The sequence below is a fragment of the Hippocampus zosterae genome, chromosome 6, assembly GCF_025434085.1.
Source record: "Hippocampus zosterae strain Florida chromosome 6, ASM2543408v3, whole genome shotgun sequence".
NCBI classification, from domain to species: Eukaryota; Metazoa; Chordata; class Actinopteri; order Syngnathiformes; family Syngnathidae; genus Hippocampus; species Hippocampus zosterae.
Window position 1 is genome coordinate 14,314,576 of NC_067456.1, and position 137,938 is coordinate 14,452,513.

General features: G+C 40.6%; 14 protein-coding genes across 22 annotated transcripts in view; 6 read left to right on the forward strand and 8 right to left on the reverse strand.

Moving 5' to 3' along the window:
• Positions 1-28,379: 28,379 nt before the first annotated feature.
• On the reverse strand, positions 28,380-30,708 carry crybb2 (crystallin, beta B2). The gene is made up of 6 exons (XM_052067593.1): positions 30,608-30,708; positions 29,754-29,841; positions 29,454-29,572; positions 29,205-29,337; positions 28,802-28,944; positions 28,380-28,719 (listed from the first exon to the last, which is right to left on the reverse strand). The coding sequence occupies exons 1-6, from the start codon at positions 30,691-30,693 to the stop codon at positions 28,551-28,553; spliced, it is 738 nt and encodes a 245-aa protein (XP_051923553.1). The 5' UTR covers positions 30,694-30,708; the 3' UTR covers positions 28,380-28,550.
• A 1,431-nt stretch (positions 30,709-32,139) lies between these two features.
• Positions 32,140-34,408, reverse strand: LOC127601906 (beta-crystallin B3-like). 2 transcript variants are annotated; one of them, XM_052067591.1, is made up of 7 exons: positions 34,050-34,408; positions 33,794-33,866; positions 33,594-33,682; positions 33,347-33,465; positions 33,132-33,264; positions 32,896-33,038; positions 32,140-32,815 (listed from the first exon to the last, which is right to left on the reverse strand). In XM_052067591.1, exons 3-7 carry the CDS (start codon positions 33,666-33,668, stop codon positions 32,530-32,532), a joined length of 756 nt encoding a protein of 251 aa, XP_051923551.1. In that variant the 5' UTR covers positions 33,669-33,682; positions 33,794-33,866; positions 34,050-34,408; the 3' UTR covers positions 32,140-32,529. The 2 variants fall into 2 exon arrangements, with proteins under 2 accessions (XP_051923551.1, XP_051923550.1); XM_052067590.1 differs by lacking the exon at positions 33,794-33,866 and having other exon boundaries at positions 34,050-34,407.
• Positions 34,409-34,532: 124 nt separating this feature from the next.
• si:ch73-138n13.1 (trichohyalin) lies at positions 34,533-62,215 on the reverse strand. Of its 3 annotated transcripts, XM_052067551.1 has the most exons (13): positions 62,003-62,215; positions 56,474-57,688; positions 56,302-56,392; positions 53,326-55,283; positions 51,414-53,205; positions 50,353-50,478; positions 41,551-41,666; positions 38,990-39,137; positions 38,733-38,895; positions 36,517-36,650; positions 36,277-36,413; positions 36,083-36,164; positions 34,533-35,996 (listed from the first exon to the last, which is right to left on the reverse strand). In XM_052067551.1, the coding sequence occupies exons 2-12, from the start codon at positions 57,673-57,675 to the stop codon at positions 36,089-36,091; spliced, it is 5,943 nt and encodes a 1,980-aa protein (XP_051923511.1). In that variant the 5' UTR covers positions 57,676-57,688; positions 62,003-62,215; the 3' UTR covers positions 34,533-35,996; positions 36,083-36,088. The 3 variants fall into 3 exon arrangements, with proteins under 3 accessions (XP_051923511.1, XP_051923510.1, XP_051923509.1); XM_052067550.1 differs by having other exon boundaries at positions 36,517-36,647; positions 51,414-55,283; XM_052067549.1 differs by having other exon boundaries at positions 51,414-55,283.
• A 750-nt stretch (positions 62,216-62,965) lies between these two features.
• On the reverse strand, positions 62,966-74,471 carry rnf10 (ring finger protein 10). 3 transcript variants are annotated; one of them, XM_052067558.1, is made up of 17 exons: positions 73,900-74,471; positions 73,212-73,396; positions 72,915-73,120; positions 72,753-72,843; positions 72,481-72,665; positions 72,223-72,359; positions 71,879-72,033; positions 68,768-68,893; positions 68,448-68,643; positions 68,128-68,261; positions 67,716-67,833; positions 66,400-66,501; positions 66,175-66,312; positions 65,253-65,341; positions 64,418-64,472; positions 63,855-64,016; positions 62,966-63,773 (listed from the first exon to the last, which is right to left on the reverse strand). In XM_052067558.1, exons 1-17 carry the CDS (start codon positions 73,991-73,993, stop codon positions 63,700-63,702), a joined length of 2,247 nt encoding a protein of 748 aa, XP_051923518.1. In that variant the 5' UTR covers positions 73,994-74,471; the 3' UTR covers positions 62,966-63,699. The 3 variants fall into 3 exon arrangements, with proteins under 3 accessions (XP_051923518.1, XP_051923517.1, XP_051923519.1); XM_052067557.1 differs by having other exon boundaries at positions 68,448-68,679; positions 73,900-74,470; XM_052067559.1 differs by lacking the exon at positions 62,966-63,773 and having other exon boundaries at positions 63,861-64,051; positions 68,448-68,679.
• Positions 74,472-77,712: 3,241 nt separating this feature from the next.
• On the reverse strand, positions 77,713-81,181 carry pop5 (POP5 homolog, ribonuclease P/MRP subunit). The gene is made up of 5 exons (XM_052067595.1): positions 81,014-81,181; positions 80,789-80,931; positions 79,954-80,103; positions 79,699-79,782; positions 77,713-78,254 (listed from the first exon to the last, which is right to left on the reverse strand). Exons 1-5 carry the CDS (start codon positions 81,031-81,033, stop codon positions 78,160-78,162), a joined length of 492 nt encoding a protein of 163 aa, XP_051923555.1. The 5' UTR covers positions 81,034-81,181; the 3' UTR covers positions 77,713-78,159.
• Positions 81,182-81,438: 257 nt separating this feature from the next.
• Positions 81,439-84,646, forward strand: unc119.1 (unc-119 homolog 1). Its single transcript, XM_052067592.1, has 5 exons — positions 81,439-81,673; positions 82,502-82,615; positions 82,955-83,063; positions 83,178-83,350; positions 83,450-84,646. Exons 1-5 carry the CDS (start codon positions 81,439-81,441, stop codon positions 83,560-83,562), a joined length of 744 nt encoding a protein of 247 aa, XP_051923552.1. The 3' UTR covers positions 83,563-84,646.
• A 478-nt stretch (positions 84,647-85,124) lies between these two features.
• c6h12orf43 (chromosome 6 C12orf43 homolog) lies at positions 85,125-90,079 on the forward strand. Of its 2 annotated transcripts, none has more exons than XM_052067586.1 (7): positions 85,125-85,376; positions 85,904-86,059; positions 86,315-86,342; positions 88,376-88,474; positions 88,556-88,623; positions 88,710-88,797; positions 89,479-90,079. In XM_052067586.1, exons 1-7 carry the CDS (start codon positions 85,319-85,321, stop codon positions 89,795-89,797), a joined length of 816 nt encoding a protein of 271 aa, XP_051923546.1. In that variant the 5' UTR covers positions 85,125-85,318; the 3' UTR covers positions 89,798-90,079. The 2 variants fall into 2 exon arrangements, with proteins under 2 accessions (XP_051923546.1, XP_051923547.1); XM_052067587.1 differs by having other exon boundaries at positions 85,126-85,376; positions 85,907-86,059.
• hnf1a (HNF1 homeobox a) lies at positions 89,912-96,218 on the reverse strand. The gene is made up of 10 exons (XM_052067569.1): positions 95,699-96,218; positions 93,803-94,002; positions 93,523-93,703; positions 91,826-92,028; positions 91,514-91,656; positions 91,292-91,430; positions 91,037-91,219; positions 90,848-90,963; positions 90,680-90,764; positions 89,912-90,375 (listed from the first exon to the last, which is right to left on the reverse strand). Exons 1-10 carry the CDS (start codon positions 95,992-95,994, stop codon positions 90,245-90,247), a joined length of 1,677 nt encoding a protein of 558 aa, XP_051923529.1. The 5' UTR covers positions 95,995-96,218; the 3' UTR covers positions 89,912-90,244.
• A 3,530-nt stretch (positions 96,219-99,748) lies between these two features.
• Positions 99,749-117,882, forward strand: msi1b (musashi RNA binding protein 1b). Its single transcript, XM_052067582.1, has 15 exons — positions 99,749-100,062; positions 100,318-100,358; positions 100,755-100,836; positions 100,972-101,056; positions 105,491-105,532; positions 106,720-106,812; positions 109,529-109,577; positions 110,068-110,150; positions 110,216-110,333; positions 112,255-112,335; positions 113,743-113,799; positions 113,959-114,015; positions 115,221-115,375; positions 116,143-116,188; positions 116,276-117,882. The coding sequence occupies exons 1-14, from the start codon at positions 100,004-100,006 to the stop codon at positions 116,182-116,184; spliced, it is 1,044 nt and encodes a 347-aa protein (XP_051923542.1). The 5' UTR covers positions 99,749-100,003; the 3' UTR covers positions 116,185-116,188; positions 116,276-117,882.
• A 3,090-nt stretch (positions 117,883-120,972) lies between these two features.
• On the forward strand, positions 120,973-127,658 carry prkab1b (protein kinase, AMP-activated, beta 1 non-catalytic subunit, b). Its single transcript, XM_052067589.1, has 9 exons — positions 120,973-121,441; positions 121,776-121,915; positions 123,512-123,681; positions 123,754-123,847; positions 125,528-125,642; positions 125,705-125,838; positions 125,923-125,991; positions 126,206-126,548; positions 126,953-127,658. The coding sequence occupies exons 2-8, from the start codon at positions 121,793-121,795 to the stop codon at positions 126,281-126,283; spliced, it is 783 nt and encodes a 260-aa protein (XP_051923549.1). The 5' UTR covers positions 120,973-121,441; positions 121,776-121,792; the 3' UTR covers positions 126,284-126,548; positions 126,953-127,658.
• Position 127,659: 1 nt separating this feature from the next.
• On the reverse strand, positions 127,660-128,535 carry pla2g1b (phospholipase A2, group IB (pancreas)). Its single transcript, XM_052067597.1, has 4 exons — positions 128,421-128,535; positions 128,185-128,341; positions 127,969-128,096; positions 127,660-127,820 (listed from the first exon to the last, which is right to left on the reverse strand). Exons 1-4 carry the CDS (start codon positions 128,482-128,484, stop codon positions 127,696-127,698), a joined length of 474 nt encoding a protein of 157 aa, XP_051923557.1. The 5' UTR covers positions 128,485-128,535; the 3' UTR covers positions 127,660-127,695.
• A 1,667-nt stretch (positions 128,536-130,202) lies between these two features.
• Positions 130,203-132,239, reverse strand: LOC127601909 (C-type lectin domain family 4 member E-like). Its single transcript, XM_052067594.1, has 8 exons — positions 131,884-132,239; positions 131,517-131,597; positions 131,355-131,438; positions 131,193-131,261; positions 131,048-131,101; positions 130,632-130,771; positions 130,432-130,547; positions 130,203-130,356 (listed from the first exon to the last, which is right to left on the reverse strand). The coding sequence occupies exons 2-8, from the start codon at positions 131,593-131,595 to the stop codon at positions 130,203-130,205; spliced, it is 696 nt and encodes a 231-aa protein (XP_051923554.1). The 5' UTR covers positions 131,596-131,597; positions 131,884-132,239.
• A 307-nt stretch (positions 132,240-132,546) lies between these two features.
• Positions 132,547-133,810, forward strand: LOC127601912 (cytochrome c oxidase subunit 6A, mitochondrial). Its single transcript, XM_052067598.1, has 3 exons — positions 132,547-132,712; positions 133,271-133,413; positions 133,498-133,810. The coding sequence occupies exons 1-3, from the start codon at positions 132,610-132,612 to the stop codon at positions 133,585-133,587; spliced, it is 336 nt and encodes a 111-aa protein (XP_051923558.1). The 5' UTR covers positions 132,547-132,609; the 3' UTR covers positions 133,588-133,810.
• A 960-nt stretch (positions 133,811-134,770) lies between these two features.
• hps4 (HPS4 biogenesis of lysosomal organelles complex 3 subunit 2) overlaps positions 134,771-137,938 on the forward strand; it is a 7,783-nt gene continuing 4,615 nt past the window's right edge. Inside the window, exons 1-6 of one of the 3 annotated variants that reach the window (XM_052067560.1) lie at positions 134,771-135,130; positions 135,854-135,944; positions 136,040-136,183; positions 136,292-136,399; positions 137,089-137,205; positions 137,690-137,784. In XM_052067560.1, the coding sequence (XP_051923520.1) occupies positions 135,099-135,130; positions 135,854-135,944; positions 136,040-136,183; positions 136,292-136,399; positions 137,089-137,205; positions 137,690-137,784 (587 nt within the window). In that variant the 5' untranslated portion in view covers positions 134,771-135,098. Of the gene's footprint in view, positions 135,131-135,219; positions 135,331-135,853; positions 135,945-136,039; positions 136,184-136,291; positions 136,400-137,088; positions 137,206-137,689; positions 137,785-137,938 lie in introns of those variants that run through there. The other 2 variants (XM_052067561.1, XM_052067563.1) reach the window with 2 other exon arrangements.

The following is a 137,938-nucleotide window of genomic DNA, read 5'->3' on the forward strand; positions in this document are numbered from 1 at the left end:
TCATTTAGGCTTCAGGGGGTCATCCTGAGCAAAATACATGTTGAAGTGTGTGCATAAGTCCTTTGGCTTAGGCGTAACACTCAATTTGAGTTTTTATTGCTTTAAATGCATTTTCAGGCCGAGTTGAGCACATTTTCTGAGTTTGAATGTATCTTCATAGGAATGAGTTGTGTGGTCAAATTAATGCTCATTTAGGCTTCAGGGGATCATCCTGAACAAAATACATGTTGAAATGTGTACATAAAACCTTTGGTTTGCGCGTGACACTCAATTTGAGTTTTATTTATTTTAAATGCATATTCAGGCCGAGCTGAGCACATTTTCTGACTTTGAATGTATATTCATAGGAATGAGTTGTGTGGTCAAATTAATGCTCATTTAGGCTTCAGGAGGTCAACCTGAACTAAATACATGTTGAAATGTTTACATAATGTTTTGGTTTAGGCGTGACACTCAATTTGAGTTTTATTGCTTTAAATGCATTTTCGGGCTGAGCTGAGCACGTTTTCTGACTTTGAACATATCTTCATAGAATGAGTCGTGTGATCAAATTAATAGTCATTTAGGCTTCAGGAGGTCAACCTGAACTTAATACATGTCGAAATGTGTGTATGAGTTGTGTGATCAAATTAATGGTCATTTAGGCTTCAGGTGGTCATCCTGAACAAAATACATGTTGAAGTGTGTGCATAAGTCCTTTGGTTTAGGCGTAACACTCAATTTGAATTTTTATTGCTTTAAATGCATTTTCAGGCCGAGCTGAGCACGTTTTCTGAGTTCGAATGTATCTTCATAGGAATGAGTTGTGTGGTCAAATTAATGCTCATTTAGGCGTCATGAGGTCAACCTGAACAAAATACATGTTGAAATGTGTGCATAAAACCTTTGGTTTAGGCGTGACACTCAATTTGAGTTTTTATTGCTTTAAATGCATTTTCAGGTCGAGCTGAGCACGTTTTCTGAGTTCGAATGCATCTTTATTGGACTGAGTTGTGTGATCAAATTAAAGGTGAGTTAGGCTTCAGGAGGTCATCCTGAACTAAATTCATGTTGAAATGTGTGCATAAGTCCTTTGGTTTAGGCGTGACACTCAATTTGAGTTTTTATTGCTTTAAATGCATTTTCAGGCCGAGCGGAGCACGTTTTCTGACTATGAATGTATCTTGATAGGAATGAGTTGTGTGATCAAATTAATGCTCATTTAGGCTTCAGGAGGTTATCCTGAACTAAATACATGTTGAAGTGTGTACATAAGTCCTTATGTTTAGGCGTGACACTCAATTTGAGTTTTTATTGCTTTGAATGCATTTTCAGGCCGAATTGAGCACATTTTCTGAGTTTGAATGTATCTTCATAGGAATGAGTTGTGTGGTCAAATTAATGGTCATTTAGGCTTCAGGAGGTCAACCTAAACTAAATACATGTTGAGTGTGTGCATAAGTCCTTTGGTTTAGGCGTGACACTCAATTTGAATTATATTGCTTAAAATGTATTTTCAGGCCGAGCTGAGCACAATTTCTGAGTTTGAATGTATCTTCATAGGAATGAGTTGTGTGGTTAAATTAATGCTCATTTCGGCTTCAGGGGATCATCCTGAACAAAATACATGTTGAATTGTGCACATAAGTCCTTTGCTTTAGGCGTGACACTCAATTTGAGTTTTTATTGCTTAAAATGCATTTTCAGACCGAGTTGAGCACATTTTCTGAGTTTGAATGGATCTTCATAGGAATGAGTTGTTTGGTCAAATTAATGCTCATTTAGGCTTCAGGAGGTTAACCTGAACTAAATATGTGTTGAAATGTGTACATAAAACCTTTGGTTTACGCGTGACACTCAATTAGAGTTTTATTTATTTTAAATGCATTTTCAGGCTGAGCTGAGCACGTTTTTTTTACTTTGAATGTATCTTCATAGGAATAAGTTGTGAGGTCAAATTAGTGATCATTTAGGCTTCAGAAGGTCAGCCTGAACTAAATACATGTTGAAATGTTGACATAATGTTTTGATTTAGGCGTGACAATCAATTTGAGTTTTTATTGCTTTAAATGCATTTTCAGGCTGAGCTGAGCACGTTTTCAGAGTTTGAATGTATCTTCATAGGAATGAGTTCTGTGGTCAAATTAATGCTCATTTAGGCTTCAGGGGGTCATCCTGAGCAAAATACATGTTGAAGTGTGTGCATAAGTCCTTTGGTTTAGGCGTGACACTCAATTTGAGTATTATTGCTTTAAATGCATTTTCAGGCCGAGCTGAGCACATTTTCTGACTTTAAATGTATGTTCATAGGAATGAGTTGTGTGGTCAAACTAATGCTCATTTAGGCTTCAGGAGGTCAACCTGAACTAAATACATGTTGAAGTGTGTGCATAAGTCATTTGGTTTGGGCGTTACACTCAATTAGAATTTTTATTCCTTTAAATGCATTTTCAGACCGAGTTGAGCACATTTTCTGAGTTTGAATGTATCTTCATAGGAATGAGTTGTGTGGTCAAATTAATGCTCATTTAGGCTTCAGGGGATCATCCTGAACAAAATACATGTTGAAGTGTGTGCTTAAGTCCTTTGGTTTAGGCGTGACACTCAATTAGAGTTTTTATTGCTTTAAATGCATTTTCATGCCGAGCTGAGCACGTTTTTTGACTTTGAATGTATCTTCATAGGAATGAGTTGTGTAGTCAAATTAATGCTCATTTAGGCTTCAGGAGGTCAACCTGAACTAAATACATGTTGAAATGTTTACATAATGTTTTGGTTTAGGCGTGACACTCAATTTGAGTTTTTATTGCTTTAAATGCATTTTCAGGCCGAGCTGAGCACGTTTTCTGAGTTTGAATGTATCTTCATAGGAATGAGTTCTGTGGTCAAATTAATGCTCATTTAGGCTTCAGGGGGTCATCCTGAGCAAAATACATGTTGAAGTGTGTGCATAAGTCCTTTGGTTTAGGCGTGACACTCAATTTGAGTTTTATTGCTTTAAATGCATTTTCAGGCCGAGCTGAGCACGTTTTCTGACTATGAATGTATCTTCATAGGAATGAGTTGTGTGATCAAATTAATGCTCATTTAGGCTTCAGGAGGTTATCCTGAACTAAATACATGTTGAAGTGTGTACATAAGTCCTTATGTTTAGGCGTGACACTCAATTTGAGTTTTTATTGCTTTGAATGCATTTTCAGGCCGAATTGAGCACATTTTCTGAGTTTGAATGTATCTTCATAGGAATGAGTTGTGTGGTCAAATTAATGCTCATTTAGGCTCCAGGAGGTCAACCTGAACTAAATACATGTTGAAATGTTTACATAATGTTTTGGTTTAGGCGTGACACTCAATTTGAGTTTTTATTGCTTTAAATGCATTTTCAGGCCGAGCTGAGCACGTTTTCTGAGTTTGAATGTATCTTCATAGGAATGAGTTCTGTGGTCAAATTAATGCTCATTTAGGCTTCAGGGGGTCATCCTGAGCAAAATACATGTTGAAGTGTGTGCATAAGTCCTTTGGCTTAGGCGTAACACTCAATTTGAGTTTTTATTGCTTTAAATGCATTTTCAGGCCGAGTTGAGCACATTTTCTGAGTTTGAATGTATCTTCATAGGAATGAGTTGTGTGGTCAAATTAATGCTCATTTAGGCTTCAGGGGATCATCCTGAACAAAATACATGTTGAAGTGTGTGCTTAAGTCCTTTGGTTTAGGCGTGACACTCAATTAGAGTTTTTATTGCTTTAAATGCATTTTCATGCCGAGCTGAGCACGTTTTTTGACTTTGAATGTATCTTCATAGGAATGAGTTGTGTAGTCAAATTAATGCTCATTTAGGCTTCAGGGGGTCAACCTGAACTAAATACATGTTGAAATGTTTACATAATGTTTTGGTTTAGGCGTGACACTCAATTTGAGTTTTTATTGCTTTAAATGCATTTTCAGGCCGAGCTGAGCACGTTTTCTGAGTTTGAATGTATCTTCATAGGAATGAGTTCTGTGGGCAAATTAATGCTCATTTAGGCTTCAGGGGGTCATCCTGAGCAAAATACATGTTGAAGTGTGTGCATAAGTCCTTTGGTTTAGGCGTAACACTCAATTTGAGTTTTTATTGCTTAAAATGCATTTTCAGACCGAGTTGAGCACATTTTCTGAGTTTGAATGGATCTTCATAGGAATGAGTTGTTTGGTCAAATTAATGCTCATTTAGGCTTCAGGAGGTTAACCTGAACTAAATATGTGTTGAAATGTGTACATAAAACCTTTGGTTTGCGCGTGACACTCAATTTGAGTTTTATTTATTTTAAATGCATATTCAGGCCGAGCTGAGCACATTTTCTGACTTTGAATGTATATTCATAGGAATGAGTTGTGTTGTCAAATTAATGCTCATTTAGGCTTCAGGAGGTCAACCTGAACTAAATACATGTTGAAATGTTTACATAATGTTTTGGTTTAGGCGTGACACTCAATTTGAGTTTTATTGCTTTAAATGCATTTTCGGGCTGAGCTGAGCACGTTTTCTGACTTTGAACATATCTTCATAGAATGAGTCGTGTGATCAAATTAATAGTCATTTAGGCTTCAGGAGGTCAACCTGAACTTAATACATGTCGAAATGTGTGTATGAGTTGTGTGATCAAATTAATGGTCATTTAGGCTTCAGGTGGTCATCCTGAACAAAATACATGTTGAAGTGTGTGCATAAGTCCTTTGGTTTAGGCGTAACACTCAATTTGAATTTTTATTGCTTTAAATGCATTTTCAGGCCGAGCTGAGCACGTTTTCTGAGTTCGAATGTATCTTCATAGGAATGAGTTGTGTGGTCAAATTAATGCTCATTTAGGCGTCATGAGGTCAACCTGAACAAAATACATGTTGAAATGTGTGCATAAAACCTTTGGTTTAGGCGTGACACTCAATTTGAGTTTTTATTGCTTTAAATGCATTTTCAGGTCGAGCTGAGCACGTTTTCTGAGTTCGAATGCATCTTTATTGGACTGAGTTGTGTGATCAAATTAAAGGTGAGTTAGGCTTCAGGAGGTCATCCTGAACTAAATTCATGTTGAAATGTGTGCATAAGTCCTTTGGTTTAGGCGTGACACTCAATTTGAGTTTTTATTGCTTTAAATGCATTTTCAGGCCGAGCTGAGCACGTTTTCTGACTATGAATGTATCTTGATAGGAATGAGTTGTGTGATCAAATTAATGCTCATTTAGGCTTCAGGAGGTTATCCTGAACTAAATACATGTTGAAGTGTGTACATAAGTCCTTATGTTTAGGCGTGACACTCAATTTGAGTTTTTATTGCTTTGAATGCATTTTCAGGCCGAATTGAGCACATTTTCTGAGTTTGAATGTATCTTCATAGGAATGAGTTGTGTGGTCAAATTAATGGTCATTTAGGCTTCAGGAGGTCAACCTAAACTAAATACATGTTGAGTGTGTGCATAAGTCCTTTGGTTTAGGCGTGACACTCAATTTGAATTATATTGCTTAAAATGTATTTTCAGGCCGAGCTGAGCACAATTTCTGAGTTTGAATGTATCTTCATAGGAATGAGTTGTGTGGTTAAATTAATGCTCATTGAGGCTTCAGGGGATCATCCTGAACAAAATACATGTTGAATTGTGCACATAAGTCCTTTGCTTTAGGCGTGACACTCAATTTGAGTTTTTATTGCTTAAAATGCATTTTCAGACCGAGTTGAGCACATTTTCTGAGTTTGAATGGATCTTCATAGGAATGAGTTGTTTGGTCAAATTAATGCTCATTTAGGCTTCAGGAGGTTAACCTGAACTAAATATGTGTTGAAATGTGTACATAAAACCTTTGGTTTACGCGTGACACTCAATTAGAGTTTTATTTATTTTAAATGCATTTTCAGGCCGAGCTGAGCACGTTTTTTTGACTTTGAATGTATCTTCATAGGAATAAGTTGTGAGGTCAAATTAGTGATCATTTAGGCTTCAGAAGGTCAGCCTGAACTAAATACATGTTGAAATGTTGACATAATGTTTTGATTTAGGCGTGACAATCAATTTGAGTTTTTATTGCTTTAAATGCATTTTCAGGCCGAGCTGAGCACGTTTTCAGAGTTTGAATGTATCTTCATAGGAATGAGTTCTGTGGTCAAATTAATGCTCATTTAGGCTTCAGGGGGTCATCCTGAGCAAAATACATGTTGAAGTGTGTGCATAAGTCCTTTGGTTTAGGCGTGACACTCAATTTGAGTTTTATTGCTTTAAATGCATTTTCAGGCCGAGCTGAGCACATTTTCTGACTTTAAATGTATGTTCATAGGAATGAGTTGTGTGGTCAAACTAATGCTCATTTAGGCTTCAGGAGGTCAACCTGAACTAAATACATGTTGAAGTGTGTGCATAAGTCATTTGGTTTGGGCGTTACACTCAATTAGAATTTTTATTCCTTTAAATGCATTTTCAGACCGAGTTGAGCACATTTTCTGAGTTTGAATGTATCTTCATAGGAATGAGTTGTGTGGTCAAATTAATGCTCATTTAGGCTTCAGGGGATCATCCTGAACAAAATACATGTTGAAGTGTGTGCTTAAGTCCTTTGGTTTAGGCGTGACACTCAATTAGAGTTTTTATTGCTTTAAATGCATTTTCATGCCGAGCTGAGCACGTTTTTTGACTTTGAATGTATCTTCATAGGAATGAGTTGTGTAGTCAAATTAATGCTCATTTAGGCTTCAGGAGGTCAACCTGAACTAAATACATGTTGAAATGTTTACATAATGTTTTGGTTTAGGCGTGACACTCAATTTGAGTTTTTATTGCTTTAAATGCATTTTCAGGCCGAGCTGAGCACGTTTTCTGAGTTTGAATGTATCTTCATAGGAATGAGTTCTGTGGTCAAATTAATGCTCATTTAGGCTTCAGGGGGTCATCCTGAGCAAAATACATGTTGATGTGTGTGCATAAGTCCTTTGGTTTAGGCGTGACACTCAATTTGAGTTTTTATTGCTTTAAATACATTTTCAGGCCGAGCGGAGCACGTTTTCTGACTATGAATGTATCTTCATAGGAATGAGTTGTGTGATCAAATTAATGCTCATTTAGGCTTCAGGAGGTTATCCTGAACTAAATACATGTTGAAGTGTGTACATAAGTCCTTATGTTTAGGCGTGACACTCAATTTGAGTTTTTATTGCTTTGAATGCATTTTCAGGCCGAATTGAGCACATTTTCTGAGTTTGAATGTATCTTCATAGGAATGAGTTGTGTGGTCAAATTAATGGTCATTTAGGCTTCAGGAGGTCAACCTAAACTAAATACATGTTGAGTGTGTGCATAAGTCCTTTGGTTTAGGCGTGACACTCAATTGGAATTTTATTGCTTAAAATGTATTTTCAGGCCGAGCTGAGCACAATTTCTGAGTTTGAATGTATCTTCATAGGAATGAGTTGTGTGGTTAAATTAATGCTCATTTAGGCTTCAGGGGATCATCCTGAACAAAATACATGTTGAATTGTGCACATAAGTCCTTTGCTTTAGGCGTGACACTCAATTTGAGTTTTTATTGCTTAAAATGCATTTTCAGACCGAGTTGAGCACATTTTCTGAGTTTGAATGGATCTTCATAGGAATGAGTTGTTTGGTCAAATTAATGCTCATTTAGGCTTTAGGAGGTTAACCTGAACTAAATATGTGTTGAAATGTGTAGATAAAACCTTTGGTTTACGCGTGACACTCAATTAGAGTTTTATTTATTTTAAATGCATTTTCAGGCCGAGCTGAGCACGTTTTTTTGACTTTGAATGTATCTTCATAGGAATAAGTTGTGAGGTCAAATTAGTGATCATTTAGGCTTCAGGAGGTCAGCCTGAACTAAATACATGTTGAAATGTTGACATAATGTTTTGATTTAGGCGTGACAATCAATTTGAGTTTTTATTGCTTTAAATGCATTTTCAGGTCGAGCTGAGCACGTTTTCTGAGTTCGAATGCATCTTTATTGGACTGAGTTGTGTGATCAAATTAAAGGTGAGTTAGGCTTCAGGAGGTCATCCTGAACTAAATTCATGTTGAAATGTGTGCATAAGTCCTTTGGTTTAGGCGTGACACTCAATTTGAGTTTTTATTGCTTTAAATGCATTTTCAGGCCGAGCTGAGCACGTTTTCTGACTATGAATGTATCTTGATAGGAATGAGTTGTGTGATCAAATTAATGCTCATTTAGGCTTCAGGAGGTTATCCTGAACTAAATACATGTTGAAGTGTGTACATAAGTCCTTATGTTTAGGCGTGACACTCAATTTGAGTTTTTATTGCTTTGAATGCATTTTCAGGCCGAATTGAGCACATTTTCTGAGTTTGAATGTATCTTCATAGGAATGAGTTGTGTGGTCAAATTAATGGTCATTTAGGCTTCAGGAGGTCAACCTGAACTAAATACATGTTGAAATGTGTGCTTAAGTCCTTTGGTTTAGGCGTGACACTCAATTTGAGTTTTTATTGCTTTGAATGCATTTTCAGGCCGAATTGAGCACATTTTCTGAGTTTGAATGTATCTTCATAGGAATGAGTTGTGTGGTCAAATTAATGGTCATTTAGGCTTCAGGAGGTCAACCTAAACTAAATACATGTTGAGTGTGTGCATAAGTCCTTTGGTTTAGGCGTGACACTCAATTTGAATTTTATTGCTTAAAATGTATTTTCAGGCCGAGCTGAGCACAATTTCTGAGTTTGAATGTATCTTCATAGGAATGAGTTGTGTGGTTAAATTAATGCTCATTTAGGCTTCAGGAGGTTAACCTGAACTAAATATATGTGCTGAAATGTGTACATAAAACCGTTGGTTTACGCGTGACACTCAATTAGAGTTTTATTTATTTTAAATGCATTTTCAGGCCGAGCTGAGCACGTTTTTTTGACTTTGAATGTATCTTCATAGGAATAAGTTGTGAGGTCAAATTAGTGATCATTTAGGCTTCAGGAGGTCAGCCTGAACTAAATACATGTTGAAATGTTGACATAATGTTTTGATTTTGGCGTGACAATCAATTTGAGTTTTTATTGCTTTAAATGCATTTTCAGGCCGAGCTGAGCACGTTTTCAGAGTTTGAATGTATCTTCATAGGAATGAGTTCTGTGGTCAAATTAATGCTCATTTAGGCTTCAGGGGGTCATCCTGAGCAAAATACATGTTGAAGTGTGTGCATAAGTCCTTTGGTTTAGGCGTGACACTCAATTTGAGTTTTATTGCTTTAAATGCATTTTCAGGCCGAGCTGAGCACATTTTCTGACTTTAAATGTATATTCATAGGAATGAGTTGTGTGGTCAAACTAATGCTCATTTAGGCTTCAGGAGGTCAACCTGAACTAAATACATGTTGAAGTGTGTGCATAAGTCATTTGGTTTGGGCGTTACACTCAATTAGAATTTTTATTCCTTTAAATGCATTTTCAGACCGAGTTGAGCACATTTTCTGAGTTTGAATGTATCTTCATAGGAATGAGTTGTGTGGTCAAATTAATGCTCATTTAGGCTTCAGGGGATCATCCTGAACAAAATACATGTTGAAGTGTGTGCTTAAGTCCTTTGGTTTAGGCGTGACACTCAATTAGAGTTTTTATTGCTTTAAATGCATTTTCATGCCGAGCTGAGCACGTTTTTTGACTTTGAACATATCTTGATAGAATGAGTCGTGTGATCAAATTAATGCTCATTTAGGCTTCAGGAGGTCAACCTGAACTAAATACATGTTGAAATGTTTACATAATGTTTTGGTTTAGGCGTGACACTCAATTTGAGTTTTTATTGCTTTAAATGCATTTTCAGACCGAGTTGAGCACATTTTCTGAGTTTGAATGTATCTTCATAGGAATGAGTTGTCTGGTCAAATTAATGCTCATTTAGGCTTCAGGGGATCATCCTGAACAAAATACATGTTGAAGTGTGTGCTTAAGTCCTTTGGTTTAGGCGTGACACTCAATTAGAGTTTTTATTGCTTTAAATGCATTTTCATGCCGAGCTGAGCACGTTTTTTGACTTTGAATGTATCTTCATAGGAATGAGTTGTGTAGTCAAATTAATGCTCATTTAGGCTTCAGGAGGTCAACCTGAACTAAATACATGTTGAAATGTTTACATAATGTTTTGGTTTAGGCGTGACACTCAATTTGAGTTTTTATTGCTTTAAATGCATTTTCAGGCCGAATTGAGCACATTTTCTGAGTTTGAATGTATCTTCATAGGAATGAGTTGTGTGGTCAAATTAATGGTCATTTAGGCTTCAGGAGGTCAACCTAAACTAAATACATGTTGAGTGTGTGCATAAGTCCTTTGGTTTAGGCGTGACACTCAATTTGAATTATATTGCTTAAAATGTATTTTCAGGCCGAGCTGAGCACAATTTCTGAGTTTGAATGTATCTTCATAGGAATGAGTTGTGTGGTTAAATTAATGCTCATTTAGGCTTCAGGGGATCATCCTGAACAAAATACATGTTGAATTGTGCACATAAGTCCTTTGCTTTAGGCGTGACACTCAATTTGAGTTTTTATTGCTTAAAATGCATTTTCAGACCGAGTTGAGCACATTTTCTGAGTTTGAATGGATCTTCATAGGAATGAGTTGTTTGGTCAAATTAATGCTCATTTAGGCTTCAGGAGGTTAACCTGAACTAAATATGTGTTGAAATGTGTACATAAAACCTTTGGTTTACGCGTGACACTCAATTAGAGTTTTATTTATTTTAAATGCATTTTCAGGCCGAGCTGAGCACGTTTTTTTGACTTTGAATGTATCTTCATAGGAATAAGTTGTGAGGTCAAATTAGTGATCATTTAGGCTTCAGAAGGTCAGCCTGAACTAAATACATGTTGAAATGTTGACATAATGTTTTGATTTAGGCGTGACAATCAATTTGAGTTTTTATTGCTTTAAATGCATTTTCAGGCCGAGCTGAGCACGTTTTCAGAGTTTGAATGTATCTTCATAGGAATGAGTTCTGTGGTCAAATTAATGCTCATTTAGGCTTCAGGGGGTCATCCTGAGCAAAATACATGTTGAAGTGTGTGCATAAGTCCTTTGGTTTAGGCGTGACACTCAATTTGAGTTTTATTGCTTTAAATGCATTTTCAGGCCGAGCTGAGCACATTTTCTGACTTTAAATGTATGTTCATAGGAATGAGTTGTGTGGTCAAACTAATGCTCATTTAGGCTTCAGGAGGTCAACCTGAACTAAATACATGTTGAAGTGTGTGCATAAGTCATTTGGTTTGGGCGTTACACTCAATTAGAATTTTTATTCCTTGAAATGCATTTTCAGACCGAGTTGAGCACATTTTCTGAGTTTGAATGTATCTTCATAGGAATGAGTTGTGTGGTCAAATTAATGCTCATTTAGGCTTCAGGGGATCATCCTGAACAAAATACATGTTGAAGTGTGTGCTTAAGTCCTTTGGTTTAGGCGTGACACTCAATTAGAGTTTTTATTGCTTTAAATGCATTTTCATGCCGAGCTGAGCACGTTTTTTGACTTTGAATGTATCTTCATAGGAATGAGTTGTGTAGTCAAATTAATGCTCATTTGGGCTTCAGGAGGTCAACCTGAACTAAATACATGTTGAAATGTTTACATAATGTTTTGGTTTAGGCGTGACACTCAATTTGAGTTTTTATTGCTTTAAATGCATTTTCAGGCCGAGCTGAGCACGTTTTCTGAGTTTGAATGTATCTTCATAGGAATGAGTTCTGTGGTCAAATTAATGCTCATTTAGGCTTCAGGGGGTCATCCTGAGCAAAATACATGTTGATGTGTGTGCATAAGTCCTTTGGTTTAGGCGTGACACTCAATTTGAGTTTTTATTGCTTTAAATGCATTTTCAGGCCGAGCGGAGCACGTTTTCTGACTATGAATGTATCTTCATAGGAATGAGTTGTGTGATCAAATTAATGCTCATTTAGGCTTCAGGAGGTTATCCTGAACTAAATACATGTTGAAGTGTGTACATAAGTCCTTATGTTTAGGGGTGACACTCAATTTGAGTTTTTATTGCTTTGAATGCATTTTCAGGCCGAATTGAGCACATTTTCTGAGTTTGAATGTATCTTCATAGGAATGAGTTGTGTGGTCAAATTAATGGTCATTTAGGCTTCAGGAGGTCAACCTAAACTAAATACATGTTGAGTGTGTGCATAAGTCCTTTGGTTTAGGCGTGACACTCAATTTGAATTTTATTGCTTAAAATGTATTTTCAGGCCGAGCTGAGCACAATTTCTGAGTTTGAATGTATCTTCATAGGAATGAGTTGTGTGGTTAAATTAATGCTCATTTAGGCTTCAGGGGATCATCCTGAACAAAATACATGTTGAATTGTGCACATAAGTCCTTTGCTTTAGGCGTGACACTCAATTTGAGTTTTTATTGCTTAAAATGCATTTTCAGACCGAGTTGAGCACATTTTCTGAGTTTGAATGGATCTTCATAGGAATGAGTTGTTTGGTCAAATTAATGCTCATTTAGGCTTCAGGAGGTTAACCTGAACTAAATATGTGTTGAAATGTGTAGATAAAACCTTTGGTTTACGCGTGACACTCAATTAGAGTTTTATTTATTTTAAATGCATTTTCAGGCCGAGCTGAGCACGTTTTTTTGACTTTGAATGTATCTTCATAGGAATAAGTTGTGAGGTCAAATTAGTGATCATTTAGGCTTCAGGAGGTCAGCCTGAACTAAATACATGTTGAAATGTTGACATAATGTTTTGATTTAGGCGTGACAATCAATTTGAGTTTTTATTGCTTTAAATGCATTTTCAGGTCGAGCTGAGCACGTTTTCTGAGTTCGAATGCATCTTTATTGGACTGAGTTGTGTGATCAAATTAAAGGTGAGTTAGGCTTCAGGAGGTCATCCTGAACTAAATTCATGTTGAAATGTGTGCATAAGTCCTTTGGTTTAGGCGTGACACTCAATTTGAGTTTTTATTGCTTTAAATGCATTTTCAGGCCGAGCTGAGCACGTTTTCTGACTATGAATGTATCTTGATAGGAATGAGTTGTGTGATCAAATTAATGCTCATTTAGGCTTCAGGAGGTTATCCTGAACTAAATACATGTTGAAGTGTGTACATAAGTCCTTATGTTTAGGCGTGACACTCAATTTGAGTTTTTATTGCTTTGAATGCATTTTCAGGCCGAATTGAGCACATTTTCTGAGTTTGAATGTATCTTCATAGGAATGAGTTGTGTGGTCAAATTAATGGTCATTTAGGCTTCAGGAGGTCAACCTGAACTAAATACATGTTGAAATGTGTGCTTAAGTCCTTTGGTTTAGGCGTGACACTCAATTTGAGTTTTTATTGCTTTGAATGCATTTTCAGGCCGAATTGAGCACATTTTCTGAGTTTGAATGTATCTTCATAGGAATGAGTTGTGTGGTCAAATTAATGGTCATTTAGGCTTCAGGAGGTCAACCTAAACTAAATACATGTTGAGTGTGTGCATAAGTCCTTTGGTTTAGGCGTGACACTCAATTTGAATTTTATTGCTTAAAATGTATTTTCAGGCCGAGCTGAGCACAATTTCTGAGTTTGAATGTATCTTCATAGGAATGAGTTGTGTGGTTAAATTAATGCTCATTTAGGCTTCAGGAGGTTAACCTGAACTAAATATATGTGCTGAAATGTGTACATAAAACCTTTGGTTTACGCGTGACACTCAATTAGAGTTTTATTTATTTTAAATGCATTTTCAGGCCGAGCTGAGCACGTTTTTTTGACTTTGAATGTATCTTCATAGGAATAAGTTGTGAGGTCAAATTAGTGATCATTTAGGCTTCAGGAGGTCAGCCTGAACTAAATACATGTTGAAATGTTGACATAATGTTTTGATTTTGGCGTGACAATCAATTTGAGTTTTTATTGCTTTAAATGCATTTTCAGGCCGAGCTGAGCACGTTTTCAGAGTTTGAATGTATCTTCATAGGAATGAGTTCTGTGGTCAAATTAATGCTCATTTAGGCTTCAGGGGGTCATCCTGAGCAAAATACATGTTGAAGTGTGTGCATAAGTCCTTTGGTTTAGGCGTGACACTCAATTTGAGTTTTATTGCTTTAAATGCATTTTCAGGCCGAGCTGAGCACATTTTCTGACTTTAAATGTATATTCATAGGAATGAGTTGTGTGGTCAAACTAATGCTCATTTAGGCTTCAGGAGGTCAACCTGAACTAAATACATGTTGAAGTGTGTGCATAAGTCATTTGGTTTGGGCGTTACACTCAATTAGAATTTTTATTCCTTTAAATGCATTTTCAGACCGAGTTGAGCACATTTTCTGAGTTTGAATGTATCTTCATAGGAATGAGTTGTGTGGTCAAATTAATGCTCATTTAGGCTTCAGGGGATCATCCTGAACAAAATACATGTTGAAGTGTGTGCTTAAGTCCTTTGGTTTAGGCGTGACACTCAATTAGAGTTTTTATTGCTTTAAATGCATTTTCATGCCGAGCTGAGCACGTTTTTTGACTTTGAACATATCTTGATAGAATGAGTCGTGTGATCAAATTAATGCTCATTTAGGCTTCAGGAGGTCAACCTGAACTAAATACATGTTGAAATGTTTACATAATGTTTTGGTTTAGGCGTGACACTCAATTTGAGTTTTTATTGCTTTAAATGCATTTTCAGACCGAGTTGAGCACATTTTCTGAGTTTGAATGTATCTTCATAGGAATGAGTTGTCTGGTCAAATTAATGCTCATTTAGGCTTCAGGGGATCATCCTGAACAAAATACATGTTGAAATGTTTACATAATGTTTTGGTTTAGGCGTGACACTCAATTTGAGTTTTTATTGCTTTAAATGCATTTTCAGGCCGAGCTGAGCACGTTTTCTGAGTTTGAATGTATCTTCATAGGAATGAGTTCTGTGGTCAAATTAATGCTCATTTCGGCTTCAGGGGGTCATCCTGAGCAAAATACATGTTGAAGTGTGTGCATAAGTCCTTTGGCTTAGGCGTAACACTCAATAAGTGTTTTTATTGCTTTAAATGCATTTTCAGGCCGAGCTGAGCACGTTTTCTGACTATGAATGTATCTTCATAGGAATGAGTTGTGTGATCAAATTAATGCTCATTTAGGCTTCAGGAGGTTATCCTGAACTAAATACATGTTGAAGTGTGTACATAAGTCCTTATGTTTAGGCGTGACACTCAATTTGAGTTTTTATTGCTTTAAATGCATTTTCAGGCCGAATTGAGCACGTTTTCTGAGTTTGAATGTATCTTCATAGGAATGAGTTGTGTGGTCAAATTAATGGTCATTTAGGCTTCAGGAGGTCAACTTAAACTAAATACATGTTGAGTGTGTGCATAAGTCCTTTGGTTTAGGCGTGACACTCAATTTGAATTTTATTGCTTAAAAAGTATTTTCAGGCCGAGCTGAGCACAATTTCTGAGTTTGAATGGATCTTCATAGGAATGAGTTGTTTGGTCAAATTAATGCTCATTTCGGCTTCAGGAGGTTAACCTGAACTAAATATGTGTTGAAATGTGTACATAAAACCTTTGGTTTGCGCGTGACACTCAATTTGAGTTTTATTTATTTTAAATGCATATTCAGGCCGAGCTGAGCACATTTTCTGACTTTGAATGGATCTTCATAGGAATGAGTTGTGTGGTTAAATTAATGCTCATTTAGGCTTCAGGAGGTTAACCTGAACTAAATATGTGCTGAAATGTGTACATAAAACCTTTGGTTTATGCGTGACACTCAATTAGAGTTTTATTTATTTTAAATGCATTTTCAGGCCGAGCTGAGCACGTTTTTTTGACTTTGAATGTATCTTCATAGGAATAAGTTGTGAGGTCAAATTAGTGATCATTTAGGCTTCAGGAGGTCAGCCTGAACTAAATACATGTTGAAATGTTGACATAATGTTTTGATTTAGGCGTGACAATCAATTTGAGTTTTTATTGCTTTAAATGCATTTTCAGGCCGAGCTGAGCACGTTTTCAGAGTTTGAATGTATCTTCATAGGAATGAGTTCTGTGGTCAAATTAATGCTCATTTAGGCTTCAGGGGGTCATCCTGAGCAAAATACATGTTGAAGTGTGTGCATAAGTCCTTTGGTTTAGGCGTGACACTCAATTTGAGTTTTTATTGCTTTAAATGCATTTTCAGGCCGAGCTGAGCACGTTTTCTGACTATGAATGTATCTTCATAGGAATGAGTTGTGTGATCAAATTAATGCTCATTTAGGCTTCAGGAGGTTATCCTGAACTAAATACATGTTGAAGTGTGTACATAAGTCCTTATGTTTAGGCGTGACACTCAATTTGAATTTTATTGCTTAAAAAGTATTTTCAGGCCGAGCTGAGCACAATTTCTGAGTTTGAATGTATCTTCATAGGAATGAGTTGTGTGGTTAAATTAATGCTCATTTAGGCTTCAGGGGATCATCCTGAACAAAATACATGTTGAATTGTGCGCATAAGTCCTTTGCTTTAGGCGTGACACTCAATTTGAGTTTTTATTGCTTAAAATGCATTTTCAGACCGAGTTGAGCACATTTTCTGAGTTTGAATGGATCTTCATAGGAATGAGTTGTTTGGTCAAATTAATGCTCATTTAGGCTTCAGGAGGTTAACCTGAACTAAATATGTGTTGAAATGTGTACATAAAACCTTTGGTTTGCGCGTGACACTCAATTTGAGTTTTATTTATTTAAATGCATATTCAGGCCGAGCTGAGCACATTTTCTGACTTTGAATGTATATTCATAGGAATGAGTTGTGTGGTCAAATTAATGCTCATTTAGGCTTCAGGAGGTCAACCTGAACTAAATACATGTTGAAATGTGTGCATAAGTCCTTTGGTTTAGGCGTGACACTCAATTTGAATTTTTATTGCTTTAAATGCATTTTCAGACCGAGTTGAGCACATTTTCTGAGTTTGAATGTATCTTCATAGGAATTAGTTGTGTGGTCAAATTAATGCTCATTTAGGCTTCAGGGGATCATCCTGAACAAAATACATGTTGAAGTATGTGCTTAAGTCCTTTGGTTTAGGCGTGACACTCAATTTGAGTTTTTATTGCTTTAAATGCAGTTTCATGCCGAGCTGAGCACGTTTTTTGACTTTGAATGTATCTTCATAGGAATGAGTTGTGTAGTCAAATTAATGCTCATTTAGGCTTCAGGAGGTCAACCTGAACTAAATACATGTTGAAATGTTTACATAATGTTTTGGTTTAGGCGTGACACTCATTTTGAGTTTTATTGCTTTGAATGCATTTTCGGGCTGAGCTGAGCACGTTTTCTGACTTTGAACATATCTTGATAGAATGAGTCGTGTGATCAAATTAATGGTCATTTAGGCTTCAGGTGGTCATCCTGAACGAAATACATGTTGAAGTGTGTGCATAAGTCCTTTGGTTTAGGCGTGACACTCAATTTGAATTTTTATTGCTTTAAATGCATTTTCAGGCCGAGCTGAGCACATTTTCTGAGTTTGAATGTATCTCCATAGGAATGAGTTGTGTGGTCAAATTAATGCTCATTTAGGCATCATGAGGTCAACCTGAACAAAACACATGTTGAAATGTGTGCATAAAACCTTTGGTTTAGGCGTGACACTCAATTTGAGTTTTTATTGCTTAAAATGCATTTTCAGACCGAGTTGAGCACATTTTCTGAGTTTGAATGGATCTTCATAGGAATGAGTTGTTTGGTCAAATTAATGCTCATTTAGGCTTCAGGAGGTTAACCTGAACTAAATATGTGTTGAAATGTGTACATAAAACCTTTGGTTTGCGCGTGACACTCAATTTGAGTTTTATTTATTTAAATGCATATTCAGGCCGAGCTGAGCACATTTTCTGACTTTGAATGTATATTCATAGGAATGAGTTGTGTGGTCAAATTAATGCTCATTTAGGCTTCAGGAGGTCAACCTGAACTAAATACATGTTGAAATGTGTGCATAAGTCCTTTGGTTTAGGCGTGACACTCAATTTGAATTTTTATTGCTTTAAATGCATTTTCAGACCGAGTTGAGCACATTTTCTGAGTTTGAATGTATCTTCATAGGAATTAGTTGTGTGGTCAAATTAATGCTCATTTAGGCTTCAGGGGATCATCCTGAACAAAATACATGTTGAAGTATGTGCTTAAGTCCTTTGGTTTAGGCGTGACACTCAATTTGAGTTTTTATTGCTTTAAATGCAGTTTCATGCCGAGCTGAGCACGTTTTTTGACTTTGAATGTATCTTCATAGGAATGAGTTGTGTAGTCAAATTAATGCTCATTTAGGCTTCAGGAGGTCAACCTGAACTAAATACATGTTGAAATGTTTACATAATGTTTTGGTTTAGGCGTGACACTCATTTAGAGTTTTATTGCTTTGAATGCATTTTCGGGCTGAGCTGAGCACGTTTTCTGACTTTGAACATATCTTGATAGAATGAGTCGTGTGATCAAATTAATGGTCATTTAGGCTTCAGGTGGTCATCCTGAACGAAATACATGTTGAAGTGTGTGCATAAGTCCTTTGGTTTAGGCGTGACACTCAATTTGAATTTTTATTGCTTTAAATGCATTTTCAGGCCGAGCTGAGCACATTTTCTGAGTTTGAATGTATCTCCATAGGAATGAGTTGTGTGGTCAAATTAATGCTCATTTAGGCATCATGAGGTCAACCTGAACAAAACACATGTTGAAATGTGTGCATAAAACCTTTGGTTTAGGCGTGACACTCAATTTGAGTTTTTATTGCTTTAAATGCATTTTCAGGTCGAGCTGAGCACGTTTTCTGAGTTCGAATGCATCTTCATTGGACTGAGTTGTGTGATCAAATTAAAGGTGAGTTAGGCTTCAGGAGGACATCCTGAACTAAATTCATGTTGAAATGTGTGCATAAAAACTTTGCTTCAGGCGTGACACTCAATTTGAGTTTTTATTGCTTTAAATGCATTTTCAGGCCGAGCTGAGCACGTTTTCTGACTATGAATGTATCTTCATAGGAATGAGTTGTGTGATCAAATTAATGCTCATTTCGGCTTCAGGGGATTGTCCTGAACAAAATACATCTTGAAGTGTGTGCTTAAGTCCTTTGGTTTAGGCGTGACACTCAATTTGAGTTTTATTGCTTTAAATGCATTTTTGGGCCGAGCTGAGCACGTTTTCTGACTTTGAATGTATCTTCATAGGAATGAGTTGTGAGGTCGAATTAATGATCATTTAGGCTTTAGGAGGTCAACCTGAACTAAATACATGTTGAAATGTGTGCATAAGTCCTTTGGTTCAGGCGTGACATGTATTTTGAATTTTTATTGCTTTAAATGCATTTTCAGGCCGAGCTGAGCACGTTTTTTGACTTGGAATGTATCTTCATAGGAATGAGTTGTGTGATCAAATTAATGGTGATTTAGGCTTCAGGGGGTCATCCTGAACAAAATACATGTTGAAGTGTGTGCATAAGTCCTTATGTTTAGGCGTGACACTCAATTTTGAGTTTGTATTGCTTTAAATGCATTTTCAGGCCGAATTGAGCACGTTTTCTGAGTTTGAATGTATCTTCATAGGAATGAGTTGTGTTGTCAAATTAATGCTCATTTAGGCTTCAGGAGGTCAACCTAAACTAAATACATGTTGAGTGTGTGCATAAGTCCTTTGGTTTAGGCGTGACACTCAATTTGAATTTTTATTGCTTTAAATGCATTTTCAGGCCGAGCTGAGCACGTTTTTTTGACTTTGAATGTATCTTCATAGGAATGAGCTGTGTGATCAAATGAATGGTGATTTAGGCTTCAGGGGGTCATCCTGAACAAAATACATGTTGAAGTGTGTGCATAAGTCCTTTGGTTTAGGCGTGACACTTAATTTGTATTTTTATTGCTTTAAATGCATTTTCAGGCCGAGCTGAGCATGTTTTTTGACTTTGAATGTATCTTCATAGGAATGAGTTTTGTGGTCAAATTAATGCTAATTTAGGCTTCAGAGGATCATCCTGAACAAAATACATCTTGAAGTGTGTGCTTAAGTCCTTTGGTTTAGGCGTGACACTCAATTTGAGTTTTATTGCTTTAAATGCATTTTTGGGCCGAGCTGAGCACGTTTTCTGACTTTGAATGTATCTTCATAGGAATGAGTTGTGAGGTCGAATGAATGATCATTTAGGCTTCAGGGGGTCATCCTGAACAAAATACATGTTGAAGTGTGTGCATAAGTCCTTTGGTTTAGGCGTGACACTCAATTTGTATTTTTATTGCTTTAAAAGCATTATCAGGCCGAGCTGAGCATGCTTTTTGACTTGGAATGTATCTTCATAGGAATGAGTTTTGTGATCAAATTAATGGTCATTTAGGCTTTAGGAGGTCAACCTGAACTAAATACATGTTGAAATGTGTGCATGAGTCGTTTGGTTTAGGCGTAACACTCAATTTGAGTTTTATTTATTTTGAATGCATTTTCAGGCCGAGCTGAGCACATTTTCTGAGTTCGAATGTATCTTCATAGGAATGAGTTGTGTGGTCAAATTAATGCTCATTTAGGCTACAGGAGGTCATTTGCAAACTAAATACATTTTGAAATGTCTGCATAAGTCCTTTGGGTTAGGCGTGACACTCAACTTGACTTTTATTGCTTTAAATGCATTTTCAGGCCGAGCTGAGCACGTTTTCTGACTTTGAATGTATCTTCATAGGAATGAGTTGTGTAGTCAAATTAATTGTCATTTAGGCTTCAGGAGGTCAACCTGAACTAAATACATGTTGAAGTGTGTGCATAAGTCCTTTGGTTTAGGCGTGACACTCAATTTGAATTTTATTGCTTAAAATGTATTTTCAGGCCGAGCTGAGCACATTTTCTGAGTTTGAATGTATCTTCATAGGAATGAGTTGTGTAGTCAAATTAATTGTCATTTAGGCTTCAGGAGGTCAACCTGAACTAAATACATGTTGAAATGTGTGCATAAGTCCTTTGGTTTAGGCGTGACACTCATTTTGAGTTTTTATTGCTTTAAATGCATTTTCAGGCCGAGCTGTGCACATTTTCTGAGTTTGAATGTATCTTCATAGGAATGAGTTGTGTTGTCAAATTAATACTCATTTAGGCTTCAGGAGGTCAACCTAAACTAAATACATGTTGAGTGTGTGCATAAGTCCTTTGGTTTAGGCGTGACACTCAATTTGTATTTTTATTGCTTTAAAAGCATTATCAGGCCGAGCTGAGCATGCTTTTTGACTTGGAATGTATCTTCATAGGAATGAGTTTTGTGATCAAATTAATGCTCATTTAGGCGTCAGGAGGTCAACCTGAACTAAATACATGTTGAAATGTGTGCATAAGTCCTTTGGTTTAGGCGTGACACTCAATTTGAGTTTTATTTATTTTAAATGCATTTTCCGGCCGAGCTGAGCACATTTTCTGACTTTGAATGTATATTCATAGGAATGAGTTGTGTGGTCAAATTAATGCTCATTTAGGCTTCAGGAGGTAAGCCTGAACTAAATACATGTTGAAGTGTGTGCATAAGTCCTTTGGTTTAGGCGTTACACTCAATTAGAATTTTTATTGCTTTAAATGCATTTTCAGGCCGAGCTGAGCACGTTTTTTGATGTTGAATGTATCTTCATAGGAATGAGTTGTGTAGTCAAATTAATTGTCATTTAGGCTTCAGGAGGTCAACTTGAACTAAATACGTGTTGAAATGTGTGAATAAAACCTTTGGTTTACGCGTGACAGTCAATTTGAGTTTTATTTATTTTAAATGCATTTTCAGGCCGAGCTGAGCACATTTTCTGACTTTGAATGTATATTCATAGGAATGAGTTGTGTGATCAAATTAATGCTCATTTAGGCTTCAGGAGGTTATCCTGAACTAAATACATGTTGAAGTGTGTACATAAGTCCTATGTTTAGGCGTGACACTCAATTTGAGTTTTTATTGCTTTAAATGCATTTTCAGGCCGAGCTGAGCACGTTTTCAGAGTTTGAATGTATATTCATGGGAATGAGTTGGGTGGTCAAATTAATGCTCATTTAGGTTTCAGGAGGTCAACCTGAACTAAATACATGTTGAAGTGTGTGCATAAGTCATTTGGTTTAGGTGTTACACTCAATTAGAATTTTTATTGCTTTAAATGCATTTTCAGGCCGAGCTGAGCACGTTTTTTGATTTTGAATGTATCTTCACAGGAATGAGTTGTGTAGTCAAATTAATTGTCATTTAGGCTTCAGGAGGTCAACCTGAAAAAAATACATGTTGAAGTGTGTGCATAAGTCCTTTGCTTTAGGCGTGACACTCAATTTGAGTTTTTATTGCTTTAAATTCATTATCAGACCGAGCTGAGCACATTTTTTGACTTTGAATGTATCTTCATAGGAATGAGTTGTGTGGTCAAATTAATGCTCATTTAGGCTTAAGGAGGTCAACCTGAACTAAATACATGTTGAAATGTTGACATAATGTTTTGGTTTAGGCGTGACACTCAATTTGAGTTTTTATTGCTTTAAATGCATATTCAGGCCGAGCTGAGCACATTTTCTGACTTTGAATGTATCTTCATAGGAATGAGTTCTGTGGTCAAATTAATGCTCATTTAGGCTTCAGGGGGTCATCCTGAACAAAATACATGTTGAAGTGTGTGCATAAGTCCTTTGGTTTAGGCGTGACACTCAATTTGAGTTTTATTGCTTTAAATGCATTTTCAGGCCGAGCTGAGCACGTTTTTTGATTTTGAATGTATCTTCATAGGAATGAGTTGTGTAGTCAAATTAATTGTCATTTAGGCTTCAGGAGGTCAACCTGAACTAAATACATGTTGAAATGTGTGCATAAGTCCTTTGGTTTAGGCGTGACACTCATTTTGAGTTTTTATTGCTTTAAATGCATTTTCAGGCCGAGCTGTGCACATTTTCTGAGTTTGAATGTATCTTCATAGGAATGAGTTGTGTTGTCAAATTAATACTCATTTAGGCTTCAGGAGGTCAACCTAAACTAAATACATGTTGAGTGTGTGCATAAGTCCTTTGGTTTAGGCGTGACACTCAATTTGAATTTTATTGCTTAAAATGTATTTTCAGGCCGAGCTGAGCACAATTTCTGAGTTTGAATGTATCTTCATAGGAATAAGTTGTGTGGTTAAATTAATGCTCATTTAGGCTTCAGGGGATCATCCTGAACAAAATACATGTTGAAGTGTGTGCATAAGTCCTTTGGTTTAGGCGTGACACTCAATTTGAATTTTATTGCTTATAATGTATTTTCAGGCCGAGCTGAGCACATTTTCTGAGTTTGAATGTATCTTCATAGGAATGAGTTGTGTGGTCAAATTAATGCTCATTTAGTCATCAGGAGGTCAACCTGAACAAAATGCATGTTCAAATGTGTGCATCAAACCTTTGGTTTATGCGTGACACTCAATTTGAGTTGTATTTGTTTTAAATGCATTTTCGGGCCGAGCTGAGCACGTTTTCTGACTGTGAATGTATCATCATGGGAATGAGTTGTGTGATCAAATTAATGGTCATTTAGGCTTCAGGAGGTCAACCTGAACTAAATACATGTTGAAATGTGTGCATAAGTCCTTTGGTTTAGGCGTGACACTCAATTTGAGTTTTTATTGCTTTAAATGCATTTTCAGGCCGAGCTGAGCACGTTTTTTTATTTTGAATGTATCTTCATAGGAATGAGTTGTGTGGTCAAATTAATGCTCATTTAGGCTTAAGGAGGTCAACCTGAACTAAATACATGTTGAAATGTGTGCATAAGTCCTTTGGTTTAGGCGTGACACTAAATTTGAGTTTTTATTGCTTTAAATGCATTTTCAGACCAAGCTGAGCACATTTTTTGACTTTGAATGTATCTTCATAGGAATAAGTTGTGAGGTCAAATTAGTGATCGTTTAGGCTTCAGGAGGTCAGCCTGAACTAAATACATGTTGAAATGTTGACATAATGTTTTGGTTTAGGCGTGACACTCAATTTGAGTTTTTATTGCTTTAAGTGCATTTTCAGGCCGAGCTGAGCACGTTTTCAGAGTTTGAATGTATCTTTATAGGAATGAGTTCTGTGGTCAAATTAATGCTCATTTAGGCTTCAGGGGGTCATCCTGAACAAAATACATGTTGAAGTGAGTGCATAAGTCCTTTGGTTTAGGCGTGACACTCAATTTGAGTTTTATTGCTTTAAATGCATTTTCAGGCCGAGCTGAGCACATTTTCTGACTTTGAATGTATATTCATAGGAATGAGTTGTGTAGTCAAATTAATTGTCATTTAGGCTTCAGGAGGTCAACCTGAACTAAATACATGTTGAAGTGTGTGCATAAGTCCTTTGGTTTAGGCGTGACACTCAATTTGAATTTTATTGCTTAAAATGTATTTTCAGGCCGAGCTGAGCACATTTTCTGAGTTTGAATGTATCTTCATAGGAATGAGTTGTGTGGTCAAATTAATGCTCATTTAGTCATCAGGAGGTCAACCTGAACAAAATGCATGTTCAAATGTGTGCATAAAACCTTTGGTTTATGCGTGACACTCAATTTGAGTTGTATTTGTTTTAAATGCATTTTCGGGCCGAGCTGAGCACGTTTTCTGACTGTGAATGTATCATCATGGGAATGAGTTGTGTGATCAAATTAATGGTCATTTAGGCTTCAGGAGGTCAACTTGAACTAAATACATGTTGAAATGTGTGCATAAGTCCTTTGGTTTAGGCGTGACACTCAATTTGAATTTTTATTGCTTTTAAATGCATTTTCAGGCCGAGCTGAGCATGTTTTTTGACTCTGAATGTATCTTCATGGGAATGAGTTGTGTGATCAAATTAATGGTCATTTAGGCTTCAGGTGGTCATCCTGAACAAAATACATGTTGAAGTGTGTGCATAAGTCCTTTGGCTTAGGCGTGACACTCAATTTGAGTTTTTATTGCTTTAAATGCATTTTCAGGCCGAGCTGAGCACGTTTTCAGAGTTTGAATGTATCTTCATAGGAATGAGTTCTGTGGTCAAATTAATGCTCATTTAGGCTTCAGTGGGTCATCCTGAACAAAATACATGTTTAAGTGTGTGCATAAGTCCTGACACTCAATTTGAGTTTTATTGCTTTAAATGCATTTTCAGGCCGAGCTGAGCACGTTTTTTTATTTTGAATGTATCTTCATAGAAATGAGTTTTGTGATCAAATTAATGGTCATTTAGGCTTCAGGAGGTCAACCTGAACTAAATACATGTTGAAGTGTGTGCATAAGTCCTTTGGTTTAGGCGTGACACTCAATTTGAATTTTATTGCTTAAAATGTATTTTCAGGCCGAGCTGAGCACATTTTCTGAGTTTGAATGTATCTTCATAGGAATGAGTTGTGTGGTCAAATTAATGATCATTTAGTCATCAGGAGGTCAACCTGAACAAAATGCATGTTCAAATGTGTGCATAAAACCTTTGGTTTATGCGTGACACTCAATTTGAGTTGTATTTGTTTTAAATGCATTTTCAGGCCGAGCTGAGCACGTTTTCTGACTGTGAATGTATCATCATGGGAATGAGTTGTGTGATCAAATTAATGGTCATTTAGGCTTCAGGAGGTCAACTTGAACTAAATACATGTTGAAATGTGTGCATAAGTCCTTTGGTTTAGGCGTGACACTCAATTTGAATTTTTATTGCTTTTAAATGCATTTTCAGGCCGAGCTGAGCATGTTTTTTGACTCTGAATGTATCTTCATGGGAATGAGTTGTGTGATCAAATTAATGGTCATTTAGGCTTCAGGTGGTCATCCTGAACAAAATACATGTTGAAGTGTGTGCATAAGTCCTTTGCGCTTAGGCGTGACACTCAATTTGAGTTTTTATTGCTTTAAATGCATTTTCAGGCCGAGCTGAGCACGTTTTTTTTATTTTGAATGTATCTTCATAGAAATGAGTTGTGTAGTCAAATTAATTGTCATTTAGGCTTCAGGAGGTCAACCTGAACTAAATACATGTTGAAATGTGTGCATAAGTCCTTTGGTTTAGGCGTGACACTCATTTTGAGTTTTTATTGCTTTAAATGCATTTTCAGGCCGAGCTGAGCACATTTTCTGAGTTTGAATGTATCTTCATAGGAATGAGTTGTGTTGTCGAATTAATGATCATTTAGGCTTCAGGAGGTCAACCTGAACTAAATATATGTTGAAATGTGTGCATAAGTCCTTTGGTTCAGGCGTGACATGTATTTTGAATTTTTATTGCTTTAAATGCATTTTCAGGCCGAGCTGAGCACAATTTCTGAGTTTGAATGTATCTTCATAGGAATGAGTTGTGTGGTTAAATTAATGCTCATTTAGGCTTCATGGGATCATCCTGAACAAAATACATGTTGAAGTGTGGGCATAAGTCCTTTGCTTTAGGCGTGACACTCAATTTGGGTTTTTATTGCTTAAAATGCATTTTCAGACCGAGTTGAGCACCTTTTCTGAGTTTGAATGCATCTTCATAGGAATAAGTTGTTCCCCATGATAACCAATATTAAAACATATGAGAGTAGTGGGCCCATTAAAAACGAGGCGGAGGTTTAATTCCGAACTAATTGCACTACAACATTATTTTGCATAATACATACATTTTATGCACAATTTGAACAATAACACTGCACTTTGACACATGAATATAAAATATTAAATAATCATTTTATTTAAATGTTTTGTGCATAAAATTTTAATGCATATTCTATTTAAATGAATAATTAAAAACAAACAGTTCTATGCAAATACACTGTATCCTACTTAAAAGTGAAGTACAATTGAACTATACTTGGAAATATCTACTGTTCCACGCTGTCACGATTCGGTTTAGGGACCAACAGGTGGCACTGTAGAGCTCCCCTGGCAGCTGCACACCTGTTGGTCATAGGTAATCAGGCCTATAAAAGGACTCCTGCCCGGCCCCTGTTTGAGTAATGTTTTAGTTGTTGTTTTATCTTCAGTCATGATTTTTGTTTGCTACTTTGGACTTTGTTTGCTTAGGATTTAGTTTTCTGTGTTTTATCAATACACATCTTCAAATACACCCTGCTCCTCTCTCCTGCCTGCTTTGTGGGGTCCACCACCACCATGCAACGTGACACACACTGCCCCTTGAACAAGACCAAGAACATCCTCATTGTAATTGTCGAAAACAGAAGTGTCCAAACTATATCTAGGGGGGCATCTGCAGATCGGCCCCCATTTTTCAGCGGCCTTCGACATGATAACATGAGCCACAAGGTTAAAAAAAGGTGAAAGTGGGCAGAGTGAGAAGGCAGGGTGTACTGTAGAACTTTTCACTATGTTCAAAGATGCAAAAAAAAAACATTAATGATTAGGCAAATAGTACAATGTATCTTTAAAACAGTGTAGTGAATAAAGATAATTTTATTTTAGAGTCAAAAATACTTTCTTCCACTTTGTGCTCTATGGCTGATTTATGAAGATATCATTTTAATGATCCTCAAGTAAGTGAAAAGGCATCATCTTACTCCATTTTTTTCCCCACGTTTAATAGAAGAATTATTAATCAAGGCGTGGGATTTAATTGAGGCATGTCGCTAAGGGTGGTCGGGAGTTTAATATGTATGTTCATTCTTATGCTGTTTTCCTCTTACAATGTTTCAAGATATCCCTCAAAGACCAGCAGAACAAACGCTGCTGATCTTTGTGATGGAACCTGTGCAAATGTGGTGATCTTTGGACTGTTTCAAGATCCCTCTCTGAACACTATTACGACAGTCCCGCAGAAAATACACACTGATATGGAATATACATTTTCGCTGTATCGAGTAAATAAAGTGGTAAGTGAAAATGCCTTTTTGTGCTCTTTGGCCACTGCACAAACCAGTTCATTGTGCAACATTTGTAACCTCAAAATGTCACATGTTGGTACTATTGTAAAACGATGACCCTCTGTACGCCTGAAGTGCTTGTCCGTGACCCTCCACGAGAGTGATCGTGACATCTTCTTGGGTCCCAAACCATCCATTGAGAATCACTGTGCTATCGCTTCAGTTTATGCTTATGACAAATAAGGTTATGAACACAAGACGGCACACTAAGTTACCACTGTACGTACTGTTTTACATGTAATAGTTTTGTTGGTTTTCATGGATTCATGGCCCAGAAGTATTCTATTTGCTTGTACAGTAATTAGGACTTTGGAAGTTACAATCTACAATTAAGTAAAGCAGAATTAATTTTGCGCAGTGGCTTAAGAATGTGTCATAAAGCAGCACAAAGCATATTGAGTGCCTACTTCCTGATTTTCATTTGATTATTTTATATTCATGGCAATAGATGTGTTATTCATGCAAAAAATGTGCTGTAATTATGACATTGCAATTGTTGTTGTGGAAATTTGAGCTACTGAGAACAGCTGAAATCATGCCGGTCATTTTCACAGAACAGACTCACTTGCCTTGGAGAAATGTAAGCAAGAAGCAATTTATTCAGTCGTTCCAAACGATTCACTTCTGCAACAGCTGCAATAGGTTGGCATATCGGTTGAGTTTGCAACTAATGAGGGTAAATGGTCATTGCTGGATGGGAGTAAGCTTGTCAAGGTTCATACTAAGGAAATACTCATGAGCTTAGTTGACAGGGTGAAAAGCACCCCTCTGATGCCACTGCATGTCTCTGATGCGCCGAACCGACTGGATCTGTGGGATCTGGGCACCGAACTCCATGTTGTCCTTATACTCGCCCTTCTCGAACAGGTACTGGTAGCCTCTGTAGCCCGGATACTGGTAGCCGACCCAACTGGTGTGTCAGGGGCACAAGAGGAATCGGATAAGGATTTGTTTGAAGCTGTAGGGGACGGTGACTGGCTCGATGGACTCACGTGCCGCTCTGAACCCGAACAGAGGAGACCTTTTCCTGGTAGCCATGTGCATGGAAGCTCGGGACATCATCATCGATGATTTCTATCTTCTTCCCCGCAAAGCTGGGGTTCTCGTAAAGGACAATCTTGTGCTCCTGGCTGTCCTGGGGTAGGAAACAAACGAGAGCAGCGATTGCAATTTCTCATCGGCTACTTTGATGATTAATCTGGTTTAAAGCTCGTGAGATGTATTTCATGTTCTCAGAGGGAAGGCCCTATTGTAACATTAGGAGCAGGTCCTTGTATATGAATGTGAAGAATACTTTATGTACAGCTGTAAAGCAGAGAGACGTAAAGGAAAGGAAATGTGTGTGATGTTACATAAAAAAAAAATCCTTTCTGAAAAGAAAGTCAGTTTTCTCACCACTTTAATTGGTCGGAATGCAACAATGGTGTCGCTGCGTCTACTGTTGGTCCAGGAATCCCAGCGAGGATACTCCCCCTTCTCAAACACATACTGCTCCCCCTTGCAGTCGGCCTGCTCATATCCCACCCATCTGAGAGGAGTTAAGAGAAAGAGATGCGGGGGTTGTGGTCTGTGTGGAGGTGAAACCGCAGAATACTCATCTCCTCAAATGAAGCTTTTAGAATCCGTCTCCAAAGCCACACTCACGGTCCACAAAGCACCAGAATGGAGCCCACTTTCTCCACGCCTGCTTCCTGGAGGTTGTTACAGACACCAGTCAGCTCATGGCACCGTCCCTGGAAGTTTTCCTGCTCATAGATAACCAGCTGTGGGGCAAAGATAGAAAGGGAGAAATTGCATTCAATAATTCATGTTGCTGACAGTCAAGGGAGGAGAGAAATCTTGAACGTTTCAATAACAAATAGAGCAAGGTGTTGACTCCAAAGGGGAAAGTCCACGATCAGTATTACCGCATCATGTTTTTTGAAATGCAAAAATTCATCTTACCTTGAGTGCACTGGAGCCTGGCTGCTGCTGCTTGGATGCAGGGTTCTGGTGGTCTGTGGCCATAATAAAATGATAGGCAAAGATCAAACTGAAACAGAAACAAACCAAAGCTACTTTTATTGTTGTTAGAAGATAGAAATGCACATACTGTATCAAGTTAAAAACATCATCTGATATATGAAGTATTTCCAACGTCATTTTAAGATCTCAAAAGGGGCATCTATTCATATTCTGGTCACATTTTCAGTGTAAGTGTTGCTTTCTTACTTTGGAACCACTAGCTAAAATACACTTTTTAATATCAAAGATTTTCTTATAACATATAACTGTCTCATACAAATGAGGACGAACACGTACAACAGCAAAATAAATGTCAAACTCTCGCAAGGGAATCAAGCCAGGCAAAATTATTTTTCCCCCCCAGATAAAAAAGGTTCAACATTGGACACACATTACATTTAAATATACTTTTTGATTAGCTTTCCTCGACCCACCAGTCAAGAATCATCAATCTAATCATTAGATCAATGATTCTTGGCTGGTGGAGTATTCGATTCTAATGCATCTGAATAAACTTACATGTTCAGAGCATCAGCATGCATGCATAATTTTGGACTTGCACATAGTTACTTCTTACACTCTTCTGGTTTCTTGTCTCAGGATCAAATAAAATGTACCATTCATTGAAATATAGCTCAATTAAACTCACATTTTCATGTATGAAAACCTTTGGCATGAACCTTTGTGAGGAATGCATGTATGCGTTCCAACAAAAGAAGAGCAATGCATCAGTCTAAGATTAAACCATCATGCAAATATCTAATGAAATACAAAATAATAGAAATGAATCTTACCAGTGCCAGTCTGTGCCAGTGTGGTTGTGATGGTGTGCCGCGTTCAATATATACAGGAAACGCAGGGGTGGACACTCTGCCAACATTACCCACCGTGACCATGCCAGCCCGCAGAGAGGCCTGCCATAGGCCAGGCAGACTGAGTTGAGGGGTCACTTCATAGACTCCCACCCCTCAATGCCAGGGTGTCACACCCCCCACAAAGTAATTTCATTAGTTGTCAGTTTTAGCCAGCCAGTCATTGTTCCATATCCCCTTGATTCAGCACAAACAGTGCCAAAAGGTACCCACCCACAAAGAGAAAGAGAGAGAGAGTAGAATGAGCATTCCCGTGATGGGGCTTGTGGAAGATATTTCAGGGAAAGTTATTTTCAGTCATAACTCAGTCATAAATTTTCAGTCATAAGTCATAACTATAAAGTCAAGTAAATCTTCATGCAAATTGGGTTTGCAGCTTAGCAGCAAAATGGCCAACTCAAGTTTTACAACTATGTCTAATTTGTGATTTTATAAAAAGTCAGGTAAAAAAAAAATCTCAAATAATATATTTTACAACTTAGAGATCTAGAAAATTGGATCGTTGACAATCATGTAGATCATGTATTGTGTAGCAAGTAAAAATCCGAGGTCCTTTGTGGTGCTCAAATGTCACATCGGGACTTCATGCCATTTTTTAAATTCTGTTCTATGGTATTGTAGCAATTGGCACAATGTGTCTCAGTCATCTATATATATATATATATATATATATATGTGTGTGTGTGTGTGTGTGTGTATATATATATATATATATATATATATATATATATATATATATATATATACACACTGTATTTGAGTATATTTATATATTTATGTATTTGTATATATATATATACACACTGCGCAGAACCCTCAAGCTTCCTGGCCTCTGGTAGAGGGCCCGAGCAGAATGAGGGACGGGCACCACCCGAGGGGTGAGATGAGGATTTTTATATATATATATGTGTATGAACATAAAGTTCCAGATAAATCCCATACCCAAATGTTGTACCAAGGCATTTAACTGCCAACTTCTGAGTGGAGCTACGGTATAGGTTGTGTGGTTTCATTGTATCAAGTAGTATGTACACGCATCGTGTAGTTTGTGTGGTGTTTTATTTACAGTACATACATACTGTACACGTGATTGTGTATGCATGCAAACTGGATTCTTCTTAATTTATGGTCTGACAATGGTTTGGTAGGAAATGACCTTATTTAAATGAAGTAAGAGGGTTGACTCATGTTTAACAAATATTTATTGGTAGCAAATGTTCATTATTATTCCAAAGTTGAAGTCATATTTTGTTTTGTGACTTTTGCCATAATTGATTTGTGTTAATAAAGGCTGACTTTGGTATACAGTGTGAACATTGCTCTGCATGTGTTCATTCATAAAGTTGGATGGTTGCATTCTGAAGATGTGGCATTCTGTCTTTTATTGAAAGGTTGTGGTTGTTACAGTGTTGATAAGTGAGTGATCAATCAGACAACGAGGACTTTAGAAGGGAATGTGGTGCACTACGTTTTAATAGAAAGCTTACAGTTTGATATCGTTTCCATGCTGTTGACGAGATGCTAATTACACATTAACAGAACACATTGTGACCTCTTCATGCTACGAAAAAGTGGAAGACTGGAATTATTTCACATACAGTAAGCTGTTTCCCTTCTAGTTACTTTCTACAATGTTTAACATGTCACCTACAGTACATTTATGCAAATTACAAGAGCATTATTGACAACAAGCAATTCCAAGTCAAACAACCTTTATTGGCCACAGAAACATTTATGGCACTCCTCTGTGGAGACAAGCAGCATTCGGCAAGGTTAGTGAAGGCAGGCTCGGTGTTGAGCTTGGGAGAGGCTTCGGGAGGTGGAAATGCAGGTTGGGATCCCGCTCAGCTGGCCCAACCTTTGGTAGAAGGGACAGGTGGTGCCGGAGCAGGATCTGGGTCCGTAGCGGGAGCTGGAGCAGGAGCAGGAGCAGGGGCAGGAGCAGGAGCAGGAGCTGGAGCCGGGTCCCGAGCAGAGAAGCAGCCCCTCTTGTGCCACTGCATGTCCCGCACCCGTCGGACAGACTGGATCTGGGGCAGAGGGGCCTCCCAGTCATTCCAGTGCTTGAAATCTCCCAGTTCAAAGATGAACTGGCGTCCCCTGTAGCCTGGGTACATGTAGCCGACCCATCTGGGGAATTGGAACATGCACACAATGTGAAGTGCAAAATTACCGTGAGAATCTGAAGTGACAGTCAGTCGAGATCTTACGTTCCGTTGAGAGCTTTGACACTTGCTACGCGATCCTGAAAACCGTGGCCCCACAAACTGGGGACGTCATCGTCAATAATCTCCATCTTTCTGCCGGTAAATCCAGGGTTCTCAAACAAGTGTAGCTTGTGGTCAGCACTATCCTGAAGTCGGGATGGCAGACACACAATGCTGACGTGGCAAATGCCGTTAACCGATCAAGCCTCGCTTAGCAATGTATTGCGATGTATACCCACCACTTTAAGTGGCCTTAGAGACAAGAGGGAGTAGCTGTTCTGACTGTTGGTCCACGTGTCCCAGCGAGGGTACTGGCCTTTCTCCAGAATAAACTGTTCCCCCGTGAAACCGTGCCGATCATAACCAACCCATCTATGGGAGGAAAAATGAGAAAAACAGTGCGATTAAATCGACACATTTCATCATGTGAATTGAAACACGGAAGGTTACTTACGGCCCGGATTCAACGATCACCGAGCCAACCTTCTGGAGGCCCTTCTCTAGTACATCTTTACACTCCGCTGAGAACTCAGCCTTGCTTCCCTGGAAGTTCTCAAATTCAAACAGCACCACCTGGAGCATGGAGAAAGGGGTGCTTTGAGGCCGAAGCATGCGTTCAAGCATGAGTGGATGTATGGAATCATGGGCATGTGCGTAAGGTCTAAGCCATCCTGCTGCTTATAGCCTTGCTATTCCAATACCTTGTAAGTGGCTCCAGCTCCACCCTGGCTCTTCCCTGCAGCCAGCTGCTCTGGGGCACTCTGCGGTTCTGACATTCTTCCAATCGCTCCTCCACATTGTAGTTAACACACAAGCACATACACCAAGAAGTACCATTGGCCACGATGTGCGCATCGGTTAAAAAGGAGCACACAGAATGACATTCGAATGATACGGGTACCTTTCAAAAATGACTGTCAAGCCTATATATGTTGAGCTGTGTTTTAAAACAGAAGTCATGGATCACGCCTAGCCTATAATGTAGTTGGGTGGAGGTTAATAGGTGAGCATTTAGTAAATCCATTTGATTTGATCAATTTAACAAAAAAGCATGACAAGAATTCTCCATTAATGTTCCCTGATGCTGTACCAAACTCCAAATTTTCAAAACGATTCCACAATTACTATAAACCACTGCATCCGGATGGAGACGTTACCTGCGTCTGCCTGCAAGAAGTGGCGCCGTCCCTCTTTTCAAAGCCACTTGGTGCTTGGTGCGGTTGAGCCATTGGAAGGCACGGGCAGGGGGGTATTTATGGTTTATTTCTGGCCACAACAGCAGAAAAGGGGGAGCTGTTGATGCAGCAAGTCTGCCGCTCACATTGTGTCCATAACGCTGCCTCTCAATAGGAAGCTGTGTTGGCATCGGCTGCGCTGCCTGCCCGCCCGCCCGCCTGCCAACCAACCAACACTGTGAATAGGCACGGGGAGAGAGAGCCAAGAGGATTGCACAAACAGCTGCACTCAGCAGTAACAGACAAGGTGACAACCAGCTTGGCTTGGCTGCGCCATTACTGTTATCAAGAGCTAATTACAGCGACAAAGACTTAGACAATAGTTGTACCAACCGACCCCCATTTTTAAAAAATAGTTATGTTAAAGACATGAGGATTGGGGATAAAGTTATAGATAGACAGTCGTGGAGGTCAAGTAGAATTTTTTTTAATTGATTCACTTGAGGACATTGGCCTGACAACACAGTGAATTATGCATCTGTATTTTCAAATAAAAAAAGATAAACAAATGACATATAAAACAAATCCCAAATTCATGTTAAACATCATGTACAAAAACAGACAATCACTCAAAAGACTTGATCCATACACATTGTCTTGCTTCGTAGGGACATTCTAATGTGTTCACCTGTACGCATGACACAAAACATGACCAATGAGGTCAAGTGCTGCCATGCATCAAGTGACAAAGTGCTTTTGAGAGGTGAATGGGTCAATGGCAACATGATGTGGAAGAGTACAGCTAACTTGTCGATGAGATGTGCACAGTCACATCCTGTACAGACGTATGTATGGATCTCTACATATGTTATGTCCAGTAACAAAGTAAAGACAAAGTATGCTTAAGTGGTATGATTTAACTTCCTGTGATACTCGGCCGGTCACTTTAAGCAAAGCCCGACAGCAAAAGATTGTGCACACACAGGATTGAAGGAACACACACTGTTCGACCATCATTGAGGAGTGTGTCACAACAGTTCGGCGCTCGATGGATTTATGATTTATGGATGATTGGAATCCATCAAGAGGGAGTGAACGGGATTAGTGTTTTGATATAAAACTGAAAAAGTGTTTGTGCTGTTACGGAGTGTGCGTGATGTAAAGTCACTTGCCCCCAGATTCCCTCTCCCGCAAAGAAAAAATATATAGATCCAAACAGAAATGTGACCCTAACGTTGAGGAGTGTATCAAAGCAAGGCAGTTGAGACTCTATTGTAACAAAACCGCATCTCTTCTCCCCACAACTAGCTCTCTTTCATAGTAAATCATACAAATATAACATCTCGTGATTACTTACATGATATACATTTCATCTAATAATGTGGTAAGCAGCTTTTTAAGTTCAACAAGGAACCATTAGTGTCTAAAATATTGTCCTCTGGCAATTCATGGATGATTTCCATCAATGATTAATGACAGACAAAGATGACATCCACAGAAGCACGGACTTGTACATATTAGGGGAAGCAAATATCACCATCTTCTATTGTACTGGCTGGTTCTCCACCATGCAGGGAATTGTGCAGTGGTGCCTCAAGTTAACCCTTTTCTAACATACAGCCTGACGGGAAATTATTCAACTCCCTCTCCCAAATGACTTCTGGTCCCTTATGAAGTGTTCACCAAGTGTCACTCTCGAAGTAGAGATCACACGTATATAGATATATAAGCAGAGCAGCTGGGTGCATTTTTTTTCCCATGTGCCCCCTCGTTGATATTGTCTATGAAAGGCACCTTGCAGGACAATCAAACCCAGGCAGAGAGAACCTAAAGAAGAAAGAATTCCTCGGCAGCAGATTTTCTCTTCCAACACTCAGTCGACAGTTAGTTAAGGCCTCAGTTTCTTTTAGATCTGTTTCAGAAGGCAAGCTAAGAGAGAAAGAGAGAGAGAGGCATGTGTTAATAGCGACAATTTTGTGGAATTTTTAAAAGAGAAAAAGAACACATTCTCTCACCTCTCCTTAGCACTCGTTCTCATATTGACTCAAGCGCTTCTTCGATTTGAGCTCTTTCAACCACTGGGGTGATTCCTCCTCACTGACAAAAAGATAAGCACAGTCTGAGATGGAAAACTAATGCATTGAATCCTACAAGTGAAAAAAAGACAGCATCCAATAGAAACATGTTTCTCAAAGCTGGCATCGCTTACCCATTTTCTTTCCCGCCAGCTGGCGGAAGGACACGAGCGGTCCGAGACAGGAAGGGCGATTTGGGGGAGCGTGAAACAAGGGAAGGAGAGGGTGCATCAGTTTGATTGTCAGAGTCGCTTCTCTTCTTCAATTGGACCTAGCAGCAGAAATTCAACATATTCAGGCGGAACAAACGTGGATCAGATAAGGCTGACAGTGAATCCTTTGAGTGGATTTCCCCCACTGAGTCAAATATTCACCTTTAAAGCTTGAGAGTCCACCCCAGGGAACAAGGCAATCCTTTGTGGCTGAGAATCAAAAGTAGCAGCGGCGTCTGCTCCTCTGGCCTGCTCCTCAGAATCGACTTCATCCATCTTACGCTCAACCTTCTCCTCTGTCGGGGGTAAAAAAAAAACAACACAAGCCGATTTGTGAGCCGTATGCCATTAAAGGCGCCCTTCCACCATAATCCAATTTACCGTATTTTCACGACTATTCGACGCACCGTACGGTTGGGCGCACTCTCATTAATGGGTGACATTTCTGTATTTTACACATATACAGACCGCACTGTACCAATGGGCGCAGTTTTACAGTGGTAAAACATACGCCAGCTTAAACATACGGCATGCATGCGCGCACGCTAACACGTTAGCTTGAAGCATACTGTAGCATGCCAAGACATACAGATACAAGCTAATAACACGTTTTTAAAAAGGCAACGAAAGCAGAACTGAGTTCGGGTGTATTTTATTTAGCCATCGTACAATGTTCTCACGTTTTTCGATCAATCATCACCCAGAAATCCATCAAAGTCCTCATCCTCTGTATCAGAAGCAGAGGACTGCACATCCCAGTTGTCATTGAACGCATCACATGCTAGTGTGAGTTGCTACGCATTGCCGAGCGGAAAGAAGGAGTAGCAACAGCAAAGTCAACATTTCTCTCGTGTGAAGCTTTCCCACATTTGAAAGTAAAGAACAGAGCGAAACATGGTGGCAGCGCGCATGTGTGTGTAGAAAGAATTGAACAATTGTGCAAGTACCGTAATCCATCAAAAACGCCGCGTTCCCTCTCGTTGTTGCGTATTGTGGCGTAACTCGCCAAGCACTGCCTCTCACTCTTTGTAAAGTTGTGTTTGCCACCGATCATCCATTGTTCCCATGCCGTTCGCAACTTTACTTTGAACGCCCGGTTGATGCCAATGTCCAGCGGTTGGAGTTTAGTCAAGCCTCCGAGAATAATGGCAAGCTCAGAGTTCTTTTGCTTGACTTGGTTTTTCACCGCTGCTGTGAGATGGGCAGGCATGCCAAAAGCATAACCGGTGGCTTTAAGTTTGAACTGAGCTTCGTAGGCGTGTCTCTTTGTCGAATTTATTTTCAGGGGTTCTTAGAAACCAAAACCGGAGTTGTTTTGCAACAATGCACATTGCCACACTCTATACAGGTGTTGGTGCCAGCTTGCGGCGTCCCTTTAGCGTGACGTCCACTTACACGCCCACCCTTGCCTGTCCTCTCTCTCTCTCTCTTCCTCTCCATATATGTATGTATACACGCCCACCCTTCCCTGATTGGCTGACTTCTTTCCCGCATGCCTGGCCAGTCACTTCCGCCTTTTCTCTATGTAAACAGCGTGTCGGCTGTCAGTCAGATTTTGGAACTCAGCGCATATATAGGACGCTCCGCACCATAAGGCGTCCTGTCCATTTTGGAGAAAATTTTAGACTTTTAATGGCGCCTTATAGTCGTGAAAATACGGTACTTGAAAAAAAAATATTCATGTTTTTCAATCAGAAATACTAAGTCAATTTCACTTTTTGAGTCAAATTTACTGGCAGAGTATTAGTTTATTTAATAAATTAAAAAATCACAGAAGGGTTGAGGAACGAACCCCCAACCTTCAGACTGGGAGACGGGCACTTTACATGTAACTCCTGTTGGTACCATATTCCATAAGACACACACCCATAAGCCTTAAATTTTCACCAAAATGGACCAGCCTAATAATGCGTGTCGCCTTGTGTGTGTGCGAGTTCCAAAACTGTTTTTACTGTTTCCCAAGCTATTGTTTCAAAGTTATGAAAGATGATCTTTGAGGGGCCTCTTACAATTTAATATAGCACCAAATTAACGTTGTAGTTCCAAACTTTGTAGCTACACACAATTACTTTAAGTCTGCGAACAACATAGTTCAACCAAATCCATCCAGTAGTTCCTAAGAAATAGCATTACAAGTGAAATCACCAAATTCTATTACAATTTTTATTTTTTTATTTTTGTTGCGACAAAAATAATAATAATAATAATACCATACCAAAGTCCATCCCTTTAAAAAAAACTAATGTTGAAGTGTCCTTTCCAAGCAGACTTTACTTTTTGACAGATTTTCATTTTTGGGAAATCCTGTCAGATTGCTAAATAGTTCAAATATTCAAGCTCAGAGGTCACAATGTACTCTGTTTTTGGCAAAGACAAACCTGTGGAGTCTCTGTAGAGCCAGTCCTCAGAGGTAGCCCCCCCACTCCCATCTTGAGGAGTGTTTTGACGGGCAGCTCTGGAGGGCCGTGTCCTGGGAGCACGCTTCTTTCCAAGTTGGACTCTGGACCGAAGGACACCAGTGTCTAAAAGAGTGCTTGGCACCTAGGACACACAGAACATATATTTGAGAAAGAGCACATGCATTAATGTAGCCCATTTTGGAGAGCTTGGTGCATCTACGTGTAATGACACTTACATCAGGGAACATGAGCGGCTCGTTCTCATATTTAGATAGTGGATCCAGGCCATCGCAGCTGCCGTGTTCGTCTTGTGGTTGTGAAGGAGTTGTGTTTCTTGACGTAGGGCTCAAATTGCTTTCTGAGCAGGGAGTGGCAGGAGTTAGACTAGAAAAGAAGCCAGAAAACAAACTTGAGCCAACGAACTCCCCGTTGAATAGATATGGATCATGAAAGAATGATTTCACCATGCTTATCAGAAGACGATCTGTTTTCGAGTAAACCAAACTGAAATCTATCCACGACGTAATATTATTTTATGACCACAGGAGGTCAGTAATGGTCATTATTTCAAAGGAAATTGGAAGCCAGCATTACTGTCTTAATTTTGGCTTCACCACAGCGATAAAAAGATGGGCATGGACAGAAATCCTTGTTTTTTTTCATGCTTTAATACCCTTTGAATGTCTTCAATATTTCTCTAAACCAACTTGACATCGAGTTGCAAATTTTGTTACACTGTTTTTGATGTTATGTACATGGCCAAGTCAATCAAATGTTCAGAGATGTCTTTGAATTTCAAATTAAAATAAGGACCTTTTATAAGGGAATGAAACAGGTGCCAGGGGTGCCACTCGTCTTCTGCATTCCCCTCTGACCTCCTCACTAAAATCCATTCTAAGTGGGGTCCCAGTGTTCTAATGTCCAATTATGTATATACCAATGTCAGAGAGTAAACCCCATTTTTTAAAGAACACATCTCACACAGGTGATCTTTTAATATCTTTCATTTGAGTGCTTCCCCTTGATCCAAGTAAAAACATGACTAGTCTGGTATAATGTGACAATGTGATGTCACTATTGTCCTGGATCGTCCGTTGATGAAAGCAACAGCAACAAAACCTTCTCCATTCAAACATTAGTTGCTTGTCTAAATAGTGGCAATTTGAAAGAGTCTGGTTTGACAACTCACCTCAAACTGCTGTTGTTTTGATTCTAGCACCGTCATGTCATTGTGATTTTCCAAGGGCATTTTAAAAGTATTTTAGAATGGTTCATTGCATAAAAAGTCCAAGTCGCATCTCCCTCATTATTGGGACGCTAAACGCTAAATTCATTTAATGATGAATTCTTATTTTGAATGAGTTATGAAACAGCCAAGAATGACTAAGAGCCGTATTCCCACATTTGCATCCAAGTACTTTTTTTACATGCCCTGGCTTGCAGACTTTTCATCTACGCATATACCAAGAATTCTGACACGCTCACCACGCCTAAACTGGGAATGAACGCGGAAACGCCAAAGAAGCACGATTCACTGAGAACTGAGCTTCCTTGGAAATCCCGGGATCTGTACTTTTCCTGAGACTTGTGAATGTCATTTAAATCTGCGATCAAAATAACTCGTGTCGTTAACTAGTCGGGATGTGCGGACCACTCTGGCTGGCACTTACACTTTAAGGGAGAGTATTTTTACTCTGTATGGAATCAAGCCAATAAAAGAGATCAGAATGCTTTGCTTATGACTCAATTCGTGGTTCAAGAGCCATCAATAAAAAAGGGTGTGTTTCGTACCATGCTGTAGCTTGATCACCAATAACCTTTTTTTCGGCCACATACTATTTTCACTTAAACATACTTTTGACAGTCAAATTATCTCCATTATATCATAATATACAAATCGCCATTATGTCATTACGATGAATGTACTGGTTTGTTAGTGATTAGTGGGTGCACAGCACTAATTCTCTTAAACAAACCAGTTCCGAAAAAAAATAAAGAAAATTTAAGACTTGGCATTAAATCCCGGACGAAAACATGTATGAAACAGAATAATTCCTCATAGTTGTGAGCATCTTAAACAAACTACGAGAGAAAAAAAAGGAGTTCGATGGAGCCGATATCCCCCACCACGCAGTGAATATAGCTAAAATGCTGTAACCGGTTGACTTACAGTGCCTCTTTGATACAATATTTTTTGTTCAGTTACTCTGTGCAGTCCTGCGTAAGTGTTGGAGACCTTGGTTTTACAGTAGATTATTTCAATAACAAGGACCCGTCAATCATGTCAGTTGTCTGGCTAGATCTTAACCTTGTTAGAGATACCGAACCCAACAGGTTCATATGCATATTCAACGAACCCTCTATTAGTGAAAAATAAGAATATGATTTTAAACAAATTCAAGACATTAAAAAACACATTTATTAAAAACTGAAAAATGTGAACACAATTAGTATAAGTATAAAGTATAAGTCTTTTAATTGTGCAGAAAATTAACCAGCCAGTGATGGCCAAGCGGGCATGTCATAACTAATTGACATGTTGAGTCGGGTATGTCTTAACCTGCATTGCAAAGGCTCTGTCGAACCCCTGAGATCCATTCACCGAACTCCTGGGGTTCGATCGAACCCAGGTTAAGAACCACTGGGCTCGAGAGCTGAAACATCATTTAAATAGAGGTCTTATTGTCAGTTACGACGGATCACAAGGTTTGTGTATTGCACCCATGTTGACAATAAACAGGTTGTGAATTAGTTCATAAATATTTGTTCCAAGTAAGATGCAATCATGTGTGTTTACCTATCATCAGTGCGTAGTCCTGTCTCCCAAGTCCCATACTGACTATCGTTCTCACCCACTGGAGTTTCATAGTCCTTTCTCTCATCCTCATCACTGACACCTTGCTTCTGTTGCTCCTAGGAGTGAGAGATCAAGAGAATATGAATAGAGAGAAAGAAAAAATCTACATAGTTAAAACAGGACGGTCTTCCTGTGTTCAAACAGAAAATTGCAGTTCAGCCCCAGTGACATGTCACAACATAGCCTTTATTAATGCTGGGCATACATTCTTACAACGTTTAGCTTTAATAATATTCAGTATACAGTAAACTACAGTGTGAGTTAAGTATGGCAAACTTACATCATAATTCCATAACTACTAAAGAGCTCACAATGTACTGGTAAATGGAAAAAAATCTGCATCACTAAGATAATGAAAGGCAAAGCGTGTAGTTTATGGAGGCAGAACCAGAGACGGGGACAAGGATAAAGATGGGTGGGTGACTGAGTGTGTGCTTGCCGTTTAGTGAACCATGGTTCTTTTAATGAGGCTGGTACAGAGGACATACTGTCTCAAAACCACACGGAGCCAACGGAGGCGTGTCTGCACATGAACTGATAAACCTGCCCTATATAGGAAAACACAATAAGAAGTGTTTCTGTCCTCATATGTTGCCCGGGGGCTGGATAGCGGAAACATGATACACCTGTCTCTGTAATTACGACCCTGAATTTCCAGTACTCGGAGAGCAGAGCATTATGACTGAGAAGGGACTGTAGAGAACTTTCAAATGGCCACAACAGAGACACGGCGAAAGACTTCTGGAAGAAAACTGTGAATTAAGTGGTTGACAGGGAAGGTATAAAAACGACCCAAAAAAGTTAGCATTCTCTTTCTTTATACAAAACGTCTTCTCTGACGAAAGTTTCATATAAACATGCTTGAGGTAAGACATGGTTGTACAACACCCTCTTCGTTTGAAGCATTGTAAGGCTTCACAAGTGAGTCAAGAGGCCCAGTATAGGGCATCATTGCGAGTGTACCATGTAATTGCTATCCTCAGTTCCAGATGGAGACTTTGGAATTATGTCATCACCCACTTGCCTTTCTACACTGCTATCACTGATGTCAAAATGCCAAAGAAAATCTCGATTCCAGGCCTTGTTGATTATAAAAAAATTCCTGTCCTACACACACAGTTTGTCTGAATCACGACATGAGAATCACAGAAAACAGTATGCAAGAGGCTCTTTGCTTTGACTGAAAATGTTTCTGCGCCCTTTTACAGTATCAGCCCACATCTGGAGGAAAAAAAGAGTGGAACCCCAAAACAAATTTAAAATACATTTGCAATACCTTACCATTTACCATATTGGCCCGAATATAAGACGGCCCTGATTATAAGACGACCCTTCTTTTTCAAGACTCAAGTTTGAAAAATGACTTTTTGAATACCAAATTAATTTTTATACAGAAAATAATTACAGTACATCTGAAACAAATGATTATAACAATATATTTGAGAGAAGAAGCATGTTATTTTGCCTCGTTCAAATCTAAAGTGCAATCACATTCGTAAACAAATGGCTTCTGGTTTTTGAAATGTAAATTACATCATAACTTCTCCTCAGCTGCCGGTTAACCTGGCCGATCTTCGACCCACTTTTCTCCAGATTGTCACTACGTTTCTCCATTTTCTGTTATCTCTTCTATTATTTTCTTCTCTTTTCCTTCTTACCGCTATTTTTTATTTTTCTTCTTCGTGCTACCGCTATTTTTATTTTTATTCTTCGTGGCAGGGGTTCACTTTGGCCTGGGAGTCAAGTTCAGCATTCGCTTCAATGATATCTGGCGCCATCTAACGTGAATGGGTATAATGTCTAGACCCCGAATATAAGACGACCCCAACTTTTTCAGTCTTATTTCAATGCAAAAAATACTGTCTTATATTCGGGCCAATACTGTAGTATCCCACCAAAAAGGGGGTAGCTTAAGACTGAAATTAAGCCTGGTTGGCATTTTTGTTTCATTGAGTGTATTTTAAAATGAGAATTGAATAGTTGCACAATATTTTGAACGGGCTTTCATTTCTCATTAAGGACTAATTGATTCTATTCTACATATTTAGGCCACATCATTTTATGATTTAGATTCACAGTTTACTACCACACTGAACACACATGATGAACATGCATGGAAATGTGCTTCCTACTTTGTAAACAATGCAGACTCCCAGGTCCGCTTCTAGTGATTCATAGCCTTCAGAAGGGCAGCCTATTTCTTAATAACATTAGCAATTGCCAGCTTGCCCTTCAGGACAAAAAGGGTGTGCCGGTGAAACAACACAAAGAGCGGATGAATGGAAGGATGAAGGAACGAGAGGCTGATTATTGAACAGCCTTATCTGACATGTTACAGGGGAAGTGGTTAAAATAAAACCTTGGAAATCTGAACTTCGTAATGCACTGATTAATGAGTGCTACTGTACACCGCGCAGGTCCCACGACACAAGACAATTGCTCCAGTATGAAGCATGAAATGTAGGCTCAATTTCTAACAAAAGCATGGAATATAATTCTGCCAATAGAAATATGTATAATGGGGAAAAAAACTCTTCCAAAGATAACAACTGCAATCATCATCCAGAGAAACAAACTGACACTTAGTGCATGTCAGACGCATTTCATATTAACACGCAAACACTCAAAGGTGAACAACACATCAAGCAAACACAGAGGAAAAGAATGCAACAATCTGACTTGGCTTTAGAATTTAGCAGAGAACGAGTCGGATTTGACCTAAGCTTAATTCTAATGTGGCCCGGGAAGAAAAGCGACTTAAAGGATTTGTTATGTTACTTGTCGTCTTGAGTTTAGTTCTCCATTTTCACACATTTAACTTGTTCTGTCTATTTTGGTGGTAAAGGTACACTGTAACCATCACACATCTTATGTGATTTTGCAATGCATGTTTGCAATCTGTCTTGATTGGACTTTGTGCTCAGCAAAGCAACCTACAAGTTGTAACAACTCAGGAAACATGCCCCTCCTCCCCCCACACACATCACTGAAAGTATAGCAGTGACACCATCATAGCAACAAAATAACAGACCAGAATAATAAGATCACTGACCCAACCCTAAACCTGATCAAAATGTCCAACTTCTGAACACAGAGTTTCAAAAGAAAATGAAATTAGAATGCACTCAATACGGTCGAGTGCAGACCTCTGCCTCTTTGTCTTCGTGGTTAAAGTTAAAATGCATGATGAGGCAAGCGATACTGCAGTTCCAGTCCTCAAGGTGGCAATAATACACATTTCAAAGTGTGCATCTTTAGTGCTGCTGGATGTGATGAGTCACTGGCTCATTTAGCGCCAATACAATGAGACAATAAGAGCAAAAAGTCAAACGAAACCTGCGATCTGGACCTATTGCTCGATGAGCAGCCAAACTAATCTGTTCTTCTACCAAGTATTTAGGAAATTGGTTTGGTATTTTTTTTGTGTTACCAACGAAATAAATAACCAACACACGAACCAATCAACAAAACACAATAAAAAAACCCAATTTGTCATTTTGCTTAACCTATGTTTGGTGCAATGTTATGCAATGCATGTTATTATTTGAATACAGAGGTCCTCATCAAGCCTAGTCCATACAAAGATGAGCTGGCCGAGTTTTGTCCCAACTTCTCCCACCAGGCACAATTCAAATAGGGGAAACACCCAATTATCAGGTGGTGGTGCCCATAAAGCGCTAATTCTTATTTGTGGAGAGGAATGGGGTGGAGGGTGTCAACATGCGGCCATTACGATTCGTCAAAGGGAGGAGGCATCCGGCGGACAGCATGTGCCGATTCCTACTCATCTACTTCTTCTTATATGACTGTTTCTTCTAGTTTATACTTTTGGGCAATATGGCGGCACTCCTGTGACACCATGTTTCTCATGCGTCAGTCTGAAGCAGGTACTAACTATGCTCATTAACTTGTGTTCATTACGTTTGTACCAATCGTCACAGTTCTGCGCAACACACCCACTTCCATCTCTTTATACGGTTAAATAATGATTAAAAACACAAGTGGCAAAGTCCATTGGCAAGCCCTTTGAAATAACAGCTACCTCTCAAAGACCAAACGATACATCTTGTGGAAAGGGCACAAATATGTATTGTAACCATTGCTTATCTTTAGCTGTTATGACTCATCAAGCATTGGATAGCAAACAGGTGTTCCCTAAAGATAGGAGTGACTCTCCTTACTGCAATGTATCCATCCATACAAGGCTCTCTAAATCGCTCCCTATTCATACAGCATATGGTAGATCTGGTCACTACGGTACAGACAATTGACAATGTTACAAAAAAAACGTGTAAGAAAAGTATACGGCCTAAAGGTCTTCCGTCATGACACCTACATGAATAGGCAGGTTGAGCCACTGTATAGCAGCCTGCAGTCTTCTGGCTGTTTTACAAGATACTGGACAAAGTCATGCTTGATACAGAAAAGTGTCTTCCCTCGACAATTTCCACAAAGAATTGTCTAAAGGTCTCAAACAACACACAAGATAAAGGTACAGAGGACACAAGGGAAACTAGGAGTCAACCACAGATAATGATTAAAGAGCAACAAAAATCGGAATACTTTTGCCGCTACATGAAGATTTCTGTCTCTATTTTGAACATTTTAATATTCAGAATCATTTTTTAAATCGCCATCATAATTAAACAGGGAAAAGTGTAAAGACAAGATGTATAAAGATGAAAAATGTAAACATGAGGGACTGAAAGACAACGCGAGCTGTGCAACGGGAAAACACACATGCACATTAATGCAAAATAATCAGATTTCAAGGTGCTATCTTACAGCAATGGGGGTGTTGGGTGCGGTGCGCCTGCGTAAGGACAGACGTTGCTGGCTGCGCAGTGAAAACCTGCGAATTGATTCCCTGCTGCGGGAAGCTAGCGAGCGCAAGGAGCTCGTTCTGTTGAAGTGTCCGGCCCTGACTTCTCCTCCTTCTCTTTCCGCTGAACTGGAAAAAAAGCTTAGTGCCCCATGAAAGGAGCGACGGACATTTCCTACCCATCCTGACACTTGAGAATGTGCCACTGACAGTTTGTCCGAGAAATAGTCCATCGCAGTTGAATCTGCACAAAACCAGCTTCGTCACGATCGTCTCTGAGCTGAGCTGTGACACTTGCAATCACAGCAGCAAGGAATCATTAAGAGTGTGCTATGCAGGAACTTTTTCCTAAACACTGGTGCTGGCTGCTGGGTCAATACTGCACTACAGCAGTGCGGAAGGTGAAGACACAAAACTGCCCATGTGATCTGATGTAGGAGTGATGCTTACAGTTTATAATAGTCTGTATGACTGTAACAGGAACAAGCCACGCTTTGGTTTCACTTGTTAATGTCTTCTCTGCAATGCAGTCTCAGAGGAGCCACAAGGGCTACGTTTCAGCTCATTACCGTCATGGCTTCAGGATCTCAGCCAGTCAATTGTGACATTTCTAATGTCTATATTGATGAACACAGGTTATGTTTGCAATGATATTCCTGAAAAGCCAATGCCTGGACCTGTAAATGCCAAGTGCAGAAGGTACCAACAACTCATGCACTTGCCATGACAAAAGTTTCCTAGACTCGTGATAAACTGACACAGCTAACAAAACTGAGTAATAATTTGATTTTCAAAAGCTCTCGCCGAATCAGCAGGTGTATGCCCATCTGTCGAGATTCCAGACTCAACTGTTTAAGGTTGAAAAATCCATCAACGATTAACCTCCCATGTCAACAAGGCGGTGCTATCCTGGCAAAGAGGAGAAACGGTAAATGAGAAATTTGTCGTTTAGTTGCAAAAAGAAAGCTGCGCCGCTAGTTTGTATTCCACCAAGAAACCCAAACCACTGGCAGGAGCGAGCGATGTAGTAAAGTAAAATCCGGAGTAGGGAGGGGGAAAAAAAAGAGAGACTGTTCTCTCTCTTTGCTGTAATCTGCAGGTACAGACAGGTAAGAGAAAATGCGTCAGTGGAGCTCCTTTCTGTATTCAGGACATTAGGACTCACTGTCAAGGAGAAACTGAGTGGAGAGGGAGAGTGGAATCAGAGAGTGCGACAGCAAGAATGGGAGGTCCCTGATTCCAAACAGGAGACAGAGGGGAGGGTAGAGGGAGGGCTCTGCGGTGCTGTTGCTCAGGCCTGTTTTGATTGCAGTGCAAGAACACTCAAGTGCTATAGCAACAAAAGAAGGGACATGGAAGCAAATATAGAGTGCTGGCAAAGACGGTGTAACAGCACAGCAGAGAATTTTAAAAAACTGACATGATGAACTGTGAATAATAACCAAGTAGTGATGACAGAAGTCTGTGATCACGCTTGGTGGGGGGAAAAAATAGCTTGTTGAGACATACAGAGAGAACATAAAACGGGCATCTAAGAGCTTTGTGGGATTAGTTATTTATATTATATATTTATATATATAGAATTTATATAGTTAATTAGTCAACAGTGTTGTCATAAAAAGTATCACAACACTTTTTAACTGTTAATTTAATCTGGTGCACAACAAACTACCGGTAATTAAAAACACAAAACAGCATTTGTACTTCACACAATTCATTTCAGAGTACAGTACACTGAGACAGAGGAGCGAAAATGCTGCCTCACTGTCAAAATATGCCCTCTGCAGGTAATCTGTGTAACATACTCGGGAGGCTACACTTAAAGGAAAACAGCCGAGTAATTTTTCTCTGATCTGACCAGAAGAAGAATGACGCTTATTTCCTCCACTCATGAAGATACAATACGTATGGTTGTTTTGTATGAATGGTAAAGGCATGCGAAATCCTTGTAATATATTTTGCTTTTAATATTTTTCAATGTGAAGAAAAGGTGCCAGCATCAGCAATAGCAATGCATTTCATTTCTGTAGCAAACAGGATAAATGGTTTATCACACATTATCTCTATCCCTGATTTATATTTGAAATACCCAATAGAAAAGGAAGTACCGTACGGGAAAAGCTCCTAAAACAAGCTGCTTTGCAATGTCTCTTTACAACCCATCTGAGCAGTTGTGACGCACGGCTGCTCATCACTTCCCCTCTTCTGATGATATCATTCAGTGCACAGCAGCATAGTCAAGTGGAAACCCAACCAGAGATTGCATACAAAGGAAATGATAAGTAACAAAGATGAACTGTACTTCAATGACATTTTTGAACATGTCGAGAACAGTCTCCTGGAAAAATGTAAAGGTGGCGCAGTATTACTTACCCAGAAGTAGTGCGGACTCAAGCAACATGACCATACGTACAAGTTGTACAACAAAGCAGTAAGCGCCATGCCAATCTCTGCTCTGCTCAGCCCCACGCACAAGCTTCCCTTTGACTAACACCATGATGTCAGCACACAACCATCGTCTCATCTGTGTGACTCGAAGGACCCTCCCCCAGCAAAGGTTTTTATGCCAACACCTATTTTGATTGGTTATGCATTGATCCAATATTCAGAAGTGATATTATCTGCCCCAAACAACTACACCAGATTGTGCTATCAATTAAAAAGGAACATTCTGAATAGCTTTTTAGGTATCTGGACTGGATGAAATCTGGAACCTGATGAAAAAGAAATGGCATCATTGTTCAATTTGCTCTTTTTTTTCAGTGTTTGTATTCATTTTTTAAATATGAACCACTCTATAGATCCAAACTAATTTCGAACTACCAAATAAACAACATGCTTTTGGAAATGGGGTATGGCAAGATAAATATTTTCCGTAGTCCCCACATTGACGAAGGGGCAATTTGTCAGTTTCAATTGCAAGAGGTGAACCCAAGTCAAAAGCCCTGGCTATGAAGCACAAATCTCTATCAACAAATAATGCACAACAAATCGTGAGCAAATAATCACATAATTCTAGGCAAACAGTGACACATAAGATTGGTATCATAATCACAAAACGGACTCTAAAATAAAGTGAAAAAAAACCCACACAACATAAGAAAAACAATTGTCAATCCAATACAAAATTGATTGACTTTATATGCTGTTGGCACCAGGGTGGCAATGGTTAAGAAGTTCGTATCATTGCTGCAACCCTAGAATTGAATATAGTGAATACCGCATTGCTTTCGGCACCAAAAATTTGACTGTAGCTGCATTTGAAATACAGTACTGTATTTATATTTCAAATTTCAGAAACCATGACCCCTCATAACCACTAGATGGTGGTAGTGACCTTAAACCGAGTTTAAAATTGTGTTAACAGATGCCAAGAGAAGATGCATATTCTGAATCTAAATACAGTAATGTCACTACAGTTGGATTTGTATACAGATGTAACCTTGGGGCACTGAAGAAAAACATGTCTGCAGGGCACAGTTGTACTGCAGTCCATCTCATGTCACAGCTTTCCCTGAGCCGTACAACAGGCTTCTGACGACATGCAAACAATTTGCGTTTCTTGAATTGCAGGCATGAGAAGGCATTTGGCACCGTTTGACAGACAACATGGGGTAACATGCTGAGAGGTGAGCCTTTGAAGCCATGGCTTAGACATCCATCCATCCAATAGTCATGACTCATCCCGGGCATTCAGCTGCCAATATGACAATGCAATCCCCCCCACACCCAAGTATCTGTTTTGATTGCGCAAGATCATAATATAAATCTAAAGATTTTCTTCATTTTCCTCAAGGTTATATATATATATATATATATATATATATATATATAAAATATAAAGAATGTTTGCATTATGCATTTCCTAAAAAAACGACAACACAATAACAATATTTTGCAGCTGCTGAATTCAAACTTACCCGGCTGTTGTGGTCCGGTTCTCTGTGGGCACTACGACTTCGTAGTCTAGAAACACTTTTCTCAAGAACAGTACCAGATGGAACTGATCGACGTGACATACTGCGAGAACGCATCCTGTTCGGCTCCTTGTAAGACAAAGAGACCAAAGTGACTTGAACTGGAGTAAATAAATAAATAAAAATCTTGTAATGTTGTTGTGTGTGCTGTCCGTTTAAGAACTCACTATGTATGACATAGCTCTGCGGGGGTTTTGTGTTTGTCAAGCGTTTTACCCACAAGTGAATGCGTAACATGTCTGTGAATATACAGTATATGTTCAATATATCCACTTTGCTCTTTATTTCTGCGGCGCACTGCAGAGTGTAAGTCAAGTAACATATAGGTTGATAGATGAACAAGGTATGGTGGTCTATAATAAAGACAAAAATTGGGATACGCTGAAAGACGGGACTCGTTCTGATTTAAAACTGAATGGACCTGCCGACGTGCACATCTGGCGGAGGTTTTTACCACAAGCTTCACTTCTATCATCCAGAGGCTACATATGAAATTGTAAATATGGTTGAGTATTGTTATAAAACTCTATGTACAGTATGTGTATTGTATATACTGTGTTTTTATGTCTTGGCGGTTGTGTTTCTCAAGCTTAGACTCGGAAATTGATTTTTCATCTATGTGAGAGCTTCTGTGCATTTGGATGGTCTTATAATTTACGAAGACGCCACGTCGTGCAACTGCGATTCATATTTTGAATCGCCACATCCCTGCACCCTGTGAGAGTACATTGGATGCTGTAACGGACAGAGACTAGAGCGGCCAAGTCTAGCCCCTGTTGCTTGTAGCTAGGCAGAGCGGGGCCAGGCTGTTATGGAAACTGGAATGGAGAAGCGCCCTACGTGTGTAGTAAAATGTGGTGGATGTAAAACATGGCCACGTCAAAAGTTTCATTCCCAGGATACAAATGTTTGAAAAGAATTAACAGGAACAATGCACAAAACATTTGACAAATGCCAACATTATCTCCATTAGAATAAATATTTGACAGATCCCTCCAATTTACCTGGGATCCTTGGGATCTCCTTCGGTGCCAGACCTCTTCCTTGTTGCCTCGGGATTTTAGTTGTCTCGGCAACCAGACCTGATCAACAGGAGCGCCCCTGGGAACGCCAGTTGTTGCCTCTCTTTGGAAAAAAGGGTCCCAATCACGCAGCTCACCTTGCCTGCGGCGCCAATGGTTCTGTGGGGCCAGGGAATGTTCGTCCTGCCTAACAAGCGGTCGTTCAGGGCTGACTTTGGTCGTGTGTTTTCTTGGCTCATGAAGAGGTTTACTGTGAGACGTGTCAGTTGGCTGTAGCTGACGTGGGTCATGGGGAGATCTTGTCCAAACTGGACTTGCTGAATCATGCGAATTCTGTGGCGGCATCTTCCATGTAATATCTCTTTCAGGTGTAGGCCGCAATATACTCCCAAAGTTGGAGTCCACTTCTTGAATACCGGAAACAGTCGGGATATCTTGATTTGATAATGACTGAGATTGAGACTTGAAAGAGTCCACATCAAGAATGGAAGGCTTGTAGGGCACTTCAGCTCTGGAAGAGGGCTCCTTCCATCTTCGTGCAGGATCGACGTGTTGAGAGGTGGCAGTTCTGAGCAAAGAATCTACATCCACCACTTTGGGCCTCAAAGGCGATTGATCGAGCCTTATTATCTCCTGTTCCTCTTTCTTTTGTTTGTCCTTTAGTCTTTGTCGCTCTGCTTCTTGAAGTCTGGCAATCTGTCGCATTTTCTCTGCCTCAGCCTTCTCCATTTTCTCTCTCTCTGCCTCCCATCCAAGCCTTTCATTCTGTGAGGCCTGTTGTATTAACCTTTGGTTCTGTTTCTCGGCGTGGAGTTGTTTTTCCCTTTGCAAGTCTCTCAGTCTGTCCAGCTCTTTCAAATGTTCTCTCTCAGTCTCTTCCTCGTGATCCCGCTCCAGTTGTCTTAGTTGTTCCCTTTCTCTATCAATCCCTTTCTTTCTTAGCATTTCTTGTTCTACTGACATTAATGTCGTTTTTTCAGCCTTGCCTCTGGACCACTGCTTTTCAAGCTCAAAAAGAGATATCTTATTTTCTTTCTCCTTCTGTTTTTGGTCAAAGAGCTTTCTCTCTTCTTTCTCTTTAACTCTCTCCAGTTCCTCTATTCTCTTATTCCTTTGCATTTCCAAAAGAAGTGTCTCCTTGTCCAGCTCTGTCTGTCTCTCTTCCTCTCTCTGTCTTTGTCTTTCCCATTCACGCTGCATCTCTTGATCCAGTTCTTGCTGCTTTTGAAATCCCCGCTGTCGCTCTTTTTCCTGTCTGACCTGTTCTTGCTGCGGCTCAAGTGCTTGCAGTCGCTCCCTTTCTAGTTCTCTATGCCTCACTTGTTCTTGACGCCGCTCAAACTCTCGCCGTCTCTCCATTTCCTCCTCCTTCAACCTCACTTTTTCCTGCTGTCGTGCAAGTTCTTGTCTCTCCGTTTCTTTCTCCCTCTGCCTCAATTGTTCTTGTTCCCTCTCAAGTTGTTGTTGTCTCTCCATCTCTTGCTGCCTCAGCCGCAATCGTTCTTGCTGCCTCTTAAGTTCTCGTCGTCTCTCCATTTCCTGCTCCCTCAGCCTCACCTTTTCTTGCTGATGTTCAAGTTCTTGCTGTCTTTCCATATCTTGCTCCCTAGGCTGCTTCTCAGGTTTATGCAGTCTCTCCATTTCCTCCTCCCTCAGTCTCACGTCTTCTTGCTGTTGTTTAAGTTCTTGTTTTTCTAATTCTTGCTCCCTTTGTCTCAGTCGTTCTTGCTGCCTCTTAAGTTCTCGCCGTCTCTCCAGTTCCTGCTCCCTCAGCCTCCCATGTTCTTGCTGTCGCTCAAGATCTTGCTGTCTTTCCATTTTTTGCTCGTTTTGCTTCAGTTGTTCTTTTTGTCTCCCAAGTTCTCGCAGTCTCGCCATTTCCTGCTCCCTCAGCCTCACCTGATCTTGCTGTTTCTCTTTTTCTTGCTCTCTCAGCTTCATCTGTGAGTGCTGGATTTCAACTTCTCGCCGTCTCTCAATTTCTTGCTCCCTATGCTGCTTCTCCTGTTCTCGCAGGCTCTCCATTTCCTGCTCTCTCAGTCTCATCTGTTCTTTCAACCTCTCCTCTTCCTGCTCCCTCAGCCTCGTCCGTTCCTGATCTCTTTTAACTTCTCGCCGTCGCTCCTCTTCCTGCTCTTTCAGCCTCATCAGCTCTTTCTGTCTCTCTAATTGTCGATGTCTCTCCCTTTCCTGCTCCCTCAATCTCATCAGTTCATGCTGTCTCTCCAACTCACGTTGCCTCTCTAGTTCTTTCTGCTGCTCCTTTTGTCTCCTCAATTCTTCCTGTCTTTCCTTTTCCTGTTCCTTCAGCCTCATCTGCTCTTGGTGGCTCTCAAATTCTCTGTGTTGCTCTTTTTCTTGCTCCCTCATCTTCATCAGTTCCAGCTCAATTTCCTGCGCCTTTTGCCTCATCAGTGCTTGGTGCTTCGCCAGTTCCTGCGCTCGCTGCCTTTGCAGTTTTTGTTGTCTTTCCTTTTCTTGTTCCTTTTGCCTATGCATTTCTTCCTGTCTCTGCTTTTCTAACTCTCTCTGTCTCTCTAGCCCTCTTTGCCTCTCCACTTCCTGCCTCCTCTGCATCTCCTGTTCTTGCTGATTTGCCCTTTCTTTTGTGAACGGCAACTGCCTTTGCTTTTCCATTTCTTTCATATTTTCATACTCTAGTTCTTGGGGATTCTGGTTTTGAAGCTCTGTCTGTTTTTGTTTCTCCCTTTCAAATGCCTTACGTCTTTCAAATTCTCTTTGCATCTCCCTTTCCTTCATCTGTGAAAACTGTAAAATGGCTTGTCTTTCCATTTCCATTTGTCTCCGTTTGTCAATATCAATAACTTTCATTTTGGCATTTTGCCTTACATCCTCCTTTGTTTGCTCCGTTTTCACTACATCTGTCATTTTATCTGCTGTTGGCGCATACGGTGCAGATACCACCTGTCTGGCTGAAATGTGGCTCGTCCTCATTACGTCCTCATATTTCTCTTGAGAATTTTTTCCCAAAGTTGCATCTAATGACAGATTCCTCTTAATAGCAGCTACTGTATCTGGAGAGATTTCCTGTCCAGAACCTATATCATCATAAGGCACTGCTGACTCTATAATGTATGATCCCGGATCCGACTCCTGTATTTGTCCGGTCAAAGCAAAATAGGTTGCCTTGGGGTTTGGCTTTTCAGCTGTCTGCAGTGTTTTCATGCGTTTAGGAGCTGCAGCTATTTCCTCATGATCTGCTTCTCTCTGTCTGTCCTTGTCCTTATTCAAATCCATGTCTATTCCCCTTTGTGATTGCTTTAGCGTAACATTCTCCAAATCGGGCTCTTGAGCTACATCCGTCGTTGGCCATTTCTGTAAGGATCCTATTCGCAAGTATCGAGACTGTTGCTCCATTGCCATTGTTGAAGCTGGTTCTCCTTGTATTAAACCCGTTGTCTCTATCGTCGCTCTGTTTCCTTCTGAACGTCTGGAGCGTAAGGTCAAAGCTTTATCTTCCCACTGAGCAGATGGAATGCTCTCACTCACAGCTCTGCTCTCTCCCACTGCTTGCACTGTGTCCCTGGTGTGGTTTACTCTCAGAGGACGTGGAGATACACAATCTTTATAAATGGCAGTCACAAGTGTTACTTCATCCTTATTGTTTCCTCCTGGCAAAGATGGATTCCTGAGTAAATCAGCGCCAATGGTCACGCTAGCAGTCTCCACTATATTATCAAATAAGGATGCTCGCACTGTCTGCATTTCAACACTTTCATTGTTGGTAGCACTTGATACGTGTTCTGTATCGGGAATTTCTGTCATTGAGCTAATTTTGAGGTCATCTTGGAACTCCACAGCCATCTTGCCACTGGAGTTGACCGCTTCCATCTAAATAAAAAGTATATTGTAATACAAACAATTAAGGAATATCCTGGAATTGATCCACCACCTAAAAGCCAATTCTTTTGGTTCTTAATCAACATGTCATCTGCAGCCTGGTGAAAATGTAATTTGTTCCCCACAACTGTCAACTGCCACACTAATTTCAAAAATGTGTTTTACAAAGCCAAATGAAACTAGATTTTGCAATTTAGAGCACCACTATGTTAGACAGTACACTGCTGCTTGAACACTGATTTGTCAAAATGGTGACACCACATTCTGCCTAAAAACAAGCATAGCGCTGATTACAATTTGAAATTGAACTGCAGTTTGAAGCACCTTGAGCAGATACAGTACACTGTGGCACAACGATATACTGACAAGCGGATAATAGCAGTCTTAAGCCAGTAGTCCAGTGGTTAGCACGTCGGCTTCACAGTGCAGAGGTACCGGGTTCAATTCCAGCTCCGGCCTCCCTGTGTAGAATTTGCATGTTCTCCCCGTGCCTGCGTGGGTTTTCTCCGGGTGCTCCGGTTTCCTCCCACATTCCAAAAATATGCATGGCAGGCTGATTGAAACACTCTAAATTGTCCCTAGGTGTGAGTGTGAGCATGGATGGTTGTTTGTCTATGTGTGCCCTGCGATTGGCTGGCAACCGATTCAGGGTGTCCCCCGCCTACTGCCCGGAGACGGCTGGGATGGGCTCCAGCACCCCCCGCGACCCTAGTGAGGATCAAGCGGTACGGAAGATGAATGAATTAATAATACATTAGGATTTCATGGCAATGTCATTTTTATTGTTACTTGGCATTTACTACATTTTGAAAAGAGCTCTTCAATTATTGAAATATGCAATGGTATTCTTGTCCATGTGTGAGGAAAAACGCAAATACTGATATCACATCTTTTATATGCCATCAAGGCCCAATTGCTCATTTTTACTGGGAATATTATTTTCTCCTTTAACAGCAAATCACTGACAAAGGCCAAGACAAACCTTTGCAAAAATGTGTGCATCTCTTACCCTTCTTTGCGGATCTTTGCTGATCTCATGACATTCTGCAGTCTCACCGGGTGAAACATGGCCAAAGTCAGAGAACCTCTCGGAAGAAAACCTGAAAAAGACATATCCGACCACAACAAATAAAATAAAACATTCATGTCAATGGAACTCATGAACAAATGGCAGATCTTACTTTTTAGTGAGATCAGTGGCCAGCTGGCGAGGCTTCAGCGCAGGTTTCATGATGGGATTTGAAGTTACATCCTCTGTTAGCTGCCTGATGAGCTGTTTAACCCCGACTTGCGGCTCACTTTCAGGGACTGTCAACTCCGGAGCGAGAATATCCGATTTTTGGCCAGAAGCCACCGTCTCAGACGCAGAGGCGGAATCAAGGAGGAGATTAATTCGTGACTTGATGCTAACCCCTCGCTGATCCTCAGTCTCCTGTACACGTATTTTTTCCGAATTGTCATTCCCCGGGTTGTCTGGGGTTGATTGTTTAACGTCTGTACTAGTCTTCTGTCCCAAGGCACTGAATTTCTCCTGTTGTGTCTTTTGTGGAAGTGCTGTTTCTTTTGGAGTGCTTTCCTTCTCATTGGCTTTGGTCGTTTTACGGTGCAATGACAGACCAATAGACTCAAACTTGGATGTAAGATCAGATGGAAGAGGTTTTCCACTAGCCGAGCGTGGAGCAGGAACTGGTGTCTCTGGATTGTTGAGAAAAACAGCTGATACGGGCCTGGGCCTGGAACTCCGGGGTTGAGGTTGGGGTGGGACAACGGTCACAGAATTATTTTGTTCTTCTTTTTCATCCAGATTAAGAAAGCCCAATGACTTGGCTCTAGCAATGGATGCTCTGCCCTGCATGGGTGTCATCTGGTTCTTAGGTGTCTGCCTTTCTGCTGGTAATGGAGGCATTTTTTTGTTGGTGTCCGCAGAGTCAAAAGGAGGGGCTGGTTTAAACAGATGGGCAGCAGGATTGGTTGTTTTCCCATTATTCACCTTAATGGATGTTCTAAATGAGGTTGAGGTAGGACGACTGGAATTAGTTGAAACAGGGCTTGGCTTAACAATGGCAACTGATTGCTCTGGTTCTGAACTGTTGGGAAACTCTTGTGTGTATCCAGTGTTGTTAGTAGATTCTGGTCTGGGTTTGGTTTGCGGCTTTGGTGCAAGTATAGGCTTGATAGTGTTTCTTTTCTCCACAGCAAATGGTTTTGGAGTCAGCCGTGGTTTGGGGGCTGGGACAGGTTTTTTGGGTTCAGGAGTGATGATATGCGACTGCGTGATTGACGGGCTTGTGTTGCTTGAGTCAGTCAGGGGACTCAAGTGAGGTCTTCCTCCTGTCATTGTCCTCCCAACCTCCCCACTTTGTACCTTCACCTGTGCAGCCATCCTCTAACAGCACCTATAAACACAAACATTGTTCTCAGTGGCCCAGGAAAATGGTTTTACAAAATAACAACAGGACAAGATTTCCCCAAATGACAATCTGTCAAGATGCTGACTCAGGTTGGAATGGCCACTACAAACTAAGTACAACACACTGAGAATTTTGAAAATGAGATGATGGGTTCGAGAGAAATTTGAGTACTTTGTGTGGAGAGAAAAAAGCCTTTTTGTGGAACGTTTGTGGGTGATATCGCTGACAAAAAATGTGGTCAAAAAAACGCTTTCAAGAGTAAAACTGTCCAATTTAATTATGTCACAACATATCTCCTCAACCATTTCCCTTCCTTTTCTTCCGAGGGAACGCCTTCTCCGACTGTGTGAAAAGTTTCAGTTAAAAACATTCACCAAAAAAGCTCATGGGGGCTAAAATTCCGTTCGGTCCACCAAGTGAACTCAGCAAAATTATTGTGATGTTTCACTTCAGTAATAAATTGTTTTTCGTCAATGTATTTGTCATTAAATATTTTAGGGGTGTTTGAAGTGCTCATTCCATGGTTTATTTATTTATTTATGGGGACATTCCTAAGATGATGGCCACTTGTCATGTTACAACATAAAAGTCTCACAATTTTTTTTATCTGGTCACTTCTGTGGACTTTGTGTCAGGAGTGCCTTAAGTGGCAGCAGAAAAATGCTCAATTTGCTCAAGGTAATAAATCACTCCAGAGCAATAAAGCGCAGCTGTACAGAAGTGAGTGCTGATAATCAAAAAATGATCAGAACTTTCTACATTTTGATATTTCTCACAGCAACAAAATATTTTTATGAAGAACTGTGTTTTTCAATGATGACTTTTTACTGACATTTCACAGTGCAGTGGAAAATATTATCAAACATTTATCAATAAATGTGTAAGTGTTTACAAAGCAGAGTAAAATAGGATGGGGCACATAAAAACTGATTAGTTTATAAGTTATTTATATGCACTAGAATTAATGCTTTAATCATTTCATTTATCAGTGACTCAAAAGTTAATTATATTTTACTGCCAACAAGCCACCAGTTTTTATTCTTTATTTCCCCGTCGGAGGCAAATACAAAGAGGGGAAACAGGTGAAAAGAAAGGGGAGATGGACGATAAAGCCTCACATATGTTTTTATGATAATAAAGGGGCGTCTTTCAATGTTGTGGTTTCAAGATGGTGATTGTGCACCCTTTGCTAACATCTCCAGAATGTGTGTGGAGACATTTTGAGGCTGCTGGGAATATAGCGCCATTTGTAGCCCACACAAACAAATTTTCATGCATCCACTTAGCCGTTCGAAAGGAGAACACTTTTCTTTGTAGCCACAGGTTATGTGAAAGAACCTGACATTTTGATTGGCTGCTTGACGTTTGACGCTATTCACTCATTCACTTGCAAGTCGACATTTGGAACTGCAGCCAAACTAGTTGCAGATGGTCGACAATTCATAGAAACCATAGCCCAGTTCAAATGCGTGATGTGAATGAAAAGTTCAGTTGCGTTTGGCCACCTTGCTCTGTGTGTGGCTTGTTCAGCACTCTTTTTTTAAATTTAAATAAATTATTCTTCTCGGTCTCAATGAGAATGTTGGTCTGTCATTGGGAAGTCAGACATTTCAGACCTCTGAAAAGCAAAAGCGTAACGGAACACCGCTGGAGGTCTGAGCAATCCTGACTTCATCAAGCTGCAGTCGTCTGTTCTCACACAACAATGCATTCCAACACCTAGCGGAAAGACATACTAAAAAGACAATAAAATTCGATTTTCACAAAATTTGACTAATTTTCCTGGCTTTCGCAAAATGATTCATTTACCATACTGCATATGAATCCAGTATAGATAAAGTCTACACATTAAGTTAATTGGAAAAATGTTTCAAAAATCAGTTAAGGTTGTCAATTTATTTCGTTTTATTTCCCGGTGTGACTTACCACAGACAAGTCAAGGAATCCTGAAATCAGCAGCACCTGAGTGGTTAGCAAATCAACACAATATTTTTCTAAACTGGCTAGCACATACAGCTCACAGTTCTGAGGCTTTGGGTTCAAATCCACATTAGGGTTTAGGTACGTCTTTCCTGTATGGTCTGCATGTTCTCCCAGCAATTGTGGGGGTGATTACCAAATACTAATGGAACACTCTAAATTGTCCCGAAGTGTGATTGTGATTGTGTGCTCGAATGGTACCGGTAGTTTGTCTATGTGTGCCCTGCAATTGGCTGGCATCCAGTTCAGGGTTTACATCACCCACTGCCCAAAGACAATTGTGACCCTCAGGAGGATAAGCGAATAAAAAAATGGATGGATGGATCTTGCAAATCTATTGTATGTTGATATAGATCCACCCAGGGATGACTTTCTGATGTACAGTGGTTGTAATGTGGAATATAAATCCAGAAAGTGATTAATCATTACAACTCAAGTTGATAACAGTCTTGATATTCAAGATGCAAATCATCCAATGCAAATGTGATTCGCATCTCATCAAGCCATTTTTACATAATTGTAGTTGCCACATTTCTTGTCTTAATTTAGCTATTCCTGACAAGAGTGGCCGATTTTTACTTTTTTGCCCATCCAAATTCTTGATGGAGATACAGACACAAATACAGTAATCCACTCCATTCATTACTTTGACTGGAGACAAGCCTATCCCTGGTTGATATTTAAAAGTACTCTATCCTCTTTGAATGGGATCATGTACGCCACATGGTTCTGTGTGGAAAAACATTATAAATGTTGCTCTCCTGGTGGAAAAACAGATAACTTACGAATCGGCAGGAAATCAATACAAAAACAATCTACCTGAGCGGATGTCAACCGTGTGCTGACGACATCCGGCTAGTGTTTTAAGCCAACAGTGATGTCATATCACACAGCAGGAAGGTGTTGAAACACAATAAGAAACCCACAGATTTTATCAGTCTACAAACACCTGACGACTACCGTTCTTCAGGCTATGGCATATAAATCACAGCAGAACCACTAAATTACTTTAATTTGACAATATCTCTTGATCTTTGCACACCTTCATAGAAACCCATTAGTATTTACAAAGACTTACTTGAACAATAAGTCACACCACACCTTTGAGCACTCATCCTGACAAACAACGACATACCTACATACAACTCATTTCTATTCTTTGGCTTTTGACCCAGCTTGACTCAGACTTAATTTTTAGTTGTACTGTTTTTGCACTTTTTACTGTCTTTGTTATTTGGACTATTTTTGAGCTTTTTCCTGTCTTATTATTTTATGTTTTAGTGTTTATTGTTGGATATATGATATTTGCTCCATGTACAGCACTTTGTACACAGTGGTGGTTGTTTTTAAGTGCTCTATAAATACAGTTGAATTGAGTACATGAAAAAAGTAATGAGCCAAATGCTCATTCTGCACTTGCAAGCACTGCGCATCTGTCATCCCTTTCACAACTACTGTATAATTTCTGAATGCTGATGACCTCCGAGCCACTTTCCTGTCGTCATGAATCAATTAATTTACAACACTTTAGCCACAGTAGAAAGCAAATATATGGGTATATTAACTAGTAGCCACTGATTTGTTTGATAGCAAACTATGTGTTTTTTTTACCCAAAATTATTTAGCTTTTAAACTGCAATAATCAGAGGTCATACATCTTCCCAGCTATCCAAGGAGCACATAGGTCAGGAGTGTCGTATTCCCCAACACATTACATAAGTCCACCCCACCCAAAAAAGAAAAAAAATATGTATACACACACACACACACACATACATACATATAAACAAATATATATATACAGTATATATTTACGCACACAAACACACACACACACAATAACCGAACGTGATTCATTATGTTATTACTGTATCAGCTGTAAAGTGCAACTTTATTGTTGGAACGCCTTATTACCAACCTCACACCTGAACGTCTCAAATGACAATCACGAATGAAAACACAATCACGCCGAGTCCAAGTTCAGTAACTAGTATTTGAAGATGATACTTTCAGTGTTTACATGTGGAAAATGTGCATCTAGTGCTAAATCTCCCCGTATGAGCTAGTACAGCCCCCAACGCCCGCTGCAGATTAGCAAGTCTGTGCTGGCCTGCTCCAAAGTAAAGACTATTAAAGTACGAAGATATGAACATGTTTAGAAAGCACTATACGACATGTAAACAAAATTAAGTTTAGATTACGTGGCCAACTAAGCGCAGATCGCGGAAGCGAAGGCTACCTCAATAGAAGCCAACTTATCAAAATGGAAACACTGACTGAACCTGTCTTTCTGTTTGATGCGAAACACACGGAACTTACCTAAAAACTCCGTTCTTCATCTTGCTGTGTTTAAATCTCTTTACAAACGGGCTACATGGTTGTAGAAAGCAGAAATTAGTAGTACAACTTCGATTTGTAACAATGGAGGTTTTTCGCAACTTCGCAGGTACACTTTGCTAGCCGAGAGGCTGCAATCCTCTCAGGTTGCGGTGTTGTTGACAGGCAGGACCACACAGCGCTTAACGATTTGACCGGCCGGAGAGCGAAATTACATTATAAAATGTTTCCGGTTAGTATTTTCAAAATAAAGTTTTAAGCGGAACAATGAGTAAGAACACGGGATTTGGCAACCCTTCTGAAGCGGTCCCGAAAATGGATGGATTGCACTCCCTCTCATATAGCGACTTTGCACAACCCTGTGGAACAGCATTACCGCTATAATCATTGTAGCTCCAGCTCTGTACTTGAACCATTGTCACTGATATATACAGTATACCACAGCACCAGACACTTTAGCGCTCAAGGACATCTGTACATTTGCACACTTAAACCGTTTCTACAAATACGGCTACTGGTCACTTAAAAATGGTGCAATGATTTTCTGCACTAACTGCACAACTGTTATAGTATTGTATTCTACCACTGATCACTTTAGCTCTGCTTGATGCTTTGCACATTATCTCACAGCTGTCATTGGGTGGTACCACCGCACAACGGTACCCTTACATTACGGAATGTCCATACTTTTTTGTCATGTCCTTGTTTATGATGATACTGGTGTAGTCTGTACACGGGGGGGGGGTTCAATATTTTAAATACATCAAGTAACCCCCAATGTCACTGTTGTTTTTAGAAAACATATGCATGATAAAAAAGGAAAATGAAATGGTTCACTTGATTTGCACTCTAGGTGGATGCTTCATTGCTTACTTGCTTATGAGACCAGCAGGAGCAGACAAAGTCAAAACACATTTGATTCTTTGGCCTTCACAAAATAGTCACTTGTTTGATTGTGCATAATTCATTTATTCATTTTATAACTTCCTAGGCGTTTGCTCAAAATTAAAGGTTAATTCAGGAACCCTCAAACAAATTCTCATTATTCGAGTGAAAAGCATCCTTAAAACAGCACTAATTCACAACTTCAGCTAAATTTATATTGCGACCAAAAGTCAATAAACAAGAGGGAATTAAGTGCTTTGATTATAGTTTACTCAGAAGGAATAATGATGGAGTTTGTTTAACTGTAAGCTCTTATCTCTTTATTGCAATACTGTTGGTCATTGCATACATTAGTTGTGTATTCAAATTGCCACAAAATACTAAAGCAATACTTTTCAACTCAAATGTACTTCAAAAGGAAATCTTTTGTCGGTTTGATAGGAATACAAGTCCTGGTATATCTGAGCACTGAGAATCCTGGAAAGATTTCAAAGGTGCAATGTACCTGCAGCTGGCTGACTGCTACTCATCATATTAAGCACCAAAAATGAATCTTATCTAATGTTAGTAAAATAGTCTTACTTCCAGCAAACAGCCCCAAGAGGAATTTGAACTAAATGAAAATAAAATGGTGAACTGAAAAACATAGCCACAGTCAACACAATGACTGACAGGGTCTAACATTTGAGTACATTTTGCAATCCTTTGCAAAATCTTGGAACTCCCAGAGAGGTTAGCAAGGAAGCTAAGCAGTTATCCAAGAAACCAAATCATGACATTTATTTCAGCGTTGTCTACTTTGTGTGAACCATGGATGTGCTGAAGAGAAGTTTTTGTTTTTTCTTTTTCTTCTTGCCTCCCTTCTCATCTGGAGGGGAAAAAATGAATTGTGTTATAAAGTTACATAAAAATGCCTGTTTGATCCTTTGGAAAATATCAGATGGCGCACCTGAGACAACCAAGGTTTGTGGAGAAGATGCTGGACTGTCTAGCTGTAGGAGTGCCTTCTCAAATGCTTGGCTGAAAGAGTTCTGAAAGTTGGGTACGGGAGCACGGTCTGACGCGTCACTCTCTCCATCGCTGTCTGCTGCAGGCGGAGCTAACAGCTTTTCTGCTCGACAGTCAGGAGCATTGAGAAGTCACAATCTTCAATAGTCACAAAACTTACAGGAAGTGAAATACAATACAACAAAACTATTACTTCATCCCACAAACACACCCACCATCAGTCAAGTTATTGTAGTTCATCAACCAAGCACAATTGCACTGACAAAGCCATCTGTGACTGTACAAATGTAATCATTTGTAGTTTTTACAATAGCGTCAGCTCAGCAAATGATCATATAACGAGCTGCTTGTTGAGACCGTGATGAGGCTGCAATTTATGGTTAAGTTACACTACTTTTATGATAGTAACAAATTAAGTAAGTAGCAGGTTTCACAAGCAAGTAATGCTGAATTGCATTTTCTAATTAAAATGTTACATTAAATTTACTGTTTGCAATTAAATACCTTTCTTTGTGGTGATTCGAGGCCCATCAATTCTGGCTTTCCCATCTCTCAGCATCTACATGGAATACAGGAAGGGTCACATGATGTGTGCACAGGATTGAAATAGTCTCAAATTTTTATCAATCGCTAGATATTGTGTTTCTGGAAGTTGGGGCTATCTTTTGACTTTTGCCAATTGGTACCGCAAACCATAGAAAAATGAAGATGCAAACATGGAAAACTGATGAAAGTGGATTCAAAAGCAACCCTGTATACACTATGGTGCTACATGATAAGAGTGATTTTTTTTAACCCACAAGAGTCAACAATGGCAGAGTTACTTGAAAGTGTGTTGCAAGTGCTGTAAATGCTAATTAAAACATGCCTATGAGTCTTTAATCGGGTATTTGTCTACTGCGGACTTCTTTTTAGCGGGATGGTCTGGCACATAACCCCTGCGATGGAGGGGTTTTTACTGTAAATACCGTATATGCACAGAATTTATAGGGGAAATTGTAGGGAAACAAAATATTTTAGGTCATTATAGTCTTTAAATTTCATGGTGTTTTATATGCAAGAAATCTCATTTACATTACTGCCGTTTTCATTTTGTGGTGTGTAAAAAACTACACCGGGCTGCCGACACATTTTTCATTTCTAAACTTTCAATTGTGATGCTTTAAGTGCATGCATCTGTAAAAACGTCAACTTTTTAACATCATTGTGACAATGAGTATGAGCCATTTTTTCCATAAATTATGATGGTGAACTTTATAATGGTTTTATTTTGATCTGTGCAACAACCATAACAACACAAATAAGCGTTCTTAAGTTTATCTTTATGACTAACACACACCTGTGCAAAAGACATGCAGTGAGAGTCATCCTCCACACTTCCCACAATAGGAGAGCTTTGTCCATTCAGACTTGGAAACGTCATCCCATCTGCAATACAAAAATAAAAGTTTGGTGTCTTAGGAATAACTTTGACACTGAGCAAATGAGATTGGATGGGAGCAAGAAGTACCAAAGTTTTGAAATTACAATGAAATTGCTCAGGAATAAATCATGATTGCAAATTTTAAAAGGATTAGTATTTGCAATTATTGTCTCCACCGTAGTTAGCTCTGAGAACAGTAATGATAAAACAGAATGAAATTAATCATATAGGAACATACAATTCAGAAACAAAGCAGAAGACCCATATGATGCAGTGTAACAAAACATAGACGATCGGGATATTTTTTCATCGGCAAAGACCAGGACAAAAGTGGCAACATATTTGCATATTTTAAGACTACAGACAAAAAATAAATTTCACAGAATATCATCCTCCCGTATCCATACATTGCAGAAACAAAGTCGCTACAAAAGGCAACACTTCAAATCTTTTTTACTTATCTCCATGAACAAGATCACTGTCCTTAGTCATTTCTATTTCATGTGATCTTACATGCATTATAGTTTGGGGTTTTTTTTCTTTTAAGTTCAAATGTGCAAATAGTACACAATAAGCCTATGTACTATTTCTTTATTTTTTAATTTTTTTGTGTTCAAAATAAAACTTGTTGCACTCCCTTCTGTATTTTTATATTTCATTTGATTGACAAAATGCTAGATTTTTGGTTTCTAAAATTAAAATGAAATGAATACTTATCCTGTTTTATCTCCACTTTGAAAAAGAACTTTGGGTCGAAACGTTCACATACCGGTATTTAACAATCAGCTGCCGAGTTCAGCTAGAGAACCAGAATAAGAAATAAGTTGGTGGGGCTTACCAGAGGAAGGACTGTTGCTGAGGGGAGATGGAGGAAGTAAAGTAAAATCAGGATGGACCAGAGTGCTGCTGGTGGAAGGTGGTGACCCAAATGCTGGGAAATGTTGAAGGTTCTCTAGCCCAATATGCATCTCGGGATCTAAGGGGGAAACCAGGACGACAAATTAATGTACCTACAATGATCTGCAGGAGAAGATTTTCAAAGCAATATGTATACTGTACTTACATTTACCCTGCTTCTTGTTTTCTTCAATTTCAATTCGCTTCTCTCTGCGTTTCTCATCTCTCGCTTTCTTCTGTCTAAGGCGCTTTCTTTTCTCCAATTCATCTTCAAGTTTGTATGAAAATTCAGTCAGTCAAAAATTAAGCACAATTTAACTCCTGTGCAACTCATTCCCAATTTCAATTGATACATTGAAATTACATACATTCAATACATTATAAAAAATAATTATCTATATCTAGCCGTCCCTGTTTACTGCATTTTCACGACCATAAGGCGCATTTAAGTCTTATATTTTATTAAAAAGGGATGGGGTGCTTTATGTATGCACCGAGGTCCAAAATCTATGAATGAAGCTGTGTGACTTTGATGAGCGCTCCACTTGACTGATTGTGCCGACACACAGTTTATATTGAGGAAAGGCAAATGTGACCGAGGACAGCACGCGGATGTTAAAGAGCGACGGGTGGGCATGAAATAGGACATTAAAGGTAGGCCCCCAGTAGGTGTGTATATAGTACCAGTAATTGCAATGTGCAAACATCATCAGTTTGGCCAATGACCCCTGAAACTTGTACTTACAAAGAGACACGCTACTCAGCGCAGTTTAAACTGCAAGATATTAGTTATGCAGAAGACCATAGGAATCGAGCAGCCGCGAGAGAATTCAAGATAATCGAATCCATGGGACTTGGCGTTTTCATTTTATGAAATGGCGCCATCTATCCATTCATGCAAGGACTAGAGTAGCGCAGCAACATCCAGCGGATTACAAGGTAGAGTAGCGCAGCAACATCCAGCGGATTACAAGGAAAAGCTGGCCATCTTCCGCTCCTACTGCAGTAAAAGGATCGCCGACAAACATGTTCAGCCCAACCACATCACAAACATTGATGAGGTGCCGCTCACATTCGACATCCCGTTGAACCACACTGAAAAGGAGGGGATCAGCATGGTCGCGATACGAACAGGGCACGAGAAGTTGTGTGCTTGGTTGCCTGTTTAAAAAAAAGTTTTAAATGTTTTTTTCTTGGTCTCCTTTTATTTACATCACAATAACTAGCATTTGAACAGGAGTGTGTAGATTTAATATCCACTCTACAGTCTATTTGCCCATTCATGCTGCAGTCACAATGAACAGTATCCAATGCGCATCAGATTTGTTTAAGATTCAAAAGAACATTAAGAAAGCTAATTCTGATCAGAGGATATGTAATTGATTTTAATACCATGATGACATTTCAGGATTTTGCCATTTAGGTGCAAGAGGAAAAAAATTGTGTCAGGTGCATCATGTAGCTTAAAAAGGAAATACAAACCTGCAAACGTATCCATGGTTTCCTTGGACAAAATTGGTGGCTGCAAGGATAGCTCACAAATGCTGAACTCGCATGTGAGTGGCAGATGTGACAGGTAACGATGACGACGGCGGATATCCTGTGAGAAAGGTAAAAATGTGAAGCATTTTAAAGACAATAATTGTCCAAAGTGATTTAGCATTCTCTTTACAAGTGACTGACAGTCGGAGCTGCTGAATCGGCAGTGTACGCAGGTTTTTTTTAAGTATTGTAATAAAGAGTTGGAGACACAGTTGAACTCAGCTTGACAAGGCTTCCTATACTTACTGTAGTTCATCTTAAATGTGATGTGTAATGTTGACATTCGTGGCTAATATATCGTCTATGTAATATTAAGAAATCAAACTGAACAATTTGCTTCAGCTTTGCTGACCTCAGTGACAGTGTGTCCCTCGATCTCCACCACTGTGGCAGTAATGAAGTCTGGGCTGGCCTCCAAGCTGCCATATTCCCTCAACAGACAACGTACATTTACAGGATGCAAGAACATCTGCTGGCAGTCCTCAGCTAAAGGGGAAATATCGGAATTGTTAAGAAGCCTAAGGTATGTCAGTACCAAGTATTCATTTTATTCTTTTTGCTCACAAAAAGGAAAATATGAAGTTTGCACTTTACTAAGCAACAAATGGGACAAGTCAAATTAAAGTTAACGTCACAATTATGACTTTGACAAAAGAACTGGAAATCACCAACCTTGGTAGAAATAATAGAAGGGTCCGTGCACCTGGCTGGTTTGAGTGTGACTTTGTTCAGACTCTTTGGCAGGGGTTTCTTCGTCAGAGATGTGGTGTGGGGCTGGATCCAAAACATCAGTAGGCTCTTCAAGCACACTTTCCAAAGTATCTTCAGGAGACACGTGTAACTCTTCTGCCGCGAGGACTTGTGCCACCTCATCATCAAAAGCAGAAGAGTACTGCAACACAGGCTAAAGAGCATATGTGTTAATTGTGACTGTGATTTAAGCCAGGAGGGATACACTCGAAACACAACTGTCAATTTTCCTTCAATTATACCTTGGAAGAGCTGTTAATGGTTACCACTTCATCTACAGGGGAAGCAGGTTGGATAACAGCCAGAGAGGATGAATCAAAGCTGTTGTCTGTACCAGTCTGCTGTTTCAGCAACATTTCTTCTTGCTCCTAAACCACAGAGAAACAATGGGAGCCATTTCTGATTACTTTACAACCAGGGATCGTCATAATAGTAGGGTTGTCCAGATCCGATACTCATATCGGTCTGCCATCAGCCCCACCCAAAACACTATTGGATTATATCCGTCTACAGCCAAACTCCCGAATATTAGCACGCATACAAAAGCAGTCCATTACAGACTCTGCTCTTCTGGATGTACTGATGTAAACTTGAATTTTTATTTTGCACTTAAAGAGTATAATGTGTTGCTGATTTTATTATAGTTATTTCTCAGGGTCCTTTATTTAATGCAGTACATTCTCCTATGCTCATATTTGAGGTTGAATTTATGCAACCCAAATGTTTGGCGCAAATGGTTCATATTTTCTCATAGCTACTGTTGCTGATTATTGTTCTTTGAACAGTATCAAGTGATCAAGTCTCTGGACATTTCACACAAAAATAATAAACACATGCATCAGCCCTGCTAACATACTATCAGATTGGTATCGGTACTGGACACGACTCTAAACTGCAATATCTGTATTGTAGCCCAAGTGAACAAGTTGTACATGGACACGCCTAAATAACTGTCCCGAGAGTAGTCAAGTCAAGTCAACAGTATTTATAGAGCACTTTCAAACAGCCATCGCTGCATACAAAGTGCTGTACATGGAGCAATTTAACATGCACAAGAAACAGTAAGACAAATTGGTAATAAAGGCGGTAGAAAGCACCAAACAGTAAAATCAAGAACAAATCTAAGTCATGCTGAGTCGAATGCCAAAGAATACAAGTGAGTTTTGAGGTGAGCTTTGAAGATGGGCAGCGAGGAGGCTTGCCGAATTTTCAGTGGGAGGTCATTCCAGAGAGAGGGACCAGCAACAGAAAAGGCTTGATCCCCTCTGAGCCTCAGTTTAGTTCTTGGTACTTCTAATAATGTCTGGTCCACAGACCTGAGGCGCCGGGCAGGTGTGTAGGGGCAGATGAGCTCAGAGAGGTAAGGTAGCGCGAGATTATTCCGAGATTTGAAAACAAAGAGGAGGATCTTGAAAATAACTCTAAAATGAATGGGGAGCCAGTGAGGGGATGCCAGAGTAGGACTTATGTGCTCCGTCTTACGAGTACCAGTCAAGAGGCGAACAGCGGCATTCTGGACCAGCTGAAGGCGCTTATTGGAGGACTGGCTGACTCCAAAGTAAAGGGCATTGCAGTAATCAAGCCGGGATGTGACAAAGGCATGAATTACTGTCTCAAAGTGTTCATGTGAGAGGAGAGGTTTTATTTTGCACTTTGATTGCGTGGTAAAGTCCTCGCATTGACAGGTGTTGCAGATGAACCATCTCCCAGATTACCGTATTTTCACGACTATAAGGCGCCATTAAAAGTCTTAAATTTTCTCCAAAATGGACAGGACGCCTTATGGTGCGGAGCGTCCTTTATATGCGCCGAGTTCCAAAATCTGACTGACAGCCGACACGCTGTTTATATAGAGAAATGGCGGAAGTGACGGTGGCCAGGCATGAAAGAAGTGGGCCAATCAGGGAAGGGTGGGCGTGTATATATACATATATGGAGAGGGAGAGAGAGAGAGAGAGAGAGAGAGAGAGAGAGAGGGAGGGAGAGAGAGGACAGACAAGCTAGTCCGCCAATGGTGAAGGGTGGGCGTGTAAGTGGACGCCTCAAGCCAGTACCAACACTTGTATAGCGTGTGGCAATGTGCATTGTTGCAAAACAACTCCGGTTTTGGTTTCTAAGAACCCCTGAAAATAAATTCGACAAAAAGACACGCCTACGAAGCTCAGTTCAAACTTAAAGCCACCGGTTATGCTTTTGGCATGCGTGCCCATCTCACAGCAGCGGTGAAAAAACAAGTCAAGCAAATGAACTCTGAGCTTGCCGTTATTCCCGGAGGCTTGACTAAAGAACTACAACCGCTGGACATTGGCATCAACCGGGCGTTCAAAGTAAAGTTGCAAACGGCATGGGAACAATGGATGATCGGTGGCAAACACAACTTTACAAAGAGTGAGAGGCAGCGCTTGGCGAGTTACGCCACAATACGCAACAACAAGAGGGAACGCGGCGTTTTTGATGGATTACAGTACTTGCACAATTGTTCAATTCTTTCTACACACACACGCGCTGCCACCATGTTTCGCTCTGTTCTTTACTTTCAAATGTGGGAAAGCTTCACACGAGAGAAATGTTGACTTTGCTGTTGCTACTCCTTCTTTCCGCTCGACAATGCGTAGCAACTCACACTAGCATGTGATGCATTCAATGACAACTGAGATGTGCAGTCCTCTGCTTCTGATACAGAGGATGAGGACTTTGATGGATTTCTGGGTGATGATTGATCGATAAACGTGAGAACATTGTACGATGGCTAAATAAAATACACCCGAACTCAGTTCTGCTTTCGTTGCCTTTTTAAAAACGTGTTTTTATCTTATCTGTATGTCTTGGCATGCTACCGTATGCTTCAAGCTAACGTGTTAGAGTGCGCGCATGCATGCCGTATGTTTAAGCTGGCGTATGTTTTACCACTGTAAAACTGCGCCCATTCGTACGATGCGTCCTGTGTATGTGTAAAATACAGAAATGTCACGCATTACTGAGACTGCGGCCATTAGTACAATGCGTCGAATAGTCGTGAAAATACGGTACATGTCTCCGGATTCCAGCTCTGGACATCAGCAATTTTTTTTGCTTTCTTGAATAAAGCCAGTTAACTCAAGTCAGTAGCTACCTTAAGGCTTTGGGTTGGAGCCCCAATATTGGGTGACTGGTTCTTTCTCGGTAGCAACTCAAATGGGATTTCTGAATAGAAATTGTCCAATATTAAACATTTTTGAATAGTTAATTCCATGATTGTCAGCTTTGCCCATCAAGAGGACTCAAGTGATGATCCTCAATGCTGGCTTAATTTTCTGGAAAAAAATATTACATTGCCATAATAAAAAAACTCAGACATGCATGCAAACCTTTACCTGCAAATGGCAAAGTGCGCTCTGGATGAAGCAAGCTTGTGCTTCCTCTTCCTGGCATAGCTGAGCCTGCAAAACTGCCTTTTCATCTTCCACCAGGCTGAGGACCTGGGTGGAGGAGGTTAGCAGCAGCTTGGAATACGGGCTCAAAGAAGTATCTGGAGAACAAAAGTAGATACTTGTTGAATGGCATCTTGTTTCTTGATTTTTGTTTTCCCAGCGGTCATGGGCGCATCATCCTACAAAAATGGTCTCATGAATTTGTCTACACAAAAGTAGTTTTGTGAATAAAGTACACCACAATAACTAGCACATACTGAACCATAGTCATGTCTGTGCTAATTTACCTCCAAACCGTACAGGCTCCTCCACTTTCACCCACTGAGAGCTTGGCATGGCCACCACAGCCCCCTTTTCCCTCCGCATGAGGCGCATGGTGATGACATCACCAACCACATACTGCTTGGTCTCCATAGCAACCACACTGCAACAAGAATCATTTTCACATTACAATCATAAATGTAGTGAAAAGCACTGACCTAATTAATGACCTAATTTTGTATAGCCTCTCAGTTGCCCGACAGCTGTAATTATTTCTTGATTACCTCTTCAAATCCACTGTTTGAACAGCTTCATAACAAATTGGACACTTCGACCAAGTCTTGTCACTTAAAGACAGGTAGTGCAGTATGCAAGGCCAGCAGAAGATATGTCCGCAGCGCGTAATGCGAGCTGCCACGGGTGGGTAGAGGCAGATGGGGCAAGACGGGACCTCATGACTGTAGATTCGCTTTATGAAAAAAAAATAGGAGATATATTCCTTAAATGTTTGCAGCTTCGACAAAAGAAATCCCACACTGGATAGGGAGGCACTAACCACTTGTTGCACACAGTCCCAGTTGACGAGTGTATCTGGGTCAGTGAAGTGAGCCTTGTAGTCCTGGTCATCAGTCACCACAAACTGGCAGCTACAATGCACATAGTAATTGTCAAACTTGTTTGAGAACACATGATCGTGACTCCTCACGCATTTGCTTACTTGGCCTGTAGGAAAAGCTCCTTGTTAAAGGGCTTGTGCTTATGACCCCACTTATTTCGACGCCCCCAACAGGAGTAGCCGCCATCGCCGACAGCACCATTACCTCCGCGAGGTTCAAAGGTGAAGTTCAACAGGTGGTTGAGGCTTATTTTTTTCGGTCCAGCAAATTGAGCCGGGCTAAACTCTGCCCGGCGCGTCTCTGCTACCTGAAACGGCAGAGGTTAATGACAGTTATACAGGACTGCTGATATAATACACCAAATTTTTAATATATAAATATGATCTTAAAAGATTAACCTCCTCCCGTCGTCCTCCACCTGCAACTCCATAATTCCTTCCTCCGCCTCTCTGGGGGGGTCTCTTGTCAAAATTCTTGCTTTTCTGTGGATTGGTGCGACGCGGACCCGAGAAATTTTCTGCTTTGGGAAAGGAGGGCTCTCGCTTGCGGCTATAGCGCTTGGTGCCCCCATTATTCTTGTTTTCTGAAAATGTCAAACATTAAAACATGCATGAAAATGTGTTCAAAGTAACATACGCAAATAGCATAGTGTGGCATTTTTTGTGAAAATGTAAGATCTACATTTTTTCCCTATCCATATAATGTAGAATAAGTTACAGATCGCTTAACCTAACACCAGCCGCTAAAAAACCAACTGGTGTTGGTGAACTTCACATGATTTCATTTATTATGACCAAAGGGTAAACGTTTGAGACTAATCAACCAGAATGCAATCAAGTGTTTCAAACTAACATTCACGCGATAAAATACGCGAATACCAAATTACATATATGAACCGGGTCCTGCGTATGGGTGCTACAAGCACGTTGCTGTTAACTTTTCAGAGCAGGTCAAATGTTTTCACAGCGACGTCAGCCATGTTGGGAATAGCTATGCGCTTCGACGAGGCCTATCCAGGCAGTCGTGTAGCAAGAAATGTCGTTTTCAAAACAGATTCACGTTTTCAATAGTGACTGTTGTTTTTACCTGTTTTCGGTTTAGATTCCCCCGGGGTTGGCCCAGAGGAGTTGGAACGAGGTGGAACCTTGGTGTTGTTGCTGCTGCTCGGGTTCTTCTCCATGTTTGTTTCCGTGCAGTGAACGAGGCCGAGCTTCAAGCCGAGCGCTGCTGAGCTCACTAGTATTAAACGAAGGACAGGAATAAACTGGGCAGCAATGAGTGCGGGTCAGGCGGCGAAGGCCCCGATTCATATCGTTCAAACGCGGAGAACCCATCACGGCGACATCTTCACAACAAAATACTCCAGAGAAAAAAAAAACAAGAGACACGATATTGGCGTCTCAAGTTATGGAGGCTTTGAAAAGAGATGACGAAGGCTAGCCACACGGGGCCAAGACCCCCAAAAATGAAGCTCCTTCTCGACGAGGCCAACGGTGATCCAGGCCAATGTTCTAAATGCTCCCTATTAGTTTGAATGTCTCAATGTTAATATTTAGCTCCAAAAATATATTTCTATTCGCTTGCACGAATGGCGACGGGTCGCCAGTCAAGTCCTGAGAGACCCGGATGTTTCTTCTCGATGCGACAAAAGTGAAACGCCGAGGCCTTTTGGGGCATCTTGGGAAATGTAGTTGTACGTCTTTGTCCAACGTGAAATACCTCGAGTCGTTACGACGCATCAAAGCCAGTTGGAATCACGAATATGCTTATCTTTCTTCGTCATTGGATTGAAAATAACCGATCGTGGTCTTTAATTGCAGTGTTTAACACATATTATGATTTTTCATCTGTATACTCTACAGTGTATAGTACCGTATTATACCGCTTATAACGTTCGTGTGAAGGCGTCTTGAGTGCAAGTTCAAAGTTCTAAACGTAAGTTTATTTGGTTGGTCGATAACATTGCGTTACAATTGGGGGAAATTGAAGCGTTTTAATTTATATCTCATCTCAGCGGAAAACTGTTTCTATCTATCTATACATCCAGATTACCCCTGCATCAAGACATCTCTTTATTTATATAGTGCTATTCAGAATATTTAACATAAAATAATAATGCAACAGAGTACTTTGGTACAGTTGCTATTTTTTAACACTGTAACTCAAAAAGACATTGAAAAGTTTTTAAGACCATCAGACACCTTCAGAATTACCTAGAGCAGTAGTTCACAAACCTTTACACCAAGTAGCACCTAGCTCAAGTACCGGTACACTACATCCATCATGACAAACATTAAAATACAGAGATGCAGGAAGCCTAAGTGTTTATTAAAAAAAAGAAAAGAAACAGGTGTTATGAATAAAATGTACACTTATTACAATACAATACATCCCGATTTGTATATTATTGTAAACCAGTGGCGTGCGGTGAGGTTCATGGTTGGTGAGGCACCGACTCCTTTAGTGTCAGATTTACAAATGTATCAACCAAAAACAGTAGCTTATTCAATTGGCTACTGGTTATTTCATATCCAAAATTTGACCCCATGGGTAAAAATACAATATTCTATTGTATTTTTCTTAGACTAATTTATTTTGTTATAAGATTTTGACAGCCTCTGCAGTTTGGTGTCATCAAAATGTTGTGACATGTCATTAAATTTTGTACAGTCGACCAAACCGAGGAAAGCTAGCTCACAAAATGATCAAACCTAGCTTTCATCTGAACACTGATGTTGACCATAATCTTGTCGAACATTAGTTTTCTCTCGTCTCTGACCGACTGATTTCTTCCACTGTTGTTTCGGCCAAGTGTGCTGCATTTCTGCTCAAATCGCTCATACAGTGTGTTAAAGTCCCGTCTCATGCGTTCAACAACTCCGATGGTGTCGTGGGTCGCGCACAACAATATCCAATGTCCATGACTTTGTTTTGCAGCACTCTAAAAAGTGCATCAGTTTCACTGAAAATGCCCTCATATGCCATCATTAAAAAGCATGTCGATGCTTCTGACAGCCATCGATCATATCCAGTGACCATCATTTGAGTATCATTGTCCCAGCGATCTGGATCATAGGTTTGCGCTACTAGTTTTTTAACACAGCTGTTTTCTCCAACACTTCCAAGACATACGCAGCTACAGCAGGGGCTCACCTATCATCACTTACATCATCAAATCCTAAAAACGCTTCCACCACCACAGTCCACTTCACTTTTGGCAACATAGCGCAAAATAACAGATGTGCTTTGTTTGTGCTTTGTTTGTGCTTTGTTTGTGAGATCCGTAGTCTCGTCCAACTCTATGGAAACAAATGGGGCAGCATTGATCTCCCTTTTTAGACCATTTATTATCACATCACCGAAAGCTTCAATTATATCGTTCTGTATTCTATTGGACAAGCCAGAAAGCACACTGGATGAGTCCAAATGTCTAGCTAACCTCTCATCTTTCTCATCAAAAGCAAGTGATACTTCTACATAATCGCCACGATTAGAAGAGCTTGCCCTCTCGTCGTGACCACGAAATGCCAACTCCCGTTTAGCGAAAAAGCAGGTTGCATGAATGAGGTCTTTCACAATCTCTCGCTTTTCCCTTACCTTGGCATTGCGGATGCTAACGTTGAACCTCCACTGTTCGTTCAATGCCAAATCGATCCTTGCGCTTTTTATATCACAATATCGAGACAAATTGAGAACAAAAGGCAGGGAAAACAGTAAAGACGGGTTTTCGAAGGACAGCCACATCACCGTTCTTTTCGGCTTTACCACTCCGTTTGAAAAGTTGTCCGGGCTGTCCCGTAGTTTGAAGCAAACCTTTTCACTCCGGCGTTGGTCTACCTGTGTTAATCACGTCCACTTTTGACTGAAAGTCCAGTTTTGAGAAGTTTTTAAGCTTCGATATATAATCCTTTTCTTCCATTTTGGCTGTCCGACGTAGCAAATTTAAAAAAGGATCGCACTTGACTCGCCTGGCGCCTCTGCACAGAAGAAGAGCGCAACGTACCTGTTTGCTCACGTACGCCCTCTTAATTGCGGCAGAGAACGATCTGCCGCAACCTATGCCTTTTCACTGCGGTTTTATTTCCCATCAGCAAATCTAAATATGTCACAGAAAAAACATTAAACTTTAATGGTTTAAAAACATTAGCCAGACTTAGGAAAAGCAGATCAAATAAATGTATCTGCAAATGTTATATTGCTGATGTGCAGATGTACGGCAAGCAGGACGTGCCAGTTGCATGTATCAACCCAGTTTGTGATGATTGCGCAATGCAATGCGCGTTGAGAGGTGCGGCACTGCCTCACCTGCCTCCCCTGACCGCACGTCCCTGTTGTAAACTAATGGAAATGTGTCACTTTGAACATTGAAACTGCACAAAGTTTATGAAATGCTCCCTGTGATTTGGCGATGGGCAAATCTAATAGTCATCATATTTTTCAAATAAAATGACATTCAAACAAAAAAAAGTCATTCAACACCTGCAGTTGCAAATAATCTGTTTTATAAATGTTAAATTGAAGCTTGGACATTCATGAAGTACAAGTTTATTGTCAAACGTGCTCTATCTACAGTGTATTAATAGGGCCAAATATGGAGGTAACAAAGATGTATGCCATGTAATTTCTCGAATTGAAGCCGAACAAACAAGGCAAGGGTCAAAATGAGTATTTGCAAAAATCTAAGCATCTGCCTTGTGCGGCTCTCATTCCGTACTTGAACATTGTTTTATGCTTAGCAAAATTTAAAGACTTGTGGGCTATAAGGTGATTTTCTGGTTGACTCGTCAGTCAGTTCCTGCTTGTTCTTACTAGCACACGTCAACAATAATTGGTAGTAGCAAGAACCAGGTCTTTAGTTTTTTTGGGGGGGGGGGGTCAGTTTGTATACACTTAAAAAAGTGTTTTTTTTTCTTTGTGCTACTACTAGAATGCTTGCTACATTTTTTAGAATCACTAATTACAAGAGTACAAAATGCACCAGGTTCTCATTCAACAGCATCAACCGATGTCCATTCTAGATGGCTCGCAAAACATTCCCATGTACACAAACACTTCAGATTCTTAAAGAATGTTCTCCAAAGAAAAATGACAACAAGATCTGTCAAATTAATTAATAAATAAAATAATAATAACCTAATTTCCTTCTCATTATTGGTGTATTGGTCAGGTTCACCAAATTTGGAGTTGAGCTTTATGAAAAGATACTAAGAATAAAATAAACAAACATCCATCAAGCACATCAGCTTTTTTTTCCATTTTATTTCACAAAAATACGGCACAAATAGGTTGGAAATTATTGAAACTTGGGGTTTGGTGGTGGAGGCTGGAGGGGTCAACATCGTCAGTTTATGGTTCATCTTCATTATCATCACGTTCATCTTCAAATGCTCCTTGTATTATGGAGCAACTTAAAATAGCTTTGCGAATCTTTTCCTTTTCTTCTGCAATTGAGTGAAACAAACAAAATGTCAATTTTCTTTGACAGTCCTTAAAACAGAGGCTCGTGTGAGATAACATTTCAATGGTTGTGAACAATTGAATGGTTGTTGGGCTTTACAATTTTGTAATTCAAGGTTTTCAAAAGGAAAAATAAAAGGTCAGGAATCCCAGTTTTTAACCGATTTATTGGACGGGATATACCCGGAGACATATGTAGGACATAGTTGATGCTTAAAAATGGACTGATCAAAGACAACTCACAAATACACTGCATAGATATACAGGGGGGCAAATAAGTATTTAGTCAACCAACAATTGTGCAAGTTCTCTTCCTTGAAAAGATTAGATAGGCCTGTAATTGTCAACATGGGTAAAGCTCAACCATGAGAGACAGAATGTGGGGGGAAAAAACTCAGAAAATTACACTGTTTGATTTGTAAATAATTGGTCAGCTACGTTTCGCCTGCGCCCTGCACTTCAGCCTTGCATCGTACTCCCTGCTAGCCTGAATTCAACACACTGACACCTTTCTATAATCAGGGAGCATTCTCTGCTAGCCACAGCTACCCACCATGATGGTACCATCAGCTTCACATTCTGCTGCTTGTACTCTATTTGAATCCTCCATGCTGTAATGCTTTGTTTTGACATTCTCCAAAGAACATGAAATCTAATGTTAGGAGTACTATATGAATTATGGAAATATTTTAGGCTAAAGGGCATTCTTATAGCAATAGATCAGGAAACAAGTCTAAAATTAACAGAATGGGTTTTTTTCAGTTTATGTGATATGTTTAAAGGCGATAAAACCCGCACAGCATACTTTTTTCAGACTCCCGTGAACATTTTCTCACATTTCCTTGTTTAAACATTTAAACGTCATAGATGGGATAGGCTCCAGCATCCCCCGCGACCCTAGTGAGGATCAAGCGGCTCGGAAGATGAATGAAAGATTTGAAATAGTAAGTACTTCATTATAGAATGAAAGCAAAGATCAAAACTTGTTTTCAGGCCAAAACATTTATTTGAGAGATAAAAATATTAACGTCCACACATTTTCTTCAGCTTTATCTGGGCCGCGTATAAACATTTTCCTATTTTTAAAAAATGCCATGCCATCTTCACCTATATCTGAGAACATGTTATACAGAAGCGAATCACAATGACCGTTCATACGCTTGGTGAAGAAAAAATATATAAATTATGGAAGCGATGACAGAAGTGCGGTGAAGATGGCATGATGGACTGACTGAAGGACTGGCGATTCAAGTTTGCTTCAGCTTGAAAAAAATGATGGACTGACAATGACACAGGGGTTCCCACCCAGCACGATGATGAATGACGGACTAGCAAAATTTTATAAAATGCCCACCTCTGAAAACAAATATAAGCTATATCGGTCTACTATTAGGTTAATTTTATCATAGCTTAGATGGTGAGACTTACCTTCATTTTGACAATTCGGGAGCATTCGATGGAGCTGCTGTGTGTTGTAACGTATCAGAAATTTCTGACACGTTCTGATTGTTCCTTAGGGACGATTAAATTGAATCAATGGATATTGCAATTGGGCCACAAATGTGTTCATGACAAAATGCGCAATCTTGCATATTTTTGAAGTGTAAAAATGAATTTGAATGTACATTTAATGAAGTGTATTTTACATTTTGAATCTAAAACACAAGATCATCATTTTCTTACCTCCAACATGTAGACAGTTGAGAAAACATGGTATTTTCTTCCAACGGGTATCAATACTGGTGATAAAAGGTAATGCTGACCACAGCAGTTTGTAGCTCATTTTAGGGAAACGCAGGAATACCATTCCTGTTTGAGTATTCAGGTATTTCACTGAAAAGACAACAGCACATATCATCTGGCTATAATGCTGTTTTATATTGTTGGCCAAACTACAGAATAGAAAGAAAAGCACATAAAGTGGAATACTTTGACATGTATTGCCTTGGTTATCACGTACATTACACATACATGCCCTGCTAAATAATAAAACGAACAAATGACCACTTGTTTTGAAGGTGAGTGCTAAAAGAGCAACGTGAAGAAGAAACCTGATGCATGTAATTTTGCCATTATGAGTGCAATCTTGGATTAGATAACTGAAACTGATGGTATATTTTTAGTGTCCACGCAGGTCAAAACCTGGTGGCGAAATTAGCCATTAAACTATGAATTAGGCTCATTCATCACGAATGCATTGTTTTGATGACATTGTGAGCTTCATGGAAACATTTCTAATCTTACCACTAATCTTTGTCTTCCTTCAAGGAAGTATTGATGCAAGTTAGACTTGTTTCTGTTCGTTGTCTCTACATTCTCCCACATCTTATGACAGTACTGTACTGTAAAGGTATGTTTCTTTTGGTTGACACAGTATATCAATCATTACTTAAATGGTGTAAAACGTTGTTCATTCAATCATTTATGTCCGGATGAAAACGTGTACACTAGATTCCTGTGATATTGGTTTTGAAAAATATCATTTTGTCACGAACAGGGCTAATTTGAATAAGCATACCAGAGAATCTCAGGAAGCACATGGCAGCCCCATAGTCGCCGTGTATGCGGGCCACCACTTCTTTGACCGCCGCGGCGATTGCTTTGTCATTCAAGAGCAAAAGACTGCTTCTGTCTGTCACGTTTATCTCACAGAGTAAATACCTGTGAACAAACAAATACACTTTTAGAAACGAACCCACAAAGACAAAAGCATAGGTAAATTATGAGAGTGCGTTCAGTTTACCTTGACTTAACTCTCACCATCGTTGCTTATTTCTTCTTCTATGAACGCAAACTTCCGTCAACAAATCGTCTTGCATTGTCAGTTTCGTTAGCGCCTCATGTTGGGCTTTAATGGTACTCAAGATGAATGTGCGCTACTTTTGTCCTACTTTAAGCGCTTGGTGTTGTTGTTTGAACTGCTGCTTAGTGAAACCAATTGAAGCTACTCATTGAAGTAAAACTGGGGGACTCAGGCAACAAATCACTCACGCCTATTTGGTAACTATGACAACAAGACACACCGTTCTTAGCCAACCGCAGTCGTACTTTTCCGTCACCCATACACGCTTTACGCCATCTTGAAATTACAGCCGCTTCTGTCCAAGGCGCTCGTCAATAAAAAGCACAACTATTTGTTTTCCTCATACTGCTGCCACTGTGCCTAATATGCATGGTTCTCGGAACAAAGCGGCACCAACAGTCGGGAAGGGACACACGGACGCAGACACTGGCACGGAGTCGAACCGCAGGGACCGAAAATCTGTTGGAGGGATGTTGAAGAAGCTCAAGTCGAGGCGCAGTCAAACGGATAAGTGGCCCGTGGTCACAGAGGATGAACTTCGGGCGCTCGGAGGGGATATTTCTCCGGATCACGTCCTGGGACTCCGTGCTGTCACGGAGGGTACGTGAACAGTGGCTTTGCTGGCCTAAATGTATCGCAAGACGTCTAGCACCACTATTGTTTGTGGCATATGCTAACTAATCTGTATGCTAAGGGTCGAGTCTCCTGGTCAGCTTTTTCACAGGTGCATTAATGGGAATGCGACGGATTGTTTTATTATTATTATTCCTAAACTCAAAGCAAAACTTTTATCTTCGCTGGTAGGAATTTCCATCAAGAAGATCCACCAATTATCTTAACCGCGTATCCTTAAATGCGAATTTAACATGCGATGTTCAGTTATATCTGCATATTATGTATTAGTTTTGAATCCTATCGCGCATAGTTTTTACTGTTTCTTTTTTTTTTTGCAAAAAAAAAGCTGTCAAAATGCACTGTACTGCTGGGGTTTAATCTTTCCCAATAGTAATAACTTCAACATTTCACATTTATGTTTACGCTTTTTTTAATGGCTAAACATGGAAGTATTTAAATGCAGCAATTCTTATAATGAAACGCCGGGAACTGTACGCATCATTCCATAGTGACACTACTGGACTGGACTCACACTATATCTCCAAGCACGGGGTCTGTTATCGGAGCCTCAGCCGATGTTAAATGTCTCCCTTTGTTGTTGGTCTTTTCATGCACCAGACAACAAAGGCGTTGCTTCCTCAATCAGAATCAGAGTGCGCTTAAAAAGTTGCAACCCTACTGCATACATTTTACTGCTATTTATTTATCCAATACTCTCGCAGGAGCGAGATCATAGTTGTGTGTGACAGCACCGGAGAAACTCAGCACTTCATGATATCAAATTTTTAACTAAAACTTTGTTTCCTATTGCAGATTATCTTTGCAAACCTGAAGATAATATCTACAGCATCGACTTCACCCGTTTCAAGATAAGAGATCTAGAGACTGGCACAGTACTGTTTGAGATTGCCAAACCTCCTAACTGTGGTAAGTGATGGGTCAATTGCCACTACCAATTAACACATGAGTTGTGTGAGTGTGTGTGTGTGTGTGTCTGTGGGCATGCAGTGCATGCGTACATGCATGAATTTCATATAATTCGATTAATAAAGCTAAAGACGTTAAAAGTTAGTTTTCAAAAGGTTACTGATTATTTAAAATTTTATTCAACTGATAAAAATGTGAATTGCAGAGAAGATTTGTTTCAGTAGTCCGATGATAGTTGCATGACTCAATTGGCGCGGCTATTGTTATTATCGCAAAAGAACTATCACTCCTATCTACATAATTTGATTTCCTTGCAGCTAAACTGGTTTTGTCTGTCAGGTCCTGTAGAGGCTGAAGAGGGGTGCGGTGATGCTGACGTCAGTGCTGGCCGCTTTGTCCGATATCAGTTTACACCAGCGTTCCTGAAACTACAGACTGTAGGTGCAACGTAAGTGACCATAACGTCGTTTCACACAACCATGAGCACTGTTATCAATATTCTATGAAGAAATGCGTGCACAAATGAAGCATGAACTCTGTTTCTCTTGTTTCCAAACATCAGCGTGGAGTTCACAGTTGGCGAGCGTCCCATCAACAACTTTCGTATGATTGAGAGGCATTATTTTCAGGGGCGGCTTCTGAAGAACTTTGACTTTGACTTTGGCTTTTGCATTCCCAACAGCCGTAACACATGTGAACACATTTATGAGTTTCCACAACTTGGCGATGACCTCAGTAAGTCCTGTTATTGTATTTCCATCGGGTCTAAATAATACATAATGTTGATTTGTCCGTCCACATTTAATCTGGCCTCTTATTTCCTCCTTTTTCCAGTTCGCCAAATGGTGGAGCACCCTTACGAGACCCGATCAGACAGTTTCTACTTTGTGGATAACAAGCTTATCATGCACAACAAGGCAGACTATGCCTATAATGGTGGTCAGTAAGACCTTAAGGAGGACAACTGTGCAATACACCAGAGAATAAGGATTTGTTTTGTACGAGTCATGGCTTTTTGGTTTTTTTTGGAGACAGATGAATTCTTCCTTCATCAGCACAAACAACAGCCCACATCTGCTATTCGATGCGTTCATGAATCTGTCAAGAATCTTACAGGGATTTGTGACACTGAAGAAAATTCTGTTTTAGATTGTCAAATGGGTAGAATGTTACCATTTGTGCACTGTTTGCCTGTAGTTGGTTAGTTGTGTCTCTGCTGGAAAGGGACAATCACAGACCTCAAGTGATATAGGTTCTGTTAGAATTGGATTTGGATTAGTACACTCGTTTTCCATTGAAATGACTCCAACTACTTTTTCTCATGTGACAGTGGCTCCTCTTAAAGAATAAAGAGCGCTGAGTAGAAGTTATATAGTATCGATAGTGATCCGTGTTTTTCATTCACTCCTGAATATTGATATCATTTTTCTATTGCTTGGGACTGTGTGAAATATTTAAGGTGGATGTGCTTGATATAACATGCTTGGTTTATTTATATCCTGCTATCATAACCATCTTTAAGTTAAAATAAAGTTTTCTTGACGTCAGGTGTCATACTCATCCTGGGAAAAAAAACATTTTATGTCAAACAGGAAATGTAGTCTTTCAGTACTTGATCATACTGTGCCCGACAGTGTCATGTTATATTTGTTTGAATTAATTCATTACTATTTGAAAATATTTTGGCCACACAAATCATATTTGCTGTGTGCTTGGAAGGCAACACTAACTCCCACTTTGGAAATGTTTAGTATTGCTTCAGGTTAATAAGTAGATGGCAGGCATGGAAATAATTGGATTAGCCATCTATTTTGACGTTTTTTTCACCATTTAAAGCATTGATTGAAACAACTGTATGTGCCTTTCATCCAGATGTTCATTGTGAAAAGAAACTTGTGAATTGTCATCAATTGTCATTGTTACAGAGTTGTCTTTCATCCAATCCGATGATGGGAATATTTTTATATGCTCTCAATCAGGAACTGTGGAACAATGAAAATGAATCAAGTAAACTCATTGAATGATGTAAAATTGTGCATTTTTCAAAAATAACTTTCAATGCATAAAATTGGGAGTCACTGATGGTCTGGTGGTACACTTGCATGACTTGTGTACCGGCAGCGTGGGATCGGTTCCCACTTGTGATGTGAGGATGAGTGTGAATAGTTTATTTCTACATGCACACTGTGGCTGACTGGTGACCATGGTATCGGTCTTCCGCCCGAAGTCTGCTGGGATAGGCTCTAGCACCCCCGCGACCCTGTTCAGGAAAAGCGATGTTGAAAATAGATGGATGGGTGCAGTGGTTGAATTGCTTTGGTATTGTAGATGGGAAGAAATTAGTTATATTTCACATGATCAGGTATTTGGTCAATAGTCAAAACAGCAGTGAAAAGTACAGTATGGGCATTCAATGTGTACGATTCAATCTCTTTAAAGTTACTGATAATTAAATGGTTTTGCAATTAGGATGCACATTCTTTCATATAAATCTCGCGATTTCTCCAGAATGACGTGAGGAGGGCGCCGTTGTGCGTGCCATGTCGTCAAAAACAAAACGATACAAGAAACCTGTTGAATCATTTGAACAAATAGCACCCAATTGATCAAGTGGAAAGCATGAAATACTACGAGCAGAGATTGCAGAGCCTGGACACGCAAACATGAGAATTTTAGTAACTAATTACGAGCAGCAGCCACCGGATGAAAGCAGTAATCAATCGTCTCTCCTTTGCAAGTAGCAATGAGGCTAACGCCCTAGGTAGGATCGTAACTTAACAATTATTACTTTTACATTGTAAGGCGTAATTATTACTCCTGGTTGGTCCATTTCTTAGTTAACTGTGATATTTTACTTTAGTCTACATTGGTGATGCAGTAGAATAACTAACAGAATAACTGTTCGAAATGAATAACATGTTGAATTAAACAATGATTATCGTCGTTGTCAGTACCAGTGCTTTAAAACTGGCAATTTAAAAGCAATGAAAGAAATGGTTGTCGGTCTGCGAACACCATGCACTTGTCTCAACCGGTCCGTGACACAAAAGGTTGGGGACCACAGTACTACATTGTATACTGTATCTAGAGAGCGAAAGAATATTGTCTTCATTTCATTTGCTTTTGTTTTCTAAACTTATTGAACGGTTTAATGATTTCAGTCAAACTGTTTATTGTACACACGTAAGCTTGTGTGAATTATTTGTTGACAGTGATATTTGCAGTTGCAGGAGCAAAAAAAAATCAGTTGTCTTTGTGTTTACGAACTACGTTACCCATAATCCTAAGCAGAAAACAGGAAACAGATCGGCACGTGTGTTGTCATGACGGGCAATGCCGTCAAGATGGTGGGTTCAGCAAAGGACTCCAGCAGCAGCAGCGACGATGAAGCGCTCAAACGATGTCAAGAAGCAGTTTGGGATACACAAAAACGTGAAACTATTGGTAATTTTGTCTTTTTTATATTTCATTCTGATATCAGTACAAAGGTGAAACGGATTCCAATGCGAAAGCAAGAAGACGTGCCTACCCAGTGATACCGCAACTTGCATGAATACTCTCAAATCGAAAAGTGGGCTTGAGCAACGTCGCTTTCCAAATTTTGGTTGCAATTCACAACGAAACTTGTGTCGTTTTTTGTGTCTAATTGAAATGCAAAATTCTGAAATTGTTCATCTGCCCATGCCTCTCAATTTCTAGGAACAGGCCATCCAAAACCGTCAAAACGGTAGGTTCATCATAAATCTGTGCCCTTAATAAAAAAAACTCATTTTAACCTACACGTTTAATGGCTAGCTTTCCTAAATCATAATAGGCTAAGGTACATAGCAAGAGACTATGGAAACTGGCCTAGTCGAGAAACTCAAGATGTTGTGCCCAGTGCTTTAAGTGGGAAAAAATAATTGCCAGTATACCCCTTACTTGCCAGGTAAATTGGGAGGTGAGTAAAAGCAGATCATTAATTAATTAATGGATAAAATGTTTGATATTATACATTTATAATAACTATATCAGTATACAACTTAATACAAACCCAATTCCAGTAAAGTTGGGATGTTTCCCAAACGAGAGGTTGCGGGTTCGATCCCCAGCCATTGTGACTATGTTGAAGTGTCCTTGAGTCAAATACTGAATTCCAGTCTTGATGCTGCATCATCAGTTGGCAAATGAGGAAACGGGGTAAAGAGTACCAACAGTTTGAGTACCAAAGAATAGAAGCCCATTTGGAGTGTGTTATAGCCATAAAACTCTTGGCTATCGGTTATTTGCTGAAAACAAAGTGTGTAAGTTTGAACATGAAATATCTTGTCATTCTAGTATATTCAAGTACGGTAAATGTAGGTTCAACATGATTTGCAAATCATTGTATTCAAAATTTTTTTTATGTTTAACACAACTTCCCGACTTTGGAATTGGATTCACACCTTATTTTGTCGTTTGACCAGCAGTCTGGCCATTCTTGTTCAGTGCAGTTGCTGTTGCCGTCGCTGGCAACAAGTGAATCAGAAGCGCTAACGTGACTGTTAGCTGGCCACCCTACACTTGAAAGATTAACGTGTGGTCCTGTGTTCTCGTCACCCGCTTCATCACCAGTCCGGGTTCACTTGGCCCTTCTGGAGCCTCCCCAACATTTACGAGTTAAACTGTTTTAATCCATTTGACTGTCTAAATCAGGCATCCCCAACCTTTTTCGCCCCACGGACCGGTTTATGTCAGACAATATTTTCAGGGACCGGCATTTAAGGTGTGGCGGAAATAATACAACAAAATAATATGCTATGAGCTGCATGAAAACTGTGGCATTTTCGAAATATAATAACAATAAACACAAGGAGCGTATAATTTGGCCGCAACACTCTGATCGCGATGGTAATGTTTAATGCATTCAAAATACAATACAATGCAAATTCAAAGTGTTCACCACAGCCCCGAGCTTGATTTTCTGCAACCAGACGGTCCCATCTCGTGGTAATAGGAGACAATGACACCTCAAGTGTGTGTTTTATGTCCAGTCTACATCGTAATTTTGTTTTAGTCACTCACACAGGTAGCATGTCGGAAATAGCAACAGTGCTATTGTGGCGATCTCAGAAAATTCAGCCATAACTTTAATCCAGTTGTCTCGAACGTCCCTTTAAGGCCGCCGTCATTTGCGATCTCCAGCATTAAAAAAAAAAAATCATCTTTTTTTTTTCTTTTTGCGTAATCTGTCACGACGCAGAAGTGTGGTTTGATGCGTGTCAAGCGTGACACAGACGGATGTAACGGAGAATCCGGTAATTTTTCGGAATGAAACATCTTTCGTATTCTGAAATAAATAAAACGGAATTAAGGCAAGTTCTTTCTGTGCAGCCCGTTACAAAATGCCCTGCGGACCGGTACTGGTCCGCGGACCAGCGGTTGGGCACCCCTGGTCTAAATAACTTCTTTCAATGTTTCAAGTCACACGAAAATGTTTACATTTTTCACTCTTCATTCTTCTTTTTCACTCAACCTGCGAGGAACAGGCATGTGCCGCATACCAGTACAGAGTGGGTAATTCAGCGTAGCCGTAGAAGTACGAGTACAGGGATCACAAAGCGAAAGTGTGAAATAAAGCAAAAGAGTGTACTATGGGCTCATGTGAAGTCCAGGTACAGTAGAACCTAAAACTGAGAAGTACTGGTACTTCATACCAGCCCACTTAAAGCACTGGTTGTATTTAATGTTGCAGTCTTAGTACCTGTGATGATGACTATTGTAATGTTGTGGGGGTGAAAGTGTTGTAGTTGCTGCCCATGAACATGACGGCAACGAACTCCAGGTCACCCAGGGGTTTCAGAGTCATGTCGCCAAAAAGTTGGGACAATTTCTGGACAGGTAACTAAATGTACCGTTATCCTTTCAACTTTTAATTAATACACTGTATTTACCATTTTAATCCACATGTATTTGACTTAGTCGCTTGACAGATATCCAGACTGATATATCAGTCTGTAAGACACCAGCAGAATGTGAAAACGATGATGGTAAACTTCCTCTTCTTTTATCATTCTTGCATTCTTTCAATTATTTTTGTATCTATTTTTAATGTAATACTGTATTTTTCTGTCAGGGTTTCTTCTGTTCTCTACCTCAGTCCCAGGACAGCCAGCTGATGATCCCCCTTCTGCTGTACGACAAAGGCCTATTCCCAGCTCAAGGTTGGTGTTATGTGTATTTCAATAGTCATACGCATAGAGAGAAAATTATCATTGGTCGGCCACAGTTCATTGAGTAGCGAGACATTTTGCTGCCAATGGATTCAACAAATAAGCAGACTGAATTAAACTTTTGAACTTATCTTTATTTCTATGCTTGCCAGTTTTTGTAAGGGAAATTTGTTTTAATTTTTTTTTTTAATCTGAGGTCAATCAGCATCCTGGAACGAATTTTATGTAACCCAGTGAAGATGGGTTCAAGACCTTTTAGTCTATACTTTGCAACTGCTGTTTTTTTTTTTTTAAACATACGCCGTAGCAATAGGTGTGGCGCTGTATGTTTTTTTTTGGGGGTGGGGGGGTAGTCTGATGCACTACTGTGATCAGATGCAAAGTGAGCCTGTGAAGGAACAGAAAGAGGAGTGATACCAGGGAACAATCAATTGTTGTGAATTCACTGTCCCAATCAAGCTCATTAGTTGTTGAATTTTCCCTCACATTACTCTGTTTAACGTCATGGATGCTATAAAGAGCAGCTGGAGTAAAGAGTCCTTGCTTAATCTGCGGAGGAAGCAAATAATGCTGAGGGAGGTGGTATTGTGGTGCCGTCTTGTGTGATGGAAAAGGGAATCGGCTGAAGACGTCTGCTCCTTAATGTAACAATTTGCACTCATTTTGGTCCAGTGACAGCGACAGTGAAATGGAAACGAGGCTGAAGGAGGCAGCTGTGTCGTTGAAAGATCTCTTACCCTCATCGTCACTCGTTTCCTCCCCAACGGCAACAGCAGCTCCCCACTCGGAGAAGAAAAAGAAGAAATCATCTGAGACAGAAGAGGACAATGTCGCTCAGAAGAAGAAAAAAAAGAAGAGGAGGAAGAAGGCAGAAGATGCAGGAAGCAAGCATGTGGACTGCGGAGGATCTCCTTGTGCTCAAAACAATGGCGAGCAGGGAGGTTCAAAGCAGGGACACCACAAAGTCAAATGGAAAAAGAAAGCGGCATGATGTGTCGAATGGGACTGTAGTGAAAATGCTTCTTTCTACAATGTCAGAATGTAAAAAAGAATGGATGATAACATGTTTAAGAAAATAGTCCCCCATGTTCACAGTCAGTCAACATAATGTAAAATCATGCCGTTTAATACTATTGCTGATAGCTTGTGACAAAAGATGTTCAAAGTGTGTTTATAAAATGCATATAATGTTGAGTTCACATTTTAAGTGAACATACAATTTCCCAGGATTATTACAAAAAAGTATTTCGATAAAATACATTTTCTGGTTAAATTGGATGATTTTTCTTTGTCTGTTTAAAAAGCTCATCTTCTCCGACACTGATCCTTGTTCACGTTACCGCTATGATGTACTGTATCTGAGTTTTTAAAACTTCCAAACTTTCCGAACAGCTCCTTAGTCACGTTGGTGTTGGGGAGGCATTGCTGGAGCACAGCACTACTGTGCTGGAGAGACCATTTGTGCAGGAATGTAAGAGCTAATGTCTGTCTGTGAAGGGGACAGGAGGTGAGACTGGTGGCTGTCTGTTGTCTGGGAAGCAGAATACATCTCTGGGCTCTGGCTTGATGCTGTTGACAAAAAAGACCATTATTTTAAATCTGGCAATTTTATACATGCAAAAGAATCACAATAGTAATAATAAAAAGAAAATACCAGCTTGCCTCACCCGTATTTTTCCTACTGACCAGTAGCAATAGCTTGGTCAGGTGGGTGAAAAACTGATGTAACGCTCTTGCATTTGTCATCAACCTCACAGCTCTCCAGCTTTGTGTAACACTGATGCACTTTTGAGTTGTGTCATAGCCAATCAGCCGTTAACAAGCCAGAGGTTCCGTGTCACGATTCGACCTGCGCTCACTGCTGCGTGCGTACCTGCTCCAGGTGTGTGAGCCTGCAGATGCAGAGAATTTTCCTGTAGTGATGGGTCTGTTTGCTCCTCGGGATCTGCCGTTAAAATCTATCCAAAAAGGAAACTGTGGTATTAGAAATAGTCCAGTACACAGGGATCATGTGCTGATTTGTGTGCTCCATTGAAGTCACCTGTCTGACAGATGTAAGGCTGGTTAGTGTCCCCAGACTGCTGCTGTCTGTGATGACCATGGCCTGAGACAGCAGACCGGACGAAGGGTACTGAGGCGAATCAGTCTTGTTGTACACTACAATTAAGAGAAGATTGAAGTGCCACTTTCCACGAGCTTTTACGACCAGTGCGCAATGCTGCACCCTTACTGTGACTTGGCAGCTGTGCCATGGTAGCCATAAATGGACTGACGCCCATGTGACTCTGGAGCTGCTGTGGCATTGGTTGCTGGGTGTGAAGCTGCTGCTGGAATGAGATTGGCTGCAGAGTGGTGAAACTGCCTCCCATGTTGTTTATGACGGGTACCGTTTGAGGTTGCGTTGATGTTAGACCTAATGATGAACAGATGAGTGTAAAAACACAAAACAAAGAAGTCGTTCAAAACTTCAAATGTTCAAGGTTACCGATGACAAGTGAGGACTCTCCTAGGCTCATGACGCTGGGAAGGGAAGCCATGATGAGGCCTTGTGAGGATGCAGGAGAGGACAAACTGTGCAGTGAGGTCAGAGTGCTTACAGGCGGCAGCGGACCTCCACTGGAAACCTGAAACCAGACGGCAACGTGATCATGATGGCCCCCAATTTGTCAGCAATATCACGGATGGCAGGGAGAGAACACAGCCTCACCAGTTTGGGATGGTGGCTCTCAAGGAGTGTGTGGCTTGGCTCCAGCTGGACAGGACTGGCCACAAGACGCCCCACACTTTCCCCTCCGCTACCTCTGGCTGAGTTCAGGGTGTCGCACTGGATTTGATGGCTGTATTTGGCACCTGGGATGTAACAGAAAATCATCAACACAACCATTTTTGTCAATCTGTTGCATGTGCTTCCGACACAGTATGGCCACTTGAATATATTGCTGTAAAAGACAATGAGACAAATACGAATTCACACTCGAGGTAAAACCATTTTTCAACCATGAACGTTGAAAACTATTACCAAGGTCCGGACTTGAGGAAAGGTTGGGGTTGGAAGAAGAAACCGGGTGGCTGGTGAAAGGCCCATCAAGAGCCAGTTTGTGCCGGAAGGCTTCCTCTTTTCGACGGTTCGCAAACCAGTTGTACACCCTGACCTCAGTGACCAGGTTGGAGCCCAGGCCAGCAAGCTGTGAAGGAGACACCCCCCTTTGCAAACACTCTGCCCTGAGGGGGAAGGGGGAGTCACATAGAGTTAATGGAGAAGTCAGGTCCAAAATTTTCTTACCAATAATATGTTCTGTGCATCCGCACGAGTCTAAATATAGTTTTCTGATTGATATTGCATTTGTGGAATGTCGATTAAGGAGAAAAATGCGCTTGTTTTATCCATCGCGAGGGCCGGCCGTTTTGCCTCGTACTTCCACTTGCTGTCGCCTGAATATGACACCACAGTGCCGAAGGGCTCCAGTAGTGTTGAAGTTCTTGAGACCACTTTTTAAGTACCTCAGCCTACTCTCTGAAAAAACTTTTACTCAGTCGTGCCTTGGTCTTGGACAAGGCGGACTCAGGATTTTTGCTCAAGACCTGTCGAGACCAGGCCAGTAGACTGCTGCTGTGAACACTGAGAAACGCAGAATGCAGGTGCTGCTCTGCTTTTCTGACGTCGCCTGGAGAGCCGCGCTCCTTGCACACAGATTAGATGAAGACAGAAGACAGAAACCGCTGACACGACGTACAACTCTTATCAGCACATTGAAAGGAAGTATAAAGAGAGGTAACGTAATCATTAAATTAACTACATTGAGAAAGTTAAAATCAGAACACTCCATGAAGGTTCTGCGTTGTTCAAGTTCATGGCTGTGTACTGCAGTTGGCTGATGAAACAATATAATGTCAAAGTTAAAGACCTATCTTCAAGAAAGTTATTTTACAAATACTTCACTGAAAAGAAATGTCACTGTTATTTTTCCATTAACTTCATTTAATTGAAACATTATTCCTGACGTTTCGTTTTGCATTTAAAATGACATTTCTATGACTTGTCACAACATTCAGCTTTTCTATTAGATGAAAGATTTATTTCATTGCACTCTTTCAAAGACAATGTGGCTTTTCAAATTGCTGCAAATATAATGGGAAAAAAATACTGGTCATGTGTGTGTGTGTGTGTGTGTGACTTTTCTTTGAATATACAGTCTTGGTCTTGTCTAGGTCTCGACCTCCACAATCTTGGTCTTGTATCGATCCTGATACTCTTTAGTCTCGATTGGTGTGGTCTTGACTGCAATACTAGACTCAGATAATGACTGTCACCTTTCACATGTTTTCTGGGTTTGGGCATTCGCATGATTCGCATGATTAGCCTTTAGGGTACAATGACATATTTTTCATTCGACGACAGAGGGTGTCGTGAAAACCCATACAAACGCCTGTTTTTTATGCATCAAAACTTTTTTCGTCAGGTGGGCAGGGAATACAAAGTGATTCCCCCCACTGTTTCCCCCAAGGACAATGGAGCCCTCCACCCACTGCATCATCTGCGTTATGTGAGCGGCAGTACAGCAACTTGCAGTACAGGGCAAAAGGGCCATTTTTGATGTGACTTCCTCTTTCATGCAACTTTGAATGTGATGAAGATATATCCTTGCACTATCAGAACAGATGAAATCATCGTCAAGTAAATTTAGGATATATGTAAACACCACTTTTGGGTCATACCTGTTACATTCTTCCACTAAGCCTTCTCTCTCCTCCTTGCTGGGGTTTTTTTGTCGCTCGTAGGCATGGAAAAGGATCTGTAGGGAAGCAGGACCCCATTTGAATCTGTTCCTCCGACCCCTCCTGGAGTCCTCACCTGGCTCCTCCATAGATGTGAGGCCATGTTTGGCATTGGTGAATTCTGGAAGGTAATGGTCACACGATTTTATGTTTCCACTCTCAGAGATTTTGAAATTAGATATTCTTAATCAAACAGCTCTCTGGCTGATTGTGTACTCACGCTGGCTGATTTCACACTGCTTCTTGACGTACCAGCTGTACAGTGAAGCCCTTTTCTGGTTCTTCATCGGCGTGCCTTTGTTGAGATGCTGGGAGAGGTGCGATTGATTGAGGCCCGTGGACTCGACCACTTCTCTCTGAGGGAGATTATGTTGCTGCATGTAGCTTTTCACCATTTTTGCAACATGCCATGGGTCCTCCCTGTTGGAACCAGACATATAAAACCCACCCATTTCATCTACTCTAGCTTAGCTTTTTCAGATTCATGGATGAGTTATCTGACTTTGGGGGAGAGTGGACGGGTCGTTGGTCAATTACATGGCACAGGTAGCACTCTTCACACTCACAATCACACCTATGGGCAATTTAGAGTCTTCAATTAGCTAACTTCGCATTTTTTTAACGCAGATACTGTACCAGTGTTCATTAATTTGCATTGTTCCTTTCAAATAAACAAGAAAAATGAAAAAAATAAATATGAATGCTTCTGTAGGAGGAAAGCCATGCAAGAACTCAGAGAACCTGCAAACTGCACACAGGAATGGCTGAGATTCAAGATTCATTCATATTGAAAATTGTACAACGATAACTTTTCCTTTGTTGTTCTTTGAAAGTCACCATTAGATTTGCTGTTGTCACAGTATCATGACTGTCTAAAAGCGCAGTTTCACTCAAAATGTAAGGAGTTTCTTCTTGGCCCATGAGACTGTTATGTAAAAGATCATTAAAATAACAACTGCAGGACCTGAAATTTACAAGATACTCGCATCAGGCTTTTTGCCTCATATAAGACTCCAGTGCAATTTTTCACCAATGTAAACAATATATGATGTAATGTTACTATAATGTACATATTTGTGACAGTCAATGACATTTCATTTTTAAAATCGGCTTTATTGCCTTTGTTAAAACAACATTGCTGATTCAGTTCTTGTTTGTGTCCCTTACACTGTGACTTGGGAGAGCAGCTGAGATTTTACTTTATTTGCCTCATATTTTCAGAAGTTTGGATAAGCGGTTCAGATAATGGATGGTTGTCTTTTACTCCATACCGGAATATTATTGTTGTTGTTTGTCAGCGTACAGAGGAGCTATAGACTCAAAGAAAGAGAGAGAATATAATTCTTGCAACAGCTGTCAGACGTGATCACTTGGAAAGAAGTGTCCAGGAGCAATATTGACAGAGAGAGATAAGAGAAAGCACACAGGAGCAAAGTCCAACTGCTTCAGATCAGTGACGAAAATGCCTAAAACATTCAGAGCATGGAAGGCCTTATTTAAAAGTTGCTAAAAAATAAGTTAGTCATAGATGACAAATGTACAAGTAACACCAACACCGATATCCGTGGTTCCATAAGTTTGCATTCAGTTCATTGTTAAATATTGTCCTTTAAACAGTATTTGATGGGAAAATGTTCTTGTCAACAAGTCACTTTTAAATGATTGTTAAATGCAACATTTCAAGCAGAGGCCAATTAGAAATCAGTGATTCAAATGTGAAGATACCTCACGTGCTGCAATGCAAACATTGACTTAGGACCAGCCCTTCTCCATTAATCTTCACCAACATATGCGTGTAGCTTATTTATTAAGAATTGGCCACAGAATAATGATGGTGGTGGGTAATTAGTAACTAGCAAAGGAGGAACCCTCTTTAAATTGGCTTCAGACGCCAGAGACAGACAGACAGGCAGGAAGAAGGGAGCATTTGGGTCGAGACGGGAACCAAGATTACGAGGTGTCCCACAGTAAACATTTGCAGGTTTTGTTCGCAAGTAAAATGCAAGGGTAGTAAATGCGGCACCAAGTTGGCGATCACCACATTTTCAAGACATTTTCTTGCTCTACTCATTGGGAGGAAACTATTCTGCGGCCTTTATTTCTGGGATCTACTTACTGCAGGAGCCGTTCCACTTCAGCCCTTAGTTTGGCCGCCTCCTCAGGAGGAAGCTTCTCCAAATCTCGGAATATCGGTGGTGGGTAGTCCATTTCCCCCTCCTCGGAGCTTTCCCCGTCCCCCCTCTCTCCCTTGTCTGTTCCGTTCGCCCGGTCTCGCTCCAGTTCCCCCATTGCGTGAATCAAGACATCCCTGGACAGGCCCGATTCCAGCAGGGCCCAGACCAGCTGTTCCTGAAGGGCCGTCAGACGGCCCCACCTCGGCATGGCAGCCCCGGCCCTTTCCTCGCCCTCCATTACTCTGATGCCTTACCTGCTCCCGCTTTTGCAAACAAGCTCCCTGCTCTCATGTGTCGGATACACACTCAGAGCTTGGCCAGATGGACAAAGATAGGTGCCATCATATTTGTAATCCCTCTTCAGTTGAGAAAAAAACAAAACTCTGATACTTTCTTCTTCTTTATGTTTACTTTCCTCTCGATTAATCCTGAGCTGCCTGGTTTTAGCTCTCCACCTGCTGTTTAGCTTTCAAAGGTCAATTTTCTTTTTTTTTTTTTTTAACGTTCTTCCTCTTCACCGCCTCCCCCCGCCTTGAACTTTGTCCCTTCTCCCTCATTCCCCAACGGTGACCAAAGTGCACTTTAACAAACTATTAGTTCAAAGGAAAAGAGCAACAATAATGAAGTTCCGTGTTGCCGTTTAAAAACATTTCAGATAGCATATTTGGCCTGTCCCTGTCGTCACCAGAGGGCTCTATCGAGCCATTATGCGTAACCTCGTCCTGAATTGAGCGCGCATCATGTCTATACTTTAACATAGATTTGAGCGGACAAGTTTACTCTGCCCATACACTGGTACAGTTTGTAAGATGTGTAGCACGCTGTGAAACAAACATGAGGGAAACCAATTTAATGTCGTTTCAGTCTTGTTCAAATTAAAATATACGCCGTTTTAGGAGTGCCATAATCAATACATGAAAGATGGCAATAAATAAAAGACTAAGATGGTCCCCATTCAGGTATCAGTCACATATCCTCTAAAACTGCCAATTCTTCACAGGTTTTGCCAAGGTTTGTAAATTCAAGCACATGTAGCATCTGAAACAATTTCATTGCTTTTGCCAATACTTTTGTCCTTCATTTTATCATTCTGAATTTTGTGACAATTTAATATCAATTGACTTATGATATTTGACAATGTAAAATCGCACTTCTGGCACACTCTTTATGTACTGTACATGTTATATTTTTTTTCCAGCTCTGATGCCATTGATATCCATGACTGTCACTTTTATTTTATTTTCTGAAACGATCATAATAAGGATGGTCACACATCAAACTTGTTTTTGCGTTTTACTTGGCAACAAGATTTCTTCTTCAGTTGTAGACTTTCACACTTTCTCGCCAATCCGACGATCTGATTTGCAAAGTAAAGATTTCCTCATCTTTGCGCTCATTAGTCTGCCAAACAAGATGAACAGAAGAGAAAAGGGGCAAATGGAACCAGACAATGCCTTTGAGAGTGAACGAATTTTTCTCCTTTCATTGTGAAACACTCACTTTGTCGGCTTCGATCACCTTATACCATTCTCGGGTTCAGCCCATCAGCACCTTTTTGTGTGCAGCTTCTGTTACCCCACCCACCCTTGGGAAAATGGCATTATACTGTATTTGGATGGGTAACAGAGCTCTCTCTATCTTTCTGAGATGTGTCACTGACCTGTAATTAAGTCTCATCGTTGCTTTGCAGAAGGAACGTCTCACCAAAGCGGACAGAGGGCAGAGTGTGTGTATTCTCAACATTTCAGCCACTGCTGTGCTGAATTCTCCAGTGCACAAGCTGGTTTTATCAAGATTGGCTGCATGCAGCATACATGTATGAGCTCGCATTTTCTCTCCCCAGAGAGCCGAAAGCAGTGCTGATTGGTAATGAGATGCAATCCACACTGCCCATCTCTCATTATTGAGACTTGATAGGCTGCTACTGTGTACTAGTACCTGTACTAGCAGTCTTGCGTCTCCACTTCCTCCTCGTCCCTCAACCAGCCCCACCCCCACACCACTATTCACCCCCATTGATCATGCATGCAGAAATTTAACCAACCCTTCATTCATAGCTCTTGTCCCACTTCCAGAGCTTCATCTGCTGTGAAGGGCAGGCAAGTTAGCAGACTGGATAGCGTGCACTATAGCAAGACCATAAAACTAATTCTCTGCTTGCACATCCTTAACTCTACACTTCATGACTGCTAAAGAAGAATACATACCGTCCATGTACACTCACATCTAGCTGTATGCAGTAGGCGAAGCTCTTATTTATTAATGTATTTATTTATTTTGACAGGTCTGCATACACTTTACACGCAGTAAGTCAAAGCTGTCATTGTCTTTGTGTGAATTACTTTGGCTATTGGTTGGTCTTAACATCTTAACATTGGTAACCTGGTCACATGTTGAAGCAGTGTTGAGAAGATTAGCTGGAGCTGGCTTTGGCACTAATTAAATACTTAAAGTCCAGCCATGAATGAGCACGGCACACAGGCCTCCTGTTAGAACACTGTATCAGCTGGGAGTGTTAAAAGTTAGATGGAAAACCTTGAAATGCTTGCTTCTCAGAATTATCCTTAAAAAGCAGCCTCTAATGCACTCAAACTGAACGACCATCAGATTCTTGGAAATGCCCTACATGAGAAGTAAGACTTAACTATCAACAACCCAGAGAAACTGCTAAAAGGTTTAGATTTTTTTTAACATGAAAACAGTTTGATATTTATGTTGTTATTCGTCGCTAGATGTGATTTAATTCACAGTTTACACAGACGTAACTCCAAATTGCCCCGCGACTAAAATGAGTTTGACACCCCTGGTCTATATTGTAGCCTTCATAGGTCTTATTTGAACAATGCTCGTTGTTTCATTTCAAATTTATTTTCCTTACAAGTAAGTAAAGTTGTGTGTTTACTATCCATGTTTATACAAATTCCGGAGACACATGTTGAACCTGAGACTTCATGATCAGAATACAGTACAGCGTGCACATGACAGTGTTACCAACGCTTAACAGTAAAACTGCATTTGAAACCACAATTTAGTAAAGTTTATAGAGATCTGCCAACACACGGTTGGAAGTTCACATGTTGTGCCTTCACAATAAAGCCTAATAACCCCGACAGGAAACAAGCTAAACGTAAGTCCACGAACGCTTAAACAAGTTCGTCCTTCAGGTTAGTTTTCAATTGCCTTTGAGACGTTATGAGCAAATGCATTTATTGATGGCTGGCAGAGGGGCGGAGCATTACTTTGCTTCTCTCAATTAGGTTGAAGTTTCTAAATACTGTACTATATTAGAAACATCAGACTGACGCAAATGCTATGACAATCTTCATTTATCCATCCATTTTCTATACCAGCTGATCTTTGATGAAAGGCGTTAATATTCGTACCAAGAACTGAACATCCCTCCAAAATTGATTAAAAAGACAGAGATGGTTGATTGTTCTGAACTGTGGGTGTATGAAGCATTTTGAGAATATTTTGTGACAAAAGGCTACAATATAGAAACATACCGGTATGTGTAAAATACATAAATGCACTTGACTTAAGAAGAAGAAAAAATGGTCATGAGGCAGAGAGCTTCATTGAAGGAGGTGTATGAATTTCTGGCAGGTACCGACTGGCTTTTAGTGCATATGACAGCAACTCCCATCTTATTCATATGCCTGGGCTATGGGGTAGGGCTACAAGACTTATTTTACAGTACTATGTTAATATCAACAACAGACTGCTTTAAAACTGTTCTTTTTTTTAAACTGTTTGCATGATCATTTGGAACACTATTTTGAGTAATTTGGCAAAGAAAATACTGCTGTCACCATGCCGGTTTTATACAAATCCCCATTATTGTGAAGATAATATAATTGTTGACATACAAAAGTTGTCTTTGGAAGCAATTCATAGAGCGAAGTGTATTTCAGCGTGCGGAATGGCGAGAACGTAGTCTTATTTTTCAAGTTCACACCGGAAGAGGATTCCTCGCTCACAATGGCTTTGCCCCACGGTGGCGCCGCGTCCCATGGCGGAGGGATGAGGGAGCGACAGCAGGGTGGACGGAGTAGAGGACGCGGACGCGGACGCGGACGACGAGGAGGTGGAGTCTGTCCCAGCCCGCATCTGGCCCGCTCCCCTCTGACACCACGGGCCAAACCCGCCCCGAGCCTCTCACTCACTGCCCGCCTGTTCCCCCGCACGCCTCGGTCCCGGACACCCTCGGCGCAGCAACACCCGCACACACACGACCACCACACAGAATGGACACGGAAGGGAGCCAGAACAACCTGTCCACCACGGACTCCCCTCACGACCCCTGGTAAGTCAAAAAGAAAACTTTTTTTGCACCCCCCCCCCCCCACCCCCCACCCCCTCCACACACACGTTTTGTGGAACAAGCCTTGCTTTCTGCGGGGAGGCCGAGGAGCGCACACCCCCACACTGGGAGCCTTCATGTCACATTTACTGAAACCCCAGTTTCATCAACAACTTTGTTTGTTTTCTGCGAGCACGCAAGTATCCAATTTACCAAATCCCACTGCCTAAAATGCAAATATTCTCTTTCGTTCCATAGCAAAATGTTCATAGGTGGACTCAGCTGGCAAACAACACAAGGTACATCTTCTCAAATGTCTTCAATACTCTGCATGGATTAAGGCAACGAGGCATGAACTTGTTTAAAATCTACAGTTCTTCAAATTTCCACTTGTTAATGTTGAATTTGTTTATTTTTTGGTTTTTCCATGGACTTGAATAAATGCACCCTTTCAGAATTTATATATTTAAAAAAAATGTGAATCTGTACGGTGATTCAAAGTCTGGTGACAATTGAGTTAGTCCTAATTTAGTTTTTAAAAATGTGACAGGTATTTTACTGGTTATTTTCATTTAATCCTTTTTAATCCCTTGTTAGTTTTGTTTGCCGAAAAATACAAATTCATCTCATATTTCCTTCTAGTCGGCAGCACCATTCTCCACTAATGTGCCCCTTGTTGTTGCTTTGTATCCCAGAGGGTCTGAAAGAGTACTTCTGCAAGTACGGCGAGGTGAAGGAGTGTATGGTGATGCGAGATCCGGTTACTAAGCGCTCGAGGTGAGCTTGGCATCTGCTCTGAAAGTTTATCTGTCCTCCGTGATTCCTCACTGCTCATAACATATCGTTACGCGTCAACATAGTTTTCACTGTCATTAATACCGGAACTGCCCCCCCCTCCCCCGATGTCCGCAGAGGCTTTGGATTTGTCACCTTCGTGGATCAGGCTGGCGTGGATAAAGTTTTGGCCCAAACCAGGCATGAGTTGGACTCTAAAACAGTAAGTTCTCTGTCTTTCCTTCCCCTGGCTAATCTCATTGGCCGCTGTTTGATTAGTGGATTTTCTAATGCTGTGCCATTAATGTTTATGTGGGGTGATGTTCTGCCGCTATTCCTCCGATTTGGAAGCTTTTGCATGATAGAGTGACAGTAGAGACACTTGGGCCAATCTCTTTGCTTTCTGCCAATCATTCAGCAAAATGTCACACGGCGCCCATATCCATAGAAATAAGGAGAGTTGAGCTGGTTGACTTCCCCTTTGCCACTCTTGGATTTGCTTCTCTGGAGAGGAAACAAACTTTTCTTCTGTGTCTGCCTTTTCTTTTCTTTCCCGAGGGGTGGAAATGACCTAAGGAATAAAAGTTTCTCAGCAGAACGGGCAAATGCAACCTGAGACCATCAGGGTGTGACGGCTGCACCAAATAAAGTTGGTAGCACTTCCAAAGTGATAAAGACGTGACAGGTTATTCCACCTGCACAACCCTAACTTGGGATGTTTTAATCACGCATGAGAGTCCATGTGCGTCTCAGTGATGAATGTGCGTCCGTTCGGGAACAATGTGACTCCGTTGGTCGGCATAGGGACCACGGCTCCCTCCTCTCTCTCTCGCACGTCACTGGGAGTGGTGATGGCAGCGCGTTTGTCACTGTATCGAAATAAGGAGAGCGTACTGCTTTTCCACCTTTTGTGCGCTGAACGATGCACCCACTCCAGATAAGGTGGAGAAGAAATCAAAGAGAAAAAGTTGCACCAGAAACTCCAAGAAAGCACACAGGCATGAGAAATTTACAATACTATCAATTTGAAAATGAATTTTTATTGTCTTTTCCGTTCGGCTCTTTAGTGTCACTTGCAGGGACAAGGCCTGTGACACTTTGTGCCACCATGGTTGGACGCCACAAAATCGCCATGGGGTTGGTTTCCATAGTGACCCCCCCCTGCTTGCCCACTGTTGAAGAATAGCTCTGTCACAAAAGAAAAAGAGGCCGGTAACAATGCACATCATTTACAATTATTTCTTGGCTCCTGCAGGACAGTATAAACAGGCAGAATCAGGGAGCTTGAAGGTCATTAAGTCCTGCTGCCTCACGATAAAGCCATTGTTCATAACACATTGACAATGATTCCATTTCTTTTTTTTTGTTTTAATCTTCAACTTGCCAGTGTTGATACTGCTTAGCGTTGTTGTTCACCGCAGTGGATGGTGGTGGTGTGGGAGGCAACCTTTGGGAGCGGGTTTGACTGAGAGAACTCTCGACCAGCCGAATGGGTTGCGTGGTCACTACAGGAGGACTTTTTGGGAGGCTGCTCATCCTACCTCCACCCCCCACCCCCTCCTCCCCATACAGACAGGTTATCCTGTTAGCGAGGGCAGAGAAAAGGTTCTCCAGTGGCAACACAAAGAATGTGCCATGCTGTGACCGACTGAATCGCTCTGGCGCTGCTGGAATGAGCGGACCTTTGCACAGCAGTGAGTCTGGCGAGCAAATACACAATTTATCGCTACTCTTAGCGTTGGGGCACACATAGTGGCAAGTGTAAGACTTTGAGTTGGCCCTCAGCTTCCTGCCATCTCTAAACTGGGTTAGTTCGATACTAACTGCACATTTGTTGAACAAAGTTTCCAGTCAGTTCGACGTCTCGTTAACTGTTTTAGCAATCCAGCAGAAACACGACGGGGGGAGCAACCCCTGTCTGCGATTAGTATGGCTCTCCTAACTAATAGGATTGGAGTGTGTTCCTTTGTCAGGCCAACTGTTGCACACTTTAGCTGGGATGTACAGCGGATGGAAAAAGTCCCCTGTTCAAATGCTTCAAATTATGGGATCCAAAATTAGAGAGAGGAAGTAAGAATAATCAACTGAGCGAATATGCCTGCGCAAGTGTGTACACTTTCTTATAACTGCGGATGTGGCTGTGTTCAGAATTAAACTATTCACACTCATGTTAAATTGGAGTCAGCACGCACCTGTCGCCATTGAAAGCGCCTCCAATCAACCCAAAATAAAATTCAGATGTTTTAGGAGGCTTTTCCTAACATTTTTGCAGCCGTAGTTTGGAAATGTACAGTATGTTTGCTGCAAACCCAACACTGCTCATCACCGAAAGAACAGCATACAAGCAGTGAAGCATACTGGCTGCTGCATCGTCTTTTGGTGCTGTTTTATATCAGCTTTCGTCGGCCTTAGACACAGTGGAGGAATATTGAACAGTTCCACAATGCAGTTTTAGCGCAAAGTCCTCAAGCTATCGCTAGAAAGCAGAAAAATGATGAATGAATGAATGAAAAGCCTGCTGGCACACCTGTGATTTATTTGAGTTTAATCAGTGCATTTTAATGGTTGAAAATGTGTCCTTACTGTGCTGACTCCCATTTAATTCAAGTTTGAATGTGATTTATTAATTCTGACTACAGCCTCATCCCAGTTTCAAGAGGGTGTGCTATCGCAGATGATTCTGCTCCTCTGTGAAACTTAACGGTTTTGGGTTTTTTTTGGGACTCAGTCAGGTCAGACGTCACATTAAATCTAGGAAATGTTTTGACATGTTTTATGTACTTTTCTATATCACAAAAACTTGGAATTTGAATTGGGCTATGTAGACTTTTTCAGAGCACAAGGCGATTTCTTAAACCTCTCTTGCAATTCCGTCCAGCGTCATCTCTCTTACCTTGCAGTAAGGTTCCGTCTCTGCACGCACAAGGCTTCGCGATACGAGATCACAATGTGCTAATTTCGACTTTGTTCATGTTGCATGCGTCCCTCCAAAACCTTTCTCCACCACACAAATCACTTCCATGACTACAGTCATTGTTGAATGTCCACTATTTCCTTCCCGCTCATGCGCTGTGTGCTGCTGTGTTTGATTTTGTTTGTTTGTGTGTCTTTTTTAAATGTGCACAGGAGTGTTGGCCATCAGGAGGGTTGGTGACCGGAGGTGACTATCAGAGTAGTCTAGCCACTATAGAAACTAAACAGTAGACTCTGCATCTGATCCTCCAGTCTTAGCCTTTAGTCTTCTCACTCTTTAGAAGAGAAACAAAAACCTGTGGCAATCTCGAGTCGTATTCAAGTAGAAACACGCTGTCGTCCTCATTCTGGTAAACGCATGTGATTTACCATAGAGGCTCTAGCTCTCTACTGTACTGTAGTTTAACTTTACCCTCTCATGGTCGCAAACTAATCTTAGCGCCGTATCGCCTCACCATCTGTTGGCGTAACGGCGGTACAGTGTGGAGTAGTCTTGATCTCTACCTCTATTAGATCAGCATAGACTTAAATGCAACCTGTGTCTATTGACATTCTCATGTCACGGTGTGATGCTCTCTCTAACATTGGTCAAGAAATAATAATACGAAGCGGATCCCAGGAACTACAAAGCAAAGAAACATCCGGAATCACAGATGCTCTCATTTAAAGCGCGCATGGCCACATAGAAAGATGAGCTCGATGCCATGCGTTGTTTTCGTCATGAGTTGAAGGAGGCAAAAAAAAAAAGCTAACTAACACAAACAAACAAAATGTGTTGGATCTGCTGTCGCTGTGGTGTGATTGACAGCTCCCTTCTCTTCTATCCTGTCTTCCTCAACCTGGCCACCTCTCGTTCTTGCTCTCTCTCTTTCTCTCTGACACACTTCCCCCGATTCCTCTCAAGCTCTCCTCACAGAGGTGAGGTGGGTTTGTGATTGTGGTACCCGTGTGAGATTCCACGAGCTCACATGTCACATGGTGGTGACGAGAGAGGCAGGGGTTCACTGGATATTCCCAGGCATTCCACCTGAGCGCCGCAACAGACACACACACACACACACACACACCACACACACACAATAAAAAGCGCAATCGAATCTAATTCAGGCATGCCCGTTGTGTTCAAAAGTTTCAGCATGTTTGATTTTTCTAACATTTTTTTTTCGTAAATTACCAAGGCATCCCAAACTGCTGTATTGAAGGTTTAGGTAAAATGTGTTTGGTTTAAATTTTGTTACATTTTAAAATGCATACACTGGACTTAATCACAGTGCCCTTATTGAAAAACAGCAGGACAGATACTGTAAATTGTGAAAAAATGAGCAGTTCTTGTCAAGGTTAAGTAGCATCAAGTAGCTTTTGATTTCGCATCAGTATGTTAGAAAGAGGCCTCAATTTTTCTGATTAAGTTTTTGGTGTGTTTCTCACTGTTGCATAAAGCCCGTCAGTGGCATTGTATTTGCTGCTAGAAACTTCGCTGTATGGCTTTGTTCACAAACGGCCACTGATTTAACAAAATACACGTACATTCAACTGGTAACTTCTAAGATATATTGAAAGGTGATAAGATTTGATTAAACATGTGACTAGAGATGGTACGTTTTTGCGCACCCGGCCAGCACCGCAACGCCCCTCATGACACATCACTTAACGGGCTTCTGTGTCTCTGTATTATCTTCTATAGATTGATCCTAAAGTCGCATTCCCCCGGAGGGCTCAGCCAAAGGTGAGTTAAATCTCATGTACATTTACTGTAACTGCCAAGCACTATTCTAGGCAATAAGCCATCAACTCTAATGAACGTTTTAAGTGCGAACCGTGATGTGATTGTTCATGAATCAAGTCTATTGCCACTAATAGCACCTAAAATAACATTACGCCTCGTCATAGCCAATTTTGTGGTGTATCGAGATAGCATGCAAGTGTAGGATGACTTAATGGTGCTATCTACATTTCTTTAACCGAAAATAAAAAGTACAAGGAGGTCCATTATGAAATATGATGTCATTCCCCCCCCCCCAAAACAAATACAAAAGATATAAAATAGATCATGAAAGAGTTGTATTATAATGCTCATTTATGTGGTAAGGAAATAATATGATTTTTAAGTGAAATAATAGTTTCACGAAATATAATGCTGAAATAGTGGGACATCATATAAGCGCTACTTGTTATGCAGACTGTGTTATGTAAACTTTCTACTATCTGGAGCTTGTAATGAAGCTCGGACGTGAGAACATGCTGTCCGGTGTCAGAGCTGCAAATCTGGCTGATCTCTTTTCCAAACTGAGTACCAACAGAAATATATCCAGGCAACCGAGTTCTTGTCAGATCTTGTTAAGTCATAACAATCTCAATGTACTGGTGATCTTTTTTTTCTTTCTTTTTTAATCAACGTAACAAAAAGAAAATGGATTATGTGGCGACGTGCTGCTTGTCCTGCTGCCGTGTGACCAATCCTGTTAGAAAAGAACCCAAATAATTACAGGTGTTAAGTGCAGGCTGTACCCAAGCAAGCCTATGTGGCTGCTACATACAAAGTGGCTTCAAAATCAACTCGCATGCAAAACTGATGTAACGGATGGATGTGTGAGATGAATTGTTTTCAGTGAGTGTTTTAAGGCTGACATATACTTGTACCAAAAAGCAAAATCCCTCATTTCTGCTCTTTTTGAAAATGTACTTTTTGGTTGAGAGATGTTTATATTCAGAGTCAAAAATAGTGAATTACTTTTGCAGTCATTTGGTTTATGTTTGTAGAATATTATCCAGTACTTGCTACAAATAAGAAAGCTCAGATCCTTTTTCAAAAGTTTCTTTTGTCAGTGGGTAACAATCTCATATGCACTAATAGAACGCCAGTTAGTGAAAAGTAATTTGAGTGAATTCTTGTTTTAATTGCTCGCTTAACAGTTAGTGACTCGCACCAAGAAGATCTTTGTGGGAGGCCTGTCGGTGAACACCACCATAGAAGATGTCAAGCAATACTTTGACCAGTTCGGGAAGGTGAGTGATTGTTGGAATGCTGGAGCGGCCTTGATCGATAAACGGTGGGACACAAGTATTCCGAATGCAAATCACCTTGGCCGGTTCTCACAAATGAATTCACCAAAGAAAACAGACAAGTGCTCGGAAGCGAAGGAGTTACTGTGAAGAGGAAGGCGAGAACGTGGGGACAGAAAGAAAGCGCTTGTTGGAGAGGGTCGCCGGGGAAAACTAAAGAGGCTGAGGGGCTCCTCAGGGCCCGAGCAGCAGGCGAACTTGGGGGATACTGCAAGTGTGCAGAGGGGAGGAGGTGGCGGGTGAAAAAGTTTTGTGGTGAGTGTATGGTGATGGTGAGGAAGGAGGAGGGATTATCAGAATCTGAATTAATCTGATGTAACAGCTGCTCCTACCCACAACCCCCTCCTGACCCGTTACCGTGGTGACCTGGCTTGCCCATTGTCCCTAAGTAATTCTGTGGGTAAGGGGGTTTTGTTCTGAAGGAGGGGGGGACGAGGTGGTGTTCATGGGATGTTTGCATGTGCGTGTGTGTTTGGTGGGGGGGGCCATCTTGAGTTTAGAAATCATTTTTTAAAAGTTGACTAATTTGCCAAAAGTTCCAAACACACCCCTTAAATGTTTGACCAGAGGTCCTCAAAGTGTGGGCGAATTTTCATATCCTTTCACACAAAGTGGTGTCAGAGGCATAGTGCGAAGAATAGATGATGGGCCAACAAAGGCACCAACAAAAGAGGGAGGGCTTGATTGAGAGAGGTTTGTGGAGGCGTAAGAGAGGGAAGTGGGGCAAAGATGGGGTGTGGGGGAGATTTACAAAAGCTCTTATGCCCCTTCACAAAGACGGGCAAATATTTCCTTTCTTTGGGCCGCAAGGTTCCCGCCATATAGGAACTTTCCAGATGGTTCACATGAATTTCAACCAACCTTTCCCCAAGTAACAGGTGGACACAAATCTTTCCAACTTTTTCAAAGTCGGACCTGTGCAAACTGTCTGCCATCCATCCTATCTCCAACAGGGTATCACATTATTTGCAGTGCCAAAGGTATATGGCCTCCAGGTTCCCCGAGCTCCCATCTCAATCATAGCAGCGAGATGAATTTTTGCCGAGAGAGATATCAAGGGATGGCCGGTGAAATGTGGGCTCCAGCCATCCATGGAAGTTCCTGATTAGACTGCCTCACTGGACCTTTTGTGTCCCGTCATGGCGAGGACAAAGGAGTGTGGAGAGGGATGGGCCGGGGATAACAGGGAAGATGAGAAGTGGGGAAAAAAAAGCATCAGAGGGAATATTGTCCAGCGGCACACCATTAAAGCGCTCACAGTTTGTAATATTGAGCAATGATGTGCAAGTCAACACACTTTGCAGCATTGAAACAGGTTGCAGGGCGCTTTTCCTGCTTGTTACTGTGGAGTTCCTCCCCTCCCTTTTGTTGACTGTGGGATCACAACTCTTTGACAAAGTGTGTCCTGGATGTCTTGACACAGATGTGAGGCACCTACCGCTTGGCCTCTTGGACCGACAAACTCGTTGGAGCTGATAAAATGAGCTGAGCACACTCTGTGCAGATGGGCCAACATTTGAGTGGAGGGAAGCCATGATTTGAGGTCCGCTTTCATACTGACACTCCTCGCTCACCTTTGACCTTTCTGGAGGCAAACTGCCCTTGGCGCTCTACGCGCACGCACACAACCCCCCCCCCCCCCTCTCTCTTGTTGGCATACACATGTAGTGCGCGTCAGTATGGATCATATCCACTGCAGCATCCAGTACACTTATTATAGTTCAAGAGAACACTGATTCATTTACCAAATGTCTGTTCCCGCCTGTGCTTAGCGTAAACAGGTAGAAAAAGAGCAGGTCGACTTTGACGTAAGTTGTGTGTGTGTGTGTGTGTGTGTGTGTATGAATAGACACCTGTGTCTGTGCTGGATAAAGGGAGGCCGGACTGGTGGGAGAGGTCAAAAGGAGAAGAGGAAAAGGAATTATGGCTGAGTGTGCCAACAAACAAAACCTCCAGGCCTCTTTGTTCTCCCTCTCCCTTTGTCTTTTCTTTCTCCTCCCTTTCCACTTTGACCCAATCTTTTTTTCTTTCGTCCGACTCGCTTACAGCTCGCTGTACTCTCTTTCACCAGATCTCCACCTGTCGCTATTCCTCTCACTATCACCCCCCCCCCCTTCTTTCATCGAGGCTCCACCTGCCTGTAAGATTCACCTTTCTACACAGCCACATTTCTCTTTTTGTGTCTCCCTTGCTCTCACGAGCACTCTCCCACTACTGCATTCATGAACCATATTTGATGTCGGCTTTGGGCCTTTCATGAGCACTTTTTGCACAGTTGCCATGGGAATGTCAAACTTTGGAGGGTAGAAAGGGGGCAGATTATGTGCTCCCTGAGGGGGATTGTGAGCTGGTGCTTCAGCAGTGACTTCCAGCTTTGCATGCCACCCATTATGTGCACTGGGCACATACCCAGCAAGGCCTCGCTCCCGAGTGGTTCTTTCATATTTTGCTCTCTTTGCTTCTTCTTTCATAACCTGCCGCCTGCCTCCACTCTTCTTCTTCTTCCTCCTCCTCCCCCTTCCCTTTCTCTGTGCGTCTGTCCATCTGTTGCAGAGCCTCCCTGCAGAACTTGAGAAGGGCTGAGGTCAGGCAATATGCCGTGTGGCAGGGGAGAGAGAACGTAAGCGTAGTGTAAAACTGTCTTGTTTGTTCCCTCCAGGTCGACGATGCCATGCTCATGTTCGACAAGACCACCAACAGACACAGAGGTGAGGCGGGCCGACCTCCTCTGTTCACTCGCCACAACTCCTACCTTTCCTGTCAACCCCTTCCTCAAGTTACTACTCTTCCTCCAGTCCTTCCTGGCTATCTATTGATCCCCCTCCCCCTCCTCCCCTGCAGAGCTCCTTCCTGTGGGCTGAGCTCGAGGAGACAAACGGGGCTAGTCTAATTAGCCAGTCCGTTAATCAGGATCAGGATAAAGCCTCCTTAAGCACCTCCTCCCCACCCTGGGACTGATCGATTGTGACAGCCTACCTACCAGCTTTGCCCTGGCCCTCTGGCCAGGAAGGGAGGGAGGAGTGGATGAGTGTCTGTGTGCCCGTGCGTGTGCATGTGAGTGTGATTGAGGGGGGTTAAGCAGCTATTACAACTGATTACTCTGGTCTATTAGCTGTAGCGGTGTGCATAAAATCATACTGTCTGAGCCCTAACATTGTGTGAAATGTTCCGCTCACGCACTTGCCTCGTCCTCTTCAGGATTTGGCTTTGTGACGTTTGAGAACGAGGATGTGGTGGAGAAAGTCTGCGAGATCCACTTCCACGAGATCAACAACAAAATGGTGAGAACTTTGGACTCGTCATTTAGCGTCAGAAAGTTGCTTCATTGTGTTTTTCCTGGAAACAGGTGGAGTGCAAGAAAGCTCAACCCAAGGAGGTGATGTCTCCCACTGGCTCGGCCAGGGGGCGCTCTCGGGTGATGCCGTATGGAATGGACGCCTTCATGCTGGGGATTGGTATGCTGGGTAGGTTCCTATCGATCAGAACAAGGGGGATCTCGTAGCTGTCCTCCCATCTGCACTTCTCAAAAGCTATTCCTGCACTCTTGACCTTAGCTGCTTTGAAGGTCACATGACACATGATGAGAAGGAGGCGGACCAATCAAAGGGTTCCTCGACCGATCGTGTGCTTCACCACCATGTTGCTTCAATCATTTCGATCTAAATTTCAGAAATGCGGTTAGCAAAGGTGCCAAGATACATTGTCTGGGCTTCACTTTGTTTTTCCCTGGGTGCCTTTCTATATCTACAAGATTTTAGTCTGTCCAGTACATTGTTCAGTGCAGGTCAGTTCAATGTTATTTATGTACCACCAAATGTGTATTATACTAATGACACACAGTACATTCTCATTATTTGTCGCACCTCAAACAAATGCTCAAGTCAGGATCAATATGAATATGCCCCATATCACATGGGGCATATTGAAATGCTGAGAAAATCCCTCAAATGCCAGACATTTACCATACGTCTTTAAAAAAAAACACGTATGAATATCTAAAAGTAGTCAAGTGGCACTTAATCGTTTCTGCTCTTCAAACTCCCTAAAACAAAACATCCTGTTGTCAAAGTAATCTGATCACTAATCTCTGAGTGGGCCGGTTTGTTCAGCTTTTAACTAGACGAACTAAAGCTCCCATCTACTGGCCAGTCAGATAACTGCAGCATTTTCCCAGAATTTCTTTCAAATCAAACGATTGGCGAAAACATCTTTCTTTCTTCGTAATTCACTACTTAGGATGTGTTTACACAAATCCTTAGCTGTATGACTATGCATACAACGCATAGTCTTATCAAGAAAAAGGTGACAGGTGTACATACCTGTCAACTTTTCGGAGCGCCAACGTGTATAAACTACCAAAAAAAATCATTATAAAGTCAGCAAACAATCCTTATAACATACCAAAGCATTTTATATGTCAAAATAACGGCAGAAAAAAACCCACAAATTTTTCAACGATATTTATTGTAGATCTCCATAATACAATGTCTAGTTAATGTCTAAACATCATTCTACTTAGTGGCATTACTGTGTTCAGAGTTGTATTCCTGCGTTACTTTTTTTCACCAACTCCAAATCATTTGGAGTTGGTGAAAAAAAAAACTGAAATTTTCAGAATCCGTATGATTTGTGCGATACGGCCATACACGTAAGATTCACCACAAAATCCGTATAAAGTATGGCTAAACCATATGAGTTGACAGGTATGGGTGTAGAATATCGCCCATCTACAGGTCATATCATACTGTACCGGGATTTACAAGCCACATTTAAATTTCCTTTTAAATAGTTTCCAATTACCACCAAGTTTGTGGCATATTGGCAAAACTCTGTGATATATTCCCTCCTACATTTTACTTAATTTAATGATGCACACATGTTTAGGACAGCAGTAGTTTTTGAGGTGCAGTTTGGTGCCGTTCCCAACTGGCATGATATGCTTTGGATAAGTGGTTAGCACATACTTTGCCTGACAGTTCAAAGGCTGGAGGTTTGAATCCGGGCTCCAGCCTCTCTGTGTAGAGTTTGCATGTTCTCCCAGCGTATTTTCCCTCTCATTCTTAAGGAATGTTAATTTAAATGGTTGTTTGTCTATACAGTATGTCAGTATCGACAGTCCAGGGTGTACACCACCTCTCGCCCAGTCATCTGAGATGCACACCTTCCACTGAGTGAGGATAAGCAGTATAAAAGATGGACGGGTGGATTGTTTGCCACAATGGCCATTCTAGTTTCAGATTTGATTTGTTTGTTTTGTTTAACAACGAACCATCATAATATTGCAGTGCCATGTTTCGTGTATGTCTGATCGCGTAACACTGAGTTATAATCTCAGACTGTGAACGGTATTGGCCCTAAATACTATCCCTGATGTTTTATCCACAGGTTATCCAAGCTTCCAGACTGCCACCTACACCAGTCGAAGCTATGCAGGCATCACCCCTGGATATACCTACCAATTCCCTGGTAAATGTAACATCCTCTCTCGTCATGACACATGATGACGATGTCATTTCCACCACTGTTAGCTGAGTAGGAGGACTGAATGACAAAGAGTTTGATGTGGCACACATTACACAGAAACATTCAAGTTCACGTCATGAGAACTAACATGAAAGAAAAGCAAGATAAAGCCTATTAAATGCTCAGAAGGAGTTTGACAAAATTTCCCTGATTGACTATTGTGAAAATTATTAATATTACGTTTCAACTTTTATTGCTGTTCATCTCTCTTTAAATGCTCTGAATTATTTTTTTTCTATACCTGTGTCGTATTTAACCACACTACTTCTGCATAGCGTGTATGTACAAAAGTTCAGTTTCCCATTGCTGAACAGCAAACTAGTTTGAATCTATTTTAACAGCGCTCTTATTTTTTCAATTGCTTGGGTATTAGAACTGTATCGTATAAGAGATACACACATCGCTGGAGTTAGGCAAAATCCTCCAATGTCACAATTTTGCAAATTTATATTTTTTCATACTCGATACTGTTGGTCAGTCCACACGTGTGTGTGTGTTATTGACCAATCTTTAAGTGTTGAAAATGGCTTGCTCTCTTTGACGACACAAATATACCGTTTTGAAAGGTGAGTGTTATGTAGCGAATAGGTTTCCAGCCGACGGTATACAAAATATTACTTTACAGAAACAAGTTACAACTGAGGGTCTACATTGCTGCTTGTAAATATCAGGGGGTGGATTCACATCTGCTTCGCTTGCTTGTGAACGTGTGTGCTAGCGCTATGTGTGAAGGTGTTTATGCATGTACAGTGTTCCCTTTCTATATCGTGCTTCATTGTTCACACCCCTGCAATATCATGTTTATTTAAGCAATTGTTTTTGTTTTTTTAATGGGTTCTTACATTTTCCGGAAGCTCGCCTACTGTAGTGTAGGATATTCACAGTCACTGATGCACTTTTCAGTTCTTTATGGACTGCTAGAAGTACCATAAAATACATAAACGTGATGACTATACTTACGCAGAAGCTGCTGTCATCCAGAGCTCACACCCATACACTCAGATGCAGATTTGCTCTTGTCACATGTCACCCCACCAGGGCAGCCCTCTTAACTCTTAATAGCAAATGAGTTGAATCCCCTTAAAAACTGAATTTATGAGCATACTCATATGTGTTAGGTCTGATTTGTTGTTTTCTGCAGATTTTAAAACACTCAAACCTTATTGAAGGTCTACATTAAGCTATTTTTCCGTCCAATAAATCCTGCTTCTCCTTCCTCGAATCTTGAAAGCCCTCGTTTGACTCCTTCACACTTCTCACCACTACTTACTGGGGTGTTTGTGTTGTCCTTTGCTTGCCTGTAAAAGGTGCGGTCTAGGACTCAAAATCACTCTGCTGTTTCTGTTTTAGAGTTCCACTTAGAGAGGACTCCCCTTCTGACTTCACCCCACCCCCCTGAACTCACAGGTCAGTTAGTCCCTCCTTTGGACTTTACAAGCAGCACGTTGTCTGTCTGGTACACACCCCATAAACTGACACACACACACACACACACGCACGCACGCGCACACACAAACTAGCTTTTACACTGATACATTTGAATTTATTTAAATTTTTTGTCTTCAGCCATTCCCCTCACTGCGTATGGACCAATGGCAGCAGCGGCAGCAGCAGTTGTCAGAGGTAAGATTTTCCGCAACGTTTTGACCATGATCAAGTTATACCATTGTACTTTATTTGCTTTGACTATACCTGTATGTTTGTTTGTTTTTGTTTTTTTAATGAAAACACGTCCAGAAGCCTTTGGCTAGGCTTTTTTTTTCAATTTTGCCAACACCACCGTAATGGATGTGAAGTCACTTGAGATGTGATGTACTTTTATTTTCAGGTATATTTTTATATACATTTAATTTCACAAAAATAAGGCATTTATCATTTATCAATCCTGAGCCATTTGTGCATAGTACCTCAAATCTTAAATACAAGGTAAACAAATAAGTAATAAATGTAAGACTTTAAAAGAACATGGTCCTTCCTGCTTCAATGATGTTCCCCCGTGGTGTGCAAGGCTTGAAATAAGCGGTTTCACATCGCAGTTTGCGAAAATATGTATTTTGCGCCTCATTAATACACATTGAATAGCAAGACAGAATCAAACACCAACCTTTTAGCAACATTCAAAAAACGTTTGGGAACTGAGGACACAAATTGTTGAAGCGCCGCAGGTGAAATTCTTTCCCATACTTACCTGATTTACAACATAAGCTGCTCAACAGTTCAGAGTCTCCTTTGTCATATTTTGCACTTTGTATTGCCCCGGCCACATATTTTCAATGGGAGACAAGTCTGGACTGCTGGCAGGCCAGGCTAGTAACCACACTCAAATGCTTCAAAGGCATGTTCTTGTATCACAGTGAAGAATATGGCTGGCATTGTCTTGATGAAATAAGCAGGGAAGTCCCTGAAAAAGATTATAAAAAGGTCAAACCTGTAAGCATGTTTCAGCATTAATGGTACCTTCACAGATATGCAAAGTCACCCATGCCATGGGCGCAAACACACCCCATGCAATCACAAAAACTGGCTTTTGAACTTTGCACTGATAACAATAATCCTGGTCATCCTCCTCTTTGGCCCAGAGGTCATGACCAGGATTTCAAAAAAACAATTTGAAATGTGGACTCTTCAGACCATAGCACGCCATTCCACTTTCTGTCAAAGCCTCTCAGATGACCTCGGGCTCAGTGAAGCTGGCAACATTTCTGGGCGTTGATGTAGGGCGTTCACTTTGCATAGTAGAAATTTGAATTTGATTTGTAGACGTAGCAATGAATTATGTTAACAGACATTTGGAACTTGACTCTGATGTTGTGACACGGTACCTTCAGGTTCAACCCCATCTCGCACAGCTGGATTTTTGGGAACCAGCAGCCCGGGCCCAATGGCGGACCTTTATGGAACAGCTGCTCAGGAGTCAGCAGTCAGCAGTTACCTCAGTGCTGCAAGTCCTGTCCCGAGTGCAGGATTCAGCCATGGTCTTGGGGTGAGATACCAACTATTGCACCACCCTGCCCAGTTTGGACAAGTGTTATAATGAGCCATAAAGAGTTACGCTGAAGTTCAATTTGAAGCAACAACCAGTCATCAAGAGCTCTAGTTAGATCGATAGACAGACAGACCTGTATGTTCCATTCAAATATTTTTTGTTTTACCCCTCCTACAGGTTTAAAAACATTTACATTCATCAAAACAAACTTAAATTGATCAAAATGAACTTTTTAAAAGAATTCCCTGCCACCTTTTCTCACACTCTTGTTCGCCCTCTTCTTCAAATTAGAACCAAAGCATGCTTGCTTCAAGTTATTTATCAGTCCTCATTAAAGTTTACTGTAAAATTGACACTTAAAATAAATTAAAAAAAAACAAAACTTGTGCAGTATATTTAAACACATAAATGTTCAACCAAACCATAACATTTCTTCAAAATGAAAGTCTATACTAACTTAATGCCAACATATTAGGGCTGCACAATATATAGAAAAAAAACATTGTTATTGCGTCCAATATGCTTATCACACAGGTGCGCAATAATTACCATATTCAACACACACATCGCATATCACATGATTTTCCAATATCATGTACCCCTACAATATATGAAATGCCATAGATGGACTAACGAAAATTAGCAGCAACCTTCAAACAACTCCGACTTTTACCACTGCACAGAGAAGCAAAATTTCATTTACTCCATCATGGTCAAATGCTTTAAAGGAAGTGGAGGTCAACCTGTCATGCTTCCTCCTACAGGGCCCTTTGATCGCCACGGCCTTCACTAACGGCTATCACTGAGAACGTGAGTTGTTCTACACGTTAGGAGGCAGGATGCAGTACGGCACGATTACATGTGACCTCTAACTAATGCAGTTTGTTTGCATTTCAGTCAAGAGTTGTTGACGGATGGAGAGCTGGAGGGAATTGAAGCTGCTTTGGCGCTGATCTGGCCCAAGCTCTGTCCACTTCGCTTCTCGTGGTGGGGGCAGCTAAACCCTTATTTCTTTCTCTCTTACACACACACACACACACACACACACACATCTATCACCCTCTTACGGCAACCTCAACACAGCCAACCCTAATGGCACCTTAGCAAAATCAGTCATGAAAATGTTTCGAAAAGCCAGCAAACAAAGCAAACCGTAGCAAACACATACAAATGCTGTATTTTTAGTGTTACTCTTTTCGGTCATGTTTTACTTTGCCATTTTGAGCGATGGCTGCAATTCGTCTTCTCGGGTTATTTGACCTCTGAACCTGAATCTCCAAGTGAAGGTTATGAACTGTACTGCGAAAACCGTCAGAAGTTCATAATGAATATTAACAACTAATTTGTGAACAATCCTGTTTCTAGAAAATGTGTAGTGGTAGGTTTTAACAAAATCTTGTTATATACAGTACATAAAGCAAGGAAGCAGGTCAATGGTCACAGTTACATGGTAGGCTTACTTGAGCTGCACAATGTTGTAACATACTGTAAATAATATCACTTTTGTTCGGGGCTTAAAGGGCGGGGGCAGCTACTGTACTTTTAGGGTCTGGGAGGCTTTGGAGAAGTGCTAAGTTAGCTTCTTCTCGTCACTCCTTACATTGGCAACTTTGATGGCGAGATAGTTTCATGGACATCTCAATCCATGTTTTTGTTAGAGCAGTCATACATTTGCTTAGGCATTTCTCTTTCCGTCACTTGAGTCTGTTATTTCACTGAAAAGCTGCTGTGAGTTCAGCGGAGGGAGGTTGTGTCTTTATTTACTTTGACTTTTTTCGGAAGGGCAGGGGGACACATGCACGAAAAAATGCTCCTCGCCTAGGAGAGGAAAAAATATCCTGTTTTCTTACTTTGTCATAATGTTGTTTAACTGTGATTTTTAAGATGTGAATATTTTGGGTGGAAGAACATGAAGGAGTACTTTGTTGAGCGGCCGTGCACACACACAGACACAATCAAATGTGCTGATGATGGCCTGCTGGTTTGTGTGTAATGTGTTTTCCGAAATGATGTACAATATTCATCGTATGCTGTTTTTGGTTGGGGGAGGTACCTCTGTTGCAAATGTGAAATTTTAATTAGACTTTTTTAAATAATACATTAACATATTTGTCAAACTTATGTTGTTGTTGTTGTTGTTGAAGGTGGCTTTTCCTAGTCACCTTGACATCCCTCACATGTATCCACTGGAGGTCACAGCTAAAGCAAGGTGACGACTATTTTTTTGACCAAAACAGTTCTAAATGAAATGAAAAGGATGTTGCACTGGCTGGCCAATTTTAGAAGGGCAGAAGAACAAAGCACTCCACATTTAATAAAAAGGTTTTCATATTTTCATAGACACTCAAACTGCTCCACACTACCACCGTAGTTTTGGGTCTTCGATTTAAAAGAAATTGTCAAGACTGTAACCTTTTCAGAATTTCACTTTCCTGTCATGTTATTTCTTTGCAGAAAATAAAAACCTTCTTAAATTTCCTAATAAATTATTTGAAAACATTCCACTTCGGTTTCATTATTGGCTCTTTTAACATAAATGTTTTTCCTAATGTTTAGAAATGTTTATTTTGTGGACAGTATTGGTACCTCCACTCTAATGGTTCATTACTGCTCTTCTTTTTGTAACGGATTTATTTTTTTTACCCTTGTCAAGGAGTACTCATCATTGTTATTGGTTTGTTTGTTTTTTCTTGTTTCAAAATGACATTAATGAAAATATTAAACCTGCCTTTGAACAGTATTGGGCACTCTTCTACCGTACAAGTTCCCATTATATTTTGTGAGAATCCCAACTTCCACCTTTAAGAAAAATACAGTACACATCTTAGCTGAAGGATTTAAAACATATACACAGTATGTGTATTTATACATGTTAAAATATATGTGGCCTTCTTGCTTGTCGTTTCTTTTTCCCGTTAATATTGCTCCACTGCCCCCCATCTTCTTTTCTCATCTGCCCTGCTTTTAATGTCTCGGGGGGGATGCTGCTGCCTGTCATGAACAGTGAGGGCCTTGAAGGAGGTCTGCCTGACACAACCTGCTGGTGTCGGTGCACATTGCTCGATCGATCACTCACAGACGATGTGTGCAACAATTTGGGCTGCAGCTGCATGCGCAGGTGGAGGGCATGAGTTGGGGGAGGGGGCTCTGGTGTCAGTGACATTTTGCCACTGTGAGCTCTGAATGAAGGCTACCTCAGATAACTACCTGAAGCAGGCTATGAGGGGTGAATGTGCTGCATGGAAGTTCGACTCTTTTAAAAGAGACACACCAATAATGTGTTACAAAATATAACACACACACACGCAGTGGTTTCCGGTTAATCCCAGGCACACATGGACAATGAACCATTCAAATTTAACAACAAATGAGAATCTTCAAAGAACCTAACATGAATGTGAGAAGTTCTTCTCACATTACACAGTATGTGTAATGTCTCTTCTTGAGAAGTTCTTCACATTTCATGACACATTATTGGTGTGTCATGAAATGTGTTTTTCGTTGTTTGGTTTTGAGTAGATTTTGTATTGTTAAGTTATCCATGTCTGCCTTATAAGGCTTTGGTGCTTTGGTGTCAACCTGTGCTCGTCAACCGGTCCCTTGTGTTTACCCCTCAGCCACTTGTGTCTTGTTCAGGTGTTTTCTTTGTCTTGTCAATTGCTTTTTATTTATTTTTTTACGTTTCCTGGTTCTTTCCGCCTTTGTTAGTTCCTTTTTTTGTGTTTGCTGAACCAGTCCCTGTTGTTAAGTCCTGCCTTGTTGCCTTTTGTAGTAAGTTCATCCCCAGTTTTTGATTTATTTCTTTGAATCTCCATTCATCCATCCATCGACCCATCCCATCATTTTCTAATCATCTTATCCTCACAAGAGTCGCGAGTGAGCTGGAGCCTATCCCAGCTGCCTTCGGGCAGTAGGTGGAGTACACCCTCAACCGGTTGCCAGCCAATCATAGGGCACAGTTAGATGAATAACCATTTGTGCTTACACTCACACAAACAATTTAGTATTCCATTAACCTGCCATGCATGTTTTGGGAATGTGGGAGGAAACTAGAGTACCCGGAGAAAACCCATGCAGGCACGGAAAGAACATGCAAACTCCACACAGGAAGGCCAGAGCCAGAATCAAACCATGGGACCTCTGCAGGTGATGCTGGTGTGCTAACTAGTGGACCACCATGCCACCCTCTTTGAATGTCATTTTGGGATTTTTCCCCCCACAGTGACTTGTTTTCTTTTTTGATTTTTCCTAACTATTTTTGGGGAGTGCACTTGCCTTTCCTCCTTGTATTTGGGTCCTCATCCATACCAACCCTGATAGATGAAGTGAGAGTCCTCAGAATAAAACTAGTGTAACCAAATGCAAATTCCATGCTGGAAGGCATGGAGCTAAATCCAAACCATGCTAATTACTGAGCCACACTACTGCTGAGGTTCAACACCTTCCTTGTTTAAATCAGATCCTGTTCTGTATCAGGCTGGTGGTATATGTATCAGGCTTTTTCTCCTGTAAGCACTAGGTTCTTAAACCTTTAACATTTGTTGCGCACCATGTGATATTAATTGGAGATAAAGCAATAGTCACAAGGTAAAGTTTTTCTCTCAAAGCGGTTTCATAAGCATTGCTTAGCATTTGATTTATATGTTTGGTCCTCTAAATAATGTCATTTTAGTAATGACTGAAAAGTCAAGAAAAGAAAAGGAATGTCATAATCCCTTAAGTGTTCTTAAAGCTTTGCTAAATATTCATTATTTGCTGAATGCATAATTATCCCATAAGGCTTTTTTGCGGAGCATTGACTCTGGTATGTATTCTTAACCGATACTTGTTCTATTAATTTTATTTAAACTCATGGTTCAGGATCTGCGGGGCTGGCTCTTATGGTTTTTATGGTTACTCTGCTTCCCTCTAGTGTTCGAATTAGGAATTTGTACCAAGACTTAAAGTTTAAACCATCCGATTCCTTCTTCTTGCCTTAAATGCTTAATTCTCTGCGTGACGAGGCGCGTTACCTTGACACATCCAACTCCAAAAGGAACGTGGTATTATGATTTCGGTGGAAAGTTTATTTTTCAATGAGATGACAAAAGGTGACATAGTTATTTGATAGGGGAAAAGGGGAAAAATTATGCGCGTCTGGCGTCAGTGGCAAGAGACTTGATCATCGTGGGAACACAAAGCGACCAGATAAAGGGAGAGGAGCCTACACAATAAGTTTGAATTGCGTTTATAAATTAAAAAAGAACAACACCAAACCGTGAGGTGTGCTTGCCACTCTGTAACCATTCCTCTAAACAAGAAACGAAAGAACGGATTTATTTTATTCCCATGTGCAGGAAGGAAAAGGAAAAATGCAAAGTCGTCAAACCGACGAAGTATCATTTTTTAATTATTGCATAATGAACGAGTCAAACAATGTCCACTTTCTTAAATAGCTTGACACAAAAATGAACTTGTGTAGTAAAACATATTTGGAGAAGTATAACCCTTGTAACTTCAAATTATTAAAAGCACATTGACTTAAATGGTAATGTATTGCGAAATGGGAAAACTTATGTTAACTGTCCGGGTAGGAACAACACTATAGCCATACGTCGCTCGATCGTGATATATCATGTGGCATTATCGAACAAGCCTGGGGGAGAGGGGGGGCGAATTTTTCGTCACTATGACGCGCTTTGATTTTATTCCCGTCCTTCCTGTTTAGTCTGTAGCGTTTCTGTACGAACGAGGCGGAAGAGGCGTGTTTTCGTCTGGATACACGCAAACACAACTGTAAATCTACAGGGAGCGATCCCGCACCCGCTGCTTGCGATCACGGAGCGTTTAAATCTACAATTAAAGTGGAGGAAATGCTGTAAAAAAGAGGGTCGAGTTACTTTTTAAGGTGACTTTAGGTCCAGACGGCGCACGTCCGCTTAGTGCTCCCAACGAGAAAACTGCTGGTCTAAGACGGAAACAACGGCGAAAACAGACCCGACGTCTTCGTCCACTCCCGTAGAGGACCGCACGATCTCCTTTGGCCCAAGACTATAGGCACCCAGGCGCAATCTAAGAATATAGGTGAGTAACATACGATATTAAGTAGGATACCACACAAAGTTCACTATCGTAGTAATAGTAGTTGTCCCTAAAACGCCCCTAGTGGCCAGTCTTGGAACATGTGCCGTACAATGATGCCAGTTATTTCCCAATGTTGATGACAAGGCACATCATTTTACACGACACAAAATAATCTCACAACACAACACTGAACAAAATAGCTGTTAAGTTTTCATTCGGTGGATTTTTCGATAAAGCTCTTGAATTAGATTTTAGTGGATTTTGCAAGTGTACCTAACAAAGTGGACAGTGAGTGCGTATCATGAATGGGTGCATGTATTTGTGTGTCTTCCAGTGTTCGATGCTGTCAGAATGGGGAACAGCAGTAGTGACAGAGCCAGCGGGGGTCAGAGTGAACGAGGGAAAGAGGCCCGCCCCAACATCCTGATTGACAGCACAGAGGATGCAGATATTTTCCAGAGAGAGGATGCAAAGGTAACATGTCTGTACCAGAACAATACAAATAATGCCAATGACCATATCGTTTAGATAATTTTGGCAACACTTTCACTGAATGAATTGATATCAAAACCAATGTGTTTTTAGACCGTGTCAGTGCAACAATTCTTCAATTCCATGGCCTGAAATATTTCTTTGTTTTTAGACCGTGTCAGTGCAACAATTCTTTCAATTCCATGGTCTGAAATATTTCGGGGCAGTTTTACTAATCAGTGACTTCATTTGAGGAGTAGCTTTCTAATTTTGAGGAGCAATTTTTTTGCAGATTAATTCGAGGGATTTGAAGCAAACGTTAAACATTGAAAACATAACAATACGAAAACATTCATTCATTCATTCATTCATCTTCCGAGCCGCTTGATCCTCACTAGGGTCGCGGGGGGTGCTGGAGCCTATCCCAGCTGTCTTCGGGCAGTAGGCGGGGGACACCCTGAATCGGTTGCCAGCCAATCGCAGGGCACACAGAAACGAACAACCATTCGCACTCACACTCACACCTAGAGACAATTTAGAGTGTTCAATCAGCCTGCCACGCATGTTTTTGGAATGTGGGAGGAAACCGGAGCACCCGGAGAAAACAAAATGAATTAACAGTTAGTTTACTTTATTAAGCAATGAACTGATTGTATTTCTTAAACTCACATTGTTTAGAGTAACAAACTATTTTCTTGTGGGGCAATTTCAAACACAAATATACATTTCAGTTTAAACTTAGTGTTTCTTAATAATGTTAAGCTTATATGCCACTCCTCTTGGCTGACGTACGGCGTAATGGAAGTTGAATAATTTCCAGCTTCCACTTCTGTTTAGCGAGTAGATTTCTGCTCCAGACCTGAAACACTGATTAATTTTCCTGCTCTTTTGCTGCACATAGTTGGATATGCTATGCTATGCTATAGCACTGTTCAAGCCACCCTTTGGTTAAAAGCATATGAAATTCCAGTGTCTCACAATTACATTTCAATATTTTTGGGCCGAGCAATTAGCGTAGCTTCGCCGTCTTTCCTCGTCATCCCTTCGTGAGAACAACACTTGTCAGAAATGTAGCTTATTCGGCGGCACGGAAGCAATGGAAACAACAACTCCGCAAAGTATTTTGCTGCACTAGTAGCTAGCTAAACCTTGTTGCTAGCTAGCTGATGTGGCATAAGTAGCACTGTGCTTGCTTCAACCTCTGACTACCGGCGGTAGATGACGTGAGTGCGTCCAGCAGTTGATTCTCAATTTTGCTATTCAGTGTGTTTTGGTGAAGCGGAGTAAGCAAAATTTGTCCTCACCAACTGCGATGTGAAACTCCTTACTTCAAGCCTTGAAATTTAATTAATCAGATTTCAATGCCTGGCTCAAATATACAATGGCAGGGCTCAGGACTCAAACTGACATCTCTCCAGTGAGTGTTTCACCTGTAAGAGGTCTTGAAGCTACCACCCCACATCCATTTGACCAAAATCCAAGTCCTCAAAGCCCAAACTAGCTACTACCGCTTTATTAAGTCAGATAGCTTTGCGTTGGTGAACTTGAGAGACCCCCTCATTCATGTCCTCATTAAAATGGAAGCAACCTTGTTTCCAGGTGCCACAGGAGGAACAGGAGTTTCTGGCCTGGCAGCAGGACCTGGAAAGTGACAGTAAATGTCCAACACTTGCCAGGCCAACAGTGTTCCGCTGGACCGGAAGCGCCAAAGAGGTCTTTGTGTCTGGCTCCTTTAACAACTGGTCCACCAAGATCCCTCTCAATAAAAGGTTGTATGTGAACCTTGCAGCTTGTTCGTGAGAAAAATGGAATGACTCTGTTGAAAATTACCTCTCACTCAGTAAGAACAACTTTGTGGCAATCATGGACCTGCCTGAGGGAGAACACCAGTACAAGTTTTGTGTAGACGGACAGTGGACGTTGGATCCAACAGGGGTGAGGAAATTGCTCTGATTTTGTTTGGACAGTATCAGTGAGGTCTTACTGTGTCTTGTTTGTTTTATTATGTTGTTGAAGTTTCCCACAGAGTATTAAAAAGTCTCAATACTAATGAATTTAGGAATTTGGAAATAATACCTTAAAACGTTTTGAAAAAAAGGCTTTATATCTGGGTCTTCAATTTTATGCTGTATGTAACTTCTTTGAGTACAACTTGTCCACAAAAGTGTCATTTGTTGTTTTGATTAAATAACAGCCCAAATAAGAAGGACTAAAATAAGCAAGGGTCACAATCTGTGGTCAAAACAGAACAACACTTTACTGAAGAGCATGCGCGACAACACCACCACACAGATGTAGATTTTACTTATTTAGTCAGTTAGTTTTTTTTTTACCCAAGCAGAGCTTAAAGACCTCCGTTAGCATGACGGAATTCTGTCATTTAAAAAATAAAAACTGTCATGCTGAAAACATCCTGTTCCGCCACCAGTCAGAAGCCACACACATAGCTGCAGTTGGTTCTCTTGAGTATTCTACCCGGGCCCTCCGGCAGCAACAACAAACGCACTTACATCACTGACTGACCACTTGTGCGATCTGAAAGTCCAAGTGTGCAAGAGCCTGACCTTTCCCCAACCATGTCACACCAGTTTGTGGAACTAATCCAAGCATACGCTATTGATAAGAATGCACTGTTAAAACTATCCATATCCAGTACACGTGTTGTATCTTTTTCCATTTCTCTCCGGGAGAGGGACTTGTACCCATGCACCAGAATGCACAAAGTTTGACCCCCAAAAAATCTGTGAGGACCTCATTCTGATAGATGCTCACTATTTACTTAATGTGTCCATTACACATTTCTACCTTTATATTTGTGTTTGAAAACCTCTCCCAATTTGGACAAGATCTATACTTGTCATGTGTGATTACGGCATTTAAAAAGAGTCAGTGTGCACCCCATTGCATTGAAAATGTTTGGTTAGTTGATCACAGGCATTTTGTTTTTCTGTCAAACTCTTCTTCTCCTTTTTTTTTTAAATTTTATTTTATTTTATTTATTGATTGATTGATTGATTGATTGATTGATTGATTGATTGTTGCTTTAACCCCTGATCTAGCCACACATTTCACATTGGAGAAATGAGGAAATTTCAACACATTCTACAAAGCTTGATTGAGTAAAGAATCCTTTCACCTTTGACCCAAACCGATGGATAGTTGGGAATTTGAGGCTTTTTGTATCATATGTAAAGAAAAGATTTCAGCTAGGTACAATGAGCATTAAGACGTTTGAGTCCAATGCCAACTCATCCAAGCACATAACCCCCCCACCTCCCCCAAATCGCTGGTGTTTTGCAATCTGCCTGTTGTGTCTGCTGCGCTGTGGTGGTGTTGCGCGAGTAGCCTATTCAATACGCTGCATTTTTGCATCCTCCACACATTCCACATTTCCACATTGGAGAAAAACATTAACACAAATTCACAGATCTCTTATTTATTTAGTTAGTTGTTTATTTATGCTGTGTTAAATTTAACGTGAACAATCTTGTGGGAACCCTGTTGTGCTTGTTGTTATTTCTTCCATTCCTTAAAAGAAAACAAGGTACTATCGTTTTACATGAAAACTCACATTTTCAATGCATTTCAGTATGTAACTTCTTGGTGCTCTCACAGGCTGTGATCACTACAAAAACCGGAACCGTTAATAACATAATCCAGGTGAAGACAACCGACTTTGAGGTCTTTGACGCCCTGCGAATTGACTCTCAAGATTCTGCAGACATCTCTGGTACGACTCACTTTTGCATTTTGTTTTGAGAAACTCTTAATGTGCTAATTATTTTTCATCAGACTTGTCCAGTTCCCCTCCCGGTCCCTACCAGCAGGACGCCTACGTTGTGAAATCAGAAGACAAGCTCAAACATCCTCCTATCTTACCTCCACACTTGCTCCAAGTGCTGCTCAACAAAGACACAGGGATCTCGGTATGTCGCCCTCTTCGCCATTTATCATGTCAAACCTTTGTATTTAATCTGAGCTCAAGTCAATCGTCTTTTGGCCTTCCCCAGTGTGACCCAACGCTGCTTCCTGAGCCCAACCACGTGATGCTCAATCACCTATACGCCCTCTCCATCAAGGTAACCCGAACGTCATGTCCGCTTCGTCATTGTTGTTTGCATTAGCACACATTACAAAGAGCAAGAATGTGCAGCATCACAAAATTAGGGACTGCACAATCTAATGAGATTCACTACAAGAGAAATCCGTGTATAAAGATGTTAGGGCTGAATGGCTGGCATTGCCGGATGAGTAGCCAATAACAAAAATACGATATGTCTTGTTTTGTCCCAGGATGGCGTCATGGTTCTGAGCGCAACTCACAGATACAGAAAGAAGTATGTGACTACTCTTCTGTACAAGCCCATATAATTTATTTGAGTGGATTGTCATGGTGATGGTGTGGCCCCTTTATAATGCTGTTTTAAATTCATAATTGTATGTTTTATTTCGTTGTTGTTGTTTTTTTAAATCACAGTAGGCCTCATTCATTAATAAATGCGTAGAAATGTTCTTACTCTACCAACAAGTTAAGTATACATAAAATCATTGTCAGATTTATGATTTGTGTGTACCGGCCCATTTTGTTTGCACCACCGTGCCTGTGTTGATTCATCCAAATTCATTCAAATTGAAGGTTCTCAGGGCGGCCCGGTAGTCCAGTGGTTAGCACGTCGGCTTCACAGTGCAGAGGTACCGGGTTCGATTCCCGCTCCGGCCTCCCTGTGTGGAGTTTGCATGTTCTCCCCGGGCCTGCGTGGGTTTTCTCCGGGTGCTCCGGTTTCCTCCCACATTCCAAAAATATGCATGGCAGGCTGATTGAACACTCTAAATTGTCCCTAGGTGTGAGTGTGAGTGCGAATGGTTGTTCGTCTCTGTGTGCCCTGCGATTGGCTGGCAACCGATTCAGGGTGTCCCCCGCCTACTGCCCGGAGACAGCTGGGATAGGCTCCAGCACCCCCCGCGACCCTAGTGAGGATCAAGCGGTTAGGAAGATGAATGAATGAATGAATGAATGAATGAATGAATGAATGAATGAAGGTTCTCACTCTAATTTGCATATGGCCCGCCTTCATTTATTAATAATTATAAATGCAAATCAGTTTGGCGGCATCTCAGCCAATGCCAAAGGTGTATAAGACACAAGAGATGGCCCCAAAGTGTTCTGAACTTTCTTCATCATGATCCTGTTATTAAAAGGTTGGTTTCATCGTAAACCTTGCAGAACACAAAAACAGAGACAACATATCACAACACGTTTTTTTGTGTGTTCATTACGACTTGCTGTGTATCTTCCTGAATGTTTTATTCCAATTGCATCTGATTGCAATTTAGTTGAAGCATGACCAACAGATTATGCCGCCTGGTTAGCAGAGGTGTCGAAGTGAAAACCGTGCCACTGTTTGACTTTAGCCACAGCTTCCTCGTTCTTTCACTTTCCCGACCTGGATTTGACAACTTTGCTGGTCAGACATTCAATTACCATGTCGTTTTATTTTGGTGTGTGAAAATTCTTGTGGATTTCTTTATACCTTTCGTCTCTGTGAACCATATTTAATCCGAGTTGCCTCGAGTTTCAAACCAAAGAAATACAATTGCAAACACAGACATATGGGGACCAATAATTACGTTTCGATCCAATCTATCCTGATTCATTTGTAACAATTGTTAGGGGTTTTTTTTACTTTGTTTTTTTTTTTTAAACTTGTGTCCAAATGATAAATAAATGTGCATTTTGGTAAGAGCAGTGGGGTGAAAACGTATTCCTTTATTGATTGTGTTGCTCAGTTTACACAGTGGACTTTTGGATCCAGGTTCTTGTTTTCAGGGTTGAAGTCGGCCCGCTCGAAGCAATGAGCTGCTATTCGATCGCACTCGCACACGGCCGCCTGGCACTTGTCATTCATTTCTACGGAGACACATGAGAAAGATGACGTCATGAATATCACAGTGCAAGTAAACTGCATCTATAGTTACATTGCGTCGTGGACAGTCGTACACACATTTTCTTAGCTTATTGAATATAATAACAATCTGGATTTGGGTCACAGACTCACCTGAGCAGGTGACTTGGTTATCTGAGCAGGTGAAATCATAAACCAGAACATATGGAAGATCAATAATGGCCGTACATCCAGGAATCTTTCTGCTTCTCTCATAGCATTTGTCGTGGACGTAACAACACCTGAAACGAACGGGTTTGCATTTTTTTCAACAGAGTACAATTCAAATTCCAAGTTACAACTTGAATGCAGCTTTTGGCGTCTCCTCACATGTCCAAGTCATCCCGTGGGCTTCCTGTTCCCCCAAAGCCACACCAACAGCCATAATTGCTGTACTTCAGAGGGTTAACTCCTGGCTGAGCACACTCGATCATATCCCCAAACTGCCATAAGGCCTTGGGCAGTCGAGCCCCGCTGACCACACATGCTGGTCAACGGCGCAAAAGAATCAAGTTAAAAGTGAGCCATGTTCTTTGAAAGTGGCTTTGCGTTTTCAGAAGTCTCACCTGTGGCAAGCAGCAGTAGACGAGCTGTCAGGTTCATGGTTGCCTGCAGAGAAACAGGCAACATTGTCACGGCTTGTACTTATAGACCAGGAGGTGAGCTCGAGATAAGGAGTACATGGGGAGGAGTGGATTTTTTTTTTTGACTTGGAATTTGGATAGGCTCCAGCACCCCCCGCGACCGTAGTGACGATCAAGCGGCTCGGAAGATGAATGAAGGAATGAATATTGCTCAACACTCAAACATTTTGCCTTTGAATTATTGTTGTAGTAAGCCTGAATGAAGACACGGTTTCATTTGATGTGATGTAGTCACTCATGAATTATACTATTTGTCATTACCAAACACTGAAAGATTAATTTCTGTTCTAAGCATTTCCGTTATGTCCCTTGCTCATAATGTTTCAAGACGTAGACCCAAAAGGCCATCAGGATCTTAGAACTACGACTTTTCCAATGCCTGAATTCAATACTCTTTGGACATATTGTTTCTCTCTCTCTCTTCTTGCCATTCGACTGCACTTTTGCATTTTGGTCTTGCTTGACACAGCTGTGTAAACAGCAAACACTTGCTAGAATTCCCAAATCAATCCACCAAACAGCTCTGATAATGCTCAACTTAACTTAGCAGGAAAGGAAATTTAGTACAATATGTTAACATTTGAAGCGACTGAATGTGTCCATGTCACTTTTCAAAAGCTTCTACCAAACTCCAAACGGGAACTCCATTCCATCCATTATCCGAGCCGCTTATCATCTCCAGGGTTGCGGGTGTGCTCGATCTTATCCCAGCTGTCTAGAGGCAGTAGACGGGGTACAACCTGAACCGCTTGCCAACCGATCGCAGGGCACACGTAGCCAAAAAACCCAACAACAACAACAACCACGCATACCGGAGGACAATTTAGAGTGATCAATTAAACTACCGTGCATCTTTTGGGACGATGGGAAAACACTGCAGTACCTGGTGAAAACACACAAAGGCTGGAGCCTGATGATCTCGGCACTGTGAGGCAGATGTGCTTTTTTTCCCTTGGTGGTTTAATTAACGTGTCCCAATAAGACCCAATAAGTCCCTTAAGAGTTAATAGCAAACAGGACCAGATGGATAGATGCTCAAAGGGATCGGGAAGCCCTTAGCGACTGCAGTCCCACCAAGTCACACGATGTACAGTGAAATTATTTATATGATCAATTTTGTTCCAGGCAGCACGGGAGTTTAGCGGTTGACACATCTGCCTCTCAGTCGCAAGGTCCTGGGTTTGAAGCTTGGCTTAGTCCACCCAATGGGGCGTTTGCATGTTGTCCCACGTAAGCCTTGGTGTTCTCCAGGTACTTCTTCCCACGCATTCCAGAAACAAATTTGTTAGGTTCATAAAAGGCCCTAAATTGTCCATACAGTAGGTGTGAATGCTCACTATGTCCACTGGCAAAATCAGCTCAGGTAAGCTCCAGCTCACCTGTGACCCTCATGAGGACAAATGGTGTCGAAAGTGGATGGTTGGAGGTTTGGTTCCGCTACGACTCGCAGCACAGTGTATTTGGGTGATTTTATGAGGAAATTTCTGCTTATAAAATGTCTTTTGTAAGGTTGAATCTTTCACAACCACTTTGTTACAGCTGCAGCTGTTGTGAAAGCACTGTATAAAAATATTTTTTTGTAATAAAAAGACACCCATGTCATCTCATTATATTCAACAGAGACGTTGGACATGCAATATGCTTTATTGATGAAAATGTTTGAAAACAAACAAAAAATACTCTCTGTCATGTGATATGTAAGACTCATATGCGCATTTCACATATGTAGTTATATGATATGTTGCAGTCGGCGTCATTCCACCGCCGGCGTACGCGGACATCGGTAGCATGGAATTGCCCGCAGTCCTCACCGTTTTTTCTGAAGGCCCAGTTGTCAGGCTGATCCACGTCCCAGAACCTCAGAACACACACAGAAAGCAAAATCATGAATCGTGTGATTGTGCTTTCAAAGGCCCTCACAACTGACATTTACTTTGGGGTTTTATCGTAGTCAGTTCCATCCACCCAACTCCACTCTCCCTCGTGAGCTCGTTCCACCAGCCCAATCCAGTATTTATACGTGATTTCAGAAATTTCTGAAAGATAGTCCTACAGTAAACGATAACATGATAATTTGTTAATTCCGTTTATGCTGTGGAGATGCTCAATGAAAGAGCTGGACATGAAGCTCACCAATTCATCCACACCATTCACAACCACCAGATGTGCTGCATGTGAAAGGCACTGCTGCTCAGCTTTGCTCCAGGTGGCGGTGGTGCTAGACAGCAAGTAGCAGCTGGTTTGGAACGCCGCCCAACCCTCCTTACATGCTCCTGGGTTGATGCAGAGTATTTATAAACCAACGGCGGTGGCGCCACCACCCCATACAACCCCCATCAACTATTGCGGTTCGGCACATGATGGCCATCCATGCAGTGCAGCCAAGAGAAATACTGCAAAGCTGAAAATAGACTATTGGGATAAATACAACTAAGTCAGCCTTTTGACCGAATTTAACTTGCATAGGCTTCAACTCCCTGGTACCCTGAACAGGATAAGCGATACAGAAAAGGGATGAATAGATGTTATTGAGAAACCTCAAAGTTTACCTCTAACTGGGACACGTTTTTCTAAATGAACATCTTGTATAGTTGTCCCATCACCTTCAATTGGGAAGTAAAACAAATAATTAGTATAATATATAATAATTTAAAATAATGCTACAACATTAGAAGTCAGTCTTTACTTCCTTACCTGAGGCATGGTGGCTGAGTCTTTCCAAGTGAAGTTTGATGTCAGTGATTTCCATATTTATCTGTGAGACTTCAAGCAGAGGAAACCATAGTAACACACATATTTATTACTGTAAGGCTTTGCTAGAATATTACTGAACAGCAATGACTTTATAAGACATACATTTGATCCCAGTTACCATCAGTTGAATTAAAAGCAGGGCAACAAGGATGCCATAGAGGGCATATAGCAATATCCTCCTGATACCTATAAATGACAGATGACATTTATAGAACATAGAAACCTCTGGAATTATTTAATCATAAACCTTGGAATATATTCTACCTTTGTCCAAAGTCACATTCTGATCTGCAAGGTCAAATCTCTCAGAGGTTGACTCAAACTGGTTGTACCGAGCTTCCATCACTTGAAAAACATGTTCATGTTCATTTTCACTGACACATTCTTAATCGCAGTATCACAATACAGTATGCTAATATTGAACATGTTAATGAGAGCAAAAGCACTATTAATTTAGCAACATGTCATGGAAACATTTACCAATTAATTCTAAACTACATTAAAAAACTAATTAAATTGTATCCACATTCACTGAGTATCTTTAAATAGACCTAATAACTACGAAGATAATTCACAAAAAAGCGTTTCTATTCTTTATGCAAACAAATTCCCAACGCGCAGATGTACTTACCCAACAAAAATATATTTTTTCGTGAATCTTAGACAAATAGAAAATGTACTATTGTACAGCATTGCCAGGTTGGACTCTGACCACGAGGACACAGAAAATCCTCCCCTTTTAAGTAAAGTCAGCCAGTATTGATCTGCTTGTATGGTAGGGGGCTCGTAATAAGTCATGAAAACTTTCTTAACGCTGTTATTAATTCATTTTTAAATATCTGTACATTTAATTGTATGATTTAACTTTTCAGTGTTATTATTTGTCTGATTGTTTAAAAACGACATTCATCAAATTGGCACATTATTGATACACAGCCTCCAGTTCCACCTTTCATTGGAGTATGGCGGTTGCTGGTTTATAAATATCACAGAATCGCGTTTTAAAATTCTTAATTTTGATTTTAAAAATCCTGTCATAAATTTGTCTCTATGTTTAAACGGGGTTAAAAATCTCAATTCAACAACAACAACAACAAAAAGTCATTCACAATTATAGTTGGGTTGCAATTTGTCACCCACGTTTACATAGCGATCAACTTCAATCAAAATACAGTTGTGAAAAATAAACATAATGACATACTACAAAAATAATAAACATAATACATTAATGATTATATTAAACAAAAAACATTTGTGTTGTAATTATAATGTAAGAGTAGTAAAAAAATAGATTTCCTGTCACGTGACTCTTCATCCAAACGTCTTTCCGTTGTGTCTCGATTCATTTGAAGCGAAGATGGCGGTCGTGGGCCGACTAACTCAAACCTTGCTGAGGTCTTCCTTGACTCAGACACGTCGCCAGCTTTCTGCTGCCGCTGCCGGTCATGGTGAGCAATCAGGTGAGTTTTACGAATGATTAAATACTATGCTTTGTTTTGACGCCGTTTATTGTTTTTTAACGAGAAAGGGCTACGATTTCACGGTGACCTTGTTGCTTAGGCATCAGCCCTGTTAGCACTTGCATTAGCCTGGTATCCTTGACGCGACAACATTCAGGAAAGTTTGGTGAAGACGAAAACATGTGTTGCGTTCACTCGATGAAATCACGAGCAGTACGTTATCTGTAAGTAAAGTGTAGACGGTACTATGTGCAGTAGCAGTTTCAATACCGTTTGTGTCTAAAAACAGCGCAGTACTATAGTATTAACTTTTTCACATTCAAAAGATCAAAGATATAAATTACATTAGTAGTTATGTGACTTCAAATTGAAATATTAATTTATTTACATGAAACCATAGTCTGACAAGTCAATCCAGTAATCTAAGTATCGTTTTCTCCTGCCAAATATTTAGAAAGGTATGGCTCCTGGAGAGCAGTGAAAATGTAACAATTTCTGCGTACGTTGTATTCATGGAAATTTCCCCTCTTGTCCCCTCTTGATTTTCCATCACTCCAGCTAGGACATGGAAGATACTCACCTTTGTGGTTGCCCTGCCTGGCGTTGCTGTGTGCATGTTAAACATGTACCTGAAGGAGCAACAACACAGCCATGAACAGCCAGAGTTCATCCCTTATTCGCACCTCCGCATTCGGAGCAAGGTTGGACTTAAATAGCTCAATGTCATTTGGTTTTACTTGACTTGCATTTCATGTCTCTGACTGATATATTTTATTTGCAAACAGCGGTTCCCTTGGGGAGATGGCAACAAATCACTGTTCCACAATCCCCATGTGAATGCCCTTCCTGACGGCTATGAGGGTCACGAAGAGTAGACCCTCTTTCCAGACCGCATAACTGGTGTAGGGACCAGTTCTCCATCAGTCGGGTTTTCTTTCCTGGACCACACACACACACACACACACACTCATCTGCAGTTTACTTCACTTTTGTGTTTACCTCTGAACACGAGGGACCTGAGCCGGCAGTTCTTTGCTCTGTAATATTGAGTAATACGTTACCTTAAATAACTGAAATAAAGTAACTTACTTAACTGTATTTTGTGTATTTCTTTTCTGTGTCGTTTGTAAAAGTTTTAATTTGTCTAGACAAATCAGTTTTGAAAAAAGAGTTAGAGGAATATTTGTGTGTGTGTGTATATACAGTATATACTGTTTAAACATATACAGGTACGTACCACAAACATAAGCTTTTTTTAACAGCATAAATCAGCATGAACAAAATGGTATCATTTCAGTGCATTTGGAGTAGACTGGGGGGGACTAGGAAAACTACGGTAGTTGAAAAAAAATGTTGAAACACTGAAAATCAGTACAAACAAAAGGTTTATAAAGCACAAACAGAACAAATTTCCCCAAATTTTGGTATAGGTCAGAGATGGCAACTAGCAGTGCGGGCCATGCCCACACAAGCGATCCCCTCGATTTTTCCCAAAAAGGAAAAAAAACCTTTTCGTTAGCTCTTCTGTATTTGTACCTTCTAATAGGTCCATTCACCACTAGATGGCAGACATTGTTTAGTTGCACTTCCCCAAGAAGTCGCTCACAGTTTCAAAAAATTTGCTGACCCAAGGTCAATTGTACCTTCTTCGTGGAAACGCATTTAATTGTTTGGCCTGTCTGGGGTGGATGCATGAACAAAGATTCAGCTGTAAATAAAACATTTTCAGACCAATTCAGTGATATTGGATAGTTTTCTGTCAATGCGCCATGGCACTGCCACAAAAAAGCAACCGTTGTTCCAGACATGACGCCGTGTAGTTATATTGTTGCAAAATATTGTCACAACAAACATCCTGTTCACCGAACGTAAAGGTAAATCTGAATCCATAAAAGTAAATGAGAAGCAATTTTTTCCTTTGAGTGCACCCCAACAGCATGTGCAAGTGTTCTTTTTTTCCCAACTTTTGACATTTGATACGATACTATTCTCTGGATTGTACTGCCCCTTTGTTTTGTTTTTCAATCGAATATTTCAGCCAGCAGTACACTGTGGTCCTGTAATACAAGTTTGTCCCTCACCAATCGCCATACTTTCACATGACTCTTTGCGTGTGACTGACTTGCATTCCTCTAGTTTTGTTCCTCTTATCAAGCTTTTGTTTATTTATTTTTTATTTTAGCGCGGACTAACCACAACAAACCCTGAAACTTTGCTGTAATTATTTAAATGTTTTCCATCCTCATCACGAATTTGTCTTAGGATTTCTACGGCACTAAACTTTGCTTTGCAGCATCTAACGCGGGCTGGCACTACATGGCCGTTTTGTGTTTTGTTGGCGGAGACCTGAAAGAACTGATGGCAGCGTAATACATCCATTTGGACCATGGCGGAAATTCTTCCGCCGGAATCGAGAGGGTAAGACCCTGATCTACCTTTCCCTTTTACGTCATTACATCGCTGTTGCCCACGTTTGTTCTACAGTACTGTGTATTTAAGATCCTCCTATGTGCCTGTTGCGTCTCAGTTTTCTTCCACTCGTTAAATTGATCTTGAATTCGTCTAATACACTTGACATGAACATTTGAAGCTGGGGACGTAAAGTTTGGTTTTTATCTGTGCGTACTACATAATTACTCAATGTTATACTGTACTGTATATCACTGTCAATAATACATTTTTCAGGAATTGTACAAATATTACAGAATCATATTTGGACAATATTGACATCTATTTTTTCTTGTTTTGAATAGATTAAATGTACTCTTTCATCATTGCTGCTTGTTGTTTGTTCATTGTTCTACATTCCTAATGAGTGTTTATTTTTGCTGCTGTGACTGTTATTCTATCTATCTATCTATCTATCTATCTATTTATCTATCTATCTATCTATCTATCTATCTATCTATCTATCTATCTATCTATCTATCTATCTATCTATCTATCTATCTATCTATCTATCTATCTATCTGTATCTAATAAGAACAAAGAGTGAGGATCCTTCGGCAAATTCTGTAAATTTCTCTAATCATTAACAATTAAGTTTAACAGTACAGATGTTATCACCACATTATCGAAAGTCATTGTTAGAAAAAAAAATATTTTTTTTCATGACACATTTTTACACTTGTTTTTCTGCAGGTGTAATTTATTTTTCCTGTATGATGGCTCCAAGGTGAAGGGAGAGGGAGATCCGACTAGCAAGGGGATCTGTTATTTCTATCCAGAAGAGGTTTGACTGCTGAAAAACTGTTGCCTAAGGCAGTTGAATTTCTTGATTTTTAAAAGAACAATGATGATGACATATACAGTCTGTCTTTGCTGCAGACCCCCATAGAAAAGCAGGAGCTACTTTGTGGCCAACTTGCTGGAGTGGGCCGTTGCATTTCGGAGCTTTCTTCCTCCCCTGTGCGCCTTCTGACGCTGCGTCGCCACAAATTTGCAATCCACATGAAAGAGGAATTCTTTTGGGTGTGTGTGTATGTGTGTGTGTGTGTGTGTGTGTGTGTGTGTGTGATGTCTTGAGACCGAGTTATTAGTCTCTGATAGATGACCTTTCTCCTGTTTTTCCTCCTTTAGGCTCTGGGCTCCTCCATGGAAACTCCAACTGTCAGTGTCTGTGAGCTATTGAATAAGATAATAAACCTCTTTTGTTTCTACAATGGATCTGTTCGCCAGAGCTACCAGGTAAAATTTTAATAACCCTTTTAGATTGTGAACCTAATGTACAATAACATTTACGCAAGACACTAAGGGGGACTTTTTGGGATGACACAAAAATTATTTATGATTAGTGGATGACAATCTTGTAATAAAAGCAGTTGTAGGCAGCCCATTTGTTGACAGGGGCCTTCAGTAGGCACTTATGCAGACTTTACTACGTACATCATCCTGTGCAGTTTACAATCAGTATTTATCATTTCAATAAAATATGTCATACTTGCCACAGATGAGAAATATTAAATGCATTGATGTATACACATAACTAGAGACGTGTTAAGTTGAATTTGGCTTGCGCTGACCAACCAATCAGAGGACATAATAATGCGAACGCTATTGTAGACAAACTGCCTGGTACCATGAGGCAAATTTGATAATATTGCTGCAAGATGATTCTGAAGGCCCCAGGCAGATTAGAATCATATTCTCATGAGTTTGAGATCTCTTTTGACAAAAAGAAATAAAAAGCCAATATACACATACAGGGAAGCAGTTCGGTCTCGAGAAAAGATAGAAATGAACACAAAATCATCGCACTGCTAGCACAATTATGGTTATAAATGTCAGATCCAATTTCTGATAGTGTTTTAGTTCAGCAGAGAAAGCTTTGCTGGTCCTGACTGTCCAAAGTGATCATTTGTGTTTTTCCCCCTTAGCTTCATAGTCAGGAAACCTTGGCTGCTCGTTGGTCACAGTACCTGTCATACCTGCTAGCTGGACCTTCTGAGCTTCATCACGTCTTCAGCTCCTTGACCACTATTGACTCGACAAATGTACGTCAAGCTTCATCCATCAATCATACATTGTCTATTCCGCTTGTCTTTTTGAGGGTTGTGGGTGAACTGAAACCAAAAATAGTCCACTTTTTTCCCTGACATTTACACCTACAATTTACAGTCTTCAATGAACCGAAAATGTGTATTTTTTAGAGTGAAGGGTAAAAGAAGTCCAAAAACATTAAAAAAAAGAACAATTTGAATGCTGTATGATTTGAATGCAAGTGTTGATGCACTCCAATTGTATCGGTGCTGCTCATGCATGACTAGAAACAGGATATGACTCTCGCAATGTTTGGTGTTATTGAGCAATACCAAGACATGCTTCTGCATTTATTAATTATGATACAGGCTGAAGTGTGCCATCCAAATTTGCTCTCATGGGTTGCACAAGGCCACAAGCTTTTGTAAAAACTGTCTGATTGTTTCCACTTGCGTCTTTGTACTTGTTTACGGTGATGAGCAGTATTTTGCTCCTCAGGTTGACCCGCTTCTGCTGCTTAAAGCCGCCCTCATTCTGCAGGCCTGCCAGCGGTGCCCCCTAGTGTTGGCGGGCTGTATTCTTTTCAGAGGAAGGTAGGCTCCTCACAAAAAGGAAGGGATGTTGGGTTTTCCAGTACAATTTCCACATGAACCCAAAATGCACTTTATCCTTGAAAGCCGAACTTGATTTTATCATCCCTAAAGTTTTGAATGTCCACGTCCAGCTGTTTGGTGTTTCGGTACTTTT

What these genes read in the sequence shown, in the direction of transcription:
- crybb2 (XM_052067593.1), bottom strand. Translation starts at nt 30,693, where the DNA reads ATGTTGGCAGAGTGTCCACCCCTGCGTTTCCTGTATATATTGAACGCG. An exon ending in CAGGCTCCAGTGCACTCAAG is followed by an intron (nt 29,573 to 29,753) that starts GTAAGATGAATT and finishes TTTGCCCCACAG; the next exon opens with CTGGTTATCTATGAGCAGGA. An exon ending in CATTCCGACCAATTAAAGTG is followed by an intron (nt 28,945 to 29,204) that starts GTGAGAAAACTG and finishes TTCCTACCCCAG; the next exon opens with GACAGCCAGGAGCACAAGAT.
- hnf1a (XM_052067569.1), bottom strand. Translation starts at nt 95,994, where the DNA reads ATGGAGGGCGAGGAAAGGGCCGGGGCTGCCATGCCGAGGTGGGGCCGT. An exon ending in TTCCTCAAGTCCGGACCTTG is followed by an intron (nt 91,657 to 91,825) that starts GTAATAGTTTTC and finishes GTTACATCCCAG; the next exon opens with GTGCCAAATACAGCCATCAA. An exon ending in AGAGTCCTCACTTGTCATCG is followed by an intron (nt 91,220 to 91,291) that starts GTAACCTTGAAC and finishes GTTCATCATTAG; the next exon opens with GTCTAACATCAACGCAACCT.
- LOC127601912 (XM_052067598.1), top strand. Translation starts at nt 132,610, where the DNA reads ATGGCGGTCGTGGGCCGACTAACTCAAACCTTGCTGAGGTCTTCCTTG. An exon ending in CGGTCATGGTGAGCAATCAG is followed by an intron (nt 132,713 to 133,270) that starts GTGAGTTTTACG and finishes CCATCACTCCAG; the next exon opens with CTAGGACATGGAAGATACTC. An exon ending in ACCTCCGCATTCGGAGCAAG is followed by an intron (nt 133,414 to 133,497) that starts GTTGGACTTAAA and finishes ATTTGCAAACAG; the next exon opens with CGGTTCCCTTGGGGAGATGG.
- LOC127601906 (XM_052067591.1), bottom strand. Translation starts at nt 33,668, where the DNA reads ATGTCAGAACCGCAGAGTGCCCCAGAGCAGCTGGCTGCAGGGAAGAGC. An exon ending in GAGCTGGAGCCACTTACAAG is followed by an intron (nt 33,466 to 33,593) that starts GTATTGGAATAG and finishes TCCATGCTCCAG; the next exon opens with GTGGTGCTGTTTGAATTTGA. An exon ending in GTCAAAGCTCTCAACGGAAC is followed by an intron (nt 32,816 to 32,895) that starts GTAAGATCTCGA and finishes CCAATTCCCCAG; the next exon opens with ATGGGTCGGCTACATGTACC.
- unc119.1 (XM_052067592.1), top strand. Translation starts at nt 81,439, where the DNA reads ATGCATGGTTCTCGGAACAAAGCGGCACCAACAGTCGGGAAGGGACAC. An exon ending in TGCCAAACCTCCTAACTGTG is followed by an intron (nt 82,616 to 82,954) that starts GTAAGTGATGGG and finishes TTTGTCTGTCAG; the next exon opens with GTCCTGTAGAGGCTGAAGAG. An exon ending in ACAACTTGGCGATGACCTCA is followed by an intron (nt 83,351 to 83,449) that starts GTAAGTCCTGTT and finishes TCCTTTTTCCAG; the next exon opens with TTCGCCAAATGGTGGAGCAC.
- pop5 (XM_052067595.1), bottom strand. Translation starts at nt 81,033, where the DNA reads ATGGTGAGAGTTAAGTCAAG. An exon ending in ATGGTGAGAGTTAAGTCAAG is followed by an intron (nt 80,932 to 81,013) that starts GTAAACTGAACG and finishes GTTTGTTCACAG; the next exon opens with GTATTTACTCTGTGAGATAA. An exon ending in CAACTGTCTACATGTTGGAG is followed by an intron (nt 79,783 to 79,953) that starts GTAAGAAAATGA and finishes ATCGTCCCTAAG; the next exon opens with GAACAATCAGAACGTGTCAG.
- pla2g1b (XM_052067597.1), bottom strand. Translation starts at nt 128,484, where the DNA reads ATGTTGCCTGTTTCTCTGCAGGCAACCATGAACCTGACAGCTCGTCTA. An exon ending in TCTACTGCTGCTTGCCACAG is followed by an intron (nt 128,342 to 128,420) that starts GTGAGACTTCTG and finishes GCCGTTGACCAG; the next exon opens with CATGTGTGGTCAGCGGGGCT. An exon ending in TAACCAAGTCACCTGCTCAG is followed by an intron (nt 127,821 to 127,968) that starts GTGAGTCTGTGA and finishes GTGTCTCCGTAG; the next exon opens with AAATGAATGACAAGTGCCAG.
- LOC127601909 (XM_052067594.1), bottom strand. Translation starts at nt 131,595, where the DNA reads ATGGAAGCTCGGTACAACCAGTTTGAGTCAACCTCTGAGAGATTTGAC. An exon ending in TGAATGGTGTGGATGAATTG is followed by an intron (nt 130,548 to 130,631) that starts GTGAGCTTCATG and finishes CGTTTACTGTAG; the next exon opens with GACTATCTTTCAGAAATTTC. An exon ending in GACTACGATAAAACCCCAAA is followed by an intron (nt 130,357 to 130,431) that starts GTAAATGTCAGT and finishes GTGTGTTCTGAG; the next exon opens with GTTCTGGGACGTGGATCAGC.
- c6h12orf43 (XM_052067586.1), top strand. Translation starts at nt 85,319, where the DNA reads ATGAAAGCAGTAATCAATCGTCTCTCCTTTGCAAGTAGCAATGAGGCT. An exon ending in ACAAAAACGTGAAACTATTG is followed by an intron (nt 86,060 to 86,314) that starts GTAATTTTGTCT and finishes CTCAATTTCTAG; the next exon opens with GAACAGGCCATCCAAAACCG. An exon ending in AGAATGTGAAAACGATGATG is followed by an intron (nt 88,624 to 88,709) that starts GTAAACTTCCTC and finishes TTTTTCTGTCAG; the next exon opens with GGTTTCTTCTGTTCTCTACC.
- prkab1b (XM_052067589.1), top strand. Translation starts at nt 121,793, where the DNA reads ATGGGGAACAGCAGTAGTGACAGAGCCAGCGGGGGTCAGAGTGAACGA. An exon ending in TCCAGAGAGAGGATGCAAAG is followed by an intron (nt 121,916 to 123,511) that starts GTAACATGTCTG and finishes CCTTGTTTCCAG; the next exon opens with GTGCCACAGGAGGAACAGGA. An exon ending in AGATTCTGCAGACATCTCTG is followed by an intron (nt 125,643 to 125,704) that starts GTACGACTCACT and finishes ATTTTTCATCAG; the next exon opens with ACTTGTCCAGTTCCCCTCCC.
- si:ch73-138n13.1 (XM_052067549.1), bottom strand. Translation starts at nt 57,675, where the DNA reads ATGGCTGCACAGGTGAAGGTACAAAGTGGGGAGGTTGGGAGGACAATG. An exon ending in GCCACTGATCTCACTAAAAA is followed by an intron (nt 56,393 to 56,473) that starts GTAAGATCTGCC and finishes TGTCTTTTTCAG; the next exon opens with GTTTTCTTCCGAGAGGTTCT. An exon ending in GCTGGCGGGAAAGAAAATGG is followed by an intron (nt 36,165 to 36,276) that starts GTAAGCGATGCC and finishes TCTTTTTGTCAG; the next exon opens with TGAGGAGGAATCACCCCAGT.
- msi1b (XM_052067582.1), top strand. Translation starts at nt 100,004, where the DNA reads ATGGACACGGAAGGGAGCCAGAACAACCTGTCCACCACGGACTCCCCT. An exon ending in ATGAGTTGGACTCTAAAACA is followed by an intron (nt 101,057 to 105,490) that starts GTAAGTTCTCTG and finishes TATCTTCTATAG; the next exon opens with ATTGATCCTAAAGTCGCATT. An exon ending in ATATACCTACCAATTCCCTG is followed by an intron (nt 112,336 to 113,742) that starts GTAAATGTAACA and finishes TTTCTGTTTTAG; the next exon opens with AGTTCCACTTAGAGAGGACT.
- rnf10 (XM_052067557.1), bottom strand. Translation starts at nt 73,993, where the DNA reads ATGGAGAAGAACCCGAGCAGCAGCAACAACACCAAGGTTCCACCTCGT. An exon ending in CTTCTATTATTTCTACCAAG is followed by an intron (nt 68,262 to 68,447) that starts GTTGGTGATTTC and finishes TTTCCCCTTTAG; the next exon opens with CTGAGGACTGCCAGCAGATG. An exon ending in TCGAATCACCACAAAGAAAG is followed by an intron (nt 64,017 to 64,417) that starts GTATTTAATTGC and finishes ACTGTCGAGCAG; the next exon opens with AAAAGCTGTTAGCTCCGCCT.